General features: G+C 46.6%; 6 protein-coding genes and 1 long non-coding RNA gene across 19 annotated transcripts; 5 read left to right on the top strand and 2 right to left on the bottom strand.

The window, feature by feature from the left end:
* Positions 1-574: 574 nt before the first annotated feature.
* On the bottom strand, positions 575-8,169 carry LOC309591456 (cytochrome P450 4A4-like; the record flags this gene model as incomplete). Its single annotated transcript, XM_082313830.1, has 12 exons — positions 7,742-8,169; positions 6,951-7,092; positions 6,200-6,244; positions 5,395-5,522; positions 4,795-4,919; positions 4,549-4,700; positions 4,240-4,346; positions 3,225-3,415; positions 2,832-2,965; positions 2,307-2,371; positions 1,492-1,574; positions 575-743 (listed from the first exon to the last, which is right to left on the bottom strand). Exons 1-12 carry the CDS (start codon positions 7,925-7,927, stop codon positions 575-577), a joined length of 1,527 nt encoding a protein of 508 aa, XP_082169956.1. The 5' UTR covers positions 7,928-8,169.
* Positions 2,240-4,198, top strand: LOC309591457. Its single transcript, XR_014228355.1, has 3 exons — positions 2,240-2,940; positions 3,751-3,884; positions 4,114-4,198. It is a non-coding gene; the product is annotated as an uncharacterized lncRNA (long non-coding RNA).
* A 13,502-nt stretch (positions 8,170-21,671) lies between the features above and the next one.
* Positions 21,672-37,602, bottom strand: LOC309591455 (cytochrome P450 4B1-like). Its single transcript, XM_082313829.1, has 12 exons — positions 37,343-37,602; positions 29,915-30,059; positions 29,276-29,320; positions 28,612-28,739; positions 27,173-27,297; positions 26,904-27,055; positions 26,221-26,327; positions 25,695-25,885; positions 24,581-24,714; positions 24,241-24,305; positions 23,623-23,705; positions 21,672-22,864 (listed from the first exon to the last, which is right to left on the bottom strand). Exons 1-12 carry the CDS (start codon positions 37,520-37,522, stop codon positions 22,696-22,698), a joined length of 1,524 nt encoding a protein of 507 aa, XP_082169955.1. The 5' UTR covers positions 37,523-37,602; the 3' UTR covers positions 21,672-22,695.
* Positions 37,603-38,496: 894 nt separating this feature from the next.
* Positions 38,497-54,729, top strand: EFCAB14 (EF-hand calcium binding domain 14). 2 transcript variants are annotated; one of them, XM_082313607.1, is made up of 11 exons: positions 38,498-38,795; positions 39,698-39,846; positions 43,150-43,295; positions 45,159-45,257; positions 48,163-48,273; positions 49,144-49,224; positions 50,101-50,292; positions 50,964-51,044; positions 52,293-52,404; positions 53,286-53,417; positions 54,290-54,729. In XM_082313607.1, exons 1-11 carry the CDS (start codon positions 38,614-38,616, stop codon positions 54,463-54,465), a joined length of 1,461 nt encoding a protein of 486 aa, XP_082169733.1. In that variant the 5' UTR covers positions 38,498-38,613; the 3' UTR covers positions 54,466-54,729. The 2 variants fall into 2 exon arrangements, with proteins under 2 accessions (XP_082169734.1, XP_082169733.1); XM_082313608.1 differs by lacking the exons at positions 53,286-53,417; positions 54,290-54,729 and adding an exon at positions 52,723-53,255 and having other exon boundaries at positions 38,497-38,795.
* Positions 54,730-57,377: 2,648 nt separating this feature from the next.
* On the top strand, positions 57,378-67,265 carry ATPAF1 (ATP synthase mitochondrial F1 complex assembly factor 1; the record flags this gene model as incomplete). 3 transcript variants are annotated; one of them, XM_082313951.1, is made up of 9 exons in its annotated part: positions 57,378-57,574; positions 57,913-58,021; positions 58,577-58,627; positions 59,369-59,431; positions 60,886-60,936; positions 62,762-62,809; positions 64,823-64,918; positions 65,503-65,610; positions 66,577-67,265. In XM_082313951.1, 9 exons carry the CDS (start codon positions 57,378-57,380, stop codon positions 66,769-66,771), a joined length of 918 nt encoding a protein of 305 aa, XP_082170077.1. In that variant the 3' UTR covers positions 66,772-67,265. The 3 variants fall into 3 exon arrangements, with proteins under 3 accessions (XP_082170077.1, XP_082170078.1, XP_082170079.1); XM_082313953.1 differs by lacking the exon at positions 57,913-58,021 and having other exon boundaries at positions 57,533-57,574; XM_082313952.1 differs by lacking the exons at positions 64,823-64,918; positions 65,503-65,610.
* A 7,211-nt stretch (positions 67,266-74,476) lies between these two features.
* On the top strand, positions 74,477-98,535 carry MOB3C (MOB kinase activator 3C). 5 transcript variants are annotated; one of them, XM_082311891.1, is made up of 5 exons: positions 74,477-74,643; positions 75,142-75,313; positions 82,567-83,064; positions 92,926-93,128; positions 97,414-98,535. In XM_082311891.1, exons 3-5 carry the CDS (start codon positions 82,647-82,649, stop codon positions 97,441-97,443), a joined length of 651 nt encoding a protein of 216 aa, XP_082168017.1. In that variant the 5' UTR covers positions 74,477-74,643; positions 75,142-75,313; positions 82,567-82,646; the 3' UTR covers positions 97,444-98,535. The 5 variants fall into 5 exon arrangements, with proteins under 5 accessions (XP_082168017.1, XP_082168020.1, XP_082168021.1 ...); XM_082311894.1 differs by having other exon boundaries at positions 97,418-98,535; XM_082311895.1 differs by lacking the exons at positions 92,926-93,128; positions 97,414-98,535 and adding an exon at positions 88,458-88,645.
* Positions 98,536-109,722: 11,187 nt separating this feature from the next.
* On the top strand, positions 109,723-135,339 carry MKNK1 (MAPK interacting serine/threonine kinase 1). 6 transcript variants are annotated; one of them, XM_082313138.1, is made up of 14 exons: positions 109,723-109,807; positions 110,850-110,914; positions 114,471-114,577; positions 117,993-118,091; positions 118,971-119,068; positions 120,549-120,628; positions 122,051-122,124; positions 126,008-126,112; positions 129,199-129,254; positions 129,833-129,928; positions 130,884-131,078; positions 131,725-131,889; positions 132,524-132,567; positions 133,502-135,339. In XM_082313138.1, the coding sequence occupies exons 4-14, from the start codon at positions 117,995-117,997 to the stop codon at positions 133,728-133,730; spliced, it is 1,239 nt and encodes a 412-aa protein (XP_082169264.1). In that variant the 5' UTR covers positions 109,723-109,807; positions 110,850-110,914; positions 114,471-114,577; positions 117,993-117,994; the 3' UTR covers positions 133,731-135,339. The 6 variants fall into 6 exon arrangements, 5 of the variants coding, with proteins under 5 accessions (XP_082169264.1, XP_082169266.1, XP_082169267.1 ...); XM_082313140.1 differs by having other exon boundaries at positions 132,527-132,567; XM_082313139.1 differs by lacking the exon at positions 109,723-109,807 and adding an exon at positions 110,159-110,259.
* The last annotated feature ends 4,085 nt before the right edge of the window (positions 135,340-139,424 follow it).

Raw genomic sequence — 139,424 nt, forward strand, 5'->3', positions numbered from 1 at the left:
CATAACGATGGGCACAGCGCCAGACCCAGAACAGATTAGAGGGAATAATTTGGAGGGTGGTGCATGGGGATGTAGTGTGACTGCAGGGAGGAGCACACCCAGGCTGTAGGCAGGGGAGGGATGTCGTGCTCGGGCAGTGTCCAGGCTTTAGACACCCATGCAAACCACACTGGCATTGTTCACTGCCATGCCCGAGCTGGGAACTGGCAATGCTGCAAATACAGAGACAAGTGACAGAAGTCTCGCCAGGCAGTGTGCAAGGGCAGGTTGGAGGTGAGGGGATGAGTAGGACATGGAGGATGCCTGCAGAGGTGACGGCCGAGCCACAGCCGTGCTGCAAAACCCGCTTGACAGTGCTGTTCCTCATGCAAGGATGGCACCTGGACCTGCTGGGTTCAGTGTGTGTGTGTGAGGGGACTCAGCATGTTCCCCTGGATAGCAGCAGCGAGGGAGGTTAATGTGGGAGACGTCCAAGGTGGCCAGGGTGGGTCTGTTTGGTGTCTCCCTCTTAAACTTCTGGGTGGAGGGTGGTCCTTGGGAAAGTGCTTGCTTCCCACCATGGTACCCCATAGGGTCAGTGAATCTTCTTCAGATGCAGGTGGATCCCATTGCTGGACCTGAGGACAATCTGCGGTATCGGTGTAGGAGGCTTGGACGGGTTGGGGAAGAGCTCGAAGCGGAGCAGGGTCAGGGCCAGAGCCACCTTCATCTCGTTCATGGCAAACTGCTGTCCAATGCAGTTCCTGAGGAGAGGATGACAAATGCTCCTACTGCAGCCTTCATCCCCAACCACCCCAGAGACGGGCTCAGCCCATGCGCGAGCTTCTTGAAGCAGCACCTTTGGTGTGCTGGGGGACCTCCAGCTGCTGCAAAGATGATGCCACAACTTATCTAGGAATCCCCTCATGCCACACCAAAATGCACCCAGCTCTGCGGTGGGGTATTGCTGTTGTTTGTTAATAAGCATTTAAAAAAATATGAAATTGAGAGAACTGGGGATTTCTTCACTAAAGAGTGCTGTATGGATTCAGCTCCAAACCCAGACACTTCAGAAAGGTTATTTTTGACTCTGTATGGAGTATGTCCTCTTCCAAGTTACTGAGACCTCAGTATCCTGCATCTGTCTATTGATACAGCACAGGAACCACAGAGACTTGAGCCCAGCTTGGCTTTGAGGTGCACTGGGTACTTATCCCTAGACAAGGGAGCCCATATTCTCAATGCAGGCAACAGAAAATGTAAATACCTCCACAACTCTACAAGAAAAGTGTGTGAAACTCTACAGCGACAACAGAGCTTGAGGTGTGGGAAACACTCTGGAGCTGATGGAGCACGGTGGAGATGATACTGTTACGGAAAGCCTGCTTGAGTTGGCCAAGCCAACTTGGCTCATGGGTGCTGAGGGAGGATTAGCTTCAGGAGCCTGGCTCTGAGCTAGGTCTCCCATGCCAGGCAGCCTATGGGGAAGGACGCAGATGGAGGATCTCCCACCTGGATCCAGCAGAGAAAGGCAGGAAAGCATGGGAGTGCCTCTGTGCTGAGTTCTCCGGAGAAAACCTCAGGGGATCATATACCTGTGGGAGCAACAAAGGCCATTTGGTCAGTGTTGGTTCTGACACAAGCAGCTCCAGCTTCTCCCCTAGTCCCCATGGTAGGGCTGGATGTGGCCTCTGCTGCCCCAGAGGAGCTGCAGCTGACATTCATCCCTCTGCAAAGCCAGCCAGGTGGATGAGAAGAGGGCACCGATGGCCATACAGATCTTCCCCTTGGAGATATCCAGATCACCCACTACAGCGCCCAAGACGACTGCAGGCATTTTCTCACCCACGGCAGCAATGATCAAGTCAGACTGCCTCTTGTCCAGACGGGCCTGATTCTGCCTCTCCAGAGAGCCACTGGAGAGAGGCAACCGCAGACCCTCCTTCAGGTTTCCTGGCTATTTCTTTCCTTGAAGCCTCTAAGACATCAGCTTCAAATCACACAGTGCTTGGAGGGCTTGGGACTTCTCATACCACTCTGGGACCTAAGTCTACCCAGGGCAGCTGAAAGCAGTCTGAGTATCTCTGTGTCACCATGCAAGAAGATAGACTATTCAACACCCTTTCCCAGCACTTTATCATGTTCAAAGCCTTGGGGTGTTTGGTAACTTCATTGAACTTTGCATTTAGAGATGGACTGTTGGAATAAGGGGGGGGGGGGGGTGGGGGGTGGAAACATGGCAGAGAGTCATGGGCTGCCTTGTTCAAGGGGAGTGGATGTCTGGGCTCAGAGATCATCTTCCCCTTCTTGTTATAAAGGTAAAATACCTCAGGGTCTTCCCACACATCCCGATTCCTGTGAATAGCAAATATGTTCAGTCCAACCTGGCAGCCTGGAAAAGAAAAGTGAGAAAAAGCTGGTGACATCTCAGAGTGAAGACCCAGGAGAGGTGTTTGTGGGATGCTCTCCCTCCCTGGGCTCTGCGGGGGCTGTTGCAGGAGATCTGGCAGGGACGATGCCCAGCCTGTCCAGGCAGGTCACCTCCTGAAACCCTCAGAGCTGGGCCCCATTTTGGTACCAGGGGATGAACTTTTAGCCTTGGCCAGGATCAACACTCTGCAAGGCCCCTTTGAGCTCTGTGAACACCCCAGTGCCCTAGAGCATGTCCTTGGACTCTCTCCAGCCACCCTTCTGGAAGGACTGTGATGGTGAGCTGTGGTGGCCCTGTACAGCCCTTCTTTGGAGAGAGAAGAGAGGCTAGAAGCCCCACCAGCCCCTCCACACAGCAGCTCTAGTGAGGATGCCCCACTTGTCCTGGACAGCAGTGTGAAGGATGAACAGACTCAACAGACCTGCTGGCAAGCTGCGTCCATCGGAAAATGTGACAGATTTAGAGAGGTATCGGGACACCAAAGGAGCTGGTGGGAACAGGCGCAAGCTCTCTTTGATGCACATTGTAGTGTAAGTCATCTTCCCAAGGTCCTCCCTGAAACGCAAACCGGGGGGTCAGGCTGTGTTTGAGTGGCAGCAATGAGGACACTAGCAATGGGAACTGAGTGGGCTGGACTATCTTGTCTCCCGTCTCCCACTGGGGTTTCTCCTTTTCCTAGTCCTCTCTTTGCTTCCGGTATCACTATGTGAAAAGCAGAATGCCGCAGTGCAGATGCAGTATCAGGCGGTTGAAGTTTCCTTCTCGGGATGAATGAAAAGAGTTCAAAGTAAAGGAATAAGAAGTCCTAGCTCACCACTCAATGGTATCTCGGTCTCCCAAGATCCCCTGGATCTCCTCCCTGCACTGTTGCTGGTACTTTGGATATAATGACAAGCAGTACAAGAGCCAGGAGATCCCGCTGGCTGTGGTATCGTGACCTGCGAACATGAACGTGTCCACCTCGGCACGCAGGTCCTCATCAGATAGCCCAACTCCGTTTGCATCCTAACAAAGAGAAGAGTATATTATTCTCAAGCACACATTAATTAGACTTGCTCCTTTGGGTATGAAAATAACCCCAGATACTGATGAAGAAGGGCCCAATTTGATGTCTCTTGTGTCTCCCTGTACATCAGGAAGTAAGCCAGTAGAAAATACATCCAATACATGTGAGAACAGTCAGACCTGTTGATTGCTGCCTCTGCAGTCAACAGAGCTACAGAGTTGGGCTTTGGTGGGATACCAGATCCCAGCCCTTCAGAAGGACACCCTATTCCATCCCCTACCAAGGGTCCCTGTTACGTTTTTCAGTGGTTTGATTTGGACAACTTTTGTTTCAGATTGAGACAGAAAGGAAAGCAGTGGCTCCAGAAAGACAGAGTGAGCACAGAGTGTATTATTTCCTTCCTGAACAGCAAGTGGCAGCTTCTGTCCAGAGTATCTGAAGGTGTCTGAGAAGGTAAAACTACAGAAGGTAAGAAACAAAACCTCTTAAAAGGACTACAGTCAAAGTGGCCTCCTTGGAACCTTTCCAAAGATCTTATTCTTCCCTGGTTTCTGACAGCTCACTTATTTTAAATTATTAATGAACTCAATGAAAATGAACAAGGAAGATGAAATTCTGTCTGAGCTGTTTATGTTCCATCACTGCATCTCACACATTTTTCTTTTCTTCCCTTTCAATCCACCTTTCCCCGAGCTAGGAAATCTAGAGTGCGGAGGCTGTTGCCAGCAACTCCAGCAAGGGGTGCTGAGCTCCCTGCTGATGCATCCTCCGTGCCACGCAGGTATGTTCTTTGGCATTTGATACCATTATTTCAAACATTCACCTTGGTACAAAGAAGGATGTCCAGAAAATCCAGGTGTCTCTTCTTCTGGATCTTGTCAAGTTCCCTCTCACTGGAAAGCAACACCTTTCTTTCTTTTATTACTTTATCTGCATAGAAGAATGATCAGTTAGATGCATCCTGCCCCTCCAGAGACCTCATGTACTTGTCCGCTCAGTCAGCAGCTTGGACTCTGTTTAATGTGTAACCCCCTTGCCAGTGCATGGTGCAACCCCCCCCGAGCTGCTTCAGATACAAGTGGGGGAGAGGCTCAACTGGGAGACAGGGCTGGGGAGAAAGGGGGAGAAATACCTGTGTGGGTGTGGGCCAGCTTGCAGGCATTCTGAAAGTCACGACCTTTGCGAGTCAAATCATAGAAGACATCCTTGTAAGAAAAAGTCTGGCTTCTATAGCTCACGAGGTAGCTCAGGTCATAAACAGCTCTGATATAACAGTCTGAGTTGCTGTAAAGTGACCAAGGTTAGAGCTGGTGTTAGTAACATGAGTGGGGAAACAGGAGCACTTGCTTTCCCAGAATTTGAAAGTTCAGACACTGACCTCTGAGTCTGACAGTTGGTATTATAACTGAAGGCGCATTTCATGATGCTGTCTAGCGTCATCAAGCTGACGTCTTGAAAGAGCTCCACTGACTTCCACTCTGTGTTCTTCTTTTCCCATTTATCCTAGTGGTGGAGGCAGAGGTAAGGAGGGACAGACTGCCATCTATGACCAGGTCATATTTTCCTGTCCCTCTTCCCAGATCCACACTGCTAATGACTTTCTTTTCTGCAAGCAGAGGCCCTAGTTCACTATATATTCTGTGAATCTAATCAAACTCTTCTGTGCATTTCTTTTTCCAAGTTTACCATTATTGGGCTAGGACAGTATATTCTAGCAGTGGTTGATTTATTGGAAAGCAGATGAAAGAGATAATAAGTGGAATGGCCAGAGGAAGGTGAGGGGAGCAATTTCAGAACTTCAAAACTATCCAATGAGGTAACTAATTGAAGTTTCAGAACTTCAGAACTACCCAATAGAGTTCAATGAAACTCTAGGAACCATCTAAGTCCAGTCTTTTTCCCTCAGTCATTCCCAGACCTGATTATTTTTGCTAGTGCACAGCTGAAAGGTAAAAGTAGCAGGAGTGGTGATTCTTACCAGCATCACTTTGACCGAGTCTGATATCAGGGCCACGTAAGATTTCAGCACATCATAATGAAAGGCTGGGGTGAGCAGCTTCCGATGCTGGAACCATTTGGTTCCATCCAAGATCAACAGTCCCTGCCCTGCAGACACAGTCAGCAAGGGTGCAATCAGCTCTGATTACAGCTCAGACTCTGATTACAGCTCTGACAGCCTCACTACTGCTTTTGGCCAAGTGCAGGCTAACACGCATGGTCTGGGGGGAGGAAGAGTTGGTGGTGGAGCCTTTTCTCCAGCCTCTCTGAGGCCATTCACAGAGGCACTCTTTGGGTGGGGGAGAAGCATGCCAGCATGTCCTTCACTGCAACTGGCTGTGCACGCCTAATCGACCCTGAAACTAAAGCCTTGATGGCAGAGGCACTGGACTTGCTCTCTCAGATGGGTTTTTCTGCCCTAAATTAAATACTTGGGTGCCTTTTGTGGCACACACTGGCAATTGTTAGCAGGACCAAAGCTGTGTGCAAGCCATGAACATCCCTGGTCTTGGTGTGTCTCACCCCAGTTATCCATGGTAGCATTCAGTCCCTGAGCAAACTGAAGGTTGTTTTGTGAAGGCCAGGGTGTGTGATCCAAGGCAAAACCACCTGATGTGCTCCACAGCTAGGTGGGCATTACTGGTACTAATGCTCACACCCAAACAAACCCTCCCGTTTGCAAGCTCCGGTTTTAGAATGGAAGAAAGCTAAAGAAAGGAAGACAAGAGAGAAGCCGATGAAATGTGCGGCATGGCAGAAAAGGGTAATGGAAGAGAATGATTTACCAATCCAGGGAACTAAGAATTTGTAGGGTACGTCGGGCTTGCGATCTGTAAAACAAAATAGATCCCAGAACAGTATGAATGGCTAATGAATTCAACATAATAAAAAAGAAAATTCAGGATAACTTGACATTAGAGTTTGTCCTCTAAATCACAACATAGAATTAATCTCATTTCAATATGTAAAATACTCTAATACTAGAGGTAGAGTTTAAAAGTGGTCTTCTACAAATATGACCTCAGTGGACCTGAGAAAACCAGACAAAGGTATAATGAAAACTGTGTGTGGGAAAGAAATGGCCATGGCAATCTTAAAGTTGAGAACAATGGATGGGAGTAACTGGAGATGGCCATGTATGTACCGCTCACCGGCATCATGCTCCACAGAAATAAGCAGGGGAGAAGACTTGACATGTCTTCTGAGAGCCATTGCCATGCCAGCTCACCCATATTACTGGGTTTACTGGGAAGCACAGATATTGTGGTGGTAGATGCCATAGAAGACAGTAAGACCAATGATAACGGAGACGGTGGACTTGGAGGAATAGGAACGTGGGCACTGTTTTGCATGAGAATACAAACTCTTCCATGAAACCTGGGGTGGGCTGGGAGTTTGTGAAGGGGAGCAAAGGAACAATTGCAATAGCTATGAAGGAAGCTGGAGGAGGGGATGACTCCAGGCAAGGTTCCCATGATTTTCTCAGTAGGGAAGTGTCAAGGACATGACTTCCCAAAACCAGATGTAGAGAATTACCTGTTCGGCCAAGTATGCTTTTGGCATATTCAGGATGGTGGATTACTAGAGAAGGCAGGACTGGTCCAAGCCATCTGGGAAAGGCATAGGGGTATTCTTCTCCCCATGACACCATCTGATTTAATAGTTTATCTCTAGTTATCTGCAATGACAGTTAAGCAAGGACTGAATTCAGGCAGAAAGAGGGACGGGCTGGGGAGAGCAGCGGCTGAACTTGCCCTCTCATGGAAAGAGCATGAAAGACATTCTCTCCTGAGAAATGTGGAGAGAGTGGGTAGACTTGCCACAGGGGGGCTTTCCATGCTGCAAGTGGAGGAGATGCTGGGCATGGCAAAGCGACTGTGCACAGGTGGCAAAGCTGCCTGAGCCTCCAGATCCCTGTAGCACAAGGCAGATCCATGGAGGGTCCCTAGCTGGGGCCCGGCTGCAGTTGAGCCACATTAGGACAGCCTGGGCTCAGAGTGGCTTGGTGTCACACAAATTTTATGGTTGCTCATATTTAAATAACTTCATGAAAGTCCCAGAAATCACCTAACTCCATGTTTAAGCACATGATTGCAAACAACGTGGCTCTGTTTTTTACCAAAATGATGCCCATCTCATATCGAGGCACCCTTTCTGCCTGCCCTGCAAAAGTCTTGGCACTCCCTGTGCAGAGGTCCTCTCCTGCAGGAAAGGACATGAGCAGGGGACATACACACACCCCCCCCGGTGCACCCTCTCATCCTGACTGATATCTTCCACTGTTGTTGGGACAAACCCACTCTGACTGAGTCCAGCTCCCTCCTTACCAGATGATTGTGGCCATAGAGCCAGTGTTTCGGGGGACCAGGGAATGCCTCCAGAGCTTTGAGAAGGTTCTTCCTCTCCTGGTAGAACTGGGCCACCTTCAGCAGCACGAAGATGACACCAAGCACCACAGACAGCTGCAGAACAACAGCAGAAGGTCTGGCTATGTTGTCCAGCAGAGATGCCATACTGCCCTGAATCCGGGATGCCTGACACTGCCTTCTCCTGCCTGCTTCTCTTCTGCTCCTCCCGCAGCTGTGCCTGACAAGGAGCTAGGTGGAGGTAAAAATCCTCTCCCTCCTGCTCTGCTGGAGCTGAGCTGGCGAAGCGTTGCTGGCAGCAATTTATAGCAGCAGAAACATCATGGTAAGCAATGCATCAGCTTGGCCAGCAGCCTGATTGCCTGCTGCTCCCACTCACCCTTTGACCTGCTTCCAGCAACCTGTGGATGGAGACGGCTTGTTAACAAACAACCTGTACATATTTGCTATTTTCTTTGAAGCCCCATATACCCCAGCAGTGAGGGAAAGCACTCGCAGTCATCCATGTGCAGGTGAATGAAGCCATAGGAGGGAGGAGGTAAGAGGCTTGGGCTCTAGCTGAGCTCCATGCTGTCCTCAGCCAAATTCAGGTCTGGAAGCCGTTCATCCGCCCACGTGAAACAAGGAACAAATGGGCCACCTCTGCCAAACACACAGGCTGGATGGATCCAGCTGCCTCCAGCTGTAAAAACAGTGCTCTGAGTGACTGCAACATCACACAGCACAGCCAGACTATAATCAAGAGAACAGACATAACCCAATCAGCACACAAGGGCCTGTGTCCCTGTTCTCCAAGAGGTCCTACCATAGACAAGCCAGGAGACAAAACTGCTGCCCAGAAGAATTATCATGGTCAATAGATAAGACAAGGTGAGGGAAACCAGCAGAGCAGTAAAATGAGCTGCAGCAAGACTGAGGGCACGTCTAACCTGATAGGGAGACGTGATGGTAAGGTCATGTTTGCTCTACAGTCCTGGTGGGTCCTCCTTTCCCTGTTTACATGGCATCTTACCATCCTCCAAAAAAGACTCCACATCACTGCTTTTACCTCTCCAATGCAGTGCCTGGTTGGGCCTCAAGTAGGACCCCTTCTAGCAATCCCTGAGCAGATCCTGCTGGTTACCTGGGCTCACATCCCATACGTGCAGAAGCCTGGAGGCTTGGAGGGAATTGTGGGGTTGGTGGAGGACTTGGGATGTAAGCCTGCCACGTGTGAGTGATTTCCAGGCATATTGCAAAGAGGAGGATCCCCAGATGGGCTGAAATCATTTCCCATTTGGGTGTTAGGGTATTATGAGGATCAAATGAGTCATCAGCTGCTGAACCTGGTAGTCTGACATGATACTACATAGGGGCTGCTGAATTTTGTGGGTGTTTCTCTTCAACTTAACATGCCTCTTGAGACGAGGGTCTTCTGATGTTTGGGCACTTTCCTTTAGTTTTTGGTCTAAATTACTCCATGGCCAATTGAAACCCATGTTTTCTGCTAGTGGAGTCATTTTACTGAAAAAAATACTATTTATCTGGAATTTGTTGTCCAGACGTATCCTTTTTGTAACGACAGAGACATGGAGATCACTGGCTGAAGTGAATCTGCACAGCTCCAATGAGAATATTTAAACTTTTTAGACAGAAAGTATATATGAAAAAATGTTACAAGACCCACTGTTTGGGAATTACCTGACTCCACAAAAATGTCTGGAAGTTAGTGAAGTGAGGAACTTTTCCCTCAGCTGGCTTGTGGCCTATTCGTTAATTAATGATCATAAAGACAAAACCCTAGGTACAGACAGTACCATTTCTATTTCAGTCTCAGGGAGACTTAAAGTGTCTGGCTGCTGTGAACCCATGTGAGCGATTGTAGATACAGCGCTCATCCATTGTGATATGTTGCTCATTGCAAACAGACTGAAGGTCGTGGCATGTGCCAGTTTGAGTGTAGCACAGGAAGGTGCCCAGCTGTGAGAGCTGGACTCATCCTGCGCTCTTTGAAAGAAAAATCAACAGACCGCAGAAATGCTTAGGTGTGGTGTGCGGCAGTCCTCAAGAAGTGTTGCTAAAGCAACTCCCTTTTCACTTGAAGTCTTCGCGTGCAACTTCTTTGAACTCCCAACCCGTCTTGGGAGCTCACAGTATAAAGCCCCGTATCTGAGGGCATTTGGGACAGTTTTACTTTGGATCTGTGCAGATTCCCTTGCTGAAATGCACAAACTCTTTCAGCAGGGCTTTTTTTTTTCTCTGTATGGGCAGGTACACTAGTGCACAGAGCAGGAAGATTCAGCCTGACCCTCTTTCTTTCCAACACAGGCACTGCAGTATTACCTGTGGGTCCTTGTAAGGGCGAGGATTTGTCCTCCCCGCCACACAGCTAGAGGATGCTGAGCGCCGTACAAAGACTCATCCTCGCAGCTGAATGGTTCACAGAGGGACCTGGCGGGTTCAGGTGTCTCCACCTTCATGTCCCTCGTGGGCATGTTTGACTGTGCATCCCACTGCTTCTGTCTCCTCTTGGAAGTTCAGCTGTGGATTTCCTGGGTGAACATCGATCCCTCTGCTGATGTTAGCTAGCGTGGTACATGGTCTCACGGTCATGTGCATCATCACCTAGTTCTCAGGTGGTGATAAGATATTTTGCAAATGCTCAGGTATGATGTGTTGGAAGTGGCAGTTTCTAACAGTGGCCTCCAGCTCCAGCAGTGATGATGTTTCAGGAGCTCCTCACACACTTCTGCATTTGCATCCTTAGGTTGGCAGCCTGGGCATTTCCACATAAGATGGGATGAGAACGCTGACATTGAAACATCTGCCATCGTGGGTACCCAGGGCACAAAAGGCACTGGGCATGTCAGCTGGCTAACAGCCAGTTCCTACCATGCATGTCCAGATGCCTGCTGAAGTTTGGGCTAAAGAAGGGGTCTGTTCATTACTTCTTCATGCTGGTAGTAGAAGACTGCTCTAGAAACACACTTTTCTCTTGAAAGACGTCGACTCTATGATCTACTCTTAGTCTGTTCCCGGGCTGCAAATACCCTTTTGCTAATCTGCCAACGTTGTCTATAACACTAAGTTTCTTCAGCATTTCCCTAGAAATAATGATTGCATAAGTTCCTAAGCTGGGATAAGGTGACCCAGTCAACACTACAGCTGTCTGCATGGCACTGGGCTTTTGTTAGCATGGCAGAAAGATGTATTGCAAAGAGCCAATGACAAGAGCTGAAAATCTCTTATATCTCCTCAGACTCAGGTGCTTTGGCTGCATGAGCCCTGTCCTAGCACATTTCTTCAGCTCCCTAGCATGACTGTCCCCTGAACTGGACCCCTGCAAGCTACTTTAAGATGATGCCTCTGCTTCTTCAGACAGGGAAGAAGAGAAAGGAGGAGTTGTATCCTCTGGCTGGCATTTGTCATCCTGCTTCCTCCCCATCACCATTGCTGACATGCTGCACCCTTTGGGCCAGAGCCTGTGTGCTGGTTTTGGCTGCGATATACCTTTAAATGGAAATACCTTTAAATTGTTGTAACTCATGATTTGAGTTGCATGTTATAGGAATTACTATAGCAGGAATCACCTGAACCAATGGAGGACAAGCCTTACAACAAGTGGAGCAAGTGCAGCAGTGACCCGACCTCAGCTGGCTTTTGTGCCCAATAACTCCACGCAATGCACCACTTCTCCTGTCCTGAGTGACCACCATAACAGATGGAGCCCAAAGTCGAGGACTAAATGAACTCAGTGGACATTTTGTGGACATTTTAAAGGCATGGTCCATAGACTAAGGGAATGATATCTGTGTATTGTATAAAAGGATGGGAAGGACCGTGGTGGTTAATGAGGTTGTATTGGATAGTATGGGACCTGAGCATGATGTAAATGGTATGGAATAAGGGGTGGAGAATGTGCTGGTTTTGGCTGGGATAGAGTTAATTTTCTTCACAGTAGCTAGTATGGGGCTATGTTCTGGATTTGTGCTGGAAACAGTGTTGATAATACAGGAATGTTTTCATTATTGCTAAGCAGTGCTTGCACAGAGTCAAGGCCTTTTCTGCTTCTCACACCATCCCACCAGCGAGGAGGCTGGGGGTGCACAAGAAGCTGGGAGGGGACACGGCTGGGACAGCTGACCTCAACTGACCAAAGGCATATTTCATACCGTATGACGTCATGCTCAGTATATGAAGCTGGGAGAAGAAGGAAGGGGGGGGACATTTGGAGTGATGGTGTTTTGTCTTTCCAGGTAAGCATTATGTGTGATGGAGCCCTGCTTTCCTGGAGATGGCTGAACACCTGCCTGCTGATGGGAAGTAGTGAATGAATTCCTTGTTTTGCTTTGCTTGTGTGTGCGGCTTTTGCTTTACTTGTTAAACTGTCTTTATCTCAACCCATGCGTTTTCTCGCTTTTACTCATCCGTTTCTCTCCCCCGTCCCACCACGGGGGAGTGAGGGAGCAGCTGTGTGGTGCTTGGTTGCCAGCTGGGATTAAACCACGACAGCCTGGTAAGTCATTAGAGCCATATCCATCAACAATTTTAAAATTTAAAGAACACACTGATTCTCCTTGTGTTTACTTGGAGAACATCCCTGGCAGGCACTGAACAGAGTTAGCTTTTCACACACTTGGCCATCTTCATGAGACTAAGTGTATTTTATTATGCCAAGCCATCCGGATCTGTGTGAAAGTTCAGAGGAGAGTTAAAGGTTGCTCTTTAGGGGGCAGAAGGATGCAGTCTGTAAGGTCAGGCATTTCTTAGAGAAGGCTTTGACTATAGCCAGAGCAAGAGGGACCTGATCTGCTGTGACAACTTCATACTCCTGAGCAGGAACACCTGACTCCAGGGACCTCACTGCCATGAAAGGCGTAGGAGACACATCTAGTACCTCTAGCTCTTCCTATGATCCTCCACCTGTCCTGCAGCACCATGATTAATAGCCTTCCCATCAGGAGAGCAGGCAGTGCAGGCTGGTTGGCCGGCTGGCCAGTTGGCTGGTTGGCCAGCTGGCTGGCAAGCATGTGGGTTGCAGTTGTTTGGGACGCTCCTGCTGAGGTTTCTTGCCTACCTGAGGAGATGGAGAAGGATGAACACGCAGCACAAGGAGCCACTTTTGGGCTGCCTGAGCCAAATCTATGGCTTTGCAGTCTGCCTTGAAAATGTGGGGCTCACCTAAATAGATTGGGCGTGTGAAGGTGAAGGGTGTGAAGACAGTGATGTTACTGTGCATTTTCTCTTGTTATCAGATGAGGTTACAGAGAGGGTTTGAACAGGTCTGCCGTGATGCTTGGGATTAACCTTGAAGTTAGGTTCAAGTGGTGTATGCCAGTGTATCCAGCCAGCACCTTTCAGCAATCACCTACAAAATAACTCAGAAATCCCCCAATCCCCCTTCACCAGGCTGGTGAAATCGCTGGCATGGCATCAGATGAAACTTTTATAACAACACAGAAATTCTCACTGGTGACAAAGTCCCTGGGCAATGTGTTTGACCATGGGTTACTAAGCAGAGTGGATTTTTACCCATCTGGCTCCTTGATAGTTATTTAATAACCAGTAACAACTGTTGAGCATGAAGCCAAGGGGATATGGGCTGTCTTGAAGGTCAAGTGAAATGTCAAGCATTGAGCTGATACGGAGGGGACATAGGGAACAGAGTGGCTAACCCCACATTTATGGGGATTTGGAACAAGAAGCTGAGCTTGGGTGATATCAAAACTGGGTACCTAATCCAGCCTTCAGCCTCTGCATTTTCTGTTTCACTGGTGGAGGGGAGAGAAATGCCTTTCTCATGTATTTCAGAGATTTCATGGCAAGAGGGCCTATGAACATTTGGTCAGACACTCCTTAGCATAGCCTGGGGATGATAACTCAGGTTTTTTTGCAGGGGAAGAAACCATGGAAGTTCAAAAGAAAAAGCGAAGTGGCCACAGAGCTGCAAGTGAAGAAAAGTGAAACGCGACAGCACTGGTCTGGTCATCGTAAAGGATTTGGACAAAGCCAGAAACAGTCTGCTTAGCACCAGGAGAACCTACAGCCCTGTTGCCCCCAGGAGTCCCGACTGAAGTAAGGAGCCTCCAAAAGAAGATCTCAGCATGAAGCAGCATCTACAAGAGTCTCGTGATAGCCAGAGTGGTCTGGGGAGGTTGGCAGGGTGAACAGAGCCTTGGCTTGACCTTCTGGACATCTAAGGCTGGCAAAACTACAGTTGGGTGATAAAGGACACTTGGAAGGTCACCAAATATTTGCAGAGAGCCTCTGTACAGTTGGCTTAATGCTGTCATGTCCACATGATGGCAGTGTATGCCATGACAGATCATGCCATAAACATAAAAATCCCCAAACGTTACACTGAAGAATTCCCATCCTGTACCACAACCATCAGGCTGTGGAAGTTGCTTTCAGGGTCTTGGGAATTTCTCCACTTAATTTAGACACCTAAACAGAAGAAGGAGAGGATCTGCCTCACTGATTTAACTCATGCTGTTGGCATTCATTGCACAAGAACTGGTTTACTGAGCAGGTGAAATTTAGGTGGCAAATCGATACTTTGTCCCAGAGCATGACCTTGCAGCAGCTGCTTTCCTGGGTGTGCCTGTGTTTATTCAGATAGGAAGAGGAGTCCAGGCCCATCTGTCCCTGTGTGTTCCTGTGGTGCTTAGTGCTGACAGGTTAAATGTAATGCCAAAAAAAATAATAATGTTTCAGGCTTCCAAACACATGATATATGAGGAAATCAGGGCAAGAGCCCAGCAAGTGTTGCAGAGTAATGTGAGCTGCCTGGATCCCATCTGACCACACACGTCTCGAGGATAAATTTATATCTGGAAGCATTCAATACAGCTGTCTTACAAATATGTTGCAATACTTATTTAATTTACAGCCTGCTTCCAGTGTAAAATCCCAGTGGGATTTAGATGGAAATTGCTGGTGCCATCTAATAATAAGTTTGCCCGGAGAGCGGCGTGGGTCCTGTGCAGGGACCGCATCCCCTGGAGGTGCGAGCCAGCTGCTCTCGCCCCTGGTTCTGCTGCTCCCATCCTGCTTGGCAGCGTGTGAGAAAGTGCCACCACCAGACTGCGATGGATGGATACCCTTTGCGTGACTGGGATGTGGCTGTACAGCTATTATGACAATCTTTGTGGGGAAAGGAATAACCGCGTGAGTAGATAGCGTCTTTGCTCTGCCATTATTGAAACACCAAGCTATAGCAATGAGAAAAATCCAAGATCTTTTTAACCAAAACAAAGACTTATCCTGTTGCACCCCGCATAGCCTCTCTCATGAATTCTTGTTAAATTAGTTATCTGAAGGTCTGAATCAGGCAGCCCAAGGTCAGCTCATCATCTTTGCAATTACCCTTTCTGCAGAAAGTAGGGAAGGATTAAAGAATGAGGTAACCTCTCTGCATCTAGTCCTTGACTGTCTTTATTGCTCTGAGTTATACATCCCGTGTGACTAGGTCTTTTTATTACTACCATGTCTCTAATATCCAGGAGAGGAAAGGTAACTGGGGGGAGGTGCTCTCAGAAATTACCTTCTGGAAAGATCTGGCTCACTCTGGCACTGGGACACAGTTGTCCCAGAAGCCCTGTTGCAGCCTCAGCCCAGCTCTCCAGTTCAAAAGCTGAGTAGCCATGGAAGATGTGGGATGCAGGATGCGGGATGATGCGGGATGCAGGATGCAGGATATGAGATATGGGATGCAAGATGTGGGACGTGGGATGATGCAGGATGTGGGATGCAGGATGCGGGATGCAGGACGCAGGCTGGCTGGCCTGGCATGCAGTGCGGGCCCACGTGGGTTGGGCAGATTGGGAGCTGGGCTGCCATGCATGGCGTTACTCAGAAGAGTGTGACTCTAGCTCCTGGCCTCGGAGGGTGTTAGCACCAAGGAGAGCTTTATGCGCAGATCTGATGTTGGGTTTGGGTATGCAACTGCAGGAGGAACCGGGCTCCGCTCCCTTCCTGTGCCAAAAAGCCATGAGTGCAACACAGAGAGGAGGATGGGAATGCTGCAGAGCACCTTTCCTTTTCCTCTTCAGATATGAAGAGGCAGATTTTTAGTGAATCCTAAAAGTCACGGGGCGGACAATGACTGAGCAGAGTGAAGGCAGGAGCAGCCTGTCTTTTCCGTCCCAGGGCCAGGAACATGTTTGTTGGACCATCCAGTTGGGAAAGCAGTAGTGCAGCCTTTCCTCTACCCCCGATTCTGTCTGCTCCCAAAAACCAGACCAGAGGTACCCTGCTGTAGCCTTACACCACATTCATTGCCTTCTTTGGGCTTCTGGATTATGCAGCAAAAATAGTGACCTGCTCTTAAAAGGTCTGAAAATGCAGATTCCCCAGGCAACCTATGTCAGGGGTTAAGAAACCTTAGGGAGTGCTTTATGCTATGTAATCTGTATCCACCCAAATGCAATTTAGCAGCTGCCATTTATTTGCATGAGGACTGTTATGCCAAGTTCGCCTAGTTTGATCCCTTTTTACCTACTCCCTTTCAGGGGGTACACCATGATTTCAGCCTTGTGCTCTTGCTCATCAGATGTTCTTGCTTTAATCTTTCACATTTGCATGCCAAGGTTCATCCGCTCCTTTTTAGATGGTATTTTTTTCAAATCTTATCTTTAAAAGAAAATTGATTCTAATATAAAGATGCATGTCATTTGCTTCTAGTCACTTCAGCTATTTTGATTAAAACTTTTCTCATTTTACACTTCAGAATATGTAGGCAAGGTACATTTTTGAGTAAATGCAGTTGCATTTATACTGAAATCTCCAAACAGGGTTGAAGGACACTGTCTCATTTCATCTAGTGAAAGGAGATGCAAGTGAAAAATTTTTGAGAAATATTTCTAATTATGTATCCAAGTATGATGTTTGCTTTGATTACAACAGCAGGACATTATTGATTCGCACTACCTTTGTGAGCCTCTATATCTACAAAATACCTTTTGGAGAGACTGCTGCCTATCAGTCATTTCCCCTCTTGGTTTTGTGCAATAGCTGTGTCTGCTCTTGTGCTTTGTGCCTGTGCTTACGGACTCACGTCCTATTCACTTGAGCATTTTTTCAATTTATCAGGATAATTTTGAATCCTAATACCGCTCTCCAAAGTGCTTGCGACTTCTCATAGTTTTATAACATTTTACACTTTAATAAGCATAGTCTGCCTCTCTCCATTGCAGGGATATCCCTGATTTCGACTCAAGAGCTGCACCTCACGTCTGAAGAGGGGACAGGCAGCTGGACCGTGCAGGCATTTGCCCAGGCTGCCCCGGCGCAGCAGCTGCAGCTGCAGTGAGCATCCCCTGCAAAGCGCATGCTGTACCATCGTGCCGACGTTCCTGCTTCTTTGAGAGGAGCTGGCTCAGGCTGAAATAAATTGGATTAACTCAGAAGTGAAAATAAGTTGAACTGGGATTCGGTTTTCCTGGTATAGGTGGAAAGCCAGCACTGCCAAAGGGCAGGAAATAGAGATGAAAAAGCACATGGAAAAGCACATTTACTGAGAAATCTTATTTTCATTTTACTTTCCAGAGTCCTGATCCTTATGTATATAAGTGAGAGCAGCTGCTAAGACGGCGTGCTGATTGAGCTGCCATTTGACAAGGACTGCCTTTGGCATAAGCTTAAAGGTATTTTCAAAATATATCTTTCTCATTATAAGTTCAGATTTGTTCTTTTGGTGGAAGTCATTACAAAGGAAGGGAGTAGCATCATCATTCCGGTTATAATGTGGGGTTCAACAAGTTTCTGGTTTTTAATTCAGTAAATATTTTTCTTCCTGGGTGTCCTCGTTTCAGCTGGGATAGAGTTAATTTTCTTCTTGGTAGCCGGTATGGGGCTGTGTTTTGGGTTTAGGATGAGAACAATGTCGATGATTGATACACTGATGCTTTGGTTCTTGCTAAGTAGTGCTAAGCTGTTGCTAAATAGGTGCTAAGTGGCGCTCACACCGGTCAAGGACTTTTCAGCTTCCCCTGCTCTGCCGGGGGCACAAGAAGCTGGGAGGGGGCACAGCCAGGGCAGCTGACCCAGACTGGCCCAAGGGCTGTTCCATACCATATGGCGTCATGCTCAGTATATAAGCTGGGGGAAGAAGAAGGAAGGGGGGACATTGGGCGTGATGGCGTTTGTCTTCCCAAGTAACCGTTACGCGTGATGGAGCCCTGTTTTCCTGGGGATGGCTGAACACCTGCCTGCCGGTGGGAAGTAGTGAATGAATTCCTTGTTTTGCTTTGCTTGCATGTATGGTTTTTGCTTTGCCTATTTAACTGTTCTAATTTATTTTACTTCAATTATTAAACTGTTCTTATCTCAACCCACGAGTTTTCTCCCTTTTACCCTTCTGATTCTCTCCTCCATCCCACTGGTGGGGAGGGTGAGCGAGCGGCTGCGTGGTGCTTAGTTGCTGGCTGGGGTTAAACCACGACACTGGGAGACTTTACCTCTGAAAAGTCCTGGTTTTCAAAGGAATGAGAAGTCTGAAAAGAGAAATAGCATTTTGAAGCTCTTCTGTTTCTTAGTCCAGAAAATAATAATTAGGTTAGACTGAAGTCTGGCCTGATGCTTGTTTTTCTCATGTGCTTATTTTGGCATAAGTATGGCGTATAAAATAATCTGCCATATTCTGAAATCCCTGCTAACCCACCCAGACCAGCTAAGGGAAGTGGGGTAACCCCAATGGCTCAGGCTGGCCCCTCAGCTCCCCACCTTTGTAAGCTCCATTCATGCTCTTCCATTAGAAGTTGCTGTAAGCTTTATTTTTTAAATTATTTATTTCATTTATTTATGAATTATTATTTTTTAAATTATCAATTCGATATCACAGATTTTCAAGTCTTTTATCTAAAAAGTTGTAGGTCTTCCTGCAAACCCTTTACAGGCACACATAGTGCTCTAAATAAGCAAGACGGACTCATGCAAGTATGTGCAGGAGGGATGAGGCTGGGGGATGCTTCCAGCACTGCTGATGGGCCCTGGTGCTGAGTCTGCATAAACTGCCTGGTCTGGCAGATGCTCTCCTGGCTGCTTTCACAAGGTGATGATAACAGAAAAAGGTTGTCCTCTCACCTAGTTGGCTTGCGCTCTGCACGGTCCTGCACATCAAACTTAGGCACTGAATCCAGATATCTGGTATCACTAAGCCTTTCTTTAGCTTTAAATCTTTTGTCCTTTGCAAACTCTAACTGTGAATTTTGAATTGCACTTGTAATTTGCCCCTGTTCCCACTGGTGGGATGTCTGGGCATTTCCATGGCCCTGCAAAATAGTTCCTGTGGGTATGTTTTCCATGGGCACAAGGAGCAAAGAAGTTTCTGGGGGGTCACAGCCCAGGGTTGGCTCCACTTGCGGCCAGTTTTGTTCATTCAGTCTCTGGCTGTGGTGGTCTGATCACAAACTGCTTCAGGTCTCAGCACAGGAGAAGAGAAGAAAGGGGCTTGAATGGCACCTTGTCTTTCCTGGAGGGTCTGTACTGTCTCAGCTCACCAGGTGGCAATCTGTGGCTCAGGTCTCGCTTGAAATGAGAAATTAATGGGTTACAATCTCTTAAATGCCAGGAGAGGAATGGCAGGTACAAGGTGATGCAACCTTGCTCCATTCTCCTACCATTAGAGCACAGGTCTTCTGCTGCTGAGTCATCTGCACTGTGGCCTTCTTGGCATGGGGGCCACCTGCCGTGACGTAAACAACGCTTTCCTCAGCGTTCACCAGTTTTACTGCTATTACTTGTGTCCTTGGTCATTGATACACCAAGCCACTTGGTCATTTCACCAAGCCACTTTCCATCATCTCTCAGCAGTCCTGGCTAACCGGAGAGGTCCCAGTCAACTGGAAGTTAGCAAATGTGACGCTCACCTACAAGAAGGTCCGGAAGGAGGATCCAGGGAACTACAAGCCTATCAGCCTGACCTTGGTGCCAGGGAAGATTATGGAGCAGATCATCCTGAGTGCCATCACATGGCACATACAGGACAACCAGGTGATCAGGTCCAGTCAGCATGGGTTTATGAAAGGCAGGTCCTGCTTGACTGACCTGATCTCCTTCTATGACAAGGTGACTCGCTTAGTGGATGAGGGAAAGGCTGTGGCTGTTGTCTACTTGGACTTTAGTAAGGCCTTTGACACTGTCTCCCACAGCATTCTCCTGGAGACACTGGCTGCTCATGGCTTGGACGGGCGTACTCTTCCCTGGGTAAAAAACTGGCTGGATGGCCAGGCCCAAAGAGTTGTGGGGAATGGAGTTAAATCCAGGTGGTGGCTGATCACAAGTGGTATTCCCGCAGGGCTCAGTATTGGGGCCAGTTCTTTTTAATATCTTTATCAACGATCTGGATGAGGGGATCGAATGCACCCTCAGTCAGTTTGCAGATGACACCAAGTTGGGTGGGAATGTCGATCTGCTGGAGGGGAGGAAGGCCCTACAGAGGGACCTGGACAGGCTGGATCGATGGGCCGAGGCCAATTGTATGAGGTTCAACAAGGCAGATTGCTGGGTCCTGCACTTGGGTCACAACAACCCCATGCAACGCTACAGGCTGGGGGAGGAGTGGCTGGAGAGCTGCCCGGCGGAGAAGGACCTGGGGGTGTTGGTCAACAGCTGGCTGAATATGAGCCAGCAGTGTGCTCAGGTGGCCAAGAGGGCCAATGGCATCCTGGCTTGTATCAGGAATAGTGTGGCCAGCAGGACCAGGGAGGTGATAGTGCCCCTATACTCGGCACTGGTGAGGCCGCACCTCAAGTAGTGTGTTCAGTTTTGGGCCCCTCACTACAAGAAAGACATCGAAGTGCTGGAGCGTGTCCAAAGAAGGGCAATGAGGCTGGTGAAGGGTCTAGAGCACAAGTCTTATGAGGAGCGGCTGAAGGAGCTGGGGTTGTTTAGCCTGGAGAAGAGGAAGCTGAGGGGAGACCTTATGCTCTCTACAACTACCTGAAAGGATGCTGTAGTGAGGTGGGGTCGGTCTCTTCTGCCAAGTAACAAGCGCCAGCACAAGAGGAAATGGCCTCAAGTTGCACCAGGGCAGGTTTAGGTTGGATATTAGGAAAAACTTCACCGAAAGGGTAGTCAGGCACTGGAACAGGCTGCCCAGGGAAGTGGTTGAGTCCCCATCCCTGGAGGTATTTAAAAGACAGGTAGACGTGGTGCTTAGGGACATGGTTTAGTGGTGGACTCAGCAATGCTAGGTTAACTGTTGGATTTGATGATCTTAAAGGTCTTTTCCAACCTAAAGGATTCTATGATTCTATACAGGCCATTTTTGCAATCTGCAAGAATTCAGGGTGACACTGGCTGATGCAGTGGTGTCCTTCATGTTACCCATGCATGCAGGTGATTTCTTTCTTTTACCATTTGTCCTGAAATGGGATGTTACTGAACCATAGCAGTTGCTTCAGGCTGAAGCAGTTGCTTCATGGAGGTTTTGTTCATCGGAGGGATGAATTTGTGGCTTGGGTGCCTGGAACACCATGAGGTATGGAGATGGAGGTGAAACTGGCTGATGGACATGTCTTCTCGAGGCTGTTTGGCGAAGGGAGCACCCCCTGGCAGGCAGGTTTTACCGATGTCGGCTGGATGTGCTGGCACAGAGGTAAGTGGGGAGGACACAGGAGGGGTTTGTGGGGGGCTTGGCGGTAGCTGTAGATACAGCTGCGGTTAGAGGAGATAAGGGTGATGTGATACAGGAGGGGCATGGGCAACCCTATTTGCACAATATACTGGCCTGCTTTTTGCAGCTTCTCAGTTACAGCTGTTCTGAGGACACCTTTGGTGTGACATTTGCAGTGGGTCCGTAATATGCTCAGGGTGAGAGCTGACACAACGTATTTGTATTATCTCTATTATTTATTATGGGCACCCTTTGTCTATTTAAAATTAAAATTGGATGAAACCTTATGTTTGATAGAACCTTCTGTTAATGGGGCTCACCAGTGACCGGGAGCACGGTTTTGGTAGTGTATCACAGTCTACCCCACAAAAAGGTCCTCCTGTTTCCCCCGCTGCTTTCTATCTGCCTTATGTCTGCAGATGAGAGCTGTATGAAGTCAGCTGCTGTCTTACGGAACAGCAGCATGCTCACACTGCCAGAACCGCAGTCGACATCACCATGACGCTAATTGCAACAGCAGCATTTGGAATTTCCCAGTTTGACACTTTCTACCTTAATAATGATTCCTGCAGAGGCAGAGGACAGCTCGCTAGTGTCCTCCAGTGTACCACAAGCATACAACTCTCATAACTTTATCAGCTTGGGAAAATAAAAAAAAAAAGAGATAAAAAAACCCTTTCTAACTATCAAAACTCCTTCTTTGCAGCTTTAAATGAAGACTGCACATTGGACCCCCCTTAAGGGGTTGCCCAGGGAAGGAGATGCTGCGTTGGCTGCTGCTGCAGAATATTTTGCAGTTTAGGCAGAATTTCAGAGCCCAAACTGAAATCAGTGCTTTCAACAAAAGAGACACACTGAGTGCGAGAAGAGAGACAGAGGTCTGCCCTGGGCTGTCCCTGCTGCAGGGGAGGGCTGGCCTCTAGGCACTGAGGAAGGTGCTGATGACAGAGCAGGGCTGGGAATGGTCATGGATTCGGCCAGGACATGAGGACAAAGGTAGGATTTGGTAAGGAGGAAGCTGGTGGGACCTGCAGATGTTCCCATGCCCCTTGCAGTGGGATGACAGCCCTCATGACAGCTTTGGTTGGGCTCCGTGGTAGGGTGAAGGGAAAGCCAGCAAAGAGGCATGGCCATGCCTGGCTGCTCTGAGATCCAGGCTACCTGGGCCCAGGTGAAAAAGGGCTTTCAGCTGGTGGAAGAAGCACATAAATCAGGAATCCTCACCCCAAATCCTGCCCTGCACCTCTTGCCCCAGAGAAACATTGTCCCGTCATCTGCTTGGTCCCTCCCTCCGACGAAGGCAGGATGTTTTCCAGCATCAGTGGATTTTCTTTAGATACAGGTGAATCCCGTTCTTGGAACGAAGGATGATCTGAGGTATTTTGCAGGGAGGCTTGGCGGGATCGGGCGAGAGCTTGAAGCGGAGCAGGGTCAGGGCCAGCGCCACTTTCATCTCATTCATGGCAAACTGCTGCCCGATGCAGTTCCTGGGGTAAAACCAAGCAGCTCAGCCACCCGATCTCAGTGCTGGGCACAGACCAGCCCCTGCGGATGGATCCCAGCTATCTCACACCAGCACACATCCCTTCCTCTTGTCAGCTCTGGGGGCCCCAGTCAGCATTTTGGGTGGCAAAAGCAGGGGCATGGGCTGAGCAGGGGAAATGTGGGGTAGCATCGGGGCAGAGGAGCTCCTGGATGTGTGTTCAGTGAACACAGAGAGGGAGGGGAGATGGCAAAGCCAAAGGAGAGGCCAGCAGAGCCCAGAGGGTCTCCAAGCAGGAGGGCCTGCAACGTGTTTGTCTTGTTGGGGTGAGAGTGAGGCAAAGGGAAGGATTGGGAGGTGGGGACAAGGGAGAATCGAAGGATGAGGGGGTGGGATGGGGTCTTTGCATCGAGGAGAGGAGAGCAGGTGAGCCCAGGATTGCTGCAGGCTCCCCATCTGATGCCAGCAGGATGCTCAGCAGCTTTGGGACCCTGTTCCCTGTCCCCAAAAGGGGTCTGGCCATGTTTCCTTCCCGTTTTGCCTGCTGTTATCAGAACCCCTCCACAGCACAAACGCTTGTTCTGTGCTCGTGAACTATTTAACGCTGCAGGCCCAGGACTTCAGGCGGCAGTCTCGGAAAGCACTCTGGCAGTGCTTCCCAGATAGCAATTACAACAGCAGCACACACTTGTTGGGCTGAGCAGTTTCCAGGGCTGCATGTTTTCTCTCCCTACCACTCCTTCAGCATTCAATACACTTTACCTCATTCCAGCAGAAAAAGGCAGAAAGGCGTGAGAGTGTCTGCCAGAGATATTCTCCGGAGAAAACCGCAAAGGGTCAAACACCTGGAAATGAAGAATATGCAACAAGAAAAAGTGATTATTTAAGGAACACAGCACTGACCAGTATCTTCAGAAACACGACACCCCATAATTTCTGAACAACCCCATTGGAGAGAGAATTCATTTGGAGATGCACTGCAACTCATACACCAGACTCCCTTGCCTTCCACTGAACCTTGCACTGCTGCTGCCAAGACAAACCAGCCATTGATATGATGAAAACGGAGGAGCTGGGACTCAATTCTCCACCTGTAGGCTGAGCAAAAACATCAACCTTTTGCCTGTTAATACAACAAGCTCTTCGGAGCATTTTGTCTTACTGTTTGGACAGCACCCAGCCCTAATGCTGCTGTCTGACTGCCCTGTGCCGCAGCTGGCCCAGACTAACGCAAGGCGGCCATGTCTCAGCGTGATTCCCGTGGCCAAAGATGCTCAGCAGCAAGGGGGGGCTCTGCTTTCCTGCTAACAGGTGAAGACGGCATTCAAAGATGCACAGCATAAACAGGAAAAATTATTAGAAGGGCAAAAGAAAACTTACCAAAGGGTCTTTCCATACCGCAGGGTTTCTGTGAATGAGATAAATGCTTATTGCAGCGACGCTGCCTGTAAAGCAACAGAGGAGGAGAAAAGGGCTCAGTGACAAAGAAACTAAAGGAGAAGTTGCAGCCTGCTCACACAAAGGTCTGTCTAAATCATCATGGTCTTATCTGTCAACTGGAAACCAGTGAGGGTTTTGTCATTGGCTTCAGAGAAAACTAAACATTCTCCATTTGTTTAGTTGTAAGCAGCCAAACAGTGCAAATGAGGAAGGCACCGGCACCACAGGCAGCGAGATGTCCAAGAGCACAATTTTCTGAAGGGGAAGGGGATTTACAGACCTTCTGGCAAGGTGCGTCCATCGTGGAAGGTGATGGGTTTGCTGAGCTGCCGGGACACGCCGGGAACCGGTGGGTAAAGGCGAAGGCTCTCCTTGATGCACATGGTGCTGTAAGTCATCTTGCCCAGGTCCTCCCTGCCGGGACAGAGGCAGGCTGAGCCACACACTCCCCTTGCTGCCCTGTGGCGGGAAGTCCCTTGCCCCGTGGCCATCAGCCCCCTGGGCAGACCCCCTTGCAACAGATGGGGTGTACGGAGGGACCCACAACATCCAACTACAGGCTGCTGCAAGCTGGGCGCCCCAAGACACCTCTGAACAACCTTAGAATCCTAGATTCCTAGAATGATAGAATGGTTTGGGTTGGAAGGGACCTCAAAGATCATGCAGTTCCAACCCCCCTGCCATGGTCAGAGACACCTTCCACTAGACCAGGTTGCTCAAACCCTCATCCAGGGATTGCCCCTACTGACATGCAGGACCTTGAACGTGGCCTTGCTGAACTTCATGAGGTTCGCATGGGCCCACCTCTCCAGCCCGGCAAGGTCCCTCTGGATGGCATCCCTACCCTCCAGCATGTCGACCGCACCACACAGCTTGGTGTCGCTGGCAAACTTGCTGAGCATGCACTCAATCCCACTGTCCGTGTCACTGACAAAGATGTTAAACACCACCCGACTTCCTCCTTGTTGGGATGCATCACTCAGCTTGGACAAGGTGATCCTTGAATATTAACCTTAACACCCTCTGAACAAGCTCAAGTGCAAAGTGACAGTGAAAGGTGAAAAGCTGCAACTACAATGTCCTGTGGCAAGAAAACAGGACAGAGCAAATGGCAACGTCCGTGGTCCATGTCTTGGCATGGCATCCAGCATGTCCTCCTGGTAGGGGATGGTTTTTTCTTGTGTCTGCTCTGGCAATAGAAGCCCTGAAGGACAGGGAAGCAGATGTAGCTGAAGGATGCAGTACCTGCTCCATCCTATCAAGTCCCCATGCTCACGGCAACCTTACAAATCATTCCTTTAGCACCCCAGCTTTCGAGCCTTGAAGACATTGCTCACTTAGAAATACTGGTGATGGGAAAAAAAGATACCAGCGGAGGAAATGTGCAACCTTACCATTGAAGTGTCTCCCGGTTTCCCAGGATCCCCTGTATCTCCTCCCGGCACCGTGCCTGGTGCTCAGGGTGCAACGCCAGGCAGTACAAGAGCCAGGAGATGCCACTGGCCGTCGTATCATGGCCCTCAAACATGAAAGTGTCCACCTCAGCACGCAGGTCCTCATCGGACAGTCCAGCTCCGTTCTCGTCCTAACAGCCCAGAGACACTTTCAGTGGCCCATATCTATCTATCTATCTGTACATAAAAATACATTTTTTTTATACTGGCCCAGATATATATGTAAAATATAATAACCCAGGAGGGAACATTATATTCTTTCAGCCCTTGCAAAGGAGTGCGGTGATGCCCCTGGGATACGTATAAACAAAATCAGTCTCTGTTCAGACTGAATTCAGGGCCTCTTTTCCTTTGCTTATAAATCCCTTTACCCACCTACTCCCATATTAAACCAGCAAGACTATGAAATCCCTCTGCATGTTGTATTCCCCAACAGAGGCTACCAGCGTCACTCCTTGCCACTCACTTTGGCACACAGCAGAATGTCCAAGAAGTCCAAATGTCTCTTCTCCTGGATCTTTTCAAATTCCCGTTCATCTTTAAGGGCCTCCTTTCGCTCGTGGATCACCTTGTCTGGGGAAGAAATAGTTAAAGGTTCAGCAGGGGCAGGAGACGCTGAGCTGCAAAACTGTCCTGCCAGTGCAAAGCTCACCCAAGGGGGTGAACACCCCTCAGTTCATGATGCATTTGACGTGGGCGCTTCTGCATCCCAGGCACTTTGGCTTTTTCAGCAGCAAATGCCGTGCACATTACCATCCTTTTCTGCAAACTTCTTTCTCCACCACAGACTCTTCAACCTATTTTACCCACCCCTCCTGCATTAAAATCATGCCTGGCCTGGAAAGGAAAATCATTCCTTGCATCGGTGTTGCCTGCAGCACCCATCCCTTGTCTCACCAGTCTCTGCTCATTTAACAGGAGCATTCCCAGAGGAGAATTCCTCCCTTAGTCCAGTTTAATAACCCAGGAGCTGTGAGCTTGCATCATGCCTACAGCAGACCACTGCTGCAAGCTGATGCTCTGCTTGGATCCCGGCTCCAAGCCTCTGGCCAGGATCACTGCGTGGGCAAGGAGGTAACTCGACTGCCTCTGGTCAGCCATCACCCACCCTGCTCAAAAGCTTTGGGAGAGGATGAAGGCAGGGAATACCTGTGTGGTCATGAGCGAGCTTGCAAACCTTCCTGAACTGATATCCGTGGGGGCTGAGCCAGTAAATGATGTCGTTGTGGTAGGGGAAGATGCGGAGGCGCTGGTGCACCATGTGGCACAGGTCATAGACAGCCTGGATGTAGGTGTTTTTCCTGGGGAGAGGGGAACGGTGGAAGTTTGTAAATTTGGGACCATCACGATAAGTGATTTGCCCACTTCCCTTTGGAGCTGCAAACTTTCTGCCAGGGTTTGGGGCAGCCAGCACTGACCTGTTGGTTTGGCAGTTGCTGTGACAACTGAAGGCACATTTCATGATGCTATCAAGAGTCATCAAGCTGACGTGCTCAAAGAGCTCCACCGGTTTCCCATCTGTGATCAGCTGTTCCCACTTATCCTAGGGTGCAAAGGAGACAGAAATGAGAAGGCAAGGGACATTGCTGCACCATCTGCAGTCACCTGCTGGTTAAACTGAGTGCTCGGCTAGGGATACATCCCAGCGAAATGGGAAAAAGAAGAGGATCTCTTAGTTGCCCTCAAAATCCCGGAAGCTAAGAGCGGGATGGTTAATACAAGATTCACCTCAGGCAGTTGCTACTCTCAAATCCTGGCAGCAGTGAGCCCCGGTACACCTACCCTGGGGCAAAGGCACCCCGGAGAAGCCCAGGATGGGCACATTGCTGGGTGAGGCGGCATGTTACCAAAGTCTTTCTTAGGATGCAGTGTGTTTCCTGCACAAGAGCAGCATATGTCAGCACTGGGCTTCACCAAGCCTGTGTCTTCTGTCTCTCTCCTGCAAGCACGTATGGCTTTGGTGCCTTTGGTGTCTAAGATGGAAGCTTCCCTCTCACAATCTCGCTCCCACTGTGTTTTTCCAGCATAGAATATAGGAGCTCTTGCTCCACTCTTCCCATGAGGGATCGCTAGAGAAACTGTAGTGTCTCTCTTGCCTGGCAGACATGAAATGATGTTGAATCCTCTGTCCCTTCATGGCTGTAAGGAACCAGTGGACTCAAAAGCTGAGAAAGGGAGGAGATGGAGGAGGACAGTCACATCTGAGCTGCCACAGCATGAAACCAGGCTGGGGAACAGGGCTTATATGGACAGATTTATGTCCTTAGCACATACAAAGATTGCCACCTGGTGGCTTGGGCTCCCACAATAGGCATTTTGCATCATCTGCAAGGAATTATAAACTGCCAGGCACTTGTGTGCATTGCAAAAGCTCTCCTGGCTCTCCAGCCCCCAGCTCCTGGCTGCTCCCTGGGCTGGTGGGAGGGAGGACAGCCAGGATCCATATGGAGCTGCTGGGGAGGTTGGATGGAGGGAGGCAAAGGAGAAGGAACAGATCTGGCACCCAGGCTCCTGCTGGTTCACGTGCATAAGGCCTGGTGCCCCTCACCTGTAATTCACACTGGTTTCCATCGTGCCCAGCACCGACGGATGGAAGAACACTGCAGTTTCACTGGGTATTAGGTAAGGCAGGGATTGCAGTCCAGTCATGGGTATGTTGACAGCAAATGATACCCTTTAACCTTAGGTCACAGCGTAGCTCTGCTCCAACCTTTGTATTTTCGGGATTTATTATGAACCTTTATTTACTTCAATTTTTCATTGACAAAAAACCCTGCTCCAGCATTTGCCTCCTAACCAGTCAGGATCAGGGAAAAGAACATAGGGCAGAGAGAGGGGCATCAGCTATGAGACCTACCAGCATCACGTTAGTAGACTCTGCCATCAGGGCCACGTACGGTTTCAAGACATCGTAATGAAACCCCGGAGTCAGGAGTTTTCGATGTTGGTGCCATTTTGGTCCATGTAAGATCAGCAACCCGTTCCCTGGGGAGACACAGGCAAGCCGTGTTTTGCTGGGCACAAGCAGGCTGCTTTCACCTGCCTGCAGACACAGCCTCTGCCTGCAAGGAGTATGATTAAGTTTGCGGTCTGAGCTGCTATGAGAGAGTGTTTCCAAATGTTGCCGTTAGCTCCAGGGCGCCCCGGGCTGAGCAGAGCCCTGCTCACTGAAACCACACAGCGCTGCCTCCAAAAAGAAACATCAGCACTGCTGGAGCTGAGAAGTTCAGATCAGCAGACGCATTTTTCACCGGCCCTCCACTGAATCTGAGCTTCACCTGTCACCGCCCTTTGCTAACTACGGATGTGTAAGTAATTCTCTTTTGTATGTATGACTATGTCTGAACTTTCTTTCCTCGAATCACAAAAAATAGCATTACTTAGTACTTTTTCCAACACACATAATAATTTCAGGAAGCTTTTAGCTGCATCAAGGAACAAGCACCATGTTGTTTATTTATAGCATGTTCTTGACTAACTTCAGAATCATTCCTGGTAGGCACAGCTCTGGGAATACATACCGATCCATGGGACAAGGTATTTATAGCTGATGTTATCCTTGGGATCTGTAAAAAAAATCACCAAGAAAGAGAAAAGAAAAAGGTAAATGTTTCATTAGCACCAATCTCCTGGTTTGCACCTTAAAGCTCCCTCTGGGCTCTCACTTTTCATTGGGTATGAAGCAGAATCGGTGGCATCCCTGCAGAATTCAACAGTATTTCACAACAAAACAGCACTGTTTGGCCCAGCTGTGAGAAATACATATAAAAGCACACACCCAGACTGGAATAAACAAGAATATTGGTAGTGCAAAGTCTGTGCTGTGTGATAAACGATTAACCCTCCCAGACAGCATTGTTTAGCACCTTTCTCTCTCAATTCACTAAGGATACGGCACCCAAAAGATAACTTTTCAAGGAGCACTTGAGGAAGTTTGATGTGCCAGATTTGGAGGGGCTCCCGTCACCCCCACAGCCCTGTGCCTGAAGCACCGAGGGCATGGCACGAAGGAGGGGTATTTCTCCATGCCTATAGATGATTTCCGCAAGATGATTTCACACCTCTCTGCAAAACCCTGCCTTGCTGTGAATTTTTAGGCTGGCATGGGAAATCTGCAGGCTATGGTTGTTGCTCTGCAGCTGAAGTCATCACCTTCTCACCTCCTCTGGCCAACAGAGCCTTGGCATAGCCGGGATCGGTGACAACCAGGAATGCTGAGAAACTCCCGAACCAGAGAGGGTGAGCATATAGGTACTTCTGTGCCCAGATCTCCACCTTGTCCAGCACCTCCTCCTGATTGAGAAACTGTAGTTGTGGGGAAGTAAAAAAAGAAAGAATACTTAGATTCAGAGGGGAAAAAAAATGATCTCCCAAACCACTGTCTTAAAAAGCTCAAGGTCTTTCTGTATCACAAAACCAGTTAATGGCAAACAAGGTGTTGTCCCTCTGGGTTTGCAGAGCATCCGAAGTAGAGATGCTTGTTACTTTTAAACCTCATACAAAATAATTCTTCCTTATCAACTGACCCTAACCATGGAGGACATCCTTAGGGATAGTGGTAGTGCCTAGCAGTGCATGTACCTTACCTGCTCTTTTTCCATGGCCACCCCAAAGAAGACTCAGATTTGCCCCAGGCAGCATCTGCACTTTGTGGCGTGCAAATATGTTCTCTCCTGCACATGGCTGAGCCATTAGCACCCTGCAGTCGTGTGAAAATACAGCAGCACTTTTACAGCAGCCAACGGCATCCTTGCTGTGTCTGCTCCAGTGCAATGATGCCTCCTGACCGGGAAAGCTGGGCCACAGCTTCCTCCAGCCATTTAGGCGGAGAAAGCCAGTGTCCAGGTAAAATTCAACAGAATGAGTCCACAGTCACCAGCAGAGTGTACAGAGGAGGGGATGCTGGTTAATAATGTCAGATTAAGATTTCATTGATTTCCAGGAATTGAATTTAATAGGTCATGAAGAGCTGGTGCTCCTGGAAAAGTTCATCTCTGGTCCTTAGAAGCTGCACGCTGAGGAGTAATGTGAGCACCAGCATTTGTATCAGCGACACTGGCATGTTCACTCTTTGAAAGGGATCACTGTTTTACGCTTTTATAGCCAATGTTATTGTATATTAAACAGGCAATGTCCAAAGAACAAGTGCAAAGATCGGTGGAAAGACCCAAAGTCACAGGCCAAGAAAAAAAGATCAGAGACACAACACCATATAAGAATTCCCTTTTCTTTGAACAGAAACCACTCTGCCCTGGCATGCAGGGGGAAGGATTTTGGTGAGCTAGGGCTGAAATAGCTGCTGCTGCTTTGACTTGAAGCTTGAAGTTCAATTACATCTGCATACTGGTGTAGAAATCAGCCACAAAGTCATCCTGTTGACTGAGTCAAGTGAATATTTGCTCAGTCGCCTTGGTGCTGAGTTAGCTCAGCTCAGCTTTAAGTTTGGCTAGTGTTTCTCAACCCAGGTGATGGCTTGTACTCAAATAATTGCCCATGTCAGGCCTGTCTTGGAGAGGATGCTTGGAAGCCGTGGAGTGACTGCCAGGGGACTGTGCAGGCTGTGTGGGGGCACAGCCGGGCTCCGTGCACCGAGGCTGAGCCCCCTTCTCCGCAAGCCGGGGGGGTCGCTGCAGCATGTCCCGTCTGTCTCCCGTGTTTGGCAGAATCACAGAATCATAGAATACCAGGTCGGAAGGGACCTCAAGGATCATCTGGTCGAACCTTTCTAGCACAATCTAGACGAGATGGCCCAGCACCATGTCCAGCTGAGTCTTAAACATGTTCAGCGTAGCGGAGTCAACCACTTCCCTGGGGAGATTATTCCAATGATTGACTGTTCTCCTTGTGGAAAATTTACCGCTCGTGTCCAATCGGAATCTCCCTGGGAGTAACTTGTACCCGTTACCCCTTGTCCTCACCATGTGACTCCTTGTAAAAAGGGAGTCTCCATCTTCTTTGTAGCTCCCCTTTAAGTACTGGCACATGGTGATGAGAGCACCTCTAAGCCTCCTTTTCTCAAGGCTGAACAAACCCAGCTCTCGCAGCCTGTCCTCATACAGCAGGCTTCCCAGACCCTTGATCATCTTGGTGGCCCTTCTCTGGACCCCCTCCAGCCTGTCCACATCTTTTTTGTATAACGGGGACCAGAACTGTACACAGTATTCCAGGTGTGGCCTGACAAGCGCCGAGTAGAGAGGGATAATGGGATAATGACTTCTTTATCTCTGCTGGTGATGCCCTTGTTGGTGCAACCCAGCATCCTGTTGGCCTTCTTGGCCGCAGCAGCACACTGTTCACTCATGTTGAGCTTCCTGTCCACCAGGAGCCCCAGGTCCCTTTCCACGGAGATGCTCTCTAGCCAGGTGGATCCCAGTCTGAGCTGCACTCCTGGGTTATGTTTTCCCAGGTGCAAGACCTTACACTTGTCTTTGTTAAAGTTCATAAGGTTCTTGTTAGCCCACTCTTCCAGCCTATCCAGATCTTCCTGCAGGGTGGCTCTCCCTTCCAGAGTGTCTACTTCCCCACTCAATTTGGTGTCATCTGAGAACTTCATCAGGCTACACTTGATCCCATTATCCAGATCGCTTATGAAGATATTGAACAGCGTTGGGCCCAATATCGATCCCTGGGGGACCCCACTTGTGACGGGTTGCCAGTTTGAAAAAGAGCCATTTACCACCACCCTTTGGGTGCGGCCTGCCAGCCAATTCCTCACTCACTGCACAGACGACTTGTCCAGGCCATAACGCATCAGTTTCTCCAGGAGGAGGCCACGGGGAACCCTATCGAAGGCCTTGGAGAAGTCCAAGTAGACAACGTCGACCGCTTGCCCCATGTCAGCCGAGCAGGTCACTTTATCATAGAAGGCCACCAGATTTGTCAGGCACGATCTGCCTTTTGTGAAGCCGTGTTGGCTTTTCCCAATCATGTGCTTCGTTTGACTCGTGATGGCCCCCAGGAGGATCCGTTCCATGACTTTCCCAGGGATTGAAGTAAGACTGATGGGCCTATAATTACCCGGATGCTCCCTTGAGCCCTTCTTGTAGATAGGGATAACATTTGCCTTCCTCCAGTTCTCTGGGACATCCCCCGATCTCCATGACTTCTCGAAGATTACAGAGAGTGGCCCCGCAATGACATCAGCCAGCTCTCTCAACATCCTCGGGTGGATGGTGTCAGGGCCCATTGATTTGTAGACGTCAAGCTCCTGTAATAATTCACATACTAACTCATTCATCACTGATGGTGGATCTATGTTTGGATCCTCCTGGATTTTTGTTCCCAATGCCTGGGATCCAACAGTGTTGGTAAGACAGAGGTGAAGAAGGTGTTGAGAACCTCTGCCTTTTCAGCATTGTTGGTGACTGATTCACCTCTACTGTTTAACAGTGGGTCTATGTTTTCCTTCTGTTTCTGCTTGCAACTTACATACCAGAAGAACCCTTTCTCGTTATTTTTGACGTCTCTGGTCAGTTCCAATTCAAGTTGAGCTTGAATTGAGCCTTCGGCTGGGGCTGCACGGCTAGAAGGCGCGTCCCCTGGGTGGTGGATAGGGGATCCCTCTCTGGAGGGTGCACCGGATAAAATTGAAGAAGGTGCCGCGAACCAACGCAGCCTAAGGGAAGGCCACCCTGACAGAAAAACCACTGGCCCTCCAAGTCATGGGGGTTGGGCAGGAGGCCAACTACCTCCTCCTGGAAAAAAAAAAAAAAAAAAGTTGCAGAAACGACGAGCATCAGAAATGGCGGGGATGGAGAAAATCAGTAACGAAGTGAGGAGGAGGAGATGGAATTGGATCGGTCATGTCCTGAGGAAAAAATCGACAGAAGACTGCGCTGTGGCCCTTGGGTGGACTCCAGAGGGAAGAAGAAAGCGGGGTCGTCCAAAAACGACCTGGCGTTGGATGGTGGAGGTGGACGGCATGGCACGCAGCCGCAGACCGATCGAAGTGGAAGAATGATGTTCGCACCTTGTGTGCCTCCTGGCACTGAGAGAATTCAGTTCAGTTCAGTTCAGTTCAGTTTTTGTCTTTCTAACTGCATCTCTGCACACTCTGGCAATGCCCTTGTAGTTCTCAGTGGACAATTTTCCACTTCTCCATCTCTGGTACTCATCTCTTTTGGTTTTAAGCAGACCCAGGAGCTCGTGGTTGAGCCAAGGGGGCCTCTTGCTCTGCTTACTTCCTTTTTTTTTATAGGGGATAAACTGGTTTTGTGCTTCCAAGAGACCATTCTTGAAGAACTCCCAGCACTCACTGGTTCCTTTATCCTCCATGGAAGCTTCCCACGGAATCCCTCCCAGCTGAGCTCTGAGCGAGCTGAAGCTTGCTCTTCTAAAATCTAGAACCCTTGTCTTGATGCTAACCTTCAGCATGCTCAGCCGGGTCCCGAACTCCACAATATTGTGATCATTGCAGCCAAGGTTGTTACTGACCGAGATATTACAAAGCAGGTTTTCTTGGTTTGTGAATGGCAGGTCCAGCAGTGCCTCCTTCCTGGTTGGCACATCTAACATTTGTAAGAGGAAACGGTCCTCTACGCATTCCCGGAACTTGATGGATGACATGCGAGCTGCTGTATTGTTCTTCCAGCAAATGTCTGGGTAGTTGAAGTCACCTATGAGAACCAGGTTCTGTTGAGCAGAAGCTTGCCTTAGTGTCCCAAATATTGCTTCATCGGCTTTATCGTTGTGGTTTGGCGGTCAGTAGCTGATGCCCACTGTAAGGTCCTGCTTGGAGACGACCCCTCTGATTTTAACCCAGAGGCATTCAATAGAGCACTCACAATCACCACAGCTGACTTTGATACATTCGAGGTTTTCCTTAATATAGAGTGCGACTCCTCCAGCTCTTTTTCCCTGCCTGTCTTCGCGAAACAGCCTGTAACCATCCATCGAGATTCCCCAGTCATGTGAGTTGTCCCACCATGTCTCAGTTACTCCTATGATATCATAAGCTTCTGACTGGGCACAGAGCTCCAGTTCCTCCTGTTTGTTTCCCAGACTGTGTGCATTTGTATACATACACGTGAGGTGGTTGCTCCTCTGGTACACACCTTGGGAGACAGCTAAGGAACACCCGTTGCCGCTCTGGTTGGCCTGACTTACTCCCCAGTTGGATGTGGTGGCATGAGCATTTCTGTTTTGGACCCCACCCCCCGAGTCCTTCAGTTTAAAGCCCGCCTCACCAAGTTAGCCAGCCTGTTGCTGAATGACGAACTACATCCAGTTATCATTTATGATAGAAAGTTATCGTTCAACTTCTCTTGCTCAAGTTCAAGATTTTGGACTTATTAAAGAGAACCATCAATTTCTCTAGTTGCAGAGATCACGTTGTGGGGTAAAAGGAGGCAGCCCTCTCCAGCGCCCACCCCTTCTGCAATGCCAGCAGAAGCGGGGCTTGGCACAGTGCCTTTAGCCAAGTGATCCTTGAACATGTGAAAGTCCCTGTGATACGTCTGCTTGTGCTTCCTCCTGTCACAAAATGACAGAAAGCATAAATGGAAATAATTGGGAGATGCTGAGCAAGCCTCGCTGGCAAAAGTCCTAATGCTAGAAGCCTTTGCATCCAACCTTGTTTTTGGAGCGCCAGCCTGTTTGTGCTATCGAGAACTAACCCTGTGCTGGCAGAGGGTGGGATGGGTTTATTTGAGAGGAGAGATTACCCCCAAGGTGAGTAACCTCCATCTGCTGTGCCCAGCACTCCCGGGGGCAGAGAGTGTAAAGTCCTGCGGGTTGCGGAGGAACAGGAACGGAAAGCTCCTGCTTCTTAACCAGGGCTCCAGCTACCAGGCTCTGGATGAAAGACCATCATTTCTACTTCTTCCTCCCTTGGGGGCTTGAAAAGAAATGTATAACCCCAGCTCGGGTCTAAGGAAGAAAGGTAAAAGCCTGATCTCACACAGAAATGCAAGTTTTGGAACGGATCCAACACTAAAAGCACCTGGGAAGAGGCACTTAAAAGCGCTTTTAATGACTACGCACCAATAGCAAATGAAACAGAAAACACAGGAGCTCAAATCTGAGCAGGAAGCTGCTCCATACTAAATCAAAACCAGGCTGGCTCCCCTCCACCAGCCGCCTGCACAGAGCAGATGCAGGCAAAAGGCTGCTGAGGGACCGACAGCACCCCCGTGCCCAGGGGCAGCTCCCCGCTCTCCTCTGCTTCCCACCAACTGTGGCCTTGGGAATTCGTTTTGGCTAGCTTGGGGCTGGCACCCCTAAGAATGTTTTAAAACAAACTAACTGATGTGTTCCCAGGAGACCCACCCAAAGCACAAAAAATATATTTGAGATACTAAACTGACGTGAATCAAAACTGGCAATTAGTCACTTTAAATCAACAGAATAGGAAATGTCAGTTCTCTCCCTGAATACAGCTCTCAGGTCCTCCTCTGAGGTGCATGTAAACTTTGTATTCAGCATGTGCCCAGAGCATTGCCAGCTTCCACACTGGCTCAAGGAGGTGTTGGGCTCTGGGGAATTCAGCAGCATTTAATCAGCGAATGATTAAATTTGCAGAACAGGAATTCTTCAAAAAATACTGTCTGAGGTAAAAGTTGAGCCATGAACAACCTAGCCATGATGGGAGAGACTGACTGGCACAAATGGTTAAACCCCATTCCAGGATAAATAGTCACAACTGAAAAACAAGCAAACCTTTAATTGCAGTTTTAAAGTCTAACTGGCAGCGCAACAAAGCCCTGAACTGGCCCATCTTTGTGCTTACATTGCCAAAAGACTGCCTGTCCCGTCCAGCGCAGCAAAACTGGGGCTGCCATGGCACAGAAACAAGCCCCAGATTTCCCAGCTACTTTTCAGGGTGCCAGTTATTTCATGTGCCACAGATTTGGCCAGAGCAGGGCATCAGCAAAGCCCAGGCAGGGCAGGGTGATTTAAAGCAGCCTTTAGCATGTATGGAAAAGCCTTTCGCATCAGGCAACAAAATTACTCCTCACGAAGCTGCCGATGAATGGTGCAAATCTGTTTGCCAAGGCAGCCAGACTGATACGTGCAGACAAGCGCATACCTCGGGGAATAGGCATCCACACCACGAGTGCCCAGAACAGGGCTTACTTATGTACGCGAGTTTAAGTTAATCACGGCTTTAATGCAGCCTTAAAAAGGTCCGTGGCCCCTGTGCCGGATGCTATAGCTGGGATGCGTTTTGTGGCTTAGACGTGACTCAGAAGGATGAACGCCCTGTCCAGCTCCCCTGGCTGTGAAGCCGATGCAAGCTGGCAAAGGAGGGAAGGTGCCTCAGCGCCGCAGGGACAGCTGCAGCGGCCATGCCCCGACTTCCAGGGGAGCGGAGAGGCGACAGCGGAGCCCGCCCCGGGACAGAGCAGCAGGGCTCCGCCGCCTCCAGCCCCACGGCCGGGTTGCAGCCCGGGGCGACCGCGCCCACGCCGCCTTTTGCTACCGCTGTCTTTACCTGCGAGCCAGCCACCGCCTCCCACCGCGCCTCCTGCAGCAGCCTGCGCGTGCCGCTCTCGCGGCATCGCCAGCAGAGAAAGCAGTTTCTGTGGCCGAGAAAAAGGGTGCCCGCTGCCTCCTTCCCCCCCGGCGGAGAGACCCGGCTCTCGCCCTACCTCCAGGACGTGGCCGAAGAGCCAGTGGGTCGGGTGGCCGGGGAAGTCGGCCAGCGCCCGGAGCAGCTCCCGCCGCCGGTGGTACAGCTGGATGGCCTTCAGCAGCAGGCAGGTCAGGCAGAAGACGGCGGCCAAGTGCAGCACCCGGGACACATCCACGCCCAGCCAGGAGAGCTTCATCCCCCCCGGCGAAGGCGGCGAGCGGCCGCCCGCCGCTGCCGGCTGCCTCAGGCGGGGGCCGCTGTCACCGCCCGGGCGCCCCGGCCGGCGGCGGCCGCGCTCAGCCCGCGCAGGGCGGAGCGGCGGGCGCGGAGCCCGGGCGGCTGCGAATCACGGCCCCGCTTGTTGGGGGGCGTGGGCAGCCGCGCGGGGCGGCGTCGCTCCCCTGCGCGCGGGTCCCGCGGCGCCTGGTGCGCGCGAGCCTGGGGGGAGGCGGGCCGCGCCCGGGCTCCCTCCCGCCGCGGTTCGCCCCGCGGTCCTGCCCGCCAAGCTTTCGCCCTCCTCTCCACCCGCTGCCACGCCGGCATCCCGGCCGACAGCCCCCCGCCGCCTCCCTCCCTGCCGCCCCGCTGCCGGCGCCCCGAGCGAGCCGTCCTGTTAAGCCGCGTCTTAAAACCGGCCGGGACAGCATCTCCCCCGCAGCGAGCGCGGTGAGCCGTGGCCCGGGCTGGCTTTGCGGGGCTGTGCAAGCCGAGGGGCCGGGCGAGGCGGCAGCGTGGGGACGGCTTTGCGGCGGGCAGAGGGCAGCCGCTGCCGGGCAACACCGCTTCCCCGCCGCCGTTCTCCCTGGGAGCAAGGGCCCCCGCCGAGCCTGGCGGGCGAGGGGACGGAGGGGAACGGCGGAGGGAGGCACCCGCCGGGCCGTGCCCCTCCGCTCGGCCGCTTCTCGCCGCCTCCTTCCCCGCTCGTCCCAGCCGCCGGGGACGGGACTCGGTCCCGCAGCCCCCGGCCTGTTTCCCGGCCCCCGGGAGGCGAGCCGGGCGGTCCGGCGCCGCCCAATGGGAGCGCGGCTTGCTGGCAGGTGGCGGGGGCGGGCGCCGGCGGGGCCGGGAGCAGCCATGGCGCGGGCGGGGCGGGCGGCGGCAGCGGGGCCGGCCCTGGCGCCGCGGGGCCGGCGGGGGAGCAGCGGCCGCGGCCCCGCGGAGCGCCTGTAGCCGCGGCCGGGCCGCAGGCTGGCGAGCCGGGGCGCGCTGGCGGCGGCGGCGGAGGCGGCGGAGGAGGGAGGCGGGAGCCAGCCGCCGGCCGCGCCGCCGCCGACGCCCCACAAGAGGATGAAGAAGCGTAAGGAGCTGAACGCCCTCATCGGCCTGGCCGCCGACGGCCGCAGGAAGAAGCCCGCCAAGAAGGGCTCGGGCCACCGGCTGCTGCGCACCGAGCCGCCCGCCTCCGACTCCGAGTCCAGCTCCGAGGAGGACGAGTTCGCGGCGGCGGGGGCGCCGGGCCGCTGCGGCAAGTGAGTCCCCGGCGCGGCCCCGAGTCCCCGGCGCGGCCCGGCCCTCTGGGGGGTCTGTCCCCGGCTGCGGGTGGCGGTGGGAGGGAGGCCACCCCGCCGCGGCGGGAGCCCCTGGCCTCAGCGCCGGTGTGCGGGGCGGTGCTGGAGGCGGCCGCGTTGCCTTCAGCGGGTCAGCGTCGGGGTTGCGGGGCACTGGGGGCTGCCCGGAAAGGCCTGGGGCTGCACCGAGTGTGTCTGGCCCGACGGGTCGCCTGGCTGGGTGCAGGAGTAGATCTGAACCATCCCCTGGCTCTTTTCTTGTTGGTTTTTCTGCGTCGGGCTCGCCACGGCTGAAGTCCTTAGAGCAGCTCAGGGTCAGTCGCTTGAAGTGCTGAGCGCAGTTATCGCCGTGTGTTCTGCATGGCCCTGTCCTCTCTCTGCCAGCTGATGTAGTGCTGGTTTTGTTGTGGCCACGACGTGCTTTTGCCAATAGATAAACTTTTAAGTTAAGCAACAGCATTATTAATGGGCCTCTAAGAATAACTAAAAGTAGGTACGTTGCAGAGAAACTTCGGCTTTCGCAGTTTAAGATAACGTGAAAGTACTTGTCATAACATTATGGCAATAGCCTTTCTTGAAGCCTGCTTCCCAAGCTGTCAAGGCGATGTTCCTAACATAAGTTTACGTGAGCAGAGCAGGAAATTTTAGTAAGAGAAACCTGAGAGCTGCTCTTAAATATGCTAGATGTGCCTCCTGAGGATAAACTGACCAGAAAGTAATAACCCTGATCTCATTGTTAGCTCTTGTCAGCCAAAACATGTGCTGTTCCAGTGCCGTCCCTTACTTTGTTAGATCAGCGTTTAAAATAAAACTTTTCTAGGTACTGTTTAATATTCGCAATCTGATATTTTTGTTTTACTCAGGGGAGACTATCTACGATGCTGCAAATTCTGTTACCCGTTATGCGCGTTTGTCGTTCTTGCCGCTTGTGTGGTAGCGTGCGTTGGCTTAGTCTGGATGCAGGTGGCTCTCAAGGAGGATCTGGATGCAATAAAGGAGAAGTTTCGAACTAGTGAGTATAAACGTAACTGCACTATTTCGCATTTGCTTTGGGCAGTATGAAGACCTTCAGTTGCCTGCCTGTCTGTAAGGACTGAGTAGACAAACTGCCTCTGAATTGAGGAGTTCTCTGAGCCAAAAACCCTGGGAGGCTGGGGGCATCTGAGGCAAATGTTCTCTATTCTTGCCTGCTCTATATCTTCTGAGAAGCCAGGATGCTGGACTAGGTGGGCCTGTAGTTGCTTGCACATACATTTCTAAAATTGCTGACTTTGGTCTTGGGAGTGCTCTCTTCCAAAGGAAGCCCTTATTTAAAAAGAAAAAATTCTGATCAGCCTCGTAAAAGCATTCTAGGGGATTTTGATGTATCCCTTAAAAAAAGTGAATGGAAAGCAACGTTCTTGTCTTGAGCTCTTTTAAAAACCTCTAATATTTGCTATGGCATTACTGCAGTTTGAATGTTGCTTCAGTATTCTGTTTTTTCTTCATATCCTCTGAATGTTTATCTTGCTTGCATTGACTTGTTCAACTTTTATGTTGCATATGGTGTGGAGTTACATCATGTTGAATACTTTGACGTATGGAGTTAACGTGAAGCATTTTGCTTGTAGGTCTCAGGTTTTCCCTGTGCATGTCAAGATTTCAGTATTGTAACTTCTGTAGTGCTGAGGTACGACAGATGGTGAGACTTGGATGTAACGTATGCTCTCAGTTCTCTATACCTCACCTCTGGACACAAGATACGTTTTTGTGCCTTATTTTAGTAGCATTTAAAATCCTCTATATTGAAAAAGGCAAGGATAAGCTGAGGAGCTGTGTGAATGGAGCAGAAGAGAGTGAAGCTTAAGCATTCAGGTAGTCTCTAGCTGCTTCAGGGAAGCTGGGTAGTTTTAAGTTTTGCCTTAAGAGCACCGCTGTTGGCTGCTGGTTTTGTCCCATAGCTTTGGTCTTCATCTTAGAATTTTTGTGCCCAGGACATGAAGGTGACCTTAAAAATAAAGCTGGTGAAATCAGTTCAAAAATTAGGAGGCTGCTAGGGCTGGAGGTAAGCAGAGGGCTTGATCTGAGTGTGGTAAAAGAGGTATTGAGGAAATGTGTGTAGAAATTCTTTGCTATTGGTGTTTAGGGCTTCCTGTTCGGGTGTGTAACTCTGCTGTGGGCTGGGGAGTTGTCTGCCAAGGTGGAACCTGCTGGCTGGCTGGGAGTGAGAGAAAGCATTGCTAGTAGATGTGCTTTTATATTAACTGATACTGAACTCTGAAAGTTAGCTGTGACTGGCGTCCACCAGTTACGGAGGATACCTTCAGTTACAGGCACTGTGAGCCTACTGAACGGCGCTGCAGTAGCTGTTTCTGTGTTCTGGGTAAGCTGACAGCTGCTCTTCATGGACTGGTCTGCTTTAAAGTTTTTGCATGATGACAACATGTGTTGGCTTTGGTGTAGTTTAAGTTTCATCATTCCTGTTCTACATAGACCTCTTTGTTAAAGCAGTTGTTCTCTCTGAGCTTACTGTCTGGTAATTACAGATGTGCTTGTTTTTTCCTTAATTGCCCTGATAGAAAAGCTGTGCATTTAATAGTTGGTCTAGTGATAAAATAGTCTTGGATTTCCTTGCCACTGTAACAGCATGCCTAGAAGCTGGATGGGAGTCTCATAATGAGGCACAGAATTAAAAACAACAACAAAAAAACAGACAGCAAGAATAACCTGGTTCCAGAAGGTAACATTGTGCTTTGGTGAGATGGGTGGGTGGATGGAGAAACAAAGGCATGGGATCCGTCTGTCCTACAGCAGGTTTGGAAAAAGAATCTTTCTCCTCTGAATTTTCTTCCAGATTTTTTTCACCATCAAAGCAGATTCCTGTGGCAGTATTTGTTGATGTTCTGCCATCCTTTGAACAAACCGAGGATGGTATGGTGCTTTTTAAAATTAAGACATCTTTGAATCTAGTATGTTTGGGGTAGGGGAAAGTTAGTGTGGTGTTTCCCTTCGGTTGTTAGTAATGATGCTAAGAATGCATATAGCACTTAAGCGTTTTTTGCAGTACTAGGGAAGTTAAGTGGAGTCTCACTGTACACAGTGAGAGTGGCAAACCAGAAAATACTTCGTCTACAAGAGCCTCTGAAACACCAGATTCAGTGTGAACAGCTTGCGTCAAACGCACAATTACTGCTCAGTCTGTTTTGGCTAAAACATACCTTTCAAGGTCTTACTTATCCAAAAGTGTTATTTGGACCTTGAGTGATCAACGCGGATTACTCTGCACCTAGAAATGACTTTTAGGACTTGCTTCAAGAAGAGTGAAGTGGGTTTTTGACGATGCACAGCTTTCCAGTTGTGTGTATTTGGGCATCTACTCCACGGGCATGAAGCACTGCTGAAGGTTTCCCCTTTTGACTGGATGGGTCACACAAGGAAATTTGTTCTGGGAGCTGCCAGCTACGTACCACGTAGGTCCCACTGCTCTTGGTGGTCTGAACGACGGTGTTTTGTTGTGGAGCATTCCAGTGCTGTGTTACAGGGTGGAGGTGCAGGTTTTGGAGAGCTCTCATGTCCACCTCAAAACCCTTGCTTATTTGTTTCCCAGACCTAGGGATTTAGGATTGCCTAACAGTGCTTGCAGCTAAAGAGCTTAGTCACTGCAGACCTGGAAGAGCTGCATTTCTGAGGCTTGCTTGAATTGGTTTGAGCTGCCTGTTTCCCTCTTCCTGTAGTATTAATTGCAGTAATAACTGACTTTATTTCCAAGGACCTTGTTTACTGATTTGTTTACCAACAGACGCTAGTGTGTAAGCTTATACATTTTTTTCAGTTGTCTTTCTGTCACGTGGAACAACTGTAATCACGTTAATCTCTTTGGAATTCACTTCATCATCAGCAGCCCCTTTGCAAGCTTGAAAAGGGCGCTGAGGTTCATTTCATGTGCCCCCTTTTTACCTGGTATGGTTGACAGTTCTTATTCACAGTCCCAATACTATTTCACGTTCCTCTGTGAAATAATGCAAAATAAGTGCGCTAAATAAAGACCTGCTGAGGCTTGCCAGAATGCCAGTACTATTGCAAAGTGTTAAATTTAGTATGATCTCTCTGGGTTCTCTCTGCAGACATTAGTACTCTTAAAACAAAAAAGAGCTGTCATTCTGAACAAACACTTAATTCTGAATTGGCAATAAACCCATATGAAGAAACTGTTATTGCTGCCTTTCACTGCTGTTGATGTTGCTGCTTGTAATTTGTCTTTTGCCTTTCAATGTTGTTTACCTGGACTTTTGTTTTGTTTTTTTTAACAAATTTAATTATTTTTTCATTTTTTTAGTGGAATCTAATCAAAAGACATCATTCCAAGAAATTCCTAAGCTGAATGAAGATTTGGTGCAGAAGCAAAAGCAACTAGAACAAATTGAGACTGGAGAACTGGGGCTAAATAAAATTTGGATAAATATCACAGAGATCAATAAACAGGTGAGAGGGATCAGTGCTTGGTTTTGAAAAATAATAAAATATTCCATTCAAATTTATTTTTACAAAAATGAATTTCAAATGCAGTGCTGAGCTTTTCTCTGAGAACTTCTGTGACCATATGCTTAAAGTTAAAATGGAGTATAAGCCTCATTATTAAACAAGCAAAAAAAGGTTGAGCATCCAGTTGGACTGGAGACTGATCGCAAAGAGGAGAAATTATGCAACTGGTAGAAAGACTTCAGGCATAATTTAAAAGAACCTGAGAACTGTGCTGTTCTTAATTTTCCTGCCAAATAATTGTAATGTTTATGATGAGAGATTTGACACTTCAAATTTCTGAAAGTGTCTGCAAACACTTAATGAGCATGCAAAGAAGTTACCCCAATCAGTACAAGTTCATGTTGCAAATGAAGTACTGGTGTCTTTTGAATATAAAATCTGCTAATATGCACTCGGAATCTGAGCTAGTGTAAATCTTAGCTCTGTTTACACAGCTAGAACTAAGCCACTTAACAGAAAGCTGTTTCCTCAGCTGATACATTGGCTCACGCTTCAAACAAAGCATCCAGCAAGGCTCTTACTGAGATTCTTGCCTTGGAGGGTAAAAGTTCAGATCTGCTCACAGTTAGTGGTACCAAGAGGTGTGTGTGGGGAACCCTCCTTGACACTGGTGCTTTGGATTTCATTTTTAAGAGTATTGAGGTGCCTGCTCAGATTGTTTTTTCTTCAGTCCCATCCAGTGGTTAAGTGCTTTAAGACGATATGCATTATCCACAGATATTTGGGTGCTTCATTGGAATTTTAAAACGCTGTCATCTGCACCTGTATGTTAAAGATAGTTGCACGTGGTTCTTGCAGGCCCTCAAGTTACTTCAGGGTCTGGTTACAGTCTGAGCCAGCTCTTCTGGGGATCAAAATTTAGTTACTGTTTTGTTTTGGGTTTTTTTCCCATAAATTGCACTGCTGGGAATTATTTCAGCCAATATCCACAGCTGTGGAACCAGAGGCTCTGCATGCCACCTGATCAGCGTTGGCCTGATGTAAAGTTAGGATCCTGTCCATTTCCTCAGCTTGCGAAACAACTTTCTTTTTTTTTTTTTTAACCAGAAGAAGATGGATTTTATCCGCTTTACTTTTGTGTTGTGAAATGGGAGAAGAAATTATTTTTCTTCGTTTTGACTACTGATGGCTACCAATTGATCTTAAAGTGATAGGGTTAGAAATGAATGATCAGCATGTGGTTGTTTTTAATATATTTGACAGCCTCTCATTTGGAATGAATAAATAATCCTGAAGACCCATTGAATAACTTGCCTTCTGGGCCAAACAGTTGATGGAAATTGAGCTAACCCACTGTACCTAGATTGTCACTGTCCCACTTCTGTAGCAGAAAGTTTGGGTGATACGTGCAATTTCATTGTCTGTCACTCAGCTAGAGAAGTTGCATGGCTTTGCTGGGTTTTGCCAGGCAGGTTTGATTGCTAAATACAGAAGTAGATGACTGTTTCCTCCACGTAAAGGCTTCTTGCACAATGTTTAAAATCTTTCTTGGGCAACAGCCTCTCTCTAAGGGGACTAATGTAAAATGGGCACAGGGTACGTTATTGAAAAGAAGGGGCTTCTATGGCTTTCATTCAGTTTTTAAAAAAAAAAAAAAAAAAATCTTGCCTCTGTTGCAAGAGACAGAGTATTTTTAATGTAGCCTAGGCAGGACTTATAACCTAGAGCCAGAGGTGGTGTGTGTGTGTGTATGTATATTTGTCCTGCCTTGTGTTTTAGTGTTAAAAATTAAGTCAGTAGTATTGGGGAAGGTCAGAATCAGGACTATGTTGATGAATTGTAAATATTCCTCTTTGTTTTTAGATATCACTGTTGGCCTCAACAGTAAATCATCTCAAAAACAACGTAAAGTCTGCTTCTGATCTGATTTCCCTTCCTATCACAGTAGAGAAACTTCAGAAGGCAAGTACTGTAAATGTGGCTATTGCTAAATGTGTTCTGTGCTGCTAAGCTGCAGCTGGGCTCTTGGGGACAGCCGTGACAACAGGAGCTACCTGAATTGCACGTGAGGAATATTTGGTTCTCCATCTTGTTTTTAAATTGGACTTAATATACTTGATATTGTATGGTCCTATAATAACGTATGGCAGATAAATTTGAAGGCCTTGGTTGACTCTGGAGATGCATTTGTTTCTGGTTGTATTATGTTATCACTTCTTTACCTTGGAGCTGATCTTTCTGGTTGCTTTCCTTCGGGTTGCTAATCTTAATATCATTTAAGACACTTGCAAAAAGTCTGTCTGCAGTTTTACAGTTCTGCTTGCAGATAGGTGGTTTGTTTAGCTTTTTTAATTGGAAAATAAAATGGATTGCTTTCTGGAAAACTTCCTCATCTTGAGCAGTATATAGTTCTACATTTGGCTCTGCATTTAGTCTTGAGGTGGGTATGGGTCTAACTTGGGAGTGGTGGGCATGGAACGTTAGCATGGGAGCTTTCTTGGTGTTCAGTACATGCGCAGCAAAACATGAATTGTACTGGGAGCATTTTCTGACAGTCCCTTGAAAGATGGGCCCTACTGGGTGACACAGGCTTACTTCTAAAGTGACTTCTGTTAATACAGTGTCTTGCTGTGGTAAAGAATGCTCAGCTAAGGCGCAAAGAACTGTCCTGTTTATTTTCGTAAAACTAAGGGCTTGTTGAAACTTCCCGGGCTCTTCCATGGCAGTTCTGTTTATTTAGCAACAAATATTTGTATTGGGCTGACACCTAATGTCAGTCCAGTCTCCTTTGTGGCTTTTATGGGTTTCCACTTCTTGTTTCCTATCCCTTCAAAATTCCTGTATAATCAACAAGCTAGTCATATGCAAAGGAATTAGTGTGGTTTGGCTGATCAGGTTGCTAGGATTTCTTTTTCTGGGAGGATTTCTTTTTCTGGGAGGAGTACAAAGCTATTTCTTAATTTTCTAATTTGTTGTTATAGGCATGCTGGATTTTCACTGTGTCACATCAGAAGTAAGTCTTAAGGCAGTACCTAGAGTCTGGAAACTGCACCTACTTTATTTATATAATAGATAAAAACCTTGTTGTCATCTTACTGCCTTCAGTTCCATCAGGACAAAGTGTTAGGGCCAACAGATTTCAACTTGCAGCGATCTGCTGAACAGCAAGGCTTTTTCATGTTGAAATAAGTCCATCCTTGGTCACATTTCATGAAAATCAAAGATCTTGGGAACTTTTGAATTCTTTCCAGTCTCTGCTGTTGAGTCTGAGGAAGGTGTTAGATGTGGCATCTGTTTCCACTGCTCTCTTGATGCCATCTTGCTTGCATTTATGTTTTGGAAGGTTGATATAATAAAAACAGAGCTGGAATCCTTCTAAGGAGGTATATTGTGAGGTCTTGAGTGTTAGAAAAACTACTTGGAGGTTTAAATACAATGGTTTTAATGGTTTGTAAGTGTCACGTTAATGAAAAGTGATAGGTTTCAACACTTGGACTTCTTTTTGACCCCTGTGTGCATGCTGCACTACCTCCTGTCACAAAGGAGAACTTCCGTGGGTGTAGGTTGGTAGCCTGGCTTTTGATAGCCCTGGTGAAAAATCTCCTGCTCAACTCTTCATTGCATTCAGCTGTCTTTGGAATTACCTGCCTTTCTTGGAAGAAAAGGCTGTTATTCTTAGAATAGGATTTTGGTTTTCTTAAGCCTTTTTCCCCTCTAGGTACTGTTCCTAAAAATGGGGAGCTAGCTGTTAGTGGTAGAGTCCTGAAGGATTACTGAGGGAGTTCCTCTTGTACAGGGGCTTTTGTGCAGACTGATGAAAGGTGCTCAAGGTGTCCTGAGGTCCTCCAGGGCAGAGAGATTGCTTATTGAACCTGCGTTCAGACTTGCGAAATGAAGAGCTGGAGAAAGATTTGTGTGGCTATCGTTTGAATATAGTCTGGGTAGCTAGAGGGTCACTTCAGTGCCTTAAGAGCTTATGAGCATAACAGGGTCATAGGAAAAGGGGATTTTTAAATGGGTTCTGTTTGTTTTAATGATTGAAGAAAGTATTAAAAATGGAATGAGAAGCACAGGGGCGTGCTCTGTCCTGTTACTGTAACTTTCACTAGTGTTTGTGGATGTCCTAGCTGACAATCTGACTCTTGATAGGTGCTATGCTGTTAGCTGCTAAAACAGCAGTGCAGCTTTACAGAAGAGTTACTTTCTAAAGTTAGAGCTGGGGGTAGAGGGAGTTCACATTGGTGAAGGCAAGGGAAGGATAGGATGGGACGGGAGTGGTCAGAAGCAAAGGTCACTGTCGCAGCACACTGACTGTACCTGCAGAATTCCTGGGGGCTTTCCTGATGCTTCAGAGCTATTCTTTCATTTTAGAAAAGGTAATACTTGCTTGAAAAATCTAATCGGTGACCTTTGGCAGACTAGTTTTGCAGTGTACGATGTGTCTGATGGGTAGCCCTGAAAGACGATTAAGGCAGGGTAAATGGGTGATGTCAGCATCCTTGTATTCAATACAAGTATTCCATGTAGAGAGGAGATGTCTTCATCTCAGGAATTTTTTTTTTTTGTGTAAAGTAGTGCCAGAACATTTGTATTGTTTTGGGAGTGAGAGTAGCAAACCCATAATTTTGGTTATCTAGCTTAAGCTCTCATGGTGTAGAGTGTGTGTTCATTTATTGGCCTGGAGATTCGATGGGTATAATTTGCAGTTTTGTCTGCAAAAGGAGTTCTGAACACTCCAAACTCACGTGCATATTTTTGTGGCAGTCTGCCAGCAGTGTCAGTAGCAAAACATCGTGTTTAGCAGATTGAAACTTTGGAACAGTACAGTTGAGGACCGCTGAGATTTTTGTCTGCTTCTTTCTTCCAGACTGTAGCGAACATAGGTAGCACTCTTACCAGTGTTTCTCATGATGTTGAAAATATACAGACAGCTATTGAAGAATACAAGAAATCCATAGAAATTCTCCAGAATGATGTGGTAAGAAAATGTGCTGATTTAACACTGTGTTTTAATGGTTATCTGCCTAATATGAAGCTAGTTTAAGAACTGTGTGGAGTTTTGCCTTATGCCTTTGAAATACATTTGAAGTTTTAGTAGGTGCTGGTTGGTACATTATTACAGTGTTAATATCATGATACCTGTGTGGCATCTCCTATGTGGTATCAGGTATGTATTTTTCTGTAGCCAGAATTGTTGGTTGCTTCTATACTTCCTATCCTGTAGATTTTTGCTTCCTACTACGCAGATGTGGGATCCTCTGCTTTTGTGTGATGCAGGGTACTGCTTATGGTAACTGTCTGCACTGTCTTAGGAATTGGGGATGGCGGGAGCGTTGAGATACAGTTTGTTGGTTGTATTAAGGATGCATGTAAGGATGAAATTACTAACCATCTTTACCAGAAACTACTCACTGTATTTATATTGACCTCTCACTTGGGGTTAACAAACTGAGCCAATAATTTGAAGTTTTTTAGCTGAACTGCTATACAGCATTACTTTAATAAGAATACTTGCAGATAAAATCTAAATTAGACACACTATAAAACTTGATTCAGTCAGTGGCTGCTGCGAAAACATTGCAGGTATGGCAGTGTGTATGGTAGCAGTGAAATGTGTATCATAATACTTCATCAAAGGGAGAAGAGCTAATTAGGAGGGTTTAATTAAAATAAATTTGGACCTTGTGGGTCTGAAGGAGAAAACTCTGTATTAGCCTAGTTAAAATACTGCATGCACAACAGACTATAATTTTAGCAAAACATCATTAGCTACAGCCTGCCAGTTATTAAAAGCTCAGTAGTTTTTTTACAGGCGTTTGGTAACATAGTTTTCCATTTCTTTCCTTAGAAGGAATTAAAACAGATACCTTCACTTCCCTCCACTGTTGCGCCAAGGACTGAGAGAAATCAGACAGAAAATTGCAAACAGGTATTTTTCTCCGTTGCATAAGGAATATTGGTATAAGTACCACTGATACTTAACTTTTTTGCGTGTTTTGCAGTACTGTAGTGTACAAAAACACGTTTTTTTTAATCAAGACAATGCAGATGGCATCCTTCAAAATTAAATCTAAGATAGTTTTGCTGTAGTACACAGGAACCTGTGTATGTGCAAAGAGGAGAGTATCCTATTCTGAGAGTATTTTTTTGTGTTCTAACTGGGTGAGGAGTAAAAAGACTGAAACAAATGTCAAACAAATTATAGGTGTACTTTGCTCATGTAAATGGAAATGAGTTAAAGGCTTTTTATTGAATGGATTTTATGGCAGGTACTTACCAATCTAAGCAAATTTGGGAGTGGGATGTATTGAGTCACCCTCAATGTAATAAGGTGTGGAAAGCAGGGATTCAGCAACAACAACGAAAAAAAAAGGATAATGTTTGGGTGTTTAGCTGAATGGCTTGGAAAGGAATGACCGCATTTATTTACATTTAATATAGTCGATATCTTCCTCAAAAATGAATCTTGTTTATAAATATGCCTAGTACATGCTTTCTTGGGAAAAATAGTTGGTGTGGTTACTGAGCTTGCCCTGGAAAATTAGATGAATAGGCTTTGTGTGTTTGCTGGCGCAGTTGAAGGGGTTACGTTAGCAGCAAAGAGGTTAGCCCTGAGGAAGATCTCAGTTTCAAACTTCAAAAGCTGGAATAACTTTCTGGAAGCTTCCAGTTGGATGTTTTCAGCGGTGTCAGTGGAGAGCCAATCTGAAGTCTGCCTGGTTAAACTGGGTCAGTCACCATGTTGTTAACAGCAAGAGTGCTGAGGAGGTTAAGTAAACTGACATGTGCTGGTTTTACATTTCAGGAAAGCCAGTGGCTGCATGCAGCTTTGGAAGAGCTAAATAATACTGTAGCAGCGTACCAAAAGTTGAATGACGTCAAGCTTCTAAACGTGGATTCAACCATTGGTAACCTTAGCCGGAGGGTTATGCTGTTAGAAAACTCCCCCCTTGCTGTGAATAATCTGGACAAAAGAGAGAACTTGTCTAACAATGTGGTAAGTATTTGATGACTAAGGGTGTCTGCTCAGGCTAGTAGTTTCAATGCTTTCTATACACTACAGATACAGCTTTTCAAACCTAACTAAAGAAAATGTCAGAATGAACTTGAGACACTTAGGATTTCATTTTTAAAGACTGGAATTTGTTCCGTACTTCTGAACAGATAACCAATGTTAAGAGTATCTCTGAAGTAGTTGTTTCTTCCCTGCAGAATCTACAGAAAAATATCCAAAACACTGTGACATTTAAGAGTTGGGTGGCTGCTTAATGGGACAGTATTCACAAACCTCTTTAACTATGTTTTAGGAAGGCACTCTGGTGCATAAGGGGTCTGTTAAGACCACTGAGGAGCTAGGTGGGCGTCTGGATTGTTCAGTGGTGCTTAAGTGCTAAAAAAAATACTAAATATGTTTATAAATCCTTCCAGTGCTTTCTGTATGCCATACTGGGGCCAGTCTCTGAGAACGTGTTCTGTATGTTTAGCAATAAGGAACACGCTGACGTTGCTGTGGTAAATTACGTAACCCGCTGTCTTCATGTTTATTCTAGCATGTATTTGTCCTGGTTTTTTCCTGCTTCATGCCTGCCAAATTTGAAGGAAAGAAACTCTGTTGTAGAAAATAATAAGCACATGAATAAACTTGGCTCTCCTCCGTTTTTCCTGTAGGAGAATGATGCAACTACCTCTCTAAAAGTGGAAAATGAAGATCAACTGGATAACGAAACTCATTCAGATAAAGACCTAAAGGTAAAGTAAGGAAACGCAGATTACACTGGATTAGTAGAGCATGTGATTATTTTTATAATCATGTTTTAAATGAGACTTAATTGAGGAAAGATCTGCGAGCAGGCTAATCTGATCTAGTTTCTTTTAAAAGTTCAGAGTAGAAGGACAGCTTATCCACCTCATTTTGGGGACAGGAAGTCAATTAGCATGGAAGAAAAGTTGTAATAGTTTAAAGTCTTGCCATTCTGACTACATATGAGATAACATAGCAAAACTACTGTAATATCCTTCCATACAGTCGAAAGAATCTTGGGAGGTTCAGACCATGGTCCAGTGGAACAGGGGACTCTGGCAGCCAGCTCATTTGAGTACCCATTGCCATGCTCTCAGCAAAGCTAGCCCAGCTATTGTGGGTTCACACTGCAAAGGGGATTATGGCGTTTATCCAGATTTAAAAACTTTCTTGGATTGACTTAGAGAAACTTTGCACTGGTGGAGTTTAGGAATTGATGAAAGCCGCCTCTCAGTAATGATCTGGTGACCGGCAGTGAGCAAGTGTAACAGACTAACTGAATGGCTGAATTGTGGGCTGGGGATAGGAGGCAGCGCTGCTGAGGTTAGTTTCCATGTTCTGGAAAGAAGGCAGGTGAGTGAAGTGGCTACACTGTCAGTTCTAGGCTTGGATTGATGTGAACTCAACCTCTCATCTGGAACCTACTCATAAAAACAGCAAAGGAGCTCTAGATTAGAAAATGTGGTGGTTTTATTTTGACAGGGATATAGTGACTCCAGCACTAAGGTAGTCAGTACTGCAGACAAACGTTTAAAACAATTATGCAATTCAATTAATGTATAAACGTTCGCTTCAAGTATGTTTGACTTTTTTATATTACGATTTTTCAGAGTCTTGCTCATTTATGTAAGAAATACGGAAATTAAATGTCAGAGTCTTTAGAAATCAGTGTCTGTAAAATAGTTACCTGCTTCTCAGGTTGAGGTACTGATTCTATTGTTTTCTTACAGACCATGTACATCTTTCCATAGTGGTTTTTGTTTTGTTTTGTGGGTTGTTTTTTTGTTTGGTTTTTTTTTTGTTTGTTTGTGTTTTTTTTTTCAATTTTTAAATCTTGTTTATCATTTTAAACTTGATCAGCCTGGAGACCTCCAAGTCACTGAAAAGTACTTACATATTTTAAATTATTTCTTTTCCTGATCTTCTCCATTTATTGAAGGGGTGATTTTTAAGAAAATTTGTTTCTACATATGCAGGAAATAGGAACTAGAGATTCTCAGGTATCAAAACTAAGAGAGAAGCTTCAGCTGATCAGTGCTCTCACAGGCAAGCCAGAAAACGACAGACCCATTGAGACATCAAAGAATGGTAAGAATGTCATGTAATAATAATCTGTAAACCTGAAGGTTGCCTGTGTAATTCAAGGAGTAACTATTGAAGGTGGATAATTTAGATTGTTCCTTAAGATTTTTGGTGAAGATTATTTCAGTTAAAGTGGTAGGAAACTGGTGGCTCTAAAACAGAAAACTATATATGACTACAGAAGTTTGAAGGTGACTTTCTGTGTCTATAGCAGGATTCACGTACATCAATAGCTTGTATTTGAACGCATACAGTGATTAACTTGTAGAAATTTATACCCAGTAACATCTCTCTTTGCTTTTTCAAAATCTACATGTAACATAGAGGAAAGGTCTGCATCTCTGCTGACTTGTCTCAGTTCTGCACTTTTGCTGTATATACTCGGGTAGTGCTGAAGATAAGATTTGAAATACTTCATTACCATAGAACTATGCTTGTTGTTAAATTGCTAATCAGCAACTTGGAAGTTTAGACCTTGCCGTTGGATAAGACATATGCAGATACCTGCATTGACGCGGTGAAAACAACCCAGGTGGGCAGACGTAATTTGCTTAATAAAGCTTGTTCAGCACTTTCGGACTGGGAAGTAGAAAGCACTTCCAAGTCATTCTTTATATTGGGTTTACAAATACACATCTAGTACAGCATGAAGGATTAAAGCTGTATAACTGTCAAAAAAAAAGTTTCCTTCCTTCTGTTCTTCCAGTTATTGGTAAAAGTGGACAACACTGTTGTATTCGGAAATGATTTTGCAGCATTCTTATCCCATACAGTATCTGTGATGCAAAAAAAAAATATTAATTTGTTTTATTGGATTTTTTTTCTTTGTTTCTGCTAACTGTAATTCTGTGAAATTAGTAAGACTAATAGAAATTGTTTTGTAACAGTTGAAAGTAGTCTGAGTACTACAGCAAAGCCCACAGACCTTTCAAGGCTGGCTTCAAGGTCAGCTGGTGACAACACAGAGAGTAATGGACAGCTGAGACATCTGTCCTTACCAGGAATTTCCAGCATTGAAGGTATGCCCTTTCTACGCTGACCTTTTCTTTTTCTGAATATTTCATGTAAATGTTTAGGAGATGAGAAGTATAGCTAGAATTATGGTAGTGTGTCTGGGTATTCTGGGAGAAGTGATGTCAACTTTAAAAGCTTGAGAACTACAGACTTCTTAAAAAAATAAACTGAAAAAAAATAAAAGACAGACTAGCAGGTAAAAGAAAAGAAACTGTGATTTAAACAGGAGTGTACATTATAAGTGAATTGTAATCGTTTTGAGTGCCAAAGTATTACACCAAGTGCCCCAGAGATTGAGAGAGAAGTCAAGGGCAGAATTAGGGTGCGAAGGAAAATGAAGTAGGTGTGAGTGTGTATGTTTTGGGTTTTGTTGTTGTTGGGTTTTTTTTGTTTTTTGTTTTTTGTTTTTTGTTTTTTTTTAAGAGATTGCTGCCTGGTCAAATGAATGGTTGCTGGATCTTGCTGTTCAGTCTCTTCAGCTACTGAAAGGGCAGTGCTTTGCATCAGGAAATGAATAGACACTTTTCCCTTTATATCATCTGTGCTGTTGGTATAGCAACAGTCGTTCAGAGCTTGCTTTTGTGGAGGGTAACTTCATCTGTATGCAGTTAGTGGTTGTAGAGTGGGCTATTAGTTGTGGCCAGAAATAGGGATTATTTTTTTCAGATTTAATGTAATTTAATCCAGACATGTTCATACTTTTTTTCCTAAACTGTTACTGACAGCTTGCGACAACGCAGAAGGCAAGCTACATACTTGGGTCTGCTTTATTTAATTACTGGGTAGTAAGACATAGTGCAGTAAAAGTGGAAGAGCAGCTTATAGAATATTTCTGTGTACTTGAAGGAGCTACTTTTAAATCGTTTTCTCTTTGCAGATCTTCAGAATTTGTTTGAAAAAGCAGTTGAAGATGCTGATGGAAAACTATCAAATGAAGGTCTTCAAAAGCTGCTTGGCTCTACAGCCCAAGAGTCACAGAGCTTTAAGAAATTTGACACAGATGGAGATGAGAAATACTCATTACAAGAACTGAGATTAGCTTTAGGTGTATAGGATATATATTTAGAAATATGGTATTGATGGATGCTACTGTTGCTAAAGGAAACTACGGGACATGAGAAACTACGTCTGCACTTTCCCAGTGTTTTACTGATCTTTGGAGCTAAGTTACTGTACACATTGCCACCTCTTTTTTTGTTTGCATTTATTGAAAAGAAATTTACAAATTTATATGTCGATAGGACATAATATTGGGACTGTGCTAAAATACAGAAAATTCCCAAACTTGAAAATATTTTCCTCTCATTCTTTCATTTTCATGGGAGTTCTTGTTTTTAATTTAAAATGTGTACATACTAAAATAAAACTATGTTTTTATATTTCACTGAAATTTGCCTTAAATTAGAGAGCTGCACTTTATGTAGAGCAGAAAGAAATCTGTCTTGCAAAGATGGGCTTCTTCTGCTTGTAAATATTTGAGATAGAGTAAATTATGCATATTTAAGGGGAAGTTTATGTCTGGGGCTGTGTTGGTAGTAAGCTGTTTATGATGAGAGACTGAGGGGCGGTTAAGAGCTTCAGCTAAATTTCTAATTTTGATTAAGAATATCCATGAATGAGTTTGGACTCAGTCAGAGGAAAGCAGGAGTGATAAATCATGCCCAATTATAGCAGGATATATTTTTAGAGGGAAGAGTTGAAAGTGTTTTTATATCATGAGCCTACCGGAGCAATTACCTACCAAGTGCTTGGGTTTTAACTTCAGCATTCTTTTAGCTTTGCTATATTGCGTCCAGATTATTTTGCGAGATGAGCCGATCTATTTTAAAAAGAGAAAGCTATTGAAGAACTTCAATAGATGCTTTAAGAGGTAAAAGCCTACAGTGCAGCCTGCTGAGTAGCACCTGAATAGTTCATGCCTTGGGTATGATCAGTGCTCATGGTCTTGCTGACGGGTCACTGGAGATCTTTTGAACAGGGTTGCTGGTGCTGCTGGTTTCTTCCATCCAGTGTTGTTGGGGTCACTTTGATGAAGTGCCCCACGTAAAGCTCCTGGTCACCAGGAGCGTGAGCAGGTGGGGAAGGCCCAGAGTAGACTTGTGGGCTGTTTCCTGACTAATGTGAACACGATCACTTCTTGGTACCTTTACCTTTTGTGATCTTGCCAACAGAAGGATGTAAAAAGCAGGATAGGAGCGTGCAATCGCATCCGTGTTCTCTACTGACTCATGCTTTGTAAGTGAGGTTTCCTTACTATAGAGAAACTTAAGGGTTTGTTTATACTAGTGGGTCTAAACACAGAGCATTTCTGGAACACAGAAAAGGACTTTTGCAGAAAAGATTCTCTTGCAGGCTAGATCAGGGCCAAGTCGGATGGTTTTGCTCACAAATACCACTGATCTTGTTGGGAGCTTCTTTCCTTGATTAGTGATTTGAAGTTGCCCACCTCACTGAAATATCAGTTTATGTGGAAGTCGGTTTATGATTGTTGACTTTTATATAACTTTAGACTGGATGTTTTATGAATAATTGTATCTTGGAGTGTGAATCAGTGAAGGAATGTACAAAATGGAACCCTGTTACCCATTGCCTAGGCTTCTTTCACTGTTGCTCTTCTATCCTGTTTGGGTAATGCAGACGTGACCCAATATGGAGATGCTTTTGATGTGACGTTTGAAAATACAGTATTTAAAAACAAAACAAAACCAACCAACCTTGGCTTTTGAGAGGACAAGAAGCCAACCCTTGCTTCTTGCCACTTCCCACTCCCTTTTATACACTACTGTATAATTCCTTAACCAAATAAAAGAACCTAGCAATAAAATGTAACCATTCTGGTATTTTATTTGTACATACTGTATCATAGCCATATGCCAGAGTTTGCAAAATATTTTTGGAAGTTTGATTTGTACGGAATTTAACTTACCTTAAAATTTAAGGGATTATTGTATTGCCATGTGAATCTATTAGTGTTTTGTTTTGTTGCAGTCCGCTTTACTTTTAGAAGGCTTTTCAACAGCAATAGTGGAACTGTCAGCCTGAGACAGCGTGTGCCTCTCCAGCCGCCTGCGTCCTCTGCCTGCGGCCAAGGAGCCGAGCTGGTCAGCAGTTGGCCCTAGGGCACAGCTGTCCAGGGGTGCTGCTTAATGTGCATGCCACGAGCATAGTGGATCGCTAATTGCTGTAGTCACTGCTGTGTTGTAGGATGGACTCGTGCTACCAAAACCCGATCATCCCCGAGTACAGTGGTGGCTTTTGTTTGGCCTAGGGTAGCGGGTAGCGCTGTGCTGCAGGCTGGCAGCACCCGTCCCCAGCCAGCCGCTCCCATCTCTGCGAGTTTGCTGCTACGCTGCTGGTCTCCGTCGTGCATGCTTTCCAAAGCCACGGTGCTGGGTGTTGGCAGGCTTCCTCCCCCGAGTTTTATTCACGCTGCAGAGGGCATAAAAGCCACGGGCGCAGTAAGTACGCTTGCCTGGATCCGCTCTCTGCCGTAGCTCCCGCCTGCAGAGCGCGGGTTTCCCCAGGGGCAGCTGGCCCGAGGGGCTCCTAGAGGAAAAAAAGTGATGTCTGAAATTAAATTAAACAGCGAGAGTTGACAGGTCTGCGAGCGGCAGCTGGGGCCGTAGCTGAGACTTGCTGTTACGCTGTGATTCTTGCGTTCATTTTCAGGTTTTTTGGGTGACTGCTGTGTAGGGACCACTGTGCATCTTTCCCTTCAGTTACTGACCTGTACAAGGAGCGGAGCCGCGCCGTGCTGGGCGTGCCTGGCGCTTCCTCTGCTCCGCGGGGTCTGAGCTACGGCACTCCACGCCTTTTGCCATGTAACGCGACTTTTAATTTATCTAAATAAAAGGTCATTTTCAGCGTGCGTCTCCGGTCGTTTCATTCCGGCGGCGGAACGGCGGGAAGGGGGCGGCGCGGCGGGCGGAGCGCTGCGGCGGACGGACCGGGCCGGACCGGGCGCCATGGCGGGGCCGCTGGTGCAGGCCTGGGGGCTGGGGGCCGCCCTGCGGAGCCGAGCCGCTCTCCGCCCGCTGGGGCTGCTGGCCCCGCCGTGCCGGGAGCTGGCGGGGCCGGGGCCGGGGCCGGGGCCCGGCGAGGCGGCGCTGGAGGAGAACCCCTTCTACGGGAAGTACCGACACAAGATCCAGGAGCTGCGGAGGTGCGGGGGGGCCGGGCCCTGAAGAGAAAGAAGGGGGCGGTTTTTGGGGAGAGGGGGTGCTTGGGGAGCTGGGATTTTTTTGGGAGGAGGGAGGTCATTTTTAGCTTTGTGCCCTTACGAGAAAATGAATTACTTTAGGCGAAATGCTGCCTTGGCATTCACTTCTGTTGCTGCCACCGAGTCAGTGAGAGTCGTCTCCCAAATCAGCTTGATAAGAGATTGTTTCACTCACAAGAAGTTAAATTTTTTAAGTTAAGAATCAGTACCACAGTAAACATTTTAAAAGGCCAAATGGTGTTAATTACCCCATACGGTTAATAGTCCCTTTTCCAATTCAGATCCAGTCCAGATGTGTTTGAATCCCGTATGGAAACGAGAAATGAAGTGAAAAAGCAGCCCGTGGGATATTCCAATCAAGGAGAATTTATCAGATGTATGGAGGAAAAGGCAAGGCCAATTTTCTTTGTAATTCACATATATTAAAGCTATAATGTCATTTATATAGGGTCAGCATAATGCCACAAACGTACAGCGTTCCTGTTAGTAACGAGCCCCAGAATTCCACAGTCTGGTGGCTAAAAATGTTGTTCTGTATTCCAGCATATTATTTTGCTATTTCTAGGCTGTAAATTCTGTGCTTGAGGTCTTAGTTAAGTGTTTAATTAGTTCCAGATTAGTTTGGTGAGATGGAGTGACATGATCTTGCATTTATCATTTTGTAGTGAATGAAAGAAAGCTGTTCAATAATATTGGATCCAGAATGCATAATAGGTTGCTTTAATCCTTTCTGATCTTGAAATTGATAATTCACATTGTTACTCATCATCTTATTCTCCTAATCAATATTTTATTTTAATAAAATGCGCTGCAGCAATCTTTAAGTATCTTAAATTTGAGCTCATACTCAGGAGATCTCGTCAGCAGGCATGTTATGTGTGGCAGGGAAGGCAAATAAAGGTATTAAAGCATCAGCTATAAAAACTAAAGAATGTTTTCTTCTAGGTAGAAGGCTTGGGCACGAAGAAATCAAAGGGAGGTTTCACAAAAGATAAGGTGAGAGAAATGAACCTAAGTGTTAAGAGAGTACTTGCTGGCAAATGAAGGATGTAGAATAACTTGTATTGCTACCATCAGTGCTTCAGCCAAGAGCTTCTTGAGATAAAACTAATGTACCTTATGCTGCACTGGGCTATAAGATACTCATTTACTATTGGGATCACGTTCAAGTCTTAAAACTGCCAGCAGTCCCTTTTTTTTATTATCCAGTCCTTTCTCTCTTGACATCCTGGAAGTTCCTGCTAGTTAGGGGATCTGTCCTGAATGCTGACAGTAATAAATTGAAAGGGTTAAGCTGCCTTTACAGCATGTAAATCTATTTCCAAAGATCAGCCAGCAGAGGGACAAGAGAATGGTTTTATTCTTTCACATTCTTGTATTTTGGCAAACTTTCTGTGTAAATCTGCCAACTGAGCATGTGTCTGAGATGGCTGAAGGGGAAAGGCTGCAGCTCCTCTTGCAGCTTCAGTAGAGATCTGCAGAACCGGAGCAAAGTGTGTTCTGTGTCCTGACAGAATCTCTTTTATTCTGCCTCAGTGTGAGAATCCACTTCTCAGTGTGTTACTGCTTATGATTTACTACTTTCTTTGGCAATTCAGAGTACTAAGTCACATTGTAAATTGAATTAAGTTTCTCCAGCTTGATTTTTTTTCTCTGTAATTGCATCCATTCATTCTGGATTCTCACTTGAATCAGAGAACTGTCATCATGCCAAATTCCGTATGCTTTCTCTTGCAGACGCTTGATTCGATTCTTAATGTTGAGATGGTGCAAGAAAAATCAGCAGAGGAGATAAAACAGGTGAGGAATTTAAATGGAATAAAGTTTGCTCCACATCTATGCTTAATAGTAATCTACATGTGAGGATGGAAGTTTTACTTAGACTGAAAAATAAAACATGACTATGGATGTATATTTATAAAAAGCACATTTACATGCATATCAATAGTAGAAGATAAAGTTTTCTCCATGTAGGTAAGTCCACGTAGGATGTACCCACTCGATAAATAATACACCTGGACTTGATCACTCAAAACCTGTCTCTATCATAATTCTTATTGTTGCCGTTTAATGTGTAGCAGTTGAATTGGCATCAGCAAGCTCCTGTCAGGTTTGAAGCCAGGTAAAGGGAAACCCTAGTAGTAGCTCATGTGGCTACCTCTGTTCTGCAGGAATAAAAACAAAGCTTTTGCCATCTTCTATCTTTGCTTGCATTATCTGTCACACAGGAGTCTTTGTACCCATGCTAAAGATGGTTAGAGTAAGAAGGAGGTGGGTGGATCTGTTTGTTTATTTGAAGAACAGTGTGAATCAAGTTATTCTCCCTAATATCTGCTTGGCTTTGCACTGTGTTCCCTTTTATCTAGTTACAAGTCACGTCTGTTCCACATTTTTGCTGTAGCTTGAGTTGGATCTGGTATCTTTTTTTTCCTAATCAGACTCTATGCCAAGAAACTTCATGTAGGCACAATCATTTAAGGGGAGCAGCACATATGAAGGAGCCTTCTGGCACAACTTAGCAGAAATCTAGCTGCTTTCCTGATAGCTCGAGAACATTATAGAGCTGGTTAAATGCTCTGCAGGGGATGGTGTGCGACCAGTTATAGCATGGAGTGCATTTGATAACTCCTGAGTTTCCTTCGAGTTCCTCTATTTCCATTTCATTAATTAAACATTTTACTGACAATTCTCATTAGTTATGTAGGGCTGGGGAAGAGCAACTGAAAGAGTCCTGGATTCTGGGCTTTTACTTGTACTTGTCCATTTATTAAGGACTTTGTTTGAGCTTTTATGTTGGTATTGCCATCCTGCTGTGGTGACGAAAAAGATTGTGAACACAGAGGAGCATTATGCGAAGTCTTGTCTTCTGTTGAAAATGTTTTGTATGTTATTAAAAAAAAACCAAAAAACCAAAACCCAAAAAACAAACCAACAACTCAAGCTCTCTAGAAATCATTAGTCTGATTGTTGGGAAAAATGTAAGAAGCACTTCTGATAGCTAGTAAATCTTGAACCACCTCTGAGCCCACTGCTTATTTCTGTTATCTAGTTGAAATCTGTCATTTGGTACAAGTACTCTGGAACCTTAGGGGAAGTGTATTGCATTCGCAGGAAAGTCAGTCAGGCTTGATTGAAAAATGAGTTCTCAAAGTGCTTACAAAAGTCAGTTGACAAATGGAATTCTTTTTAAAGCATTTAATATTACTGCTAGATGCTTGATTTTAACTGTAGCTCATCTCCTTTGTTTCCTACAGATTTGGAATCAGTATTTTTCTGCAAAAGATACAGTTTATGCTGTTATTCCTGTAAGTAGTTCCCCCGTAGTTATGCACTTGAAAGGCCAATGTGCAAAGCTTTCCTTTCTAACTGTGATTCTGTTGCTTTTAAAAGCAATCATTGAAGGAAAATGAGGTTTCAAGAACAAACTTTCTTTCCAGATTGAGTGATCTTATTGCCCCAAATAAAGGCTTTTGTTTCCAAAAATATGTATCCCTTTTTTTTTCCCCCTCACTTACATCAGTCTCAATAAAGCTAGTACTTTTTTTTTTTCTGCACACCTGGCTTGACTTCCCAGGCATTTTTTTATTATGAGTATCCAATACTCTTCACAGGGTCCTAGTATCTATTAAGGTAGCATTTGTATTTTCATATAATTTTTTCTCAGAGTTACTTGTTTGTTTCTCCTCTTCCCTACAGCACAGACTGTTAACTCAAGTTTAATATGGCAGTGTTAGAGCACTTGGCTAATAACTTGCACATGGCTACTCACTTACGACTGACTTTTCATACATTTAACATTACTGGCAGCACTGTCTTTCATTGAGATTGCATGGTGCTTCCTGCGATAAGATCGTATTTCTTATTCCTGATAACTTTACCAGATGTTAATTGTTGTTAATCTGTGTTGGGCTGAAGGAGTTTTCTTTGCTTCGGGGATTTCTTTTTATTCTTTCCCTCAGAGTCTCTACATGATCATGATCTCTTAAATCTGTCTTTTCGCAGCTGGCCACGAACTGTGTGTTCCTTGAGTTCTTGAAACCTCATTTAGATCTGGGGTCTGATTTGTAGTTGTACTTGGCCCTTTGAGCTCCAACTGAAGTGATGGGAGGCTGTATTCGAAATGTATGAAGTGCCGTACACTCTGAAAATGGCAATGTGGAATTTGAAGTCAAGCAGCTTCGTGTTTCAGTTTTCCCAACATGTGGATGTTGTGAAAATAGTTTGAATAAATACATTTACTGTAGGAGAGGGCCAAAGCCAGGGACTCCAGTTAAGATGGTGTAGATCTTTCGTTATTGGGGCTGGCACTGTTCTTTGGTGCACTGTTTTAGGGGAACTTTGGAAGCTTTTAAGGCTTTAATGCAAACCAGATCCTAGGCACGTTAGGAAGTAGTTCATGGTGTCATGGGGGAAAGAAACTACGTCTTTTTCCAGAAGGTTTTTGTTGGCTGGAAGAAAGGCCTCACATAATTCTCAGAAGTTCTTGCTCAGAAGTACATACGGAGGAATTTCTTGTTGATGAATGGCATATGTTTTCTTTCGTGAACACCTTAGAGTAGGTATTAATATATGGTGCTGAGAAGATCAGGCAGAAGATTTGGGGGAATGCAGAGGACATGTGAATGAGATTGCCAGGTTCCATCAGGGATGGCCAAATATATTTGTGGTTTCAATATAAACCTAAGCAATAAGTATGTTATTTGAGTAAATATCTAGGCTACATTTTAATACTGAAGAACAGATGACTGTCATGTAAAATCTACAATTTGGGGCCAGGGATATGTTGTCTTGCTCAACTGTTGACACCACATGATACAGTGGAGCTATTACTGCAAGAGGATATAATGTAAGCCTAATGCATGGGCCCCCCACCTGCAAGGAATAAAGCTTTGGATCCAAGGACTTTGCTGCTGCGTCTTAGAGACAGCATTGTTAAAATGGGATACAGATGACATTTAGGTAACTAAGGACTACATACAGTTTTCCATGCACTCATTGTTAGCCGTTCCTGCAGTGAGACCTTCTGTAGATGGAAGTTGTACCCTGTAAAGGTTAATGAGATGATTCTGAATAACTGTACGTCCAGGTTTGTGTTATGAAAACTGAATGTCTCTTTCTCCTTCCCCAAAGGCAGAGAAGTTTGATTTAATATGGAAGAGAGCCCAGAAATGTCCATCGGTACGTATGGCAGAGGCTTGCAACGTGTGGATGTATAGCTGCAGTGCATTTCTCCTCTCTGAAGCCTAATTCATAAACTTTTGACCCTCCTGTATTCAGACTCATTGCATCAGCTCTGTTAGTAAAAACCAGGTGTTCAAAAAGTTGTCTTACTGTTCAGATAAAAGCAATGGCTATTCATATGTATTAAACAGTTTGATCTAGGTATCAGGTATCTCGATATAAAGAGATGTAGGGTTTAGTAACAAGAGCACAGAATCTCGCAGGGAATGGATTTAGCTACACACTTCTGGTTTCCATTAATTGATGTCTTGTGGTTAAATCTCTTCCGTGCAGTGTTGTGAAGAGCCAAGCCTCATAGGCCAGCTTCATTGGTGTTCCTGCATGTTTTTCCTTATTGCATAAAGCATCCTTCCTTTAACCTGGAGGAACTGTTGTTAGCTATAGCTACGTGTCACCATGGCAATATGTTGCATGTACATGGAGAAAGTGAATTCTCTTGCCTTATAGTTGATGTGAGTTGCTCCTCTTTCATTTTATGTTTGTTTACTGGCAATGAAGATAGGCAGGAGTATCTGAAAGGGAAAAAGGCAAGAAATCAATATGTTGGGGTTCTGCCCACAGAAGGAGCTGAACCTTGTCATCTATTAGCTTGTGTTTCCTGTTCATATATGTGCATAGCCATGCTTTCTTCACCACGCTGGTGATCTGTGATAGGTAAATATTGGTAAGCAAATACGAGCTATGTGCATGGAAGCAAAACTGGGCAGGCAGTATGCTGTGTAAATAATGCCTCTCTGTCTCTATGGGAGTGTGGCGTAAGTTCTCTTGCAGAGCATCGTAATTCAACAGCTGTGACCCGGGAAGGAAGGGGGGAATTGGGTGTAGTTGAACCCTTTATTACAGATAGAGAGTAAATACTCTGTGGGTTGTGTCTTATGCCAGCACGATGAAGCATAAAATACTGAAAATGCTTAATGTGGTTATTTCAGAAATGGGTGGATTCCCAAGACTCAGGTTCACTGTTTCTTATATGGGTTGGTGGGTATCTTCTAAGCTTCAATTAGAAGATTCCTGTGTGAATGAGCAGGTTGTTGCTTTGAAAAAGTTAAACTGCAAAAGAGCAAAACAGCTAACAAGATAATACGTTCTGCAGTTTTGTACCACATGCTGCTGGATTAGTATTGTTTTCTGTTGAAAGTAATGTGTTTTTACAGTAATTTGTGCACTGAAGCATGGACTTTGTGCAAATTTCACTATGCTGAGACAGAAATGAAATGCTTCACTCCTTTATGATAACAAAGTAGCTAGACTTCGCTGTGTTGAGTGCTTTTGTAGATCTGAATGGGAGACACTACTGCATTGATGGATTGGTCCTGTATATTTCACTTGCCAAGAGCAAGATCAAATATATCTGACTTCCCGAGCTACGTGGAGCTTGGAAAGTTATTTATAGCTTTAAGTGCATTTCTGTACAGTGCACTGGCATTTAGTCAGGTGTCCTGCTTGTTTTTCTGCTCTCCTCTTGTCCTTTCCCTTGGTGTGGGAAAATGAGCAAGTCCCTAGCCTATGGAGCCAAATAAACCGTAAGTCTCTAGAGAGAAAAATACTTGCTGCCTGTTCTGGCACAGTTGGTGAAATTACAGGATTAAAAACTCTGAATGCTCCTTATCTTTTATTTGACCATTTCTGCTGTTGATTTTCTGGAAGTGAACAAAAAGGTCAGAGTCTGAATGTTCTCCACTGTCCTTTTCTTGCCTTTGTCTGTCTCATGTAATACTGGTAAAAATACGTGCCAACATATTTGCTAATGAAGTAATACTGATAAGGTAATGCTGGTTTATTGTCTGCTTTGAAGTCTGGTTCCTGCTGTCCTGTCGGTCTTGGTGGGGCAAAGAAACCCTTTTTTCTGTTGTGGTTCTCTCGCCAAAGTATTTATGCTGGAGGCCAGCATGTCACGGGCATCGTTTTGTTCTATGAAAGGGAGAATTATTTTTTATCATTTCTCTGTAGTTTCTATATGCTTTGCCAAGAAAAGAAGGTTATGAGTTCTTTGTGGGGCAGTGGTCGGGAACAGAATTGCACTTCACTTCCCTAATAAACATTCAGGTGAGTGGTTGAAATAAAAAGTCCAAAAATGGCTTAGGATCCAGAAATACATAATATCAGCATATTACAATATATAATATTTGCTAAATGGTTTAATGAGCGGGTTGTCTAGTTTAACTTGAAAAGAATTATCAGGGAAAAACTGCCATTAATTATGGGTAAATTAGTAAATTAATTACAGGTAAATTAGTAAATTTATGGGTATTAAGTGTCCCTTAATCTAAAGGAGAATGAGGTAGAAGTCATATAATCTCAAAACAGAAGCAAGAGCCAAACTTTTTAGAACCGTTTGCACAAACTACTTAAAATACCAGTAGATGCTATGAGATTAAATGTCTTTCTGGAAATTATTTTAAATGCAAAATGGTCTTTAGTGAAGAAGAAACCCAACCTAACTCTGCAAATCCCTTTTTTTTTTCCTAAATACAGGAATAATGAACTTTTAATTAGGACTGACCCTTAAGCCTTGAAAAATGACTGTTTCCATAGCAGTTAATAATTAAAAGTTTTTTAATCAAGCCTCAAAATCTGCAATAGAGCTGAAGGTCTTTATGGGATACTGACAGGTTTCTTATCTCCTTCAGACCCAAGGTGAAACTGCTCCTAGCCAGCTGGTCTTGTACCATTATCCTGAGCTGCAGAAGGAAAAAGGGATAGTACTAATGACAGCAGAAATAGACTCAAAGTTCTTGGTAAGAGAAATCAGAGAAATCTGTTCGTTGGCTTCCTTAATTTTATGCTGCAACTCCTCCTACAGTTTTGAATTAAAACCAAATGAAAGTCAAGTCTTGTCTTTAAAAGATCCTTTCCCAAAGAGTGGTCTTACTAGATTTCTTTAACCTAATATACTTCCTTCTAGGGAAAGCTAGAAGGAAATCATCAGTCTTTGGCTGCCTGATGATTTCAGCTCATACATTCTTTTTTTTTTTTTCTTACTCTGGGTATTATAGTTTATTGTTGTAAAAAAAAAATAGAAATGCTTCTGTTTTTCTTACTAACGGAAGTGAATTTAAATGAAAGCTGTTGCTACCTACCAACAAGTTAAAACAGTAAAGCTTAATACTGCTTGTCAAATCAGGAGACCTCCAGAGCTTTGTGTTAGGTTTCTGCGTGCCTTTGCTCTTTTCCCTATGTGTGGGTGTGCTGTTATTTGCATATCTGTAATAGTGCGGTGCTAGGACTAATAGCACTGGGGATTATACTGGTGGAACAAGATAACTGAAGCATCCCACCTCTAACTGACCTACTTGCACCAGTTCTGAAACTGTGCGCAGAGGAGTCATTGGTAATGCATTTGCCCTGTTGTATCTCAGAGTAGACAATCAATTTTTGCAAATAGGTCAACCGTAAGAAGGGAAAGATGAGACTTTGGTGCATCTCCAGTGCCTTAGAGTGGGCAGGGATCATGAAAGACATCTTTGACCTCCGAGGTGTACGCTCAGCAGGACAGTAGTTTGTAGGCACAGTGCTAAAGTGTGTAAGTAGGTCAGGAACAAGAGGGACGTGGTTTGTTAAGAGATTTGCAAAACTAACATGACTTGGAATTGAGTCATTTGATGAGTAGGACTGCAGCCTTTCAGCTGCTGAAGAGTCTTTCTCAATGGGATACTCAAATACAACAAAACCAGATGGTAACAATTCTTTGTTTTAACTTGCAGGTGGTCCATGAAGCACAGTGCTTGGCGAATCAGGTGCAGCTTTTCTATGCGACGGATCGTTCTGAGACCTATGAATTAGTGGAGACCTTCAACCACAGATCTAGTGAATTTAAATATATGTCAGTTATAGCAGAGCTTGAGCAAAGCGGACTTGGACGACAACTGAGACCTGGTCAGGTTTCTGACAAGTCGTAGATCCTGACCTGTGGGTGAAGCAAGCGAGCAGCAGGCAGGGGGTTTCCTAGATGGGGTGGCCCTGTCTCTTCCGTTTTACGAATTTGATTTGGCTACAGAAAGGATCTGGAGACGTCCTGGGAGCGTGATAGTCAAGCCTGTCTGGCACTGATGCAAGATGAGGACTTGGGCCATTGGAACGACAGCAGCTAATTGCCAAAATGGAGCCCTGTACTTCAGTGTAACTTCATCAGAACGAGCCATTTTCCCCATTCTGTAACTTACTGCTGCATGATGCATTTGTAAAATCTGAAATAAAATGACAGAAGGGGAGCTATGTAATGTAGTGTATTGACATCAGGAGACAGATAACAATCAATGTTTCTTCTCAGTAAATGCATTTTTAAATGCCCTCTGCCATTATAATTGCATGGTCGAGTGCTTTTTAATCTGTGTGGAATTTGTACAGGCTTGTCCATCAAGAAAAGAGAATAGTACTGATGGTCTAAAACAGACTTCTCTTTGTTACTTTTGTGTGTGAGGTTCCTTACACAGATGTATACTGTGGCCTGTGTTTTTCTCAGGACTAAAAAATAGACTGACTAGATTTGTTCTGGGAATTTTGTGCTTCTTAATTGATACATTAATTTTATCCTGTTGCTGTGTTTCTGTCTTAGAGATGTTTTTCTTGAGGAGCAGGATATTAGAAACATGGGTTTATTTTTGTATATTTTTGAATAGTGTAGATGAATTATTGCATACTTTATAGAATTATTTTTTCTCAGACTGGCAGCTAGTCAGTTAACTTTACAAATGGTATTTGTAGGGAGAAAAAATTAGCTCTTGTTCCCATTTCAGGAAAGCCACTATCTCCAATAAAAGCAAGATGGAATTGCGTAATTAACAGAGCTAGAGCCACCAACTGGTTTCTCAATTGCTAAGTGACAACGCATGAAAAAATGCATTGGTGTGAATATGCGCAGCAGCTTTAACATGGCAGTGTTGGTAGGAATCTGGCTTTTAAGGACTACAGCTGGTTTCGTTTTTTAAACCTACCTTCAATAAGAGAGTCCCATAGGATTCATGCTTTGAGCTTCTCTTTTTTTTCATTCCCAGCGGAGGCAGCCAGCGCATCTGCGGACAAGGGCATACTGCAGCAGGGCTGAGTCATGTGCAGGCTGTGCACAGATTACCAGCATGCCACCACTGCACAGGTAGACAGGTAAACAGAAGACAGCCAGGAGCTTCCCAGGAGCAATGCTGAAGTATTTCCCATATCCACATCAAATCCCTGGCATGAACTTGCCCTTAGCACTAATTATCCATTATGCCCAGGCCAGATTGCATCTTCCGATCAGCCTGCTGAAGCTGGAAAGCATTCCCTCCTTTGCCAAAGAAATGGAGGCAAGAAGACTATGCAACTTCATCTTTCTTCGTCTTTTTTGGGCAGGGCTGGTAACAGATTTTCTGTGCTACCCTTAACCGTGACCTGATACGGAGGTTTGATTACTTACAAAGGGCTCTTACACAATCTGTTTGCTAGTGTAATTGTAGGATCCTGTTGCTGTAATATTCACTGTCACTCCATACTTTCTCAGCCCATTCTTTGGACATGAACAGTGTTCAGCTAAGCACTAAAGGTAGATAGTAAGGTTTTATTGTTGCGGTCTATTTTAGTAGCGACTTGCATACATTGGGTGTGAACTCCTGTCCATTGAGGGATTTATAAGATGTTTCTAGAAGAGCCATGTCTTCTCCTGGGGCTGTGCTGCAAGAAGATGGTCTTGCTCCCTGGTAACATCATCTTTTTGTTTCTGATTGCATTGGGTCTGTCAGTGTGTGCATAGCAGGGGAATAGTCAGAAGAGGTGTGGATAGGGCTGTTATAATCTGAACAGCAAATCACCTTTATTAAAGAGCCTTTCTACTTCTATTTTATAGCATTTGTATTCCATTGATCATTTTCCCTTAGCTGAAATAAGGGCAGTTTTGATTCATTATTCACTTCCTGCTTTGAAGAAGTCAAAGTTGGTATATTCATTTTTAATATAGCTGTAATATAACATCCCTGAGTAAGTAACGGCCAACAGGAGTGAAATTCAAGGCTTCCAAATCTGCACCTGAGCCTCCTGAGCTTAGAAGACCAAAGTCTCTAGTAAATGCTGTAGCAGTCACTACCTGTAATTTTGAGTGGTTTGTTTTCAACCCATCATGCGATTAATCCCAAACTAAGAACTTCTCCAAGGGTTTAAGATAGACAGAAATGGTAAAGCCAAGAAAAAGAGGCATTTCTTGCATTGTATGCATTTGAAAGGTTTTTAAATAAGCCCCAAGCTGAAAAGGCAAAGTTGATCGTACCGCATGCAGCCATTTTGCAAGAGACGGCGTTTTCTGGCCCTGGCAGAGGCGAACTGGACTGATGGAGGGAGCAAGGGCTTTTTCCTGCAGGTGTATTCCTGTGCCTTGACGTGCACGCCGTAACACGTTAACCCTTGTGTCAGGGTGAGACCATTTGGCACAGAAATTACTGACGTGGTGTCAGTGATCTGGTGCTGTATTGCGTCTCCCCGAGGAGCAAAGAGCTGGCTAGACTGGTGTGTGCGTGCGTGTGCAATGGCAGGGAGGTAGCGGAGGGTTTACAAAGCTGAAAGCTGCACCCCCTCCTGGGAGGTATTCCCAGATCTGCTTAGGATGGGGTTTGCTGCAGCCCCGGAAAATGTTACCGCTGTGTTTTCTCCAGGAAGCCAGTCCGATGGACTGTGCCACCGACATGCTCTTGTGAGCAGGGAAGCTTCAGACAGCTATTTCTTACTGTATTCCTGTATGATCTGTATACAGATTATAATCTCTGTTCCTACAGATCATAATGTCATGTAGGAACACAGATTATAACAGTGATGGCTCTGTATCCTGAGACGCTGCACCATCAGAGCAGCTTGGTCATGGACAACAGAGTTGGTTCAATATTCGGTGGCCCAGTTGCAGGGTGCAAGTTTGACAGGGTGTGAATAAACTCCCTGATTTGTAAATGGAAAAGTGGAAACTCAGTCCTTTTGGAAATTTATGTGCTAAAGTGTGTGCTTGTGCTACAGTTAGGATCTGAGCAGCACAGTCTAGGATCTGCACTGACTGCTGCTGTGGTGGTGATGAGGCTGAAACTGGGATAAAGACTTGTCATAAAAACGTCCTAGAGAAACTCTCAGCCTGATCCTCCATCCCACTAAATGCTTGCTGTAAGGGGGAGTAACTCAGCTGAAGAACTGGCCCCACAAACCACCCTTGCTGCAGAAACAGGCCGGAGGTGTTTCGTGGCTGTGTGGCTTCTCTGGTGCCCAGGACGCGCTTGTGTGTGAACCACACTGCCGGCTGCCTGGCGCGGCCTCGGCACGTTTCTAAGGCATTTGATGCACTTAGGATCCATATTGAGCCTCAGAGCTGGTGAAAACAACGCTGTTAGTCTTGGCGTGGGGAAAGAAGGTAACTGTGAGACTTACACAGTACAGTTACACAGACGTACGTGCCGTACAGCCACTAGAGGGAAGGTTTGTCTCCTTATTCTGAGCTACCAGCACACACACAGCTTGCCTGAGCCTGTCTGCTCAGCTTTGTGAACTCAGGGTGAGTTCAAACATTTAGATGCCCAGGCTGCTCCTATTTGGTCGATAACATGGTGGGCTGCACTGAGTTAGACCAATGGTTACCCTACCCTGGTGTCCTAGATCCCAGATGAGCTGCCTTGGGGAGCAATAGTTTTCCAGGTCACTTTGCTGATTTCCAGCCATTTGCGGGCCATGGTCTTCACAGCTGAACGAGGTGCTGCAGGAGCCACCTCCTTCCCTCTGTGCCGCCTGCCGTCTGCTGGAGGAGAGCCCAGGGCCAGGGATGCGGCAGCAGTTCCTGCCAGGAGCTGTAGAGCAAGTTTTGCGGCCAGAGGCTCTTGTTAGCAGCATCCCAAGACCCGTTTGTCCACCTACCGCTGTCGCTTCGGGGAGATGTACCCCCACGTCAGCAGGAAATCTGGGAGCCCGTCCTGCTCCCCAGGGAGACACCCTGGCTTGTGAAAGGTGGCTGTTGCAGCAATCAAGGAAGTGCAGATTGAAGGATGATGTTCTTACCCTCGCTTAAAATGCTGACTCCAGTCCTTTTTCATCTGTGCCTGTTTTTTTTCCCTGTGCCTTAGAAAATGGCAAGACTCCAGTCCCCCCTGCTCTGTGACTGAGGAAGTTCCCACTCCCTGTCTCTAAGTTTGTCCAGGACTTGGTGGAGCTGGGAGGGGGAACTGGCTGTTCCTGACGCTGCATAGCCGAGGCAAACTTTTCTGGGCACGTCCTTTGCCTCTCTGGGAATAACCGGAGCAAACCCACTGCTCCCTTTTGCTGTGTCTTGTGGTCTGCACAGGCATGCAGAGCCTTCAAGCCCTGCCTGGGAACAAGCATCTCCCCGTCCGATGGGGTGCTGTGCTGACAGGGGTGCTGCACTGCCGGGGCGCAGCGCCGCTGGCGTGCATGCCGTGCAGGGCATCGCGTGGCTGGGGAGAGCCCAGCCTGGCACCGCAGCTGTTGGGGGCTCACTGCACCCCACCCCCCAGTGCTGCTGTGTCCTGCCGCATCGCTGCTGGGCGTCTTTCCATGACCGCCCGTGAGGTCCGATGGAGCCATCCAGCGCTCCGGGCCTGCTTCCTTCCCCGCTTCCTTCCCCCCAGATAAATTCAGCTGTGCACCTGCCTCCAGGAGCAGGGCCAACCCCCCTCTTCCTTCCTCCGGGGCAGACAAATGCCCTCTTCACAATACCACATCCCTCCTGCCACTTCAACCTTTTCCTCTCTCCCAAGAGAATCCTGCCCTCCCTCCCCACAGCTGGGACCCCGGGTGGCTCCAGGACCACGGGCTCTCTGCTCTGCAAGGTTTCCAAAATCCAAAGCCTCATGTGAGGGGGTAACTCCATGACCAGGAGATGCTGCTCACCCCTGTGGACTTGCAGGGCTGCAGCTGATGCAACTTCAGCCCTTGTGCTGTTTTCCTGGCCCCTCTCCTTTGGCTCCAGACTGCAGACGGTGGGAGGACCCCATCTCGCCTCTAAGTATTTTGGCTCCATCTTGCCTGGATGCAAATCCTGGCTGTGAGTTCTCTCCGGGACCTTTGCTATACAGCCAAGCCCCCTCGGTTTTGGATTTGTGCCCATTTTTTGCTGGGGTTTCAGTTGAAAGTTTCCTTCTGGCTTGGCATTAGCTGTCAGGAGTTACATCTGCTTTGCAGACCTCTGCCTCCTGCTCGCAAGGTCCACGGCCATTTTGTGGTTTCCTGCATCCCTCAGGGATGAGCGTGGACACTGATGCTTGCCGGGTCCCCAGGGTGGAGGACCGCAGCATTTCTCAGCCCTCGCCGGGACTCGGGCTGGCTGTAACGTGCAAGCAGGGAGCATCCAGCATTGGGGACGCTCCCACAGGTGCTGAGAAAAGACTTCATGGAACTGCTGCTGCCTGAACCTTGCAGTGACATCGTCCAGCTCCTTCAGTAGTTGTGGATGGTCCTTGATGGTCCTCCATGGATCATCAGGTGCAAGGACAACTTATTTAATTGTTCCCTTTGCTGGCAGCCAGGAGGAGCCTGCTGTTCTCCTTGGGCTGGATCCTGGTTTTAGGGGTGTTACTTTGGCCTGAGACCATCTGCAATGATCACGAGAGATTCACCCAGGAGTGGGGCCAGGCTGATGTGGACAAGGCTCTGCCTCCGTAAAGCAGCCCACAGGTCCTGGGGAGGATATACACACAGAGCCGAGCTTTCGGGGTTACGGCTGTTGGACTGAATTAGCTGATGATCGTGGTGGGAAGCAGCCAGACAGATGAATTTGTCAGCTTGTGCTTCCCTCCTGCCCCAGGAGCCGAGCGTGCAGGGTGCTTCACCTCCAGGTTTTACCTTTTCTGCAGAAACATGCTGCAGGTGTGAGGCATCTCAGCAATCTCACGTTGTGATGGGCACCAAGCACGGGTGAATCCTGCGTGTCCTTGGTGCATCTTTCTCCCATCTCCTGGCCCACGACCTGCCCTTCAGCCATGTCCAAAACGGAGGCAGGTAGGAAAGCAATGGGCTGCTGGGGTGTGCAAGACCCCATTGGCAGACGTTCAGCCCTGCCAGAGCCTCGATTCTCTCTGGTTCTGTCCAAAAGCCATCTGCTAGCGGCTGCTGCCAGATGCCCTGATGTCTTCTTTGGCCCTCTGATGTCTTCTTTGCTCTTAATAAGATGCTGCTGCAGGTGACAAATAGTTTCTATCACACCTGCACAAAACCAGCACTGTGCTGGGCCCTGCACCAGCACAGGGAGAGGGAGGAAAGGAGAGCAGATGCCTTGTAAGGCCCAGACTGAGCTCCCTCGTGGCCATCTGCTCCGGGAGGCTGCTGGATAATTGAGGATGTTTGCCATCGCCAGGCAAGTAACTTTTATTTTTAAAGATTGTCTCTGAACATTGTGCCTCAAGGGCAAACCCTGGCATCACCTGTAGCTGAGAAGCCCAGTTACAGGGGAAGGAGTTCAGATCCTGCAGAGATGCGTCCTACTGGGTGCACACTCTGCATGGGGTAGGAAGGTAAATCCATGGCCACAGCAGCAGGGGAAGCCAGGCAGGGTTCAGGGAGGCAAACCCTCCTCCTAAACCCTCCTGCTTCATACAAATGTACCCAGCAGCCAGGTCCTCCCCCTGTCTCAGGCTGCTGGGTTTGTGGTTTCCTTTCTCACACTCCTGCTGCTCTTTACACCCACCTCGCCCTGCGCCCTGGTGTCCAGCTCACCACATCACCTGCAAATGCTTGGCTGAACCTGAGTTTAACATACATTTAAGCAAAGCCTAGAAATGTTTCCCTCACTAGAACTGTCCCAGTGCCAAACAATTTGCAGACATTTCCAGCAATGCTAGCATTGCATCTTGCTGCGGCTGAGCCGGGCTGCTCCCCTGGGAAAGACAGGCTGCCGTGCCAGGAAGGGGACCGTGAGCACCAAGGCGGTGCTGCTGCCTCCCAGCCCGCTGCAACACCCATAAACATCACACGTGGGGTGGTCCACGAGTTTTAAATCCCCATCCAGGAGTCTGACCTGAAGCAGGGTCCTGGCCCACGCCGAGCCATCCCACGCTGGCTGGCTGCTCCTCTCGGTGCTGAGCGTGCTGGCGCAGGCTTGCTTTTGCCGAGCAGTATTTAAATACTGCAACGCGCTTCAGAACTCACCCCACCTCCGAGACCAACAGAAAGTAAGTCTGCTTTGTGCAGCGAAAGTTTTTCTGGTTTTTTTCTTTCCTCTGTCTCTGGCTTTTCTGTTTTGGATGGTGTCCAGCTTGGCCTGGCACTGAAACCTCCGGCTGATTTTTGTGTGCATGCAGAGGGGGGAAGGATGAAGGGAGAGGGACTGTGCAAAAGATGGGGGGGGGGAAATACTGCAGGATTTAATCTCCTTTCCCTCAGCGTGCTGCTGTTGTCCCGTGAAAGCCCGGAGCCAGCCAGCGGCACGGGACTGCGCGCCAAAAAGGACCTCAGCATCCAGGAATGGTGCGTGGGTGTGGGTGTGGGTGGCTGCCCGTGAGCGTGTGTGCCCGCTGCTGGGGCTGGCGGGGGGCCGGCTTCCCAGTGGGTTTTCCAGGGACAGCTGGAGCTGCCGGCGGGGTCAGGATGTGACATCACCGGCCGGAGAAAAACCCTCAGCCCTGGGTTTCTGTAACGAAACCCCGGCGAGCGCCGGAGTGTGGCAGCTCTCCCTGCTGCTGCGATCCCAAAACCGCTGACAGTCCTGACGGGGAGCCTGGCTTGAACTTTTTTCTTCTTAATTTTTTTTTTTCTTCTTCTTCAGTAAGAGCAGAAAGTGCAGCGGAGGGATTTGGGGCTGGAAGCTGGGTGCGCCGGAGGATGAGGTGAGTGTTGGGGGTGGAGAAAGCCAGTGTGGCACCCCTGAGGATGCTCCTTGGGTGCTTTTAAGCATGGGTTGGGCAAGACCTGGCCGGGGTTAGCCTGGGAAGGAGCAATCCTTCACCCGGCCAGGGCATGGACGCCTGCAGAAGGCTCTTCCCCTTCCTCCGGTGCGTCTCTGCTCAGCTGCTGGTGTGTAAATACGGAGAGAGCCTGCTTCGGGGATGCGGGAGGATCCGGGAGCCACCGCCGGCGGAGCAGGGGATCAGTGCTGGCGGTGCTCAGGGGAAGGGGGCACAGGCAGGGGAAGGAGGGACAGGCAGCCCTGCCGGCAGCACACGATGTGGGCAGACACCAGTTTCCCGGGTGGGACAGGCCCAGCAGTGGTTTTGTCGGTGTCAGAGGGAGGGCGGAAAGTTGTGGGCGGGGGGAACTGGCTGAGAGCGAGCGGTGGAGATGGGTTTTCAGCAGCTGGCTTGTCTCCTCTCGTCTTCTTCCCCTAGCTTGCAGGCTCGGAGCTCCTGGTGTTTGGGATTACGGCTCTGATGGTGGAGTAATCACCCTTGGGACTGAACCAGAGCAGTCGGGCACCGTGGAGGCTGTTGGACGCCTGTTTGCAGGGCTCCCAGCAAGTCACTGGCAGCAGCAGCAAGATTCCAGCCCCCCAGGAATGAGGTACCCCTAAAGAGCCCTCAGCCCCACAAGGGTATCACCCCCAAAATGAACTGGATATGCTGCCTCCACCCTGGAGAGATTAGGCTTTGCTTTTCTGCTTGGAGTAATCTTGGGTGACTCGGGAAAAACCTTCTCAGTGCTTTCAGGCCAGGCTGTGGTCCCCAGGGAGCTGCTGCTTTGCTGGTGGCGTGGCAGGGAGGCAGGGCAAGGAGTGGGGCAGAGCTGGGGGCCAGCGGGGCCAGCCAAGGAGGAAGCCAGGGTGCATGCGGTCCCATTCCTGGAAGCTGTGCTGGGTCCCTTTTGCACGAGTCGGGGATTTCCGAGCACCAGGCGAGCCAGGGGAAGCACCAGGGTGGCCTCCTGCTGGCAGTTCCCCCAGCCAGGGCTGCCTCGGAGGATGCTCGCACCTCTCATGGGTCTCCGCAGCACCGAGGGGGTTTGCCCAAGGAGCGTTTGGCAGCAGGGAGATGCTACTGAGAGCTCAAGGCTGCTCTGCAGCTCCCTCAGCGCACGTGCTGGGCCTTGATCCCCCTCCCAGCATCTTGTCTTGGCTCGTTTCCTGGAATTTTCCATCGTTTGGGTTATATTTGGGATCGGCAGCCAATAACCCCGTTTCTCACGGACAGCCCAGCTGGGGCTTGGCTCCAGCAGGAAGCACAGAGGAAGTGGGGCCAGCGCCCCAAGACCATGCTCCCCAGCATCCTCCTGCACCCCTCCTTCCTTGGACGATTAAAACCAGACGTGGCTATTGTGAAGGCTGGAAAAGAGGGGCTACATTCCCCTCTCTAGGAGCCCCATATGCCCACAGCCTCTGGCTAGATTGGGGCTGGGGTGGCTGCAGTGCAAGGGATGCTTGGGAGAGGCAGCTTTGGCCTTTGGGGCGCTTCTGATGTACTTTCAAGTCCACCGAGAAGAAGCTCCCGTTGCAAAGATGCTCTAGGACAGGTTGAAGACCAGACTTTGCGACAGGACGTGTCTGGGACTTGAAGTCCAGAGACAGCGCTGTCGAGTCAGCAGCCAGACAGTAATGCTTCCTAGAGCAGCGAAAACCCAGCCGAGCCCCCGGGCCAGCTGGTTTCTGGTCAGATTGTCCATCTGGAGGCTGTTTCAGGGCTCTGATAGCCGGTGGCTGAGCTGATGCCTGTGCTGCTCCTCCACCGGGGATGGGGCAGGACAGGACTTTTACACTGCCTGTGGTGGGGAGAAGGGAATCCCCTAAAGCAGGGAAGCAGAAGTAGACATCTGGGCGGCTGAAGGCAAGATCCCCCTGGCGAAGCCTAAGGGGGATGTGCAGAGCTAGTAGTATTTAACCTACGCTTTGCTGTATGGTGCCTGGAGCTGCATGGATCTGCGCTCATCCTCCACAGCCTCTTCCCAAAGCAGTGGGAGCCGGAGTCTCCCTGCAGATTGCCCGCGGCGTTGGACCCCTTGTTGTGCTCCCTGGCTGTTGCACCGCTGGCGAGGGTTGGAGCGTGCTGCTAAAGCGGCTGCCTGTGGCTTCCAGTCAGATGCTTGTGCAAGTGTGTAATCGTCTCAGGCTGGATCCAGAGAGGATGCGCTCGGCACCGGAGCCACGGGAGGTGCCGGTGTCGGAGCCTTCCTCTCTCCTTACCCTCCACGATCATTAATGCTTCACAGGGGCACTCGCAAAGCACTTTTCCCCCTGAAAGCTTTGCTTTTGCAGCCCTTAATATAAAGGCAGCCTGGGGAGGGAGAAGAGTTTTGAAACTGGGGAAACTGAGGCAGGGAGTGCAGGATCATCCCTGCTGCCCATCGCCCTGGAGAGCAGCAGTGTGTCTGACTGATCCTTCCTGATGGGTTTCTGACTAAAGCTTGTTTGGGGTCAAAACTGGAGGTTTTTGGTGGTGACCTTGCCTTGCGCCTGCAGGCCCGGGAGGGAGGAAGCCCCCCTCCCACCGCTCTGCTGGCTTTCCACTTTTGTTTTGCCAGTTTCTAAACAGACCTTTCAGAGTTGTTTTTAATTTACAACAAAGCCTTTGCCTTGCTGTGTTCCTCTGTGGTTTTCAAATGATAAAAAAGGAAAAAAAAAAGCTTAAGTAAAAAACCAAAACAGCCCTCAAATCTGAAATTAGTGGCTTAGTTTGACCCTGAACTTACACCACCCCCCATCCAGTTCATTTCCTTTCATCTCTGGACCTTCCAGCAATCTAGGAAATCAGTTTTTCACGTGTCTCTGCCTGCTATGTCCCTGGCAGCGGCTCTGCCTTGCCCTTGCAGAGCTTAACCCTGTACTCATTTGGTTCTTGCTAAACCCAACTGACTTTTGCTTCTGCTGCCGCCGGTAAAAACAGGGGCAGGACCAAATCCAGCAGCCTTTGCAGCCATGGACAGGGTTTTGTGGCTGCTCAGCTGGGTTTGAAGCCAGCTGTCTGCAAAGCCGAGGCTATTTTGGGCACACGGATGGGAGTGAGCACCGAGCACGCCATGGCATGGATGTCCCATGGGAAGCAGCAGCCTCTTTCTGCCCGGCAGCTTTGCTCATCCTTGTCCGACTGTCCTCGGCAGGGCCATGGGGTGACCGTGGGGAAAGCCTCCAGCTCCACGGCCACCTGCTTCACTCCCCGTCTGCTCCTGGGAGCAGGACAAGGTTTGATTTGGGGGTTTGCAGATGCTTCAGAAAGGGATGTGTGAGCCCCTGGGGTGCCGGCACCACCCTGTGATGGGAACTGTGGCGTGGTGAAGTGGGGTTGCAGCTTTTGCCAAGGCTCCTCTCGGGGAAGCTTTGATTTTGCATGTGGGAACCGAAGTCAGAGACCTGCAGGTTGCCGCTGCGGCGCCGGTCCAGGCCCTGCCGGCACAGGCCAGCAGCAGGATGTGTATGGTCATGTCGTAGGAAGCCGCTGTCTAAGCTTGTTGAATGGCAGCTTGCCCTTCAGATTTCCCAAAACCAGCAGTACGAGTGGCGATTTGGACTTGGATGGGTCTCCTGCCCCACCCCAAGCCCCAGCAGACCACAGCCTGATTTCCAGGAACGCAACAGCCCTGAATGTCAGGCTCAGCTGAACTCTGCACCACAGCTAAACCTTGGAAGATCTCCCATTTTCCATCTTTTTACATGGACCTGTCCCAAATATTTGGCCAGTGATGGAAGAGCACCATCTGAGTTGGATGCACAAAGGTGGACACTGGGAAAAATCTGGTCTTGCATTCACTGCTGATGCCTTTTTCCACCAGTTAGACTTGGGATGTGTCTGGGTCCGTTCCCAAAGGACTTTGCCTTTCTTCCCAGAAAGTGGGGCCAGGTGTTGGGTCCCTGCCTGAGGGGAAACTGAGGCACTGGCAACTTTGCAGAGCCTGTTTGCTCCAAGGTGGTGTGTCCCGTTTCAGTGCCCCAGCTGCAAGGGCCATAGCTGGTATTTCAAGCCCCGGTCCTGGCCTCCATGCAGCTCCCTCCCTACACTGCTCACGTCCTTCTCTGCACATCAATCTCTCCGGGCAGTGGAAGCTTTGGAGCGACGTAGAGAAGAAATCTGGCTTTTGGCCCAGCGCCTTTCCCTGCTTCTTTGGGTTGTAAATCCCAGGACGTGTTTTTGGCTTTGTGTTAAATTTAACTTCTGGAGAACGTTTTTCTCCAGTAAGGATTCACAAGGCCTTTTAGTGACTTCGTAATTTGGTAGCGATGCTGGTGAGGATCCTGAAAGCAAAACCACTCCCGTTATTCCAGCGTGTGCTTGCTGCCCAGGGAGCAGAGAGGCTGCGGTGCCGTGCCAGCATCCCACAGGCTCCAGGGACAGGTCTGTTCCGAGCACTTGGGCAGCAACGGGTTTTGCTCCCCCCCTTCCCAGGAATCTCTAACAGATGCATGGTAGAAAACCACCTGGCAGATGTTTAGCAGGTTTGTTGCTCTTTTTTTTTGTTTTAAACTGGTGTTTTATTTGGATGGTACTGAAGCATGAAGCACATTCCCACCTGCCTGATGAGTGAGAGCAGCTTGCAGGGTAACAGAGAGATCCAGTTGTGGATGATGCAGAGATGGAGTTGTGGGATGAGTTACAGGGCAGAAGGATGGCTTCGGGAGATGAGACGCAGAGTTTATTTCCCAGCGAGTGATTCAATATTTGCAGAGAACTTTCAATGTGAGGCACAGGAACACAGGAACCCCGCCATGTCCATGGAGAACTGATTTCACTGCTGACGGCCCCTGCAAGTGATGTGTTTGATGGGATATCATCTGTCAGGGTGGCTTTTCATCACTCTGGAACAAATGTGGCCTCTGCCTGGAAAAGCCTACAAACAGCAATAGCTCCTGGAGCTGAGCGAATGGAGCCGAGGCCAGCAGAAACGGCAACATGGGAGAAATGTCTGTTGGCACAAGTTGCATTACTGAAATCCCAGGGAAACCTCCTGGGTTAGATCCCAGTCCCCGCTTGTACTGATGTTAACCTGGAGGGACTGTGTGACCTGGTGGCATCAGTCCAGTCTAACATGGGCATAACCAAGCTGTTCATCCTCCATCTACCCGGCAAAGAGAGTGAGGACACAGGCTTAGCGTGGTGCCATGTGATGCCTGTCCAGCCCTACTGGGGGGCAGTCACTGGGTTTTATTTGGGTGCTGGGCAAAGGGGCTGCTCAGCTTTGTGGGGGTTGTGAACTGGCTGGGGACAGGGATGAGGGAACTGCAGGATGGATTAGTGGGTGCTGCATCATCCCCGTCCTGGGAAGCTGCCAAGTGTCAGGTGGGGAAATCCTGACTTCTCCTTAGATGCACGATTGTTTATTTTTGCTCATTTGAATGGTCTTTATGTTTCAGCCAGTCCTCTGCCACTGGCTAGTGACAGGAGAGAGAGAGAGAGAGAGGGGAAAAATAATCCATGTATGAGGGTAGGGACAGCCCCATGTCCTGGTTCGGTGGTAGCAGCCCCACGTCCTGGCTTGCTGGCAGAGCCAGTTAGTGACAAGTGCTTTGGGTGGGCGAAAGCGCCAGAGGCAGTGCTGGCCCCCTCCCTCCCAGGCTGGCGGCAGGGCCGGGCACTGCCTAGCCCCATCACACCTACCTCCATGCGGGCAGACCCTGCTGGATGCCTCATCCCAAAGGGAAGCCCAGCACTTCCTATATTACTAGATTAGGATTCCCATTGCAGTAGTTATATATAAATATATAGGCATGTATATGTATGTATTTTAGAAACTGTTATGCATTAGCAAACTCCCCAAGAAGCCTTTTTTTAGAGGTGTTATCAACAGGATGTACCTTGAATATGTGACAGCCGGGTGGGAAGCCCGAATAAGGGCTTTTCTTTACAGCCTCACTGTGCCCAGCATCCCCTGGCCTTTGCTGGGCTCCCTCAGGGCTGCCATACTGGAGACCCTTCCCCTCAGGACAGGTAGGAATCAACATGATGCTGGCTCCCTCCATCGGTTGGCATTTTGGAGAGCTCGTGCCCTTTTTTTGAAGTGGGGAACAAGCTCTTTGACATGCCTGGCTGCTTGGGGCAGGGGAGGAAAAAGCATCCAGGAAATACCTCCCAGTCATTGCCCTTCGGCAATAAATGAGGATAACAGGGCTGGGGCCATTAAAATCCCACCCAGCCACATGAGCTGGGCAAGGTTTGCAGATACCCCGGTATTATAGTCACCCTGCATAATGTTGTGTGATGGCTGTGAACCCCTCAGTGGGGCAAAAAGCACCTAAAACCATACAGTTTCAGGTCTGGTTGTACCTGGGTACAGCAGAGCATGGCAGGGTTTGGCACTACCACGCTGCGAGCTACGTAATGGTGGCAAAGCATCACTCCAGCCTGTGGGAAAGGCCGTGGTTAGTGCACTAACGGCACTCACACCCGGGTTTGCACCCACACCAGGGTTTTCTCCTTGCAGCCACATGCTGGCTGTGGTGTAGAAATCCCTGCAGGGCAGATCCTGCTGGTGTTTGGGGTGATCGCTAGGTCCTGCTGCCTCCTAGTGATGCCCCTGCGGGTGGGCTTTGAGGGGAGCATGGGGATTCCCTTGCAAGATGTTTAGCTGGTCTCTGCTGGGCAAAATAGGATCTGCATGTGGCTCAGCACTAAGTTTAGAAAACAGAGTTTATATAGCAAGCTTTTGGCTGAAAGCTGTCTTTTTAATGATGAACGTGCATCCAGGTTTGCCTTGGGCACCATTCCATCCTGCTCATGACTTTGGGTAAGTCGCTTCCCCTTTCCGTGGATCTTTTTCTTCCTTTTTTTTTTTAACTCTTTCTCCATCTCCTCCCGTCAGGGGGAGGTTGTTGGAGGACTTCTCTTCCCTAAGCCTCAGCAAAGCATTTAGCACAAGGGGGCCTTGATGTTATGTTAACACCACTGGTGATGAGCGTAGGTAACTAAATGCACAAGCGTATTTCAGCCTGTCCAGGACAGCCTGGGGAGGATGGGATTTCCACTGGAGCTTCAGGGAGGAAAAGAAAAAAAAGGGAAATACCGCAGCCCTTGCCTGTGCTGCTAACCTCGGGCAGGAAGGGGTGAGCTCAGCGCTTTGCTGAGCCGTGACTTCCAGATCGAGTCACCCGGAGCATCAGCTTGCCACCCCAACTGCTCCTGCGTGCATTGTGTGCATGCCTGGAGGGCCGGCCGCATCCTGGCACGTCGCGTTGCTGTGCTGTGCTGCCGTTTCCCTTCTTCGGATGCAGGTTTTGTTCTTTTGAACAAACACACAGGGCAGAACAACAAAAATAATCCCCCCTTTTCCCATTGATCTCAACGCTGGGGCTGTGTGAACCAGCAGCCAGCTGCGGTCGCAGCGAAGTCCTCGGGGCATCGCTCGCCAGCCGCGGCAGGGTTAGGGGTTATTTGTACTGAGAAATCCCTGGGAAAGAGACACTTCCTTTTCGCTGGAAGAGGAAAGGGCCACTAGGTTGGGACTGTCTGGGCTGGTGAGCTCCACTGATATCATAGCTCTCACTTTATTGTAGCAGTTATTAATAAAAGCCCCAGAGGTAAGAGGCTGGCTGGAGCCCAGTGAGCTCCCAGCGTGCTTAGGAGGGAGGAAGGGCTCTGTCTGCCATCGAGCTTTGCATGGGGCATATGCAGCAGCACTCGCCCTCTCCAGGGCCGGGAGCTGCTGTGTGAGGTGGCAGCAGCTGCTCCAGGTCACCTCGGTGAGTGTAGAAGGGCCAGGAGCTCACCCCAAATCTTTGTCCTCATGTGCTGCCACAGCAGGGGTGCCAGCCAGCATCCTGGCACGAATTTGTCCCTGCAAGCGTGCCCACGCATGCAGCTGCCTTCATAGGTGACCGAAATTTCTCCTTCTCCTCCCAGAAACCTCCACCCCTGAAGACTAGCCTTGGGTTTCACATTGCACCGAGCCTCTGCCCTCACCCTGGCCGGCCCTGCCCACGATGGCATTGTGTCTCAAGCAAGTCTTCAACAAAGACAAAACATTTCGTCCCCGAAAGAAGTTTGAGCCAGGCACCCAGCGCTTCGAGCTGTACAAGAAAGCCCAGGCCTCCCTCAAGTCTGGGCTGGACCTGAAAGCGGTGGTGCAGCTGCCTCCTGGTGAGAGCATCAACGACTGGATCGCCGTGCACGTGGTGGACTTCTTCAACCGCATCAACCTCATCTACGGCACCATGTCAGAGTATTGCACGGAGAAGAGCTGCCCCATCATGTCGGGTGGGCTCAAGTATGAGTACAGGTGGCAGGACGATAGCAAATACAAGAAGCCAACCAAGCTGTCGGCCCCGCAGTACATGTGTATGCTGATGGACTGGATCGAGATGCTCATTAACAACGAGGACATCTTCCCCACCAGGATAGGTGAGTGTTCTCTGGCTCTTTGCGGGAAGGCTGGGGTTGTAACTGGTGCAGGTTCCAAAGCCGCTGGTGCACTTCAGGGTTGGTATTGCTAAACTTTGCGATCCCAAGAATTGCAGCCTTTCCTGTTACAGATGTTCCTCAGTGTCTGTCGCACACCCCGTTGCTGCAAATTGAGCTTGGGATTCCTCATCCATCTCCTAGGGGATGTGGAAAACAATGTTGTTCTTTTCTGTGCTTGAACTTTTTCCACGTATTCTGTGACTATGAGAAATGAGGGCTGGCAGCTCACCAGCTCCCTTGCCCTTCCTCAAGGACCTGAGCCGCAGGGCTGGTTAGAGGTGGTCATCACATCCCTGCAGCGCACTTTTCTCTTGACTGACCTACTCCATTTCTTTCTGGTTTTCCACGTAGGTTCATGCTCCCAAGGTCTAACCCTCGTCCCACCTTGCTGCTCCACTTCTCAGCTCCTTTCCATCTCTGCTAATTCATCTCAGCCCTGATTATACATCACATCTTTCTATTTAGCTGAGGCATCACCCAAGCAGAGATGCCTGACCCAGGATCTGGCCTTTCCAGCTGCCAACCCCCAGCATGTACGATGCATCCCTTCAAAATGTTTGGCCTCAAGAGCTTGCAGCAGCTGCCAAAGGCAACACAGCTTGCAAACTAACCCCTCTGCTGCTGACCTGCAGCGCTTGGCGGCTGCTGGGGCTGATACTTAGCTGCTTTCTTGTACTTTAAGAAGATGAGTTCAAGGGCCGGAGCTGATGCATTGGGTGGTGGGGCTGCCAGAGCCTCAGGTCGCACCTTGCAGTGGTTGCTCTTCAGATGAAATGCAAAGCTGCTTGAATGTAAAAGATGATTTAAGGAGCTTCAGGGGGAAACACCTGGCTTTGCAAGTCTGCTTGACCTTTTTTGTTTTCCCAAGTAGCACAGCTGATAGAACCTTATGAAATCAGTGCAGTTTAGGCTCAGGATTTTCATTAATATGCTGGGAAACATTGAAGAAAATGGTCTGTGCGAGGTTACTGGTTGCCACTAATTGTAGCCCTGTTTGGCTGTGCTGTAGCATCTAGTTGTGTGTCTTTTTTGGGAAAGTCTCCGGCCCTTGGAGGCTCAGAGGGGTTGCGGCTCTCTGCAAGCAAGAGGGAGGCAGTGCCTGCAGGCTGGTTGTACCAAACTCTTAATTTCAGCCTTCTGGGATGGGGTGACCCCCCAGACCCCTGGTCTGACCTGGCTGCACTGGCTATGCCTGGGGTTAGGGTGGTACAACCTGCCTTACGGGGCTTTCTTTTTTCTTTCACTCCATCACCTGAAGCCAAGACCTGCAGGCAATAGCTGCCTCCTTCCCCTCGCTGGCGGTCTGGGTAGTGCAGTGCTGGATCCTTGTGCCAGAGGACAGGCAGATAGGCTGCCTTCAGGGCATGCAGGGGAGTCAGCCCTTGGGATTCACTGGAGGCATTTGCTGTGCCATGGAGGCATCCCTCCCTCGTGGGCTTAGTGGGCTCCACACATCCCGGCGGACAGAGGAGGCTGGAATTGTGGCTGGCCGACAGTGTGGGCGCAGGATGCTCTGTCCTGGCAGCCCCAGCTCTGTTGGGGACAACAAAGTCCCTGTTGATTCTGGCTGCAGCTGGGCACAAGCTCGGTGCTGCCAAGGGGTAAAACAGCAGCCACAGGGTACAGGCTGGATCTTCCATCTTCCAAGGTGGCTTGTTCCCAAGGAGAAGCTCTGCGTGCTGTTAAAAACAGGGGTGCAGATGTGGATTTACTCCATTTTTCCCTCCAGCCAGAAAGGAGAGTGTCCTGGTCCAATTTCATGTCTTTCAGGTAGGATTTGGGATATGATGTTGCTTGAAAGCTGCTCTGGGGAGTCAGGGCTACAGGGAGTCTTAACACTGCAGAAAGCAGGCAGCCACGGGGGGACGGTGGCATCGCAGCACCCTCCACTCTCCCACGTCTCCTTCTGAGGCCAACAGCCAAGTACAGTCATGGCCCTGATGGCTTTCACCCTGTCTCTGGCACTTCTCTCTCCGAGGTGTAACACATCCCAACGTGAGGAGGGACGGCTGGTGCCTCTGGTTTCCACTTCTCCTTTCGTTTTGGTGTGGGGGTAGTTCTGGGTGAGATCCAAGCTGGCTGCAAGCAGTCGTGGGGCAAAACCATTGTTTTTCTCTTCCAAAGCCATTCCCAGGGTCTCTCTTCCAAGCCCCTTTCTGGGGGGGACACCCTCATGTCCCTGAGTTAGTTCAGTCCCCTTGCTGCCGTGTCTAGGTGCTTCTGGCCTCACGTATGTAAAAGGGAACTTCGCCTGAGATCTCACTTCAAAACACACGAAAGGCTGTTGTTGTCGGCGGGGGGGGAGGGAGCTGGTGGCAGTTTGTCGTCAGTATGTCCCCAATTAACTGCCTTTCACTGGCCCGCCTTGTGCTCGGCAGCTCTGGCATTTCAGAAGATGGAGGTGTTTGGCCGAAGGGAAATGTCACATCCGCCTGTTCCTGATGAGCTGCTTCTCCTCGCCGCACCGGATGATGGGGCAGGCTGGGGGACGTGCAGCGGGGAGAGACGCCGGGCTCAGGGACGGCGGCCAGGCCTAAAGAGCCAGCCCCTTGGGAAAAGACCCAGGACAAGGGGAATAAGGCACCGAGAGGACACAGGAGAGATGTGAGCTGTTTTAAGGAGGGGAAAGGAGTCTGATGAGGTGATGGGGGGGAATTATAAATTTCATGCTTTGGAGTCGCAGTGAGGCTCTTAAATCCTGTCTCTGCTGCTAATATTGATCATGAAGGTTTGTTCCACTCCTGCTTGTAACAGAGAGATCCACCAGCACGGCTGATCACCGTCTCAGTGGGTGTTTCATGAGCTGTGCTCATCTCAACTTTCCCCCCGGCCCCTCTTTGCCATGTGCAATAAAACTGTCCCAGCACAAAGATTTCCCTGGCTAAGGCCAACTGACCACAGACAAAACAGACTTTTCTTTTTTATTTTTTCTTTTTTTAGAAACAGCATGTGTTCCCCAAACTTGCTAATGTTGCCTGAGGCTAACCTCAGCATCCTTCTCCATGCAAAAGCTACAAAGCCTGAAGTAGCACATGATTCAGCGGGGCTTGCTCATGGCTGTCCTGACAGTTAAGGGAGCGGTATCTCATGGGTCAGAGTGGGGAAATCCTTCGCCCTGGGGTGAGAGGCTCAGCTGGAAATGAGCAGAGATGGTTCACTGGCTTGTGGGCTCACAGAGTCCTTTGGCATCACGGGGGAGACCTTGGCTGGGGTAAATGGGCACAACTCCAGTGACTGGAGCAGAGCTGGGCTGATTTGTACCACTAAAACATCTGGTCCTTCAGCACATGTCAGAGGTGGGAGGGGAGCAGAGCGACCCGGGTGACAAACACCGTTGGTTTAGCCAAACTGTGTGATGCAGAGCTTGTGCTGGCTCTGCAGCGAGGCCGGAGGGGCAGCCGACATCCAAAACGGCAGCAAGGGAGCCCGATGCCAGCAGACAGCTTGTGGCCTGGCAGAGTTAATCAGCAGGACTGCAGCCCTCGGATGGCATGCTTGCACCAGTAGAAAATCCCTATGGTGGTTTAATGGGGCCGGGGGGGCTGCCAAGCCCTCTGCATACCACAGCAAGGGTGTGGGGGGGAGATACTGTGTCTTCCCCATCCCCAGGGAAATCCACCTGCAGGGCTCTGTTCCACTTAAAGACTTTGCTGTATAATCCTTCCTCTGGAGCGGAAACCTGTTTGTCTGCCGGTCAGGACGAGACAAATCCCTGCATGGGGTGAGCTATGCCAACTTGATCTCTATAAATCTACAGCAGCAGCAGCTTTCCCAGATGACCTGTATCAATTTGCATGTGCTAGCGCTCTGTTTCCACTCTTCCAACCAATGTAGCTGTCCTGAAAAATACATTTAAATGGAGAATAAGCATTGCTCTCATGCAGGGAGAAGAATAAATGATTCTACAGGTTTATTTTTACCAGCTGGTAAAACTATATCAGTAGATTTTTTCAGTGAGTGGCCACGTGAACAAATTACCACCTGGTAATATCTGCTCCTCCTGGTAATCGTTCTGCCCCATGGTGCCTGGTTTTAGGGAGCTGCTGCTGGGCGGGAGCATGCTGGGGAGGCGGGTTGGGTGGATGGGGTTCGCAGGGCCCATGGCAGTCGACTGCGTCCGCACCGGTCAGCCCAGCACCAGGCTGCCGGTTGCACAAGGCCAGGCGTCCTACATCAGCACCATTGCGGCTGCTGAAACCTCTCCGTTATTAAATCAGTGCGGACGCAGGGTTTGGACCAGACCCAGCACCGGAAACACCCTGTGCTCTCTGCCAAATGTGCCTGTGGCTCTAAAGAGCATCAGCCACAGGAGATTTTGGAACAGTTCTTGGAAGGCTTTTCAAAACTCAAGCTCTGCCATTCAAGCATGGTCCCTAAACAATTATAAAAAACAGAGAAAACTTCGTGCGAAATTATCCAATACTTTCTCCCCATAACAACAGGAGAAGAATGTTCAGAATTCAGCTAATTATTGCTGTTCTCTCAGCTGGCTATTTTCTACATGATTTGTCTTTTTTTTTCTGCCTATTTTCTTCCAAAATTAACACCACACCAGCTTGCAGCTGCCATCATGCCATTAGTTTTAAAAGGGGCTTTAAAGACTTATTTTTAGGAAAAAAATGAATCACTGAACACCACGGTGGCCAAAATGGAACTGAGAAATAATAACAACAATAATTCATCGCATAGTTCATTGAATTACTGCTTTTGCAGAGGAAAAAATACAATTGCCAAGAAGCAAGATAGCTTCCCAGTACTGATTCATCATGAAAAAATTAAATTGGCTGGAGCACAAGGGTTAGGGACGGGAGAGATGGCAGGAAAGATCCAAGAGCCGTTTGCAGTCCCTTACTGTAAGCACAGGCACTTTGTTACCTCTCATTTTCATTTTCTTTTACACGTGGTCCCACATGGTTTCCTTATGTTTTGAAGCAATCAGCACAGAGTGGGGAACACAGATTTCTCAGAGCATTAAATCACATCTTGGGGTTTTCAAGGAAAACATCCAAGATAAACTGAAGGTGCTAATGCATTTCAGAGCTGTGAGGCACGCCACTCGCCAGCGCCCTGGCTGCATTGCAGTGAGTGAAATTTCACCTACTGTACTTACAGCTTTTGCCCTGGCTTGGAGCATGTGTAAGGTTCTCCCTTTTCCGCCACTGTGGACGGCTGCTCTGTTCCACTTCTCCTGGGATCGGACTGCGTCTCTGCCCTGGGACACGCGATGCTCCCAGCCTCCAGTTCTCTGGTCTGTGTGCAGCATCTGGGTAGCGCGTGCCTGTGATCATGGGTGGAGAAAAAGAGCTGACCTTGTGTATACATGTTTTTCCCAGCATCTGAGCGAGCTCACATTGCATCCCGTGGTTCCCTCCTCCTCACTTATCGCACAAGAAGAGTCAGAGGGGAGGCAGACAGGGGTTTGCTGCTGCTTCCTTCAAGGTTGCTGGATGGTGAGCACCAGTGATTTAAATGTAAAGGTAATTTCAATGCCTGTAAATCAGCCCAGATGGGTTTTCTGGTGTTCTGCTGTCCCTTGGGGCAGCTGGGACCAGCATCAGTGGGACATGCTGGGATGGCATTGCTGGGTTGCCGTGTGTGTGTAGGGCTGGGGAGGGTGAAGCAAACCCAAGAAACACCACACCGCCAGGGTGGTTTGCCAAAACTCGGGGCTCCGTTCTGACTTTCCCTTGCCCACCACACTCCTGCTAATGGGTCGTCTCAGCTGTGCAGAGTCAGTCACACCAGCCTCCTCCCTTCATCTCACCAAGCTGCTGCTCCCGTTGGTTCATGCCACCATGCACCACCTCAGAGATGGATAAAGTCCCCCAAGCAGGGGCCACCACTGCCCCATTCCCAGGTGCCGCTTATGGGCGCACTGGCCACTAATGGGCTCTCTCTGCTGCTGGCTGTAAGGCTGATCTGCCTGGCCCAGCCTGGCAGGGAGATGGGAGCCACGGCGGGAGCAGCCTGCTGCCCCGCACGCTTGGGGAATGGACCCCGTTGCTCCCTTCTTGCTGTGGAGGTGACCCCTCCTAGCAGCCCAGATGGCTTTGATGTGAACATACGGGGTCCTGGCTGCTCGGTTTAAAGATAAATATCTGCAAGGGCAGGATAGGTGCATGGCCAGTGCCGAGATCCCTGTCCCAGGGCTTTCCCCTTGCTGGGCTGTGCTGGCTGCAGTGCGTGCCTGGCTGCAGGGAGGAGGCACAGCCTGCTCTTGCTGTGTCCCCTCATGTGCTGGAGAGGATGTCACATGCGTTTGCTGGACATCCGCTGCGCCAGCAGCCGTGACCCAAGGCAAGCTGTATTTATGCCAGATCTTTCTGCTGCTCTCCCCGGGTTGGTCAGATGCAGCCTTTACTGGAGAGCCCTTTCCTTTCAGCTCTGGGATGGGGAATTTCTCCAGCTCCTCACCAGTGTGGCCAGTGCCTGTCGGGGCTGCTGTGGGTTGCTTTCCAAGTCACTGGAGATCAACAGCGAGGCACGACTGCTGCTGGCGGAGGCAATCTGCTTATCAGATATCCACCCTGCTTCCTTGCCGCGGGGAAGCACTTTGATCAGCTGGCGCAGGCCCCCGTGCCAGACGCAGGGTCCAGTCAAGCATCCGTAGCCTGTATGGAGGGTCCTGGCACAGGAGGTGCAGACGTGGCTGCAGCATGGGGAGAGGAAGCCGGACCCGATGGCCCAGGGTTGTGCCCTGTGCTGCTGGGGCTGCCTGTGCCTCCCCGGGCTTGTGTGCGAGTGAGAGGGGTGATGTGGGGAGAAAGGGCAAGAGTCGGACCCCAGTGATCCTTGGACCCAAAGGACCACAGTGGGTGGTGGCGTCATGACATGGTAGGGTGAGGGCTGACCTGTAGAAGTCCATTAGTGACAGCCGCCACTACAGCCTGGCCATGTCTGGAGGGGATGGCCACACACTGACACCTTGTGATGGACACAAAGAAGAGCAGCCCAGCTTCACCTCCCGGGAGCTGCTGCTGCTGCTGAGTTCATGTGAAAGCACAGTGGTGGGGTAGCCCAGAAGAGTACTTGTAGGTCCTAGCAGCTTGATGTTATCTTTCCAGGCATCATTAGGTATAGGACAGCTCAGCAGCTCCCATAGTTGCTGACGGCCATGAGATTTGGACTAGATGACCTTTAAAGGTTCCTTCCAAGCCAAACTATTCTATGATGCTAAGATTTATGCTAAATCTCTGTTCCCTGATGCAAGAGCTGCTTTTGGAGAATGCAGGATAGGGCTGGAGGTGTCACACCTCTAAGTCTCAGCTGCCAGCATGTCCATGAAGACTTGCTGGTAACTGATTTATAGGACAAGATGGTTCCTGGCTAGCCTCAGGACAAAAGCAGTGGAAAGCCACTTGTCACCATCTGCCAGCTCCGGAGGTGGCTCATCTAACAGCAGTATCTGGACCATAGATGCTATCAGCCCTGGGAGTCCTGAGATCCTTTTGATCTGCTGTTCACTGCCTGATCTTATTACTTTCTCAGCTCAGGACGGGGTTGAGGTTTGCTGCTTTCCTTCACAGTTTGGCGATAAACTCCTGGTGGCTGGTCAGGTCTGATTTCTTCCTCGCTGCTTGCTTTGACCAGAGGAGGCACTTAGGCAACTGGGATGGGTGACAAACTGGAGGCAACAAATGTGTTGCTGTCTGCCTGCTGGCACCTTGCTGAGTTCCTGGCAGCGACTGCTCACCTCTGGTCCCAGGGAGACAGGCTGTTCAGAACAGTGTGTATTCCCCAGCCAGGGCCTGGCAATGTGTGCTCATCAGAAATTACTTACCATGATGAATTTTTCTTTATTAAAAAAAAAAACCAAAGGTTTCTTGATTGGTTTTTAAAAGTTGGTCTGCAGGCACCACCCTAATGGCATGTCTGAGTCCCCAGCTGGGTGATTATGGCTGATTATGGCTTTTATTTCCTCAGCAAATTCTCACTCAGTGCAAAAAGTTCAAATACAGCTGTTCCCTTCTGACTGCAGGGAAACCCGGAGATCTCTCTCTGATCCCTGTCTTTATCAGGCAAGGAGAGCTCCGCAGTCAAGGGTGCAGGGCAGAAGCATATCTGCAGTACCATCTCTAAGCTGCTGGCATGGGGAGAACCTGGTTTTACTTTGCCAGATGTGAACAACTTTCCCAGAAAGTCCACACAGGATCTGTTAGAGCCGGCAGTGAAGCGGGTCATGTCAAGGTCCCTGCTGCGGGTGCAGCCCTGGGGCTGCAGCGTGCTCGTGGTTATGCAGAGCAGCGGGCGTGAATCGGTCTCAAAACTGCCTCTCTGTGTTTGTGTGACGCTGAGCCGAAATACGTATCCTTCTCCAAGCGGTGGCTGGGACATCCATGCGCTTCTGCCCTGCCCGCCGCACCTACGCTGTGCAGGAAGCAAAGTGAGGCTGAGCTGGGCTGAGGATGCCTCTGGTTTACACCAAAGATCACCGTCTGTTACGAATGCTGTGATGCTGAACCCAGCACCGGCCAAACCCTGGCCACTGAGAACACAGGCTCCACGCATGATTTTGGAGGGACAGATCCTTTGTGTTTGCCACCCACGGAGGTGAGGGGCATGGCACTGCTGCTGGGAAACAAAACAGCCAGGAGCCTTTGGGAAAAATAGTTTAATTGCCTAGCAAGGCTGATGAGAAAGATTCAAAGATAAAATTACCATTTTTAATTTTTTTTAGCTAAGAGATTTGCTGATGCTTTCCACAGTGCAAAATATGTGAGTTGGCCATGGTTGAGCAGAGATTATTTGGAAAGATTTTTAAGAGGTTATGATGTGCTGCATTAATAAGAAGCTAAGGGAGGCGGGTGGTACAACCGTGGGAAGGGAGGTTTTTATTTTGTTCTTTGCAAATTTGCATTGAATTGCTCAGGGGAGAGGAAGAAGCTTCAGGAAAAAAAAATTCCAGTTGTTTCATTTTCCTCCATCCAAACAATATGTTCACGGTTTCAAAGCCAAGTTTCCCTTAGAGATTTACCCCAAGCTTGCTGACACTGACTGCATCGCACCTCAGATTTTCACTGTGATAGCAGTGCAGTTAGACAAGGATGGAAATGTAGAGTATGAAGTTGTGTCCTTGAGTGGGACAAGGTTAAAGTATAGAGCAATGTGTGGTGGGTCCCGTTCTTGAACCTGGGAGGACATCTCAGGAGGGAGCATCATACAGGTGCAATGAAATTACAACCTAAGCATCATTAAGATGGGCAGTTTTCTTCCTGTTTTAATGAGACATTTGTTTGAAACAAGGATCAGGAAAAAAGGTAGAAACCCCACCTGTTTCTGTTGATGCATCAGAAGGGATGTTTGAGGGTGTGTGGAGGAAGAAAAACAGTATGAGCCATGCTTTTGATTCAGAGGACCAGGGAAGGTATCTTTTCTGCTGGGAGGAGGTTTAGTTTTGTTCATGGACCTGGGTAAATACAATTTGACTTATGCTGTGCCTGCACCCGCTTGCAGGGGAAAGGCAGGGAGAGAGGGCAGAAGGATCCTCTGCAGATTGCTCTGGATAGAGCCAGATGTGGAGAGATGTGGCCTCCTCCACTGGATGAGAAATTTGGTCTCCTAGAGCAACTCCCCAAATCCTCAGACCATGCCTGTGTGAAACTGCTAGTTGAGCAATGAGGAAGTATGTGGGGAGAGCCAGATGGCACATTGCCCCCGTGTAGCTGTCACTCTTGACATTAGCTAAGGGAGTCTTTCCTCATCATCCGTGACTGCCTGTTAGGCATGACAGTGACATTTAAATGCTAGCTGGGTTTTTTTTGGAAATGGTCAAATGGCTTCCAACTTGCTTCTGCTTTGCAGGTGTTCCCTTCCCCAAGCAGTTCCAGCAAGTTTGCACTAAGATCCTCACCCGCCTCTTCCGTGTCTTTGTCCATGTCTACATCCACCACTTTGACAGCATCATCAACATGGGTGCTGAGGCTCACGTCAACACCTGCTACAAGCACTTTTACTACTTCATCAGGGAGTTCAGCCTCGTTGACCATCGGGAGCTGGAGCCTTTGGTAAGGATGCCCCAGGGATGGGGAGGTGGAGGGGGTGAGAGTGGCGTGGGCTGAGCACAGCACAGGTAGATTCAGGTGGGGGCTGGACTCTGAGCAGTGCAGTCACGCTCTCTGGACTCTTTCAGCCACCCTACCTCAGAAGCACACCCATGGTTTCTGTCCTGTAGCCATCAGCCTTAGTGCTCTGAGAGAGAACTTCCAGCAACACTGAGGAAACACTTTACCCTCTGAAAACCCTCCTTAAACTTTGCCTCTGCTGCCATGTCTATGAATCGCTCTTCAGTATCCTCAGGACCCCCGTAACATAGTGCCCCTAGTGCAATTTGCACATTAAAGTGTTTCAAACCAGTTGTGTCCACATGGCTTTCAGGGGTCAGATTTGAGCCCAAGTCCCCTCTCCACAGTCTTGAGTTTTCCTATTAACAAACTAAGGTCCCCACTTGGGATCCTAGTGTGAATTACAATGAGGCTGCAGGAAGGCAAGCCCCAATAGGACATGCAGCTCCAGACAACAGCTACAGAGGCCAAGCTGGAGAGGCCTCGCTGGAGCTCCAAGTTTCTCTGCAGCCTCCCTTGGGAAGCAATTAGCCAGGCAGAGAGTGAGAGTCCTTGAAAACAGCAGGACTGGTGGGAAGCAGAGGCCAGACAGCCCGGGCACATAAACCAGAAAATGCACATAGTTAGTTTTGTAAGAGAAGCAAGTGTGTCACAGGCACGGTTGAGTGTGGTCTGACCTAGGAAGGACATGTTGCAATGGGGAGAAGAATTAATAGGGAACTCGGTAGCTAGCAGGCTGTGATAAGGGCTAGGTTGCAGAAAAGCCATATCCAGCAGCAGAGAGCTGGGGAAAACCAAGAGGATATAATCCCAGAGAGACAAAGAGCTGAGAAAAGTCCCAGCATGAGCTGCCTGTTTAGGAGTATCTGGGAGCAGGAGGGGATGCCCCTGCCCCTAAGTGCTAAGCACTTTACTCTTTCTCTGCTTTCATTTGTCTCAATTTGCTGCCTGTCTGCTCTGATCATGATTTGGGGGGATGGAGAGATGATGATCTAATCAGGAGGGACTTGAATGACAACAGCATCTACATTAATTATTTTGTAGAGTTTGATTGTGACCTATATTATCGCAATGGCCCTCAGCTCCAGAAAATGGCAGCTCGGCATCACTCTGTCCTCTGTTAGTCTTCCTCACCACTGCTCCTCATGACAAACTTCTTTAGCATTGATATACAGCCCATAATGGTGTCATCTCCTTTGACTGATGCTTGCTAATGTAAATAATTAGCACCTAATAGCCAAAGCAGAGGCTGACATTGCTAAATAGGCTTTCAGTGCCAGTGACTCACATGCAACATGAGATGATTTATGGGTCTGGATGAATCGAAGATGAACAGATTTTCCTGTGTGATGCAACCAGAGTTAAACTACAAGGAAATGAGACACATTCACCTCTGGTCTATCTGTGTCTCATTTCTTGGTGTGCTCATTGCCTGGCATCCAAGCCCCAAGCAGACCCAACCACACGGGAGACCTCCTTCCCTCAGGCAATGACTTGCTGTAGGTGTGTATGAGAGTGTCCTGCAACCAGAGGATGGTTGTGTCCAGGATGCAATGCTGAGTTGAGGAGGGAGGGACAAATTGCTGCAGCTTATGAACAACTTTCAAAAACTGAAAGCGGTCCTTCTGGCCATGCTGTTACCGCAGGGAGGCTGCAGCTTGACACTGCCATCAGTCCCAAAGTCTGCATGGGTTAGAATTGATCCAATAGCTTTCAACAGCATTTCTCTCTGCTGCAGGCAGGGAAAGCAATAATGGGAGGGTTTTTTCACACGCATCCCAGGGGCTTTCCAATGAGCCCCTGGGAGCCTGGTGTAGCTCCAGTTCATTGTGCTGTGGAGCGTGTGGGGAGCCCGGCATTCATGCTGTTCTGGCTTTGCTTCAGCAGCAGTTGTGAAGATGCACAAATAGTAACATCCAACCCCTGCAGCACTTTACACTCAACCTCAGTCCACTTCGCTGTGGCTAATTACTCTCCCCAGCCCAGGGTAGAGCACCAGTGACTTGCTTTGCTCATTTCCCTTCTCACTGGGCTTCACCATAGCTGTTGCCCTGCTCCTAAGTATTTTTAAATCCTGAAGTATTCATCAGCTGGTTTGACACTTAAGCAAGGACAGACAGTGCGGTTGCATCTGCCTTCATTTTAGGTTAAGACTGCAGGGTTTAGTTTTTGCAAGTTCTCATGGTTTGTGGAAAGGCCATAATCTCTCAGTAGGGATGAGATGAACTGTCCTTGAGTGGTTCAGTCTCTATTGACTGCCTCATGAGCCCAGACAACTGCCCTAACCTTGCATTTAGACAGCCAGAGTTAGTCCATGTGAATCCCATGACAGAGGAGACTCCTGCCTGCAGAGGCGCCTGTTCCCTGCACGTGACTATGGAAGGGCACCAAACATGTGGAGGGAGCACATCTGGAACAAGACAGCAGGTCTGAGTGCTGTATTATGATTGGAGCTTTCCAGATGTGGGCTTTCTACTGAGGAGCCCCAGTTTTCAGATTTAGGAGTAAGAAGAAAGAAAAAACCAGCACCTCCCCAGCCAGAAAATGTCCTGTTAGGCCCAAATAGCTTAGAAAAATTACAGGGATTGTGGGGTGAAGGAGTTCTTGGTTTCTAAGCCTGCCTCTGGCTGAATCTCCCTTTGCTGCCTCAGTTTCCCTTTTGTCAAGCTTCTCTGGGACATGATTTCTTAGCAGCAAATCTTGGGAGCTGAGAATGAGATAGATCCTCTGTATGGGCAGAACTAGTGAAAGGCAGTGATTCACCCTCTTAACAAATCAAGAAATATGGGGGCAGAGAGAAGCCGTGCACTTGCTTCCTTGACAAGGACAGGTCATGGTGCTGGGCAGCAGCACTGGCAGAGGTCCAGCTGGTTACGTACTAAGGCAGAGCTGCAGGGATTTCCAGAGTGTGATGAATGCCTTGGACATTTGGGGCCAGCCTGAGGACCTCGCAGGCAGCTTGGCAGTCCACTGGCTGCCCCAACCTATCCTGTTCAAGGCTGCTTTTTTGCCTGGTGCTGTGCTAGTGGAGTGGGCTGGATGCTGTTGCAAGAGGATGTTCACGGTCTTCTCACCCCCGCTCTTCTTTCTCCTTCCGAGATGTTTGCAAACATTTCCTGTTTGCAACGTGATTTTGTGGCAGAGCATTGGTTTTTCATTTGATGGCAGGGTTCTGCACTTCACTCATTTTGCATGTTACTCCTACAAAGAAGCCCTTTCTTTGCCATTTTCCCCAGATGGATTTTAAAAACAAAGCTCTCAGCACTGAAGAGCTGAGATTGCAGCTTCTGTCCCCCTTGGTTATATCACTAACGGGCCTTTTATAGAGTTACTCAAGGGTCATCCTACTTTCCGAGTTCTCCTCTTTTTAGAGTTGGATCCTTCCTTCTCTGCAGACCAGTCCTACTTCAGATCTATTTTGGGAGTACATTTTAATGTGCAAACCTTTCTCTGGGGTGTGTGAGGGGGTCTGTGTGCACACCCAGATTCACAAGCCATGAACCTGATGAGCCAGAGAGAATCACAGACTTTCCTCGCTGCAGCAACGTACGTGATTTGCAAGCTATTAGTTGGGCTCTGCAAGGCCAGGACAAATACCATCTTCCACCAGCTGAAAGCTGGGCACCTTCCTAATGCAGCTGGCATGATGCCATCCTGGCTACAGAAAACAGTCTGTTAGCCTAAACAGAGCTTGCTCTCACAGGAGGTTTCCGGTGGCCCTCTGTTATTAGCACTCATTTGCGTTGCAGTGTGCCTGTGGGATCCATTGCCCAAACCACAGGTCCTTTGGGTGAGCTGTTGTCACCTGCCAGAGCAAGAGCCGGCGGCTCCCAGGAGCAGCTCCATGTCCCGTCTCCCTAGGCAGCTGCAAACGGAGGCTCTCAGAGCGGCACCGCCTTGTCTGGCTGCTCTGCGGCTGAGTCAGGAGCAGGACCTGCATCTTTCAACATCTCAGCCAATGCTCTTTTCTTGGACTGCTCACAAATCTAGGGCACAGCCAAAATAATCTTATGCCACAGAGACCAAGGAGGATGCCAGGAAGGAGCTGCTGAGGCAGAACAGTTCCCAGGAGGGCTGGCATGGGAAATAGAGAAACGCTTCCCGAGACTCCCACGGTCGCTTCCTTGGGTTGTTTTTGGACATCTACCAAACTGCCTGGACATGTCACTCTACTAAAACCTGTCCTTTGCATTTACTGTTTCTTTCTTTCTCTCCCCCTTCAATGCAGAAAGAAATGACAGAACGAATTTGCCACTGAAGCATTTTGGCAGGTGAACTCAACTGGCTCATTCGGAGCCCGATGGGACAAGACCCATTTGTGGTGGGAGACCTCTTCCCAAAGACTCGCTCTGGGCATTTCAACTCAATGAACTATGAACACTGCAGAAGAGCCTCTTCAGGCCAGGGCCGAACCCTAAGCTTGCCAAGCATCTCTGGACAGATATTTTTTTTGATAGATCCCAGTCTCTGTTGTATGGCTGCTGTCTTAGAAAGCCACTGACTTACTGGAGAATGAGGCAAGTTTGGTTGACTTTTGCACACTCTGGTTTCTAAGACTCAATCCCATGTCTGATAACATCCCTTCAGCCAACTTTCCTCTTGTTTTGTCCTCAGCTACACTGATCTCCAAATGGTTTTTTAGTGATTCCTGCCCTGTGAGCAGGTGTGACCTTGGCTACCGAGTAATGCCTGTTACCTTTCTGAGATCAGCTCTGCAAAGTTGGTGACATTTGATCCCAACTGCCTTCATGTGGTTAGTTGCTGATGTACCGTTTTTAACCATGAGCTATGAATGTCTCTCCTTCTGCCCTAATTCATGCTTTATCAAAGGGAGCCTTTCCCCCCGCCAAGGGATTTTTCACGCTTGGCAGAGGGGACTTCAAGATGCATCCAACACTCCTTGGACTAATGGCAAGGTGGCCCCATGACAGAGGAGGTGAACTAGGCCACTTTTTACTGTGACCAGCACAGTCTACCTGAGAAAGAGTCAGAAAGTGGTGGAAAGAAACTGTTGCCAGAAAACAACATTTTCACCGTCAGCATTTCCTGATATGTTGTCTCGGCTCAAGATCAGAAAATGCTGCCTGTAGAAATTGTTGTTTTACGTTATCCAACCCTACAGCATAGTAAACCAGGTGGAGGACTTTAAGAGACATCTCATCTACCCTGTTCTTCCAAAAAGGCAACATCAGTCCTTCTTAAACCTTTCTGACCTTTTGAAAGCATACTATGGCTACCTGGTCTGTGCCATTATTCCCCTGAAAGGTATCACATCTCAAAATTTCTTCCCCTACTGCTTGCCATGCCTGATAACTAGTGTTGTGTTCCCTGTGCCATTTTTCTTTTGACAAGGGTTGACATTTTTTTTTTCCCCACTGTTTTGAGGGAGTTAAAATCAAATTGTCTGAGCCACAGCATTGTTACATTTGTGTTTCCTGCCCTTTTTCTGGGAAAGTTTTTTATACCAGACACAGCTGATATTTATAATCTGGGGTTTGCCCATTTTTGAGGTAGGGAGGGGATGTGGCTAGAAAATGTAAATATTTAGACCAACATGAAAGTGCACAAGTGAATTTTTAGTGCTCAAAGCACTTATTTTGTTGCAAAAATCTATTTTTTTTATCTTGTATACCAGATGTATATTTTTACATGGAAATAAAACACAGCAAAATGGACACAAAACCACCTGATACATCATTCCAATATTTTCTGTGTAAAATAATCAGTAAAAGTCCAAACATTTTTGTTCTGTTACTAATTAAAGAAATGTTAATAAACCTGGTGTACTTTATTCTTCCCTGATTCATCTGTAGTAAGACAGACATCATGAAAAAGCACCAAGGATAACTTAAAGAGTGGATTTCCCCTGAGAGTTGCAGCACTGATAGATCTCAATGCCACGTTGTGACCTCAGCTTGCATCTCAGAAAGCGGCTTGACATAGGCTAATGTTGCTGGTCTGCATCCTCCCCTTGCAGACTTTTCACCAGCATCCCGCCTGAAGGTGTTTTTCCAGTGATGCTCGGTGGTGAGGTTTGCTCACTATTTTTTCCGAAGGTATGTGGTTCCTGGGTCCTGGGATCAATCTTGCAGCCTCTTCTTGCAGTCAGGAACCACAGGCACAAATCACTGTGTGGTGCAGAGGCAGGAGATGACAACAGCTCTATTGGGAACCTTCTGCCTTCTTGAGGAGTGAGGCCTGGTTGGACTCAATGCATAGGACCCTCTGGAACCTGGTAAGGTTGGGACTTACGGAGAAGCTGTCTCAACAGTGGGGTCTAAGGGACGAACTGACAGCAGTCTACAGCTACTTCAAGGTGAGGTACAAAGATGACAGAGTCAACCTCTTCTCAACAGTGGAAGACAGTGAGACAGTGACCAACAACCACAGTTTGTGGCTTGGGAGGTTCAAATTAGATGATAGAAAAAAACATCCAAGAGGGTGGTGTGGCCAGTGAACAGATACCCAGAGAGAGAGTGTTAACCATCCTCAGTTTAACAAGACTTGGTGTAAATAATGCCCGTGCACAGAAGCCTGCTTATATTTTGTCCTCCACATTGTCCTGCAGCGATGAGTTCCACCAGGTAATTATGCACTGGGCATTACAAAAGGGGAGTGTACTTTGTTTATTTTTAAACACATGCCTGAGGATTTCAGCCCTCCTGCCATGGGAGAGCTTCATGTGTACCTCCTGTACCACGGAGCTCCCACAGATTCCTGCAGAACAGAAAGTGTTGAGAAAGACCAACCCACAAGCTCATCTCAAGCAACAAATTAAAAAAGACTGTTGTTTGTTTGTTTGTTTGTTTTTCTTTTCTTTTTAGCGTAGTTTACCCAAGGAAACACAGGTCATGATTGTGCTGTGACAACTGCATCTTCAGTAACTCTGGAAGCAGTATAGGAAGGGGAGAGAGAGAGACCTGAGTGAAGGTCTGCACTGTGTTCTGTTGGATGAGCTCAGCCATCTTATTACAAACCAGACAGTCCACATGGGAGATTTTCACAGCCAAGCAAGATCACAAGCTCCTGCTGGCTGGATTCCTTGTTAGCCATTAAATGCTGGGTGTCAAATTCTTCCTGTTAAATTAGTGCACGCCTTGTCTCGTAGCATGGAAACCCATATTGCTCAGGGTTCGTGCCCAAATAGAAGAGAAAAACCATGTTTGCAAGCACTCTCCATCCCAGCGTGCAGCAGCATGTACGAGCTAAGCATTTTGCCCCCTTCAGCTCCAAATTCTGCCACTGCAATGCTTGTGCAATGGAGAAGACAAATGTCAGACCACTCCCATGTCCACGTTCCCGCTTTGCCCCAGCATCAGCTGCTCTGTCCGTGTGGTTGCCTCCCTCAGGGGTATTCCCAACATTCAACCACTTGCTCCAGGGCTTTCATCCCCACTGAGGGTCCCAGCCTCGCAGCTGGGGGGCAGAGGGAGCTGTGCCCCTTCCCAGGGTATCTGAGGCCTCTTGGCTGAATTGCTACTAGATTCATAGCTCAAGTAGTGAAGCAGCAGCGGATCTCTGTAGGACCATCCACTACCAGAAAGGTCATTCTGTCTCTCTCCAAGACGCTGAGCCTGAGTGCCTCCCAGCCTGGAGTGTTTAATGCCTGAGCACAGCAGAGATGTTTATGAAGCAGAAGCACTGCGATAAGTATCTAAGTCAAACTTCTCCTCCTTTCAGGAGGCTGAATTGTGCCTATGAGGCTCCAACATCCCTCAGAGCTTCAGCAAACATCCCTGCACAATTTGAAAGCAGGCAGGAAGCCTGGGATGCATTAAATATGTGCATAGCTCTTGTTAGCCCCAGCTCCCCAGATGACTCATCTGCTCAGCTGGCTGCCAGGTGCCTAGGACTCATTTGTCTCTTTGCAAAATCCCTGGGTTCTTCTGATGAAGGGGAGATGTGCTACTGCCGGGATTTTATTTTCCTTCTCTGCAGCCACCATGTCCTTCGGGACCGAACAAAAGGCTGTGGTGCCCAGTCACCAGGTCAGATAGAGGCTGGCACAAGAGAGATGCTGTGCTATGCAATGTCTGCAGACATTCGAGAATTTAGGAATAGCCTTGGATGGGGCGAAAAAGGGCTTTGTGCAGTATAATGGCTACTGTTCCAGTGCCACAGGAATGGGACGTGGAGAGGGCTTAGGCTCAGCTGGTGCAACATACTGCCTTTGGCTGGGCATAGGCAGGGGTCAAGGCTGACCCACCCTGGCAGCAGCCCCAGTGGCAGCCCCGTGGGGTTGGCCCATGGGGTATTGGTGGGGGTTTGCTGGTCTGAGTGGCGGCTCCTGGCTTTAAGCTGGCCCATGGTAAGGCTGGACAGTCCTGGGTGAATGGCCACAATAACCATGACATGATCTGGTCTGAGATATTTCTCCTCTCTTGGTGAAAGCTTGAAAAATGTAAGAGAAGACTTGGGAAGAGAGAAACAGAAGCCAAGGAGAAGTTGTTGTTTCCAATGGTTAAAAATCTGTCCATGCTGGGAGATGACCATGAATGACTCGGGATCAGAAAGGGATGGCTTGGTTTAATAACACTAGATCCATTCCTCGATCCCTTTCTTGGAGGTGGGGGAAGATGCTGATTCTAGCAGAGAGTTTCACAACTAGAGGCAAGAGTGTTTCTCTTAAATATGTGAAGCTTTTACTTTCTGGAGGCTGATGGCTTTGCTAGTCCAGCCCGGTCGGCCAGATTCCCTCATGCAGGTCAGGGAAGGACAAATGACTCATAACTGTCAAGAAAATCTCAAAGAAAGAGTGTGGCATTCAGCTCCCTGCTGAAAAGAGACCCTGAGTCAGAGCTGAAATGCCAGCGGTGCGTGGGGGGACTACTGCGTGTCTGCACAGATGCAGAACATAGCAACAGCAAATGAGGCCTCTTACACGAGAGTCTCTTTCTGTAGAGGTGGCTGCGGGGGGTGGAAAAAACATGGTCTGCCTGAAAATTTCTTGAAGTTTAAGGTCTCAGTGGAACACAATCCATTCAGCTCTAATGAGGCACCTTACTTTCATGCTTTGAGATACCAGGTGATGGCATCTGCTACTGACATCCATAGGGCAGGACTCACTACCTGTGTAGTCACATGCTGGCCACATTTTGACTGCCCCGGGGTCTCTGGTCTCTTCCAGTGTCTGAGCTCACCCAACCTTTCCCCCATCCAAGCTGGCTCACCGCTGGGGCCAGCCACAGGTTCCTCGGCAGCAACACGGATAACTGGGATAGATCAGATGATACCCATTGGATCCTAAGTAAGTCCGCAGCTCCATGACTACTGCTTCTTAAAAGTATCTGGCACTTGTTCTCCCAAATCATGTGTTTTGGTGGAAAACTTGAAGGCAGTTTGGGACTTTGCAGGAATCCTGCACTTCTCTTGCACAACAGTTGGGTCCAGGTGCTGATTGCTGGGGTACAGGGTTGCTTCACACTCAGCAAGTGGTGGTATGCATTTAACATCCTCCTGCCGGGAACAATTCATCATGAGGGGGAGGAAGGGGATCCATATTTTCAGGATTCTTCAACCTGTATGACTCTTCAGCCTGTGTTAGAAGGAGAAGCTTCACCGTCATTTGGGTAATCCTCCAGCAGCTATTTTATTATTAACTTTAATGAAGCTGTACAACCTGGGAGTTGCCATACTGGAAAAGACTTCTCCTTTGTCATTTAATATTTTATATCCACTGGGCCAGTTAGTTACCAATTGCTTTGGGCTATGCCCTAATGACGGAGTCAGGTAAGCATTTTGCCATCCGCTCATGTGGCTGTCAGGTGAGCATATGTAAGAGCCGGCAGTCTTGGGGCACCTTGCTGTAGGCATCCTGGGCTGGAGGCCAGGACCAGCACTGCACTCATAGTTTCCCTCCCTTGGGTCTTACTCATCTTGCAGTTTTCCAGTAGTGCCAGGATTCTCCACACTTATGTGCACCGAGGGGAATAAGAGCTGAGGTGCACACAAGGTCTCAGTCCCAGCCTAAACTAGCAGGGTGGATGGGCTGGTTTTGGTAGCTACATATAGGTGGAGATAATGTTATCATAGAATCATAGAATCATTTAGGTTGGAAAAGACCTTTAAGATCACCATGTCCAACCGTTAACCTATCACTGCCAAGTCCACCATTAAGCCATGTCACTAAGCACCACATCTACCCATCTTTTAAATACCTCCAGGGATGGAGACTCAACCACTTCCCTGGGCAGCCTGTGCCAGTGCCTGACTGCCCTTTCGGTGAAGAAGTTTTCCAACCTAAACTTCACCTGGCGCAACTGGAGGCCATTTCCTCTTGTCCTGTTGCTTTTTACTTGGCAGAAGAGACTGACCCCCACCTCGCTACAACCTCCCTTAAGGTAGTTGTAGAGAACAATAAGGTCTCCCCTCAGCCTCCTCTTCTCCAAACTAAACAACCCCAGTTCCCTCAGCCTCTCCTCATAAGACTTGTGCTCCAGACCCTTCACCAGCTTCGTTGCCCTTCTCTGGACACGCTCCAGCACCTCGATGTCCTTCTTGAGAGGCCCAAAACTGAACACAGTATTCGAGGTGCGGCCTCACCAGTGCCAAGTGCAGGAGGACGATCACTCCCCTAGTCCTGCTGGCCACACTATTTCTGATGCAAGCCAGGATGCCATTGGCCTTCTTGGCCACCTGAGCACACTGCTGGAAGGCCTTGATTTCTAATGCTGTGGCAAAATGTTCTGCTGTTTTGGTGACTGTGCTCATTTCTGAGGTCTTGTTTTCTTTCAGTCCTTGGATTGCTTCTGTAACCCATAAATGGCCTTGTTAGGAACTCAGCTAACGTCTTGTCTGTGGTGGAAGCAGCAGCCCCAGCATCTTGTCTAAGTCCTTCTTGCTTGACTTTGCAATCTGCTCCATATTACTGCTCTCTGATGCAAAAATAAATACCTAAGCAGAACAGGAATGCAGTGAAATGAAACTGGAATGCTTCATTTGAAAATGTCGCCACACAGAAGGAAAATCATGTTCCCACTTCTGTTCCTAGCAGATATAACAGTTTCCTCCCCAAGACACCCTTTTTGTGCTATGGCTTCCAAATTCATTAAAACTCACAGATATTCTTATATTATACCGTCTTGTAAGCAGCCCATAGCAGTAGGATTAAAAAAGCCCCTCCTGCTGCACAAGCACATAACAGAAGACTCTGAAGGCCTCCCTCTTCGGTGCTGAGCACTCGTACAGCAGCACCTCTCATGTCTGAGGAACCCAGTTGGGTAGGATGAGGATATCAACCCTTGCTTGTCAAATGGATTTTCTGAGAGTTTTGCTCATGCCTGCCCCCAAGACTTCTGTTTTCTCCATGTACAAATACTGTCTAAACCACTAGACAGCGCAGACTGATGTAGCACGCACAGTGTCATAGGATGAAACTGTGGCGTCCAGAACTTTGGCCGAAGAGGCTGTTAGTCATCTGGGTAATATCCCAAGGAACCCAAGGGCATGAGACAGCTGAGCCCTGTTCATTTTAATAAGAATATACATCATCAAAACACCATGTGTGACATCACCAGATTTCACCCCTCTTGTCCATGTTGCATTGACAATGATGGCATAGGCATCACCTAAATAATCGATACCAAGTTGTAACACTTAAGTAACACTTAAGTAACACTTGGACACAGCCCCGTGGGTCTCCAGTGGCTGCCCAGGGGGCTAGCATTTGGGATAGCACACAGGCTGCCTTTACCCTTGCTCTCCTAAGCAGGACACCAGAGGAAATGGACTGGAAGGATTTGTAATGGGTCCTGCTGAGTCTGGCAGAAAAATGAGGAGCCGTTGAGGATGAAAAGCAATCTGGACTGGTAGAAGTCCCTTTGCTGCTGCTGAACAGCTGTTTGGGGTAGACGGGGGAGTTTGGGGGTATGCAGTAACAGCCTCTAATGATCAGCTTGTACAGTGGACGCAAGCATTTTTCTGCTTGTTTCCACCAGATTTGTCTTCTTGGTGTCCAGCAGACCACATGTTTTCCAGGTCCCACGTTACTTGGGCTTTCCGTTAAATAGAGTCAGTTCAGGATCTCTGTCCCAGTGGGCAGTGGGGTGGCACTGTGTGAAGGTGTGAGTACTCCTCGTGGGTCTGGCTACAGGAAAAGCAGGTTTCAGCCTGGCATTCACATCCATACGGTCACTTTTAATGTCCATTTTGAGAACTTTTCCTTGCCCCCTGCTGTGAACAGCTTTGCCAGATGGGGCATGAAAATATGGTCTCTAGGGGTAGAGATATCTCATGCTACCCATAACCCATAATGAATCATAAGGTTTCCTGAAAAGAAACAATACTTTCTCTTTCTTTTTTTTTCTGGGTTGTTTTTTTTGTTTTTTTTTGTTTTTTTTTGGGGGGGGCGCATGTGTGGAGAAGGGACATTCACAACAAAAGAATGACACAGAAGCTTGATCCTGGCAAATGTGATTGCATAAGCCTGTCTCTGGATTTAATCGCCTAAATGAGAAGTATAATTTTCAGAGAAGCTGAGCCTGTACAAATTCCTTGAAAAGTAGAGGGAACGGTACATGCTGTGTGTCCTGAAAATCAGACTAGACTAGATTGCAGGTGCTTAAATATAGATTTAGGTGCTTGGCTGTGGGCAGATAACAGGAGTAATTTTAGTCAAGGCTTGAAATCATTTTAGTAGTAAAACATAGGCCAAAGTACTGTGATCCAATTGTAACACTGCTAAATCAAAACTAGCTTTGGCAATTACTTCTCATTTGCCTAACAGCCAACATGGATGGCTCCTTATCTTCTCTGCTGTGTACTGCATGGGTAAAAAGCAGACATGTACTTGAAAAGCTATTAAAAAATAAAAGGAAAAGTCATGTGGAAGAACTACGTATTTTACTGTGGTTAATAAACCAATTACACTGTTTGAGGAGGTGCTTTCTTCTTCACTTTTCATGGGATTTAGCCCTAAAATATTAGCATAACCATTTCCTAGAAATACCATGCCTATTCTATTAAAAAATGAAAATCAAAATGCTTTTTTTTTTCTTTTTTTCTTCTCCTGCTTTATAACAGGCTAGACTGAAACTTAAGATTTGCTCTCTGGTTAAGTGTGTTGTGCAGCTCGGTTATCTTGCAAATAACAAAAGGGACAGAAAAACAAGGATTCAAGTATATACATCTCGCTTTAAGAATGACTGCCTGCTTTCACAGGCAGAAGATGCTGTGTTGTGTAAGAGCACTTTAACCCAGTGGAGAAAGATGTAACAAGAAGCAATGGATGGGAATTAAAAACCATGATGAATTCATTTTGAAAACATGTTACAAAAGTTTGAGAAGATCTCCCCTGAACTGATACAGTCCTGGATGTTGACAGTCTGAATGTGCTTGCATGGATTTGAGCTACTCTTGCAGACTACCCTTTACTTCTGTTTAAGTGGAGGTATACATGGGAAGATGTTCAGAGATAAGTCCTGAACCCGTCAAGGATAAAAGGTTTTGATGTGTTTTAGAAACAGGCAGGCAACTAGTGAAAAGTGAAGATGACTAATGCCCTCCCTGAGGGGAGAGGGATACAGGAGTGTCCTCAACCTGGATGGGCCACCAGAGATTCCCGTGGGAAAGAGCTGCTGGGACTGGCTTCACTGTGGAGAAATCTTCACCCGGGCTTGCACCTTGTTAGACATCAGAGCACTGAACTAACATGCACATGAGTGCATCCCTAAGAAACCAGGCTTCACTGCTTCTGCTGTTTATAGGACATGCTCTTCCACGCCAGTTTGGTGGAAAGAACAAAGCATGCTTTCATCCTGGGAGAGGATACCACAAAGATACCATTGATGTTCAGTAACCCCATCCTGTCCTGGGACCTGCAGGCTTCAGCTGTCTCAGGCACTGCTCTGCTTCTGGGCTGTCTCCTTTGAACCCACATGAGGAATCGGCAGCTCTCTCAAACTGTGGTGCATCTTCCTGGCCCCTTGGCAGAGAAGGCAGCAAGAGCAGGTAGCGTATGTCTTAACTTGTCTTAGATTGGCTGAGCTTGTGGCTTTGAGAGTTGTGGGTACCAAGCTGCATGTCCAGACGGGAACCATAACAGTGCTGCGATGCTCACGGGTTAAAGCTGTAATTCACTAACTAAGCTGAATTTGGTGTTTCTCTTGAGCCATTTTAACAATAGGCAACACTAGCAGAATTGAACAGCTTTGGGTGAAAAATGCTGTTGTCAACAACAAGTTATTGACTCTTTATGTGGCAGCAGAGTTGAAAGTTTTGGGCCAGTATAACTAGAAGAGGTTGCTCTCCCTCCATGGCAACTTGGAGATGGTTTCTGGTGCTCTGGGGGTGGGAAGGGCTATACCTGCCATCCACAGTCCTACAGGCTCTTTGCCATATGGCAGCTACCATCTCCCAGTTGAAATGTGGTAACACTATGTGCAAATTCCCAGACCTTCACAAATGCAAAATAAAATGAGTTAGAGCATCTATATGGTGACTGTTGAAGTCCTGCTAACTTGGTAACTTGCAATTTGCTTTGATTTTTCCAGGCATATTCAGGTTCCGCTTCGAAGTTTCCCATTATCTATCTATCTGATATGTGTAGCCACACAGTGGAGCAAAGCTGCACACACACACTGTGCAGCAAAGCTTGCAGTCTCTAGGCATGAACATCTGCTTTCCAGCAAAGCTAGTATCTCCACTGATGTTTGAAATCCTTATGGAGATGATACTATATCACAAATGAAGTAGGGAGCAGTATCTCACAGGAGTTCTTGTCGGACTTGATTTCAATCTACTTTTTTTTTTAATATGAACTCTAAATTTACCAAGTTTACATATTTTCATTTAGTCTACTACAATGAGCGGAGAACTGAAATGTCACCCAAACTGAGAATAACCTTATAAAATGTCAGTCTGAGTTGATATGGAAAAGAGCTATTTCTTGCCGAGGATACTTCTCTGCAGATTATTCCACCGCCCTGCTCAGCCTTACAGTGGGAAATAGCACTGATAACTGTCTCTTCCTGAGCCTTTTTAACACCCAAGAAGCAGATCAGAGCTTCTCTTTTTGTAGAACTAAAAGAAGGGACTCATCTGCAAAGTCCAAAGCAAGATTTCTGCTATTAGTGAGCCTTTTTTCTCTTAGAGCTCTTGTCCAGAGCTGGCGTCTTGTGCCTCTGCTGAGAAGAAAACCTGATTGTTTTTCCAGTCAAATGTATTTGCAGGCAATATAACCAATCTAAAAAGGGATAAAGCTGGCAAAATTAAAAGCCTCATTCAACAGTAACTATTTTAAAAGATTTAAAAAAATATTTGAGTAGCATGTTTATCTTCGCCCTGCTGCTCTTACGCTGCTGCCCCTCTTCTGTAGCTGTATTGGCCGTAAAGAAGGAGACTTATCTTTCACTGCCAGATAAAAAGGGGCAGCAGCTCTGGGGAGGTAAGGAAGTAGCTGCAGGAAGCAAGGCTGCTGTCTAAATTATTCAAGAGAGCATGGAAAAAATGAGAAAATGCATCCTAACACAGAAAGACTGTGTTATGTCCCAAAGTGGGTAGGAGCAAGTGAGACTGGGATACAGAGCCACTGCTGAGAAGCAGCAAGTCAGGTGTACAGCACCGCCTTCTCAGAGTCCTTGGGACATTTTGTCCCACAGTAGGGTTTCATGCTGTGCCTCCCTAGGTTTATCCCCAGCTCTTGGTTGTTTACTTTTTCTTTCCGTTCTTAGTCTGGCCTGCTTGAAGGTGCATCTGGCTTACTGAACGTCCCCAAGCCCCTCTGCTGTCGCCACGCTGCTCCGAAGGCAAAGGCGAGGGGCGCTTTCCCCTTGTCACCCCAGCGACTGCCGAGGTACCTCAGCACCGAGCGGATCCCAAGGCCGAACGGGAAAGCTGAGAAAAATCACCCGCTTGTGCAAGACGCTTGTGGGGAGCGCAGCAAGCAGAGAAAGCAGGCAAGGAGATGAGCTTCCAAAATCTCTCTTACGCTGCTGGTATTACACATACAGTACAGTATCGACTTGTAAACCTGAGACAAGAAGAGATTTTCCTGAATAAAGAGGCTTCTAGAAAGTTATCCTTATCACCCCTCCTGTGTCCTAACACGGTTTTGTGAGAGACAGTACTTGGTGCGGGTGGATGTGTAAGTCTTATTGCCTTTTTTAACTCACTAGGGTCTTCTCTGTGAAGGTATCATCATCATGTGCTGAATTTTGTTTGCTAATCACTGTGGTTTTTCCACAAGCACTTCTTGGCAACCCTGCAGAGGGATGGGGGGCAGCAATACAAGATGGCAACCACCTGGCTCTCGGCCTCAGGCTACAACAGAGGGTCCCCACACGGCCCACCGGCCCTGAGGGGCCCCGCACCCTCCTGCCACGAGTGGGGCCACGGTCAGGTGCGTATCCCCCTTCTGGGAAGGAGAAGGTTGCAAGCTGCCAGGCAGTGCCCAGGTGCCCCCCATCACGTCCCCGTCCCCACGGCCCCACAGGAGAGCTGGGACACTGCCGCCCCCGCCCGCACTGCGCCTGCGCGCAGCCCCCCGCCCCGCCCCTCGAGCCCCGGCTGCCGCCCGCCCGCACTGCGCCTGCGCGCTGCCCTCGCCGCGGGCAGAGGAGGAGGGGGCGGGCGGGCCGGCGGCGCAGCGCCGCCCCCGCCGAGGGACGCCGGCGGCCGCTATGGAGGTGAGGGCGGGGGGGCGCGGGGTGACGGCCCCGGCCCCGGCCCCGGCCCCTCAGGGCTCGGCGGCGGCGGGGGGCAGACGCGGCTCGCCGCCCTCCCCGCCTCGGTCAGCTGGAGGGTCAGGGGTCCCTGAGGGGGAGCCGTCGGTGCCTGCGAGAGCCGCCGGGCTCCCCCGGCTGCGGGCGCGGGTCTTCTCTTGCCCGGGCTCCTCCGAGGCGCGGGGCCTGTGGAGGAATAAGCGCCTGAGCGCCGGGAGCGGGGGCAGCCCTGGTTGCTGGGGGCGGTGCGGGCGGCGGGCGGCTGCTGGAAGGCGATAAAGTGCCTCCCGCCCGCCGGCTCCGGTCTCGGGGCCCTCTCCGCAGGGTGTGGGGGTTCCCTCTTGCTGGGAGCTGGTTATTCGCTGAAGGCTTAAACCGTTGTATTTCATACATAGTGCGTTTTTTAATAAAGAGTGGTAAGTCTATAAGCTACTACCATGGCTGCTTTCTATTAAGAATATTGCTGGAGTGGAAGAAGAGTGGGCAAAGGCGAATGAACCTGTTCCTAGATTTGATTACGAGTGATCTTTTAGTTCTTCTTGTATTTTTTATCTGTCATGAAACGATGAGACCTGTGAGCCCCTAGGGACCCCGCAAGCCTGCCTCGATCCGATGGGTACGTAGCCTCTGCGGCAGCCCTTGGCCTGGCCGGGGTGACCTTCCGAGGCAGGTCAGAGGGAGGAGAAGCGAACGCAAGGCAGCGGTACAGCCCTGGGGACACCTTGGCTGCTGGCTTCAGCAGCACGTGTGGTAGCCAAAAATTAGCCCGTTCCCCTGACACCATTTGTACTTGTTTGTGACGTGTCAGATTTGCTTAGAAATAAACCACTCTTCAGATTTTTTTTTTTTTTTCTCCTTTCGTCAGCTTACTGCTTATAAAAGCTTCTTTAACATACAAATTTATGCCCCACAATTAGCTTGGAAAAATTGGCATATATTCTGATAACTTTGAAGAACTACAGTTTAGCATTTTTTTCAAAACAGAGCTCCTCTTCATGCCTTCCAGGTGCTGGATGGAAGCAAGACAAAATACACTTGTGGAGCTGAACCTCTTCCGCTGCAGTTCTAAAGGTAATTGGTTTTGGTATTGGCAGCCTTCCAGGTAAAGTGGATTTGGGTGCCTGGTACACTTGAAAGTTTCTTGAAGTTGAGTATTGTCCATCATGACATTACTTCATGGTATGAATGCTGTATCAGTACTCCCTAATGCTTTCAAAAAAGGTATTTACTGCTATGAGGAATTTCCTCTCACCTTCCAGTACCTTCCAGGTAACAAATGTTAGAACACTGGTACAAATTTTAGGTGACGTCAAATGTGAAAATGCAATGGAGTTTAATGGCTGTTAATTTTAGAGTTGAAAGTACAGAGGAGGGGAAAAGGAAGAAAAATCAGTCTTCCTTCAAACTTGAAAACCACATTTAATTAGATGAACCTCTCCAAACAAGGCTGCTTGCTAATATGGGAGTATGTTGTGTATTTTTTTTTTTTTCCAGTGTCAGATGTCATTATCTGATTGTTTGTGGGCTGTGGAGTAAAAGCAGGAAATGCCTATCTTATATCTGTATGAAATTAAAAGTTGTCTTCTAAGAAGTTTTTCTCTTTGGTTTAGACTTGAAAACTGGCAAGGGAGCTGAGTGGGGTTAGAGGAGCTAATTGGCGATGCAGAGACAGTCTTCTGAGAGTTGTTGATGCCATCAGACATAGAAGAGAGTAAGCAGTTTACTGTTTAGTAAGTGGCCCTCAGAACTTACTTGCCTTGTATATCATCTCCTTAATTTAAAAGTGCTCTAGGGGTTAGAGAAGCTTTGAGTAGTTGAGTCAAAGTACTATTGTAAGGACTTTTCTCATTTAGAATATGTGTAATCTGGAGTTTAAAATAATTTTGCAGCTAAATTCCTACTGCATTGTGATGGAAACTCTTAAATATGAATTGTCTGCCAGTGGTCAGTAGCATTAAATATCTTGTTTGGCTGTACTGCTCTGTGTGGAAGGAGGGAAGATGGTCTTTAGTGCAATAACCAGTATGTATGCCATGTTGTTCCTGACAAGGCTTACCATTCATGTTTATTTGTGAGCCCTGTGAAATACAGCCTATTGTGTCCTCTCATCCACGTGGCTGCCTCATAGGTGTGTTGTCCTAGAATAAGAAATGATAAAGATTACTGTGTGTTTTTAAGCCACTTCCAGTCTCATTTGTTATTCTCGCTTACTAACTCATAGCAGGGTCAGCACACTTTTCTTGTTTGCCTTCGTCTTTCGAGTGGGGATGATAACAGTTCTTTTGCTGTCATTCTGAATGATAACTAATGCTTTTAAAGAAATGCACGTGTGTCTATGTAAACATAGACAGACCTCAGCAGAAGACCTCATGTCTGCAGCATGTGTGCTAAAATATGCTATTTTTCTCCCAACAGGAGAGGGAAAGGAATGCTTTGTGCTCTCCTCTCCATTTAGGTTCTCCCTGCTTCCCCAGTAGTAATCACGGTGAAGTAATAGATTGGGGTGGGAGGAATCTGTTTGAAGTAACTTTATGTGCTCTCCTGCAAAGTGAGATCCACCCATTGCTGGAGGGTTTGACTCGGAACCTCAGAAGCCCCATGCTTAGTTTGCAAGGGAAGTGGCTAGCCGACAGTATGAAAAGTTAGACTCTTCAACTTCCATACACAGAAGATAAGGCAACTCTGGTCTTAAAAGTGTGACAGAAGAGAATCGCAGAGAGAAATATAGAGGTAAAGAAAAAGGTTGCTGTAACCTTTTCTAGAGTGAAGGATTTTAGAAGGATAATGTCAGCTGTTACTGTGTAGGTGTTACAGTAACGCCTGTGATAAGGCAGAACTGATAATTTTTCTCAGACTTGCTCTTTCATAAAATCAGATTGCTCGGGCTTCCTGTGGACTTTTGGGTGTTCATTTTGAAATGTTAATGCTCCTGTATCTTATTGGGAAGATGCTGGAATGTTTTTAAGTTCCTCTTCTTTCATGGATAATTCAGATTTAATGAATTAAATTATACTAAAAGTTTTCTTGTAGGTGGGATGAGAAGGTAACTCTGACAGCTAAGAATGAATTATGGCAAACTACTGTAAAGATGAATGAGCTGTAAGAATGCTGACTTCTTACAATTTGAAATTAATATTCTTTCTTAATGCAGTACAGAATGAGTATTAAAACAATCTGCCTCTGGATTTGACACAGGGCTGTCCTAAAGAATTGGGCATCCTTCCTCTTCAAATTGTGTTTTTCTTGATCTATAATGTTACAAGCACAATTAATCACTATGTAGTTGCTTTATAAAGGTAGCTTTAATTATTCTGAGCTTCCTGCAACTAGCAGGTTTTGGCAGAATTAGCACCTGCTAAGTGAGTCCTGTTTCATTATGAGCCACATCTACAGGTATCAAAGTATTTCTGGGTCCAAGAACGATGTGAGCAACTGAGTTGGGAGGAAAATGAGACTGAAGTCTGTTTCCATTTTGTTTCTTTGTCCAAAACTCTGGATGTCTGAAACTTTAAAGTGGCTTAAGTTTTTTGGTTGGTTTTTTTTTTTTTTTTTTTTGAGTTTTGAGCACACACTTTTACATTTGAAGTCTGAGAGTCACAGGTATGTCATGCTTGTGGAATCAAGGGGCTTACTCATGCCTAACTATTTCATTGAATCTGTCAGTAGCTGTTTGAACAAGTGGAAAATGGCTTTGAAAATAAGTGTAAATCAACAGAGAAGTTGGATGCTGTTCAGAAGGTGCAGACTGGGCTGCCTGTTGTTGTTCAGTTAGTCAAAATAGTATTTTTAAATCTCAATTAGAGAAGCCGCATCATCTCAGTGGTCTTCTATTCGGTCTGAATAAAAAGCCTTTGCTTTTGCAGTATCTGTGGGACAGTAATATTTTTGTAATTGCAGCTGTTTAGGTACCACCTCAGTGGTCTGAAAACATCCTGTGCCAGCACATCAACTTTGAGTTTGTTTCATCTATTGAATTCTGGGTTGTGGCCATCCTCTGTGAATCCATAGAAGGCTTTATTTGAGGCTCCTGATTCTTCTTTTCCTTGGATGGTGTTACCTGAACATCACTGCCTTGTTTGCTGCTTGCTAGGAGTGAATTTGGTGGTGGTGGTACCTGTTCTCGGGAGAAGATTTTTGGCTGTGGAAAATGCTTTCTCATGCTCCTGGTCTGTTGGAGCCTGTTTGGATGCCTTCAAGACCATTTTCAAGATATGCTTTAACTTGGTGCTGTTATGGCTGTACTTATGGTGCCCTGTCTTGGCAGAGTATGATAATTCTTGTCCGTTAAGAGTCATTCTGTATTTTATATCTCAACTTGTTATGGTTCTCCAATGGTATAACAACAAGAACTAATGAATACCATAAATCCCTTGTTGTTTTTGCAAGACTGTAACAAGGGAGTCTCCTCTTCTATTGAAATGACTGGAGCACTGGAAATAACGCTGTGTTTTTCATTCTGGACTTAAGAGTTATAAATCCTTTAGTGCAGGTGTGTGCTCTTGCTGTGTGCTCACGTGAAGCCCAGCACAACAGGTTCTTGCAATCTCTTGAGACTCTGGGCACTACCCGAATGTATCTAACAATGTTTGTGATTTCTGAATGTAAGTGTGTTTGTGTTCCTTTTCAGCTGCAGAACAACCTGGCTCAAGCAAGACCCAGTTTTGAAGCCAGTGGTAGTACCTGGACTCTCTGCTTAAACTGCTTTCTTCCATTGAATTCAAACGCACAAACAAGGTATCTTCTTAATAGAAAAAGGCATCTGTACTGTGTTCTCTTAAGTGCTTCCTGTACATGTGTATTCTTGTTTTCTAAATATCCCTTTCCTTCCTTTGGGAAGCAGATTAGAATGAGAAGGGAGTTATGTCTGGATGTTGGATTTTGGCATGTTTGTATATGGAGTGTGAGGAAGCAAGATGAAGGGTGATTTAAGATCTGGATGAAGTGAAACTTGTGGTAATTGTTCTTTTTTTCTTCACTTGGCATTGTTTGCAAGTCTTCTTTATGATAATTGCTTTTGTTCATCCTTTTGAAGATAGTTACAGAGGCCACAATAGCAAAAGGGGAAGGCTATAACTATACCTTCCCACACAGGCTCTGAATAATGCATATGTTAAATATTGCCTCAACACTGAATTACGATGATAATAAAATACAGTACTTCAACAAGACTGCAGCTAAGACAGAAATTTGCTCTCTTTTTGCTTGCCGTATGGATTTTGCTGGGTTACATTATCTGTAAGCAATAATCCTAACCTGACTAGAAGAGAAGGCCGGATTGGAATTTGAACTGTTGCCTGTTTCTTCAGCTTTTGTGAGACTGCTAGTCAGACAGTAGTTTCTCAGAGAACAGTCTGACTCTGTTATGGTCGAGAGGGATGGAAGAAGTGCTCTTTGTCAAAGGTTTGGCTAGTCTGCTCTGAACACCAACTAGTGTTATACTCCCACCTCCCTGCACTCAGCCAGAATAGATCACAAAGTGGGTGGACAAGTTGGTTTGGTGGAAGCAGGGGTTTGACGCTTCGGGCCATATTGTAAAATGACCTTAAAATGACAACGGTTAAATGTTCATCTTGGACCTGACGTGTCCTTGGGCCATTTCCCTCTGGAGCAGTTCATCCAGTCTCTGAGCTTTCTGTCTGGCAGGCTGAGCTTCCTCAGAACCCACAGCGTCCTTGTCACCAGAGGTAGTCCTGCAGTATGCAAAACACCTCAGCATTGCTTGGATGGTTGAGGCACACTGTCTTTCAGTGTCATCAGAAGCTCTTTGGTATACAGTCATGGAAACACAAGCATTTCTTTGAAAGATTGAAAAAGCTCTCAAACATTTGGCTGGGCTAAAGGCATTTTCTTGTCATACCAGCTGTTACTTAAGTACCAGTTCATTGTAAGAAAGTGAATAATGAGAATGAAGCTGTGATACCCTTAAAGGAAAAGCTGTGTTGACAGAAGTGAACTACACAATGATGTGAAAGAGCAGACCAGAAGGGTAATAAGAATCTAATATAGTAAACATTTCATGCCTGTCTGATAGCAAATTTGGTCAAGACTATAGGTTGAAAACATCAGCTTTTCAGTAATTTGGTTTCTGTATGCATGATTAGTGAACTTCCTGGTTTCAAGGAAGCAGTTCTCTGTAATTTAGGAATTGAGTCAGACTAAAGGGAATTGAAATAATGTAGTGAGTTATTAAACACCAGACTGTAAATATCATAGCCAACTGGTAGAGTGCAGGAGAGGGCTGTGAAGAAACATGTCAGCTCTGCTAAGATGCAGGATTCATCTCCAGTCTTTTTGCATAATTTTTAGTCTCTGTTACAAGCTCTGAAACCATGTAGTGTTTGAAATGGAATAGAACCTGTCTAGGTATGACTTGTTGACTTGCAGAAGGTCAGGTCATTAAAATGACTTGTTTGACACCTTCTGGAAATCAAGCACCTCCTTCAAGCAGACTAGCTCTATCTGAGCAGCTTCATATGTGTCATTTTGATCCCAATTCTGAATAACTTCTGAAGCAGGCTGAATTGAAATCGGAGAGAGCTGGGACTTGCTGTCAAAGGCTAGCCTTCTCTTTATGTTAAAATTCAGTTTGAGTTAAAAAGAAGCTGTTGCTTCAGAAGTTGGTAAAATCTATGCTTTTATATTTCTTGTTGTATTTAAGAACTTGCATATGTCATCTATTGTGATGATTTCTTAACACATTCTGCATAAGACTTGAAAATGAAGATTTTCTATTGTCTTGAGGCTTTGAGTGATACATTTTTAAGTGTTTCAGTAAGTTGTTGAAGAGAAAGGGCTTTCAAAATAGCACTTGTCTTAAGTTTTCAGACAACATGTGAGTTCTAAATGACACTCATAATAGCTATTACTGACAGATATTGACAAGAAAAATACAACGAAGCAAAGAAAAAGTGTTTCATGTATTGGTAGATTGTTGTGTAATATTTTCTGCCTTGGAGCTTCTCCTGTGTTTTCAGAGGACTTTAGAAACAGTGAAAGTCAGAAAAACTGCTATTCACAAAGGCTCTCTGTTAAAGGAGAATTGCCAGAAAACTTTGTTGTTGTTGTTTTTAGGGTTTCCTCTTCTTTTGTTACCAATGTTCTCATAATTACTCTATTTCTAAGGATTTAGTTTTTTCTATAGTACAACATCTTTAATTGTGAATTTACTTAGAAATCCTCCTGCCTGTAAAATGTCTTAGCAGTGCTTTGCTACTGCCTTAAAGACTTTGAGCTGTGATTTTTAACTGTTAGGGCCAACTTGTCAGGATGTGACTGATGTTATGGAGAAGTGCTCATGTGAGTATAGTGTGGAATCATTTAACCTTTTTGCAGATAGGTTAGCAGCCTCTGGCAGAGAAAGTGTATGGCAATGTTTTTATTTAGGCCTACCATAAGAATATGTGGGTGTTTTTTCTTTTTCTGCCATATTGTCTTGCAGCAGTTAATGGTTATCTCTGACTAAGCTCTTATAAGCTCTGCAGCTAGTAATGCAGGAAAAAAATATTTAAATGGCATGAACACTGCTTGTTTTGGAGCATAAGTTATCCACTGATCTGTGGTTTAGAAAGACACGTCATAGTTCTGTGAGAAACAATTTTTTTGTGGCCTTTTGGCAGCATAAACTGACCTAGATTACTCCTTTGGCCTGTTAACTCCTGTGGTTGTTTTTTTTTCACTGGGTTGTTTGGAAGTTCACCACACCTTCCACCTGTTTTGGAAGCTCATTTTCTTAAGTTGTCTTGAAAAAATCTACTTGTAAAGCAGTAGAATAGGTCAAACAATAGTGCCCTTGTGGGGGCTGTAAATCCTGTCTTGCACCAGGGCATGCATTATGTTGTGGGTAGCTCATGGTGGTTGACAAGGTTATTCCCATGCTTTGCCTTACTGTGCTGTGAGAGGAAGATTCAGTTGCATAGTTATTTTCTTCTGGTTTTACATTTGTTTGTCAAACCTCCCCAGAGCTGTTAATTAGCACCCAAATTGTCTTTTTAGGTTTCCTCTGATATCTGGGGAAGAGATGGCAGCCTGTGATGAAGACAAGCAGAGAAACTTTTCAACAGCTTAGGAACATAAACTCACAAGAGCATGTTCATTTTCTCCTAAAGTAATTGATTGTGTGTTAAATGCACCTTTATGTTCTGCCACACAGAGATGGTCAGCAGTCAGCCTCTCCCCATAGCAGACAGTGGGAAAAGGAAAAAGAAAAAAAGAACCAGAGCCACGGATCATGTCCCTGGGAAGTTTGAAGGTTGGTGGCGACTTCTAAGCTTTTAATTGTAATGGTCTGTTTTCCCTCTGCTGTTCTCAGTTTTCTTAGCTAAACATTGCTTTTTGGCTAACGTTATAAGTCAACATTTCTTTTTTCCTTTATCCCCCGTGTTTCAGTCTTCAGTCTCTTTTTTTTTTTTTTTTTTTCTTTCCCCTCTTAGTGGTGAAACCTGAGTCCTATTCATAATCTGGTTTGGTGCTTTGGTGGTTTTTTTTTTTTCTTTTTTTTAGTAGGAACAGTGCTGGTGTCAAAATGTTTTGATTGAATAGATGTGAGCACAAATATTGTGAAGCATTGTAGGTAAAATACACTTAAATGCGATGAAGTTAACCAGTATGAAACTTCTTAGTGGGCAAGCTGCACTGTAAGGTACATTGCAAATCAAGATGGTAGCAGCCTTCCAGGCTTAAGCATTCAAATTTCAATTATACTTAAAACACTATCTCTGCAAGTAGATTTTTGTATGGTGGGCATTTTCTGATCGAGGAGTGAAATGTTTTCCACCTGAAAAAATTGGTTCTGAGTTTTACATGAAGACAGGGAAGGTGGATGAGGTCCTAGCACTTGCTGAGATATAAAGCGTTTCTTGTACGAACAAACTTGTAATTTTGATGCTGGAATGAAGTCTGCTCTAAATTTTCCTGGAACTTTAAGGGGGGGAAGTGAAAAATGAGCCATAATTAAGTCTGGCACATCTACTATAATACTGCATAAATCTATTTTCTGTCTTCATCACCAAGGGAGTTTTTTCAGTTGCTGTCATATTGAGGGATGCTCATCAGATAAAATAGCTTGTTTTGATGTTATTCACTGAAATGCTTTGGCTAATGTGTCCTTTCTGCTGCATTTCTTTGGCAGATTTGTACAAGCTGACTGCTGAGCTTCTTGGTGAGGGAGCATATGCCAAAGTTCAGGGTGCCGTCAGCCTCCAAACTGGGAAAGAATATGCAGTAAAAGTAAGCATAGAATAAAAGCAGCATCACTTCTGTCTGTAACATGTCTTCTCCCTCGTAGCATCTCAGTGAAAACCTGTAATAGAGTGGGTAATAGCAAAAGCTTTTAGAAAATTTTGGTGCTTGAAATGAGCCTGCTTTATAACTGTTGAGATATCTGTCTCTTTTAAGTATTGAGACTCCAGAGTGAACTGGTATATAGGCCACAGATAGAATTCACAAACAGTAAATGACTGTGTGATGGTTAGATCTCAGGGCAAGCTTTCCTCTCATGTCCTGATTTGATTGTAGTCCTACCAGTTTTTATCTCTTCTTATGAAATAAGAGGCCGAGTCATTATCTAGCATGGCCTACCAAATAATGCAAGCTTTTGAGAATGCTGCTCCGAGTTCAGAGAGCATCAGTTACTGCCATTAGTTCATGTAAAACTGTCTCTTATTTTTTTGGTAGAGGTGAATCTTCTCTAATACTATTATATTAAGTGTTATGGCCCATTTACAGATTTGTGGTTAGCCTGAGCCCCTCATTTAATTACAAACACAAAGAATAACAACAGGAAAACTTTATGCTTAATTCTTTTGCAAAAACCATAGGCACAAAATTTTAAGCCCGTTTAAAAATCTAGTCCTATAGATGCTATAATTTTGTGTGTACTTTGTAGAATTGCTGAAGTTGAAAATCTGGAATAAACAAACTGCTACATTATGAATTAGATGTGATTGGGTACCAAGTTCTGTCTCGTACTGGTGAATGGTTGCCCATTCTGTACTGGAGAACTCTGGCTGTAAAAATGAGAAACTGATAGCTGATAGAGATCGTGGTAGTATTTGCGGTAATGTCGTGAGCTTTCAGTTCACATAGCAATTGTTCTGTCTCAGCCTCTGTGGAAAGCCCTTGTCCTTGTCTTCTTTCAGTCTAAGAAGTGTGTGAAGGAAGGTGACTTCTGGTGGTAGAACAGGAGGGCTCTGAGATTGAACGTATGTTTTCTTTAATACGTTAGGTCCAACTATTGGGTCTCCATGAAGTTTGCACTGTGAAACAAACTCTCATTTTGTGGTGAATTTAGTACTTTTTACTTAAATGGCTATAATGACAAATGTCGTCTTTTTGACTGTTCAATGTCGGATGCTACTCAACCCTAGTTTTGTTAGAACTCAAAAGGATATCCTTTTTTGCATGTTGCAGAGTTAAAATGATGCAAGAAAAAGCTTGTGGTAACTGGTCAGTGACTGTGTAACATGTGGATTTAGTTCCTTTCTTCTCTTCCTGTCCTCATTTCTCTTGTCCTTTGAATGCCGTCCAGAGCTCTGCTGACACTGTAAATAAATGACAGATGAAAAATTAAACAAACAAACAAAGGTGGAGTGTTTCTCTCTGGCAGGCATGCCTGAGATTCAAGCTTTAGATCAGTTATCTAATTCCAGAGCCACATGCACAGTTCCTGCAATAATTTTTCAAATATGAGCTCTAACTCTTTCCACAGATCATTGAAAAAAATGCTGGGCATAGTCGGAGTCGGGTTTTTCGTGAAATAGAAACGCTGTACCAGTGTCAAGGTAACAAGTAAGTATAGAGTCTTGTGTGTGTTTGTTTATTTATTTAAAGTATCTTGAATATTTTTTCAAATTAAGTCTCCTACGTGTGACTAGGTTAGGAGCCTTGCAGTAGTCTCCTTAAAACCAGTTGAAGTTTAGACTTAACCTATTCAAAATAAGAATTTCCCCTTCTCTTACCTGTGAAATTTAGGGAAATATTTATAAATTAAAAGTCGCATAACTCAATTAGCAACCAGGTCAGCGTAGCCTGAATGTGCTTCAGTGATGCATGGCTTTTGTCCAAATGAGGAATTAACATTTTGACGCTCTCCCCTGTTATTTCACCGTCGGCAAAAGCTGACCTGGTACTGGCTGCTGTTGAGAGGAACAGTCTCACCATTCCTTTCCTTAACATGTGGTTTGTCCTCCTCTTTGTGTCAGCCTTCCTGCTTTTGCACTGGAACTCTTAGATCAGCCAAAAGCTAACTTAGTTTTCATTTGGATGTGTGCCGACTTCACGTAGCCACAGGATGAAGCAACTTTAAAGCTGCTACTCCTGTCTGAAAAGGAGGGAAAGCCTATGCAGCCAGTGGCAGCTCTGTGGTGACTTTAAGCCAATTCTGACACTACTCCTTTAAATGTCTTTTTTTAATCTAGAATGCATACAACAGCTGCTATCTATACTACAGTTGTGCAGCTTATATTGAGCCTTTTTTTTTTACAAATGTTTAGTACAACACTTAAAGATGATTTAAAAACACCTTGTTTACCAAACTCATGGGTTTAAGTCGTGCTATACAGAAGCAAAATATATCTTTGTTCTGCGTGTGGTTAAGAGCATATGGTCATCCAGTACGTAACTGATGAAAAACTTAAGCTCTCATGACCACATGCAGAATTTTGATTTTGTGTGTACTACAGAAAAATCTGACTTATACGTTTGACATTCTCAAGGCAATGTGGGGTGTTTGTGTTGTGCTGCAAAGACTGTACAGTAGCTAAAGAGGAGTTAGTCTAAAAATGGTAACTAAGGCACTGGATTTAATGTCATGTTGACAGATGCCTGTCTCCTTCGAGCCCTGTGTGTTCTGCCTTGTGATTTCCAGAGAGAAAGAATGCCAATTTTTTTTTTGTTCTTGCCTTCAGCACAAATGCAACGTTCTACATTATTAAATACAACCTATTAGCAGTTATCTTCCTGTCAGTTGAGCAGTAGCAGAACTCTTTCACAATCCTGTCTGATTTTGGTGTTTGGACTGTCTTCCCCACTTAAATTTCAGTGTGAGTTGGAATTGTGGTTTTAATACCGTAGGCAACTAAAGCAACTTGTTTAATTAACAGTTTTATTTTTGGTTACTTCTGGCATTTCCTAATTATCCATGCTGAAACTCTTCATTGCTCTGTTTATACTCTGTGCCTATTTCTTCTATTTCCCCTCTTTTTTTTAAAGGAACATTTTGGAGTTAATAGAATTTTTTGAAGATGACACAAGATACTACCTTGTCTTTGAGAAGCTGCGAGGAGGTACTGTGCAGTAACTGTGCCTTTGTTCATTGAATCGTCTTGGTCTTGTTTGTTTCAGTGTTTTAAAGTAGAAAATGAAGAGCTTATTTTAAAAGCTTGAGAGTTTTAAGACGAAGTAGTAGAGGAAATAATATACAAAACTTGAAGTATGGTTATTCTTGAATATTGATGGGTCTGGTCATACATTTCCAATCCCTTGCTGTAGTTAAACAATGGAAATGTCAGCTTTGGAATATAGTTACTAGGTTACAGTACCTACAGGCAAAGGGAGACACACAGTATGAGAGGTATTATGCATAATCTTAGTACAGCATCTATGTACTCTGGTAACATTTTCCCTTGATGTAGGATTGACTTAATTTCCTGAAACTCACAGAGCACTGTTGCGAAAAACATCTTGCTTCTGCCTTGAGTTGCTGTAATTGTGAAGCAGTCCTCAGCACAGGGAGGACATGGACCTGTTGGAGCGGGTCCAGAGGAGGCCACAAAAATGATCAGAGGGCTGGAGCACCTCTCCTGTGAGGAAAGGCTGAAAGAGCTGGGGCTGTTCAGCCTGGAGAAGAGAAGGCTGTGGGGTGACCTTATTGCAGCCTTTCAATATTTAAAGGGGGCCTACAAGAAAGATGGGGATGGACTCTTTAGCAAGGCCTGCTGTGACAGGACAAGGGGTAATGGTTTTAAACGAAAAGAGGGTAGATTTAGACTAGATATAAGGAAAAAATTTTTCACAATGAGGGTGGTGAGACACTGGAACGGGTTGCCCAGAGAGGTGGTAGATACACCATCCTTGGAAACATTCATGTTTAGGTTGGATGGGGCTCTGAGCAACCTGATCTAGTTGAAGATGTCCCTGCACATTGCAGGGGGGATGGACTAGATGGCCTTTAAAGGTCCCTTCCATCCCAACGCATTCTGTGATTCTGCTTGTGGCTGTTTGAGGGCCAGTCAAGTGAGCATGTGTGGTCACTGGTCTCCAGCATTCAACACTCACCTGCGGAATGAGAAGGCTACATCAAGCACTTTGTGGACTTTCTCACATTTGTCTACACTGAGCATAATTACAGTATCCATTAATTGCATGGCTGTGCAAAACCATGAGTTAAAAGTGTGGCCCACCCTTCAAAGAAAAACTGAGTTTCTGAAGGAGTATACTTTGGTCCATAGAACATCATCTATTGTCACTGGTCAAGAAGGTTTTCAGTAGCAAACCATACATGTGAGAAATGCAAATTCTTTCAGTATAGATGCAGAACTTCTTAGAAAGAGAAGAACATAGTTTTTTTCTTAAGTAAAAGCTTTTATTTACCTTCCCTTAAAATTACTGCATCATTTCATTGTGGTTTCCTCTAACACTGTTGTTCTTAATGCACAGACTTGTCTCACCAGTTAGCTATAATAGGGCTTGATTGGGATGAATCTACATTGGTCTCTTTTCCCATCTCCACGTTCTTCCAGTAGTTAACCTTCTTCTTTGACTGTGAGACTATGGTTGTCAGTGTACCCGCACGGCTGCTGAGAGGATAAAAATGCTAGACCTTCCCTCTCTTAGCTACTGTTTTTACAGTGGTCAACTAGGGCTGAGGCTAGTTTTCTCTCTGAAAAATGTCAACATTTGAAGTGTTAGGTATGTGGGTTTGAATGATTATCAAAGAAATAATGGGAATTAGGGGTCAGACCAGCTTCTGATGCAGTACAGATTCTGTTATAAGCAATGTGGCTGGCAAGAATGAGAACATTAATCTTCAATGCAAGCCTTACTTTAGTAACTTCAGTCTCAGAGACTGATGTTACCTACAGTGTTGGGGCATAACTTGGGCTTTCCATTTTCAGCTTTGCCTTCCTGTAGCTGTGGTAACCGAAGGAGCTCTGCTCCCATTTTAGCTGTGTTCAGTTCACCATGATATGCAGAAGCTGTTTCATATCGTTGCCTGACAGCATTTTATAATTGAAAGCATTAAAATCCAGCTTATTATACTGAACTTGCATGATTTAAGAGTCCTTTCCTCATGTTTTTGTGGTTTGTGTTTTTTTTTTTCTTTTTTTTTCCTCTGAAATGCATTTTGGGAGGTGGTATATGATGCTTTCTCTCTGATGAATACTGAAGAGGTGGTAACAACTGTGGCAGGAGTGCCCTGCTATTCTTTCTGTTCGTGGGATTGCTCTATGTGGGCTGAATATAAAGTCTGTAGAGTATGTTTTTCATTGATATTGATATAATTCTTATGTGAGAGAGTTTGGAACATCAGCTCTATTCAGAAGGGTAATCTGAAATAAACCTGCTGAGTGAAATGAGCACTTCAGGTGGCTTAGTAGTGTTTCCTGCGAAGTCTGGGGTCTTTTCCACAGGGATGGAAACACTGAAGAACTGTTACTACTTTCTAAAGGTGTAAAGAACGATTATACCAGGAGAACCCTTCGAACTCTGTGCCCTTAAGAAATCTGTAGCAAGCTGGAAAGTGGTGGTGTTGGCAAGATAAACCTGTATTTGAAATCTGATAACCTGGTCCAAAGTGGCCTTCCTCCACCCATCTGACACGGCATATCCATGCATATCTGAAGAGTCTTTTGTCATATTAAAGCATATCTGAAGAGTCATTTGCCCTTCCTTCTTTTTGAGTGTTTTCCTTTCTGCATCCTTGCTGTGGAGGAGTGGCAGCAGCATTGATGGTATAAGAGGAGGAATTACCGCAGTAGAGAATGGGAGGTTTCCTTCCACATCAAGAACTGAAGAATAAAAATGAAATCACCTGAGATATAAAATGCTTACTGTATTGGGGGCTAATAACAAATGGCAGTTACTTCTTGAATTTCTCTGCCTGATTGCTTTTATAAATATATGTCTCTGAGTAAGAAAATGGAAGACGGAAGTGGGCTTGGGTCTCTGTGGACTACATTTAATTGTTTTTTTAAAGGCGTTTTTAATCTTTTGAGAAGATTGATGGAATTCGCTTAAAGAAGGTAAGGAATCAAACCTCCCTTTATCCTTTGTTAAAGGGATACCAGTGAAGCTCTGCCTGCAAGCTACCAGTCCTTCACTATGTTCGTATTTGAGAGGTCTTTTGTCAGATTTCATGTCCCTGGGCAAAGTTTGCCTTAAGTCAGTGTGTAAGCCTTACCTTGATGTCAGTGGGAATTTTAATGTGTATTTAAACGTAGAATGTCCTTTTACTTTTATGGTCTTGAGACAAAAAAATGTGTATAGTTGACTTTCAGTGCAGGGTTTCAATTGTCACATTACACAAAATGAGGAGAGTTAGTTTGAGCATGGCCACCTGTGACCTGGGAGAGGGTGGGTTTTGCTGAAGTGCTGTGTACATCCTTAGCTGATGTTTGAGTTCTGCTAGTACTATTAGCAAGTCTCTACTGTTCACAGTGTGTGGAAAACAGACCAGTCATTTGCTGGGGCAGTAAAAAGTGATTGCATCTCATGCTGTGCTTAAACTAGAGGGCTGCAGTGTTTGAAAATTACGTTCTAGCATGCTTAAGTGTTGAAGCTGCTCAGCTGTACCTTTTTCTTCGTAGTCATTCCCCTGTTCAGTCCATGAAAGTTGCTTGCTATGAAAGGCTGTTATAAAATATGAGAAATGAGGTAATGGATCCATGATACTTGGTACTAGTTCATGATTATTTTCTGAGGCTATTTTTGTATAAAAACATGGGATTGTGACACTTCAGTTTCTGCTGTGTAAACATGCTAGGACAGAGTGTTAGTTACAAATAACTTTTCTAAATTACTTCTGGCCCTGTTCACACTGAGATCAGCTCTCCCTTTATGGCAGAGTGGTAGTGGCTATTGCATTTTTATCCTTGTATTGACAAAGCCTTTTCTCAGCCCAGGCAGCATTCATACTAAGGTTTTCCCTTTTACCCGTTACTCTTACAGGTTCAATCCTGGCCCATATACAAAAGCGGAAGCACTTCAATGAACGAGAAGCTAGCAAAGTGGTGAGAGATATTGCCTCTGCTCTGGATTTTCTTCATACAAAAGGTAAGAGAAGGCTGTCTCCATCTTTACTAGTTGATATTGTACACTTAGGTTATGGAGCACATTTTAGCTGCAAGTAGTCAGCCTTTGCTAGCATTTCTATTTACAGCAATGCCAGATGACTTACATGGTTTTCCTCTATAATATTATTTTCATAACATGGTAGTTTAAGTAATCAGCTGTGTTAAGATGGTATAGCCTTTTGAAGAAGAAAAGTTAAATCAGCATCCAGGGAGAATTAACATTAGGGTTGAATCTGTTTGCTTGTTCTTGTTACCTAAGCCACCATGTAAAGGTTACTCAAAACGGAGCTAATATTCTTTTTAATTTCCACCTCTTTCAGGTCTACAGAAATGCTTTTCTGTATTTACCCAGAATTTCTGCTGGTTACAAGACCTCTTTGTAGTAGCTTTTGACCTCTACATTTAGACCCCCACTGTTGGGTTGAGAGACCTACAAGTGAACCATAGTCCTTGTTTGAAGGTGTCCTCATTTCATTAGGGATTTGCTCAGATTTAAAAGCAGTTCTGTTTGTAGAGATTTCTTTTACGTTAAAATGTTTTTCTGCTGCTTTTTCTACTGCGGAGTAGAATATATAGAATATACAAAATACCTGTGAGCATTATGGTCATCCCAGAGTATATGTTCATGTTGAATGTTATAGATACCTTTAAAATTTTTCCTATGTCATGATTGTCTGGCCTTGCATAGATCAAGCAATTTCAGTTAATGTTATAGTGACTACCTCTGAATACAATGGCATGTAATTGGAGGCTATGTTTATTGGTTATTTATTTTGGTAAATTTTTCTCTCTGTTTACTTTGCCATTCTGATTAGCCAGGTAGATCTCAGCAGATCAACATTTGCTAAGTTGTTTAGTACTGGCCCCAGTTCAATAAATGTTTATTTGTAGGTTTTACTTGTAAGTCACAGGACTGCTTAGATGCTTGAGTTGGAATCACAGCATTGGTACCTTGATAGGTTGAACCCTTTAAAAAGAAAAGTGTAGCAATGCATAGGGAATAAAGAAAGTGGTAAACCTGAGGAATATGGATCTTGTCACATGTTGTGACTATGTTATCAGAAGTTAATTTGAATGTGCAAACAAACTTAGTTTGGATTAAGATTTTTGGTAATCTTCATAGCCTGTCTCTGCGATAACTCAACTTTAAACCTGCAGAGAATGTACTCTTTGAATATCCATGTTTAGAGGATTTTGACTTTGAGATATGGGGCAAATAAGGAACAGGAAACTTGGGCTGAACATGTGGAGAAATACTTATTTGATGTGTTAGGGCTATAGTAGGTTGCTTAACAGCTGAAAGTCTAGAACAGTGTTCAAGGAAGTTTAACATTGACTCAGCTAATATCTTTCTGTAGTTCTCTCAGCTTTAAGTTTTAGTTCCCCTTTCCCCAAACAAGAGGGGAGTGATTCATTAAAATGGCTTTAGAGCAGCAATCCACTTTCTTTCTTGTCATTTGCTGTGAATTGGTACAGTGGGGACATGGCTTGCAGAATCAGCCCCAACAACATCCCCTTTCATTTTATTGTTCTCTTTATGGTTCTTCTGTGTGACATTAAAATAATTAGTAAGTAGCATAAAGGACACTAAAGTAAACAGGAAATTAAAGCAGTTTTATTGCACAGCTTAATGGTGAAGTGCTATAGCTAGATGCTTTAAAAAAAATTTGAATGAGGACAGCTAATTCTTTTGCTAGGAGTAGTTTAAAACTCGGCTGGATGATAATACTGCCTTACACCCACTGGGGATATGTGTGCTTTATTGCTAATAATCCACCGGAGGAGTGTTTAAAGGCAGTTGTTTTCTTTTCTCAGTACTGTGTGCAACTGCAAAATAAAATGTTATATAATCAGACATTTGAATTCAAACTATAATACAAAAAAGTGCCATTGGATTTCGCATTGCAAGCCAAGCCAACTGTTGAGAGTTTTGTCAGCCTTGTTGTAAATGTTAGCACGGGCCATCTTCATTTGTCATGCTTCCCATCTTCCATGCATAAGCAATGTGAACTGCATCATTATGAGAGGTCTGATTCCTTTAGATCAGTACTATGCTATTAATGTTATGTTTTAAGTCATGTCTTGTGGAGTGTGCTGAAGAAAAGACATTAGAAACTCCCTTACCTAGAATTTGGTGCAATATTTTTTTCTCATACTCTGAAGTAGTATCAAGTGTGCTTGGAGTGTAATTTTTTTTTTTTAAGCAAAGCTAAAGTGCAGTTAAATTACAGCCAAGCTGCTCATTTGATTTGATTTTTGGTTCTTATTTTCTGCCTTCCCATTAAGTTTGATCATATTAAATGGAGAACTTCCAGATATTGTGTTTTTAGGCATTTGAAGAACTGCTTTGACAACATAGAACCACCTTTGCATGTGAATTCAACAGGTAGATAACTTTGCATTTCCCTGTTGGGTTTGCCTATTCTGATAACAGTTGAATGAATGTAGAAGCCCTTTGGTTGTTCTGCTTTAGCCTCTTCTTCTGCATCTCCAACCAAACCATTTACTTTTTATTTTACTTCAGGAATGAGTACGCACCTCACTGTTAAAGGGATGATATTTTCACCTGGCAACTCGGGGGTTTTTTTTGGGGGGGGGGGGGGCGTGGGCGGGAGGAGAGTGTGTAAGGTATTGTCTGTGCTGGTAGGAGTTCAGCAAACCACCAATTGATCCCTCTGGAAAGAAGGACCTTACTGTAGAAGGCACAAAAATCTTTTGACTAAACTGTGTACACAAGTAAACTTTCCTACAGGTCAGACATCTTAAGAAGCTGGTTTTAATTAACATAATTAATTTTGTCTAAGCCAAAAAGTTCCAGTGTTAGCAGGTTCTTATTTGCTTGACTGACTCTCATGTACATTTAAGGATGATAAAGGCATAGCAGGATGCAACCGTGACTTTTAACAAACACACTTTGAAATTCAATTATTTGCAGTATCATTAAGGGGCGGTTGTGTAGCAAACTCAGGCCTAGAATACTTCCCAGGCCACCTTCTAATAAAGAGAGGTAATGAGAAATAAAACAGGAGAGTATCTTCTCTAATGAACATTTGTACTCTTGTTTAGGTATTGCTCACAGGGACCTGAAGCCTGAAAACATCCTGTGTGAATCTCCAGAAAAGGTGCTACTCTGGTCTCTTAACCTTTTGAAGTGTGTTTTTTAACTTGGTTTCCAAAGACAGCCCTCACGCTCTGTCTTTCTCTTCTTGAAGACTTTTGAACCCATTAGTGGTCTTCAACTACACTTAATAGAACTGAAGCCCAAAAGAGACTAAATTCTTCTGTGAGCTGTAAAAACGTGAGCATCTGGCTAGGAGATAAAAAGCCAACTGTTCTTAGAGAGGGCATGGCAATTACAACTTAGCATCCCCTCTGTTCTGAGGCAGTACCCAGATGGACAAGCAACATTTACCAGGCCAGCTGGTCATGTTACGTATAGTTCCCAAACTGCCCCAGTGTGCACTGGCCCTTGCCTAGCCGAATAAAAAATTAATGTAATACGGTCAGATGCAGGGGACGTGGGAGGAACACGGACAGAGGAGGCAAAACCAAGGAGTGGAATATACCTGTAAGAGACTGGGTTTCACTAGTCCTCCTGCTAGAACAACTTGGTTTTTGTTCTGGGGTTTTCTATGTGGCATGTGTATATTGCATTAGTCCCAGTCTTCTGGACCTCTTACTGTTTTGTCCTTGTTTTTAGGTATCACCAGTAAAAATATGTGACTTTGATCTTGGTAGTGGGGTGAAGTTGAACAGTGCGTGTACTCCAATAACTACTCCTGAATTAACAACGCCGGTAAGAGCTGCTGTGGCTTCATGCTTTTTCTCTTCTACCATGAAACAATTTTTCTTATCTCCAGGGGGGAGCTTCCAAAGGGTTTACTGCAACTACACCCAGTGGTGGACAGTTCATTTAAAGTGTGTGTATGTGTGGTAAATACTGTCTTGGTTTCCCAGTCATAGAACAAATATACAAAAGCACAGGAGCTCATCGATTTAATTCTCCTGTTGGCCAGAAAGTAATGCACTGATCCTGTTTGTCTCTTACCCCATCAAATGAGGAAGCTTTTCATGGAGGTTTTTTATGTGCTTATGGACTGAGTTTGAACCTTAGTTTTGTGTTCATTTCCCCATATTTGGGTTCTGTAGACCCATGAACTAAGGGCAATGCAAGCTCTGTAATCAGTGTGTGGCTTTATAATATGCATTAGTTTGAAAAACTACAGTGCTATGCTTTTGACATTACTGTGAAAAAAAAATCTGACAGTTTTGCAGGAGTCTGTTACAGAAATCACCTCCCATGATATACTTGTATACTTTCTAAAAGCCTGGTAACTAATGGATAAGATTTTAAAACCTGAAATATATAGATTAATATTTTGACCCTGTATAAAGGATCATAAATTCATATGGAACAGCTTATGATTCTTCCAAAGAACAGTAGGAACTCTTTTGCGTTTTGTTAGATCTCTGTAGTCCTTACACCTGAAATGTGTTCATTTTTCCCCTGTGCAGTATGCTTACAACGTGTTTCAAAGCTCTTGGCAATTCCATTTAACCTTTGAGGGATGCGGCAGTTGTAATTTGGCTTAACAAAATGAGACCTACAGTGAAAGCAGTAAACTTCAGTAGTCCCTGCTGCCCTATTCTGCTTTTAGACCAAGCTGCCTACTGTAAAGAATGGTAAAAAACTTGAGTTATGTTTTGATTTGATCCTCCCTTTGAAAACTTACTTGAGTTTGGTTTCCTAGTGTGGGTCTGCAGAATACATGGCGCCTGAAGTGGTTGAAGTCTTCACAGAGGAGGCCACGTTCTATGATAAGCGGTGTGATCTTTGGAGCCTGGGAGTGATTCTGTACATCATGCTCAGTGGTTACCCCCCATTTGTGGGCAACTGTGGCACAGACTGTGGATGGGACAGAGGAGAAGTCTGCAGAGTTTGCCAGGTGAATTCACTTATCCTGGGCATATGTGGGAGGGTGTAGTTTGCCCTGTGAACTTAGGGCGTAAGACTTGCCATAATGCCAGCAGTGAAGAGATGTGTCTGTAACCCAAGCAGTTATCTGGGAGGATAAGCTGTCACTGAGAAGTGAGGGTGGTAATGTAAAAGTTGAGTGATGATATCCCTTTCTTAAAGTAAGGTTTGGCAACTATCTCTTTCTCCTCCTGATGTGAGATCTCAGAGCTTCTCCTCGTTCTCTCCCCCACCCCCCAGTCCTCCTGTGTTCTGTAATTCTTGATCTGGTTTATGGTAGTTGCCACAATTCCTCAGATAAAAGTTGAGCCCCAGGAGAGTCTCCAGGTAGGGCCTGAATTTATTCTTTCTAAAAACTGAGTACATGGGCGGCACTGTTACTGGGGAGAGAGAGAGAGGTGCTGTCAGCAGACAATGTAACATGACCATTGTAGGATGCACTGATTCACTCTGTGGAGCTGCCTGTCACTCTCCATTGACTCCATAAGGAGACTGGATGGTTTTTGTTGTTACCCACCACATTAGGTGGATAAAATTGAGTGAGAAGAATCCCACCTGAGAAGTCTTCTAGTTGTACTCTAGTTGCTATTTAAATTAAAGAATTTTTCCTTTACTAGAACAAGCTTTTTGAGAGCATTCAGGAAGGCAAGTATGAATTTCCTGACAAGGACTGGTCACATATATCCTCTGAGGCCAAAGATCTCATCTCAAAGTTGCTGGTTCGTGATGCCAAAGAACGACTTAGTGCTGCTCAAGTTTTGCAACATTCATGGGTTCAAGGAGTATGTATCCCCCTTTATATTTTTTTAAGGGTTATTCTTCTTCCAAAGTGATAAACAAGCTGTTCCCTGTCTCTAACTTTTAATAGAGACATTGCATGTTTTAGTGCTCTTATCTTGATTAATTAAGCAATATACAGTGGCTTTATTAATTCTGGAGCTCTGTGTGGTAAATATTTGGACAAATCTGTCAAACTTTAAGTGTTTTTTTAATTATTGCTTTATGCATTTTAAATGGCTTTCTTGTGAATACCAAGCACTGCAGTACACTAATTATTGTGTTACTCTTTAATACAGTAATGCAGAATGCTGGTAGATATGGTTTTAAAAGAGCAGTAGTGTCCTCTTTTTGCTTTAGTTCCCAGTTCAGGAAAGAAGGGGTAGACTCTCTGGAGAGCTTCCAAAGCTTTAGTCTTATATTGGCAAACTGTGGTATCTTCTTGTGAGGGAGACAGATTATGAAATGTGATTTGTAAACCAACAGCGATCTGTAAACTCACAGTGAATTTGTTTATATGTAATATCCGTTAGTTGCAAAGATCTGGGGGAGTTGCCTGGTTTTTTATCGCTCTCTCTTGGGAAAGCTTGGTTCCTAGCTGCTAATATGTAACTCACTTTTCTTAACTGCTTCTTCTAGCAGGCTCCTGAACGGGGATTACCTACCCCTCAAGTTCTTCAAAGGTAATTTTTTTTTTTTTTTTAAAGTCTGTAAACTTGGCCAAGAATCATTACTGAAAGAATGGGGAGAGATAGGAGGTGACAAATTGGGGGGTAAGATTGGTTGAGAGTGGAACTTAAGAAATGTGCAGCACTGATTTTGTTAAGAACATCAGAAATATTAAAGCTCTGATTTTTCTTTATGATCTAATCTTGTTTGTTTGTGAAAAAGGCATTGGAGAGGATTCCTGCAGTGCAGCGCTAATCTTAGACCGGAAATAATGATGGTTTTGGCAGCTTGCTGCCCAGAAGGGGAAAAAAGGCATAAAGGCGTGTGTTATCCAAAGAGACTAGATTCTGATGGGTGAATAATCATCATATACACAGACTCGGATCTGACTTCCATTGTAGTTGGTGGTAATCACAGTATCAATTTAACTGTGAGCAGGGCAAGCCTCATTTAAAGTGATTTGATGGCAGATTCTGAATGCCAGAGAGCCTGAGTCACACATCTCTTGTTTCTATTTCCATATCTGCCACTGGCAATTCCAGGTGGTTCTTCCAATCAGAAATGCATTTCCTTAAGCCACATATGCAATTATAGTGGGACTGCAGTTCTCTGAAGAAATACAACAGTATTGCCCCATATGCCCATCCTTTTTTGACATGTAGAAATTAAGCATGGCATCTCAGGTGGTTTCCTGTGTTTACATTGGAAGCTCTTGGCAGAATGAGGACTGGAACTGTGGCTGTTTCCAAAATCCCAGAGAGTTTTTGTTACGTATTGCTGGTCCTCGCAATGAGGAGATGCACATATTAACTGGTCATTTTGCCTGATATGTTGATGTTTTGATAGGAGAAAAAAAACTGCCTGGAAATAGGTATTCTGCTGTGAGGGTAACCAGGTAAAGTGACTCTGTGTGTGTGTTGTAACTGCTTTCTCCTTTTCCCTTGAAAGGAACAGTAGCACAAAAGACCTGACACTTTTTGCTGCTGAGGCTATAGCCCTTAACCGCCAGTTGTCTCAGCACGAGAATGAACTCAGCGCAGAGCAGGAGAACGTTGCCCATGCTGTGTGCTCCATGAAGCTTTCTCCTCCGTCCAAGTCCCGCCTCGCCAAGCGCAGAGCAATGACGCACGCCACCAAAAACAGTGACTTTCAGCCAGTTCCCCATAAAGCCTTTTAAAGTTCTTTCCTGCTATGGATGGGCAAGATCAGCCTGTGTTCTTATTTGGATTTTCAGCACTGATAAAAGCTTCTCTGCTTCTGACACTTTGATTGGAAGCTTGCTCTTGTGATGTGACTTGTAACTTTAAGGGGACAGCTTTTTATGGGAATGTTTTTTGCCTGTCAGATTTGGTGCATTAAAGGTAATTTAACTGATCTTTTTAAATTGGAGAAGATGGGTTTGCTGCTGTATTATCTGAGGTGATAAATCACTAAGCTTTCCTTATTTTCTTCTTAGAAGAGCATGCTTTAAAATGGGAACTTGAAAACATCAGAAAAAACCCTCACTTTCTTGCTTTGCCCAGCAGAGCATCACGTCTCTCCCTGCCTATGGCTGATCTCCTTGATGGCACATCTTGCAAGGTGCTGCTGCTAGTGTCAGCAGCAAGGACTGTTTTCAACCAGCAGTGTCCTTCTCTCTTTCTGCAGACTCAGGAAATGAAGATGACGACTGGGTGGATCTCTGTCTCCATTACCTTCATTGGGCTTAAATTGTGTGAGGATGGTACTGTAAAGGTGCAAGGATCATTCAGCGTTGTAGAGATGAAGAGGACAGGGTTGCTTTTTTTTTTTTATCATGTTGATGGTTTGTGTGTCAGCATGTGGGATGAAAGCTGGGGGTGTGTTATTTCTTTATCCGACATCTTTTTGTTTTTAACTAAAATGTACTCAATATGATCTTTTTTTGTGTCCAGTGTGTCCCCTTCTCTGGCAGTTACATTCTTAAGTCTGATAACCACAGTATAACAGACTGTTTATATAACAGTTTATATTTAGTATCTGGGTTTGTTTCTATATTAGTGCTATCCTCAGTTTTATCTTCCTTTCTGTAAACTCATTTCTCCAAGTCCTTTTGTGTGTGTTACCTGGAGTTCTTCATGTGAATGGACAGGCGTCAGTGAATTTTGGTGTGTCAATAATTTAGGATTATCAAATGCAGAGGTACATCTGTGCAAAAATGGTGCTGCAGCTGTTGCGTTCTGCCTCCTGCAGTCATCTCAGGCTGGGTGCCTAGATTTTCACTTCCAGTTTTAGTACTGTGGTGCACCAGGGGTCAGGAGTAATTTGAAAGGGTCCTGTTTGAAAATCTGAAGATTTTGCGTGACCAAGGTGAGGTGTCCATGGAGAAGGACATGGATATTGAGCACTTTCTGAAATGTAAGCTGTGAAAACTGGGCCACTAAGATGCCCGACATGACGCACCTTAAACTTGCCAGCCATTTCTGAAAACCTTTGCCAGGGCATTATGTGCAGGGTGGAGAGGGGGAGGAGGAGGCCCCCAGGTGTCAACACAAAACCCTCCCAAGCAGAATGCAAAGGAATAAAGTAGGAGATCCAACAGGCGCTTGGAAATTGAAAGGTCAAAGCTGAATGTCTTTGCATGGCCTATTCAGAGTGGTTTTACATTATCTTTTAGCAGTGTGCATACAGCTATTTTTATACAACATGCTGTATTTTGTGACTAATATTAAAGTTGTTATTTAAAAGATTTTATACATTGTGCCAGTGGACGGATTATGAAATGTATTTTGCTTTGTTTTTATTAAAATGCTTTAAGTTATGGATTTAACAAATTTGGCAGTTATGTGTATTTTTTTCTCTTGATTTTTGGTGACATAGAAAAATAGAGAATTACTTACTTCCTTACTTCTCTGTGTGACATTGGATTTAAGACAATTTAAATCTCTGAAGACTAAGCATACCTCCCTCTTCTATGGCTGTATTGCTTTATCAGACTCTGGAACCTCCTGTGATCTCAGCTTTCTTGAGGTAAAATGAGGATATGACTGCACAGAGAGGGCTGGAAGGGATCCTGTGATCCTTTTGACCTTCATAAGAGATCAGATAACTGAGGGCCAGTGAGTTCAGGAAATTACCTGCAATGTTACATTTCATGTTCTTCCCTTTAATTTGCGTATGAAGCAAAAATCCTGAAGTTTGGCCAGGAGTGGTGGTGTGACGCAAAATACTCCTCTTGGATGGAGCCCTCAAGCCTTTCAGACTCTAGAAGTCTAAGCAGCAGCATTAACATGGAAGTGTGACAAGGGGACATTAACGGTGCTGCTTGCCCAGAGACAACGGCGCCGGGTAGATTTGTTCAAGCATCGGTAAGTGGTCCTTTGCAGTCTTCGCTCTGCACCTGCTGGTTTTCACTGGTGGTAGAAGTAGACCCAGAAAGCGAATTAGTGGAGCAAAGACGAAAGCTGCTGTTCCTGTGTTCTTGGGTGTACTGTTGGTCTGGACAGTCAGCCCTTGCCTCTTTCTCTCTCTCTTCCTGCCCACCCCCCCCCTCCCCCCAGCATGGAAAGTGAATCCAATGCATCTGTCTTCCGCACAGCAAGGACAAAGCTGGCTTGCTAGCCAGATTTGCTTTCCCTTTACAAAAGAGAGTTTGGGAGGAGAGAGCGAAATGTCCAAGGAAAACCTTAGTTTGGGGATATTCATGCCATTAACTTCGGCGAGTGGAATTGCCGTCTAGGTGAGCAAGTACTCCTCTGGGTGTGAAGCCTCCTCCTTGCGTGAGGAGAGCCCTTCAGCTGTTGGATGTGTGCAGTGCAAAGGATTTTAAGCACTGGTGTGTGAAACACTGGAAGTGCCCAGCAGGACTTGCACTGAATGGTTAAGCTTTGCCTGATGGATATGACAAGCCCTTCAGCTGGTGGCTCAGGGCCCCACCTGGCTCTTGTGGTGCGCTCAGCTGCCTTAGGGATGCTGCCAGCTCCTGCTGTGACCTGTATTAGAGCATCCTTGCTCCCCACTGGTACATACTTGCAAACTTATCTGTTCAGGACTTGAAGCTATGATGTTGGGATTTTCACTGAAGAGCTGAGATCTGGACATGCTTTTCCTTCTTCTGCAAGGCAGTAACCCTTGGCAGAGAGGAAGGCAAGCAGCAGTAGATGCCAGAGCTGTGTAATGCTAGGAACTGAGAAAACCTTCCCAAACAGGGAAGAGGTGTTGATTTAAGTCAATTGCTCTGCTCTCAGTTGTGGTCTAGTTCTGACTGCCTCTTGCAGAGTAACTTTTAAGTTTCTTTGGAGGACTATGGCTAAGAGTTTATAATGGAGTTTGGGTGGGAAAGGTTGTTTTGCTGGAGAGGTGGGATGCAGCGCTCCCCAGTGCCCTGTGAGGCTTGTGCCTGGCATAATCAGATCAGTCCTCCTGTGACAAACACGGTGGGTTTTCATTCCTTTTCCAGTGAAGTCTGCAGAGACCAGGGATCCCAAACCAGGTGGCAGGCCATTTATTTGTACTCGCCTTCCTTTCAAAGGAAACAATCCTCCTGCCATATTCAGAGCAAGTGCTTTTGTTTGAACGGTGCTTTAAACTATCTGTGGCTTCTTCCCTCTTCCTCCTGGGCAAGAGAGGTAGCAGAGAGCACAGGAGACCTTGTAGCAGTGGTACAAGAGTGATGTTTCAGTGATACAGGTCTTAGATCTTTCTTTGCCTCAAAATGAGAAGTCAGATTCAGCTGATGGTCCGACAGTCTCTCATCACAGGTGTCTCTTTCCCTCTGTCTTTCAGTGAGAGTTCAGCTTTCTTTAGGTGTTTTTATCCCCAGAGGGCCTGATTTGGTAGGCCTTCATAATGCTTTTTTCATGTCTGTAGGGAAGAGGCACTTGTTTCTATGTGGGAAGTCACTAATCCAGAGACTCTGTGATCTGTCCCTTTGAAGTAGCGCTGGTTTTGCTGTTGTTGCCTGAACATCTTGTGTTCAGGCAGCCTGCAGAACACAACTCCGCCTCATCGCTGAATCCCGCCATCTCCCCTTCGGAAAGGGCTGAATCTCTGTGCCATGCTTTTTCAGTTACTGGTGATAAAATAGATGTGGGTTCCCTGGCTTCTGAAAAATGAAAAGGGGCTGCAGAAAATGTCTTTTTCATGGAGAAATGGGGTGGGTAAGGTAAAAGGTGACTTTCAAGAATTCAAAAATATGTTCTGACCAGCAAGGAGAGCAGCAAAGCAGCTAGCTGATCTTTACTGTTGACTAAGGCAGCCCCCAGAAAAATTCTCCTTCCCCACCCCAAGCTTTTCCTGGGAGGTGGGTGAGCAAACCAAGGGAGAGGCAACAGCATGATTAAGGGGGGGTAATTTCAAAGAAATGGCAACCAAACAGCACTAGTCTGAAAGTATCCCCCTTTGTCCCCTCAGGAGCTGGTGGCACAGGATGCTCTGTAGGATTTTGCTGACCTTTATGCACAATATTTCATAAAGTGCATTCAGCCCTGTGCTTACCAGTGCGGTTTCTGCATTGTTGGTTGCATAAAAGGAAGCTACTGGCTTTCATTGTGTGGTGTTTTCTTTTGCTCTCTTGTCTTCCCCACGTGGTTATTGAATCCTTTATCAGGGATGGAAAGATGCCGTTATTTTTTTGAGGGCTGTGGGTGGGCTGGCTTTCAAGGTAGAGAGCAGCTTGGTTAATTTTCAAAACTAGTAATTTTCTTTAGGCCACTCCTGTGGCAGCAACAGGTTTCAGATTTGGCTTCCATGGAAACATACTGCCATGGTAACTGAAAGGCCTGACAATCCTGAAGAAATATTTGCTTGTACCCTTCCTTCCCTCCTTCGTTCTGTTTCCTATATGATGTGTGTGTTTGGTTACCCCTGCCAGATTTGATCAGTGCATTTAAAAAACTCCAAGCACAGAAATGCCCTTCTCTGGGAAGAAAACAAAAAAAAGTTGTAAAGGTGATGGCAGTGTTTCAATGGCATTGTTTGGAAAAAATCTGTTGCAAGTCTGGAGGGAGGTGTCACTGAGCCAAAAATTCCCTTCCAATGGGAAAAGAACCCTAAAAGAAATGCTTCATCCTTAGATTATTTTGTGGGGACTAGCTGGCATGGGCTGATTCAGGGAATCAGACCCTGCACCCAGTCCAACATCTGTAATATTGAGGATGGTGAGAATTGACTCATCCAGTGGTTATGAGACAGAGTACCAGTGTTTTGCTGGGTCCCTTCCAGCTAATTAATTTGACGCTAGGTTTTCTGTCGCTGCCTGTCACAGCTGCTTTCACACCAAGATTGGTTAGCAAAGTTTGGCAGGGTGACAAGCAGCCCCAGTTCAGCAACTTTGCTCTGATTCAGTCTGGAGTGGGAGGGAAGGGAGAATGGGGCCTCCTGAAATGTTTTGCTAAGCAAGAAGCAGGGCGAGGGCAAGGACTCTGTGTGGCAGAGGGTGCAGAGGAGTTTGGCATCTGATGCTTTCTGTTTTTGCTTTCGGTTTGATCCAGAGTAAAGCTCATGACCTAACCTGGCGCTACATCAGATCAACATCCCATGGCCAGTTATTAGACAGCACTGTGTGTGTGGAGGGGGTGGTGGATCTTGTCTCCCACACTGCTCCCTTGCTCTAAATCATCACTCTCTGGACTTCAAAGACTTTTTCTGGTTAGCTGTCTTGAGAATCATGATGCCTGCACCCAGCTCCAGGCTGCTGATGAGGAAAGCAGAGGTGCCTCATTTATTTCCTCCTCCTTTTTTTTATTCCCCAGTTTCACCCTATTCTTCATCCAGGTGTTCTCATTGCAGCAGCTTTAGATCCGCTTGCTTAGCCAGGGGGTGCTCCTGCAGACTGCCGTGGCCTCTACAGACTGCTGCGGAACAAAATGGAGAAACAACTCGTGGAGCTATGTGTAGGAGGAGAGCAGACGCA

This window comes from Platalea leucorodia, assembly GCF_965183815.1.
Source record: "Platalea leucorodia genome assembly, chromosome: 5".
NCBI lineage: Eukaryota > Metazoa > Chordata > Aves > Pelecaniformes > Threskiornithidae > Platalea > Platalea leucorodia.

What these genes read in the sequence shown, in the direction of transcription:
- MKNK1 (XM_082313137.1), top strand. Translation starts at nt 117,977, where the DNA reads ATGTTCTGCCACACAGAGATGGTCAGCAGTCAGCCTCTCCCCATAGCA. An exon ending in GGAAAGAATATGCAGTAAAA is followed by an intron (nt 119,069 to 120,548) that starts GTAAGCATAGAA and finishes CTCTTTCCACAG; the next exon opens with ATCATTGAAAAAAATGCTGG. An exon ending in CTTTGAGAAGCTGCGAGGAG is followed by an intron (nt 122,125 to 126,007) that starts GTACTGTGCAGT and finishes TTACTCTTACAG; the next exon opens with GTTCAATCCTGGCCCATATA.
- MOB3C (XM_082311891.1), top strand. Translation starts at nt 82,647, where the DNA reads ATGGCATTGTGTCTCAAGCAAGTCTTCAACAAAGACAAAACATTTCGT. An exon ending in CATCTTCCCCACCAGGATAG is followed by an intron (nt 83,065 to 92,925) that starts GTGAGTGTTCTC and finishes TCTGCTTTGCAG; the next exon opens with GTGTTCCCTTCCCCAAGCAG. An exon ending in ATCGGGAGCTGGAGCCTTTG is followed by an intron (nt 93,129 to 97,413) that starts GTAAGGATGCCC and finishes CCTTCAATGCAG; the next exon opens with AAAGAAATGACAGAACGAAT.
- LOC309591455 (XM_082313829.1), bottom strand. Translation starts at nt 37,522, where the DNA reads ATGAAGCTCTCCTGGCTGGGCGTGGATGTGTCCCGGGTGCTGCACTTG. An exon ending in GGCTCTGTTGGCCAGAGGAG is followed by an intron (nt 29,321 to 29,914) that starts GTGAGAAGGTGA and finishes TTTTTTTTACAG; the next exon opens with ATCCCAAGGATAACATCAGC. An exon ending in ACATTCTGCTGTGTGCCAAA is followed by an intron (nt 25,886 to 26,220) that starts GTGAGTGGCAAG and finishes CTGGGCTGTTAG; the next exon opens with GACGAGAACGGAGCTGGACT.
- EFCAB14 (XM_082313607.1), top strand. Translation starts at nt 38,614, where the DNA reads ATGAAGAAGCGTAAGGAGCTGAACGCCCTCATCGGCCTGGCCGCCGAC. An exon ending in AGACAGAAAATTGCAAACAG is followed by an intron (nt 49,225 to 50,100) that starts GTATTTTTCTCC and finishes TTTACATTTCAG; the next exon opens with GAAAGCCAGTGGCTGCATGC. An exon ending in CATTGAGACATCAAAGAATG is followed by an intron (nt 52,405 to 53,285) that starts GTAAGAATGTCA and finishes GTTTTGTAACAG; the next exon opens with TTGAAAGTAGTCTGAGTACT.